Genomic DNA, 123160 nt, shown 5'->3' with positions numbered 1-123160 from the left:
CAAAACTAGAACGCACAAACATATTTACACACACAAACAAACATACACACACACAAAAAACTACACAAAACAAAAAAATCATACACACACACAATCACAAACAATACATCCCACACAATCAACCACACACTCTCATAAACACACAATATAACTTCAACACACAAAAACTTCCACACACATACAAAAACTTACACACACACACAAAACTTACACACACAAAAAAAACTTACACATACACACAAACTTACACACACACACACACACACACACAAAAAATCAAACACAAAAAAAAACTTACACACACAAAAAAACTTACACACACACAAAAACTAAAAAGCGAAAAAAAACTTACAAACACACAAAAAATTACACACAAAAACACAAACACACACACACACACACACACAAACATACACACACACAATATCTTTCACAAGCCCAAACTAATACACACACACACACAAAAACTTACACACACACACACAAACTTACGCGCACGAAAATGACAACATACACACACACAAAAACTTACACACACACACACACACAAAAACATACACACACAGACACACAACTTACATCCACATTCACTTACATTCAAATCTTACACACAATACAATCAGACATTTACACAACATAAAAAATTAAGTTCATGTTCCAAATTTTTACATAGAAGACAGATTAAGTTAGGATAGGTTAAGTTAGGTTAGGCTAGGTTAGTCTACGTGCGTGCGCGTACGTAAACTAGCCTAACCTAACTTAACCTAATCTAGTCTAACCTAACCTAACCATACACCTAACTTTTTGCCTGTCTCTCACCTAACCTAACCTAAGTGTAGTGTAAGCGGGATAGCCTAACCTCATTTAACCTAACCTAATCTAACCTAATTTAATCTAGTCTATCCTAACCTTGTCATACTCTCCAGAAAAGACTAGGTTAACTTATAAAGAGCGCTCAGGATAATTTAAAATAAACTAACTTAAACATGGAGAAAAGTTTCTATTTATTTATTAACATTTATTTATACCTAACCTAGGCTTTTGTGTTGGAGGTTAGATGAACGAGTTTGAATTAATGTTTTTAATACTAGAACGAGTCACCCATTTTATAATTTAAAAGTTTGAAGGGTAAGTCCATAAGACAAAGAAGCTAAAATTTAATTTAAAATTTGAACAGAACTTTAAATTTTTAATCTCTTTGAGAAAAAAACCAGAACTGAAGTGGAACCTTTTTATTTTCCTGGAAAAACTAGAAGAGAACATGAACATTTTGCTCTTTATTGAGTAAATTTAGAATTAAAGCGGAACTTTTTATCTTCATGGTGAATATTCACGACAATGTATAACTTTTTCTGTCTTCCATGTAAAAATTTGGAACAGAACTTTAAATTTGTTCATCTCTTTGAGAAAATTCGGAACTGAATTTAAGAAAATTTTGAATGAAAGTGAATTGGATGTCAAGTTGTGTGTGTGTGTGTAAGTTTTTGTGTGTGTGTCTGTTTTTTTGTGTTTTTGTTTTTGTGTGTGTGTTTTTGTGTGTGTGTGTATGTTTGTGTGTGTGTCGGTCACGATCAATAGGGTCATCTCTACTTATATATATATATATATATATATATATATATATATATATATATATATATATATATATATATATATATATATATATATATATATATATATATATATATATATATATATATATATATATATATATATATATATATATATATATATATATATATATATATATATATATATATATATATATATATATATATATATATATATATATATATATATATATATATATATATATATATATATATATATATATATATATATATATATATATATATATATATATATATATATATATATATATATATATATATATATATATATATATATATATATATATATATATATATATATGATATCTTTCTCCTTATTCATCTTTTCAAGAAAATAGTGGACTATGATGCCTTTCAACAACCTTTCTATCCTTTCTATTCTTCTGCTTTTCTATCCTTTCATATATATATATATATATATATATATATATATATATATATATATATATATATATATATATATATATATATATATATATATATATATATATATATATATATATATATATATATATATATATATATATATATATATATATATATATATATATATATATATATATATATATATATATATATATATATATATATATATATATATATATATATATATATATATATATATATATATATATATATATATATATATATATATATATATATATATATATATATATATATATATATATATATATATATATATATATATGATGTCTTTCTATCCTTATTCATGTTTTCCAGGAAATAGTGGACTATGATGTCTTTCAACAGCCTAGCTTTGGTATTATTCCTGGAGGTAAACTCTCAATTTTTCCTTATGAAGTCCACAGCACATACTGCGTAGAAGCCCTCGTCAGCAAAAATCAAACATATATGGTAAGATACTATTATTATATGAGCCATGCTCAGGTTTATAATAGAAAGTAGAATAAAGATACTCACACAAAGTAACAAGGACATCAAAACATTTTTTTGCTCTCTGAACACATCTTATGTATACCACTCATACGTGAAATTGGATATTTTCTAAGATTTTCTTTGGGTTGTTAAAAATTGTGATTTTTTTAGTGTTAGTACTGCATTTCACCGGTGTTGCCAAGTTAAACCATGGAAATAAATAAGCATAACCAATTAGTTAAATTTGAATACTCCTTTCGACCGTAAATATTTGAATATTATTAGAATAACTAACAATATAATCTTTTATTAGAATAACTAATAAAATTAAACTAAACATTTCATATGTAATGATATTGATTGCTGAAAGCTCGTCAGTTCAAAATTTAATTTTACTGTAATTTTTATGTTTATTTTAAGTGTTATAATAAGTATAAATGAAGATAGTTGTAATATAATTCGTTTACAGTAAAGCGTCAATGACGCAGCAGGTTTTAGACCTGACTACAAAAGAAAACTATACTTTCCAATGAAAGTCATATTTTTTGAAGTCTTTGGTAACAGTAAATATTTTTAACTTTTTTTGCTGGTTTATACCCATGTTTCTATTTCTTAAGTTTGCTTCTTCCTGACACCAAAGACTAAATACTTCACACAAAAAGAATCATTTGAAGCTTGCAACCCTGGAGTATTACAGTCACTAGCTCACTATACAGCCCGAATAAGAAGTGCGTTTATAGAAAGCAATAGAAAGCCTCCGGTAGTGCGAATCTTGTTTCCTGTTGGTTTACCACCAAACTCTTTTATTTACCTTAGCCAAAGGGTGAGTTATATCATGCGGAGTGGTATTTTAAATGTTGGTGTTGCCAATCCTTCGATGTGGGGTAGGGGTCTGTGCTTTGACTCTGCAAGCTTAGCCATCGTGAGTCTGGGGAGCTTACGGGTAAGCATTGCTCTAAATATTAACTGCGCTTTTCCGAGCTTGTCTCCAATTCTGCGTCTTTTTAAGTTATTTGTCCATCTCTATGCACATTTTAGTCTAGTATATCGTGATTTGCTCCATTAATGCGTCTTTAATCCAAAAGAAATATATGTTTCATATTTGTACTTTTTAAAGTCAAAGTAGAAGAAAAATAAAAGTAAATGTAAAATAAAGAGAAAAGGAAAAGGAAAAGAAAAAGAAAAGTAAAAGTAAAATAAAAATAAAAGTAAAAAAAAGAAAAGTAAAAGTAAAAGAAGTGAAAGGAAAATACCTGACGTCGAGGTTGAAACCACGACCTTGAGATTAAGAGTCTGATGATCCACTGACTGAGCTTTGTCATTTGCTAGCCATTTTGTCCGCTTTAGCCAGCCATTTTGTCGGCTTCACATTTTATTACATTTATTTGGTAAAATAAAAGGGTTTCCAATAGAAATGTTTTCTCTGAAATATTTATAGACATAGTAAACTATAATATGAGAGGTTTAGGAAAAAGAAACGGACTGTTCCTGAAAAATTAAACAAGGATTTAGTGTTCTTAGACCCCCCTTTAAATAGATCTTGGCCTTAAGCCTCTTCCTTCCCAATTCGGCTCGAGAATGCCACTCATTTGGTTCCTTCAAAAGACTAGTAAAAAAAAAAAAAAAAAAAAAAAAAAAATTTTTTAATGTGATTAATTTTCCTTACTTTTGCCTGAATAAATTTTAAATTTTTCCTCACTAACTTTACTTTAAAATTTGTATTTATTTAAATTTTGTTTTCCTTTTTCTCTTCTTTCTGTGACTGTGAGTATAAGTGTTATTTTTTCCTCGTGGCTTACTTTTGTGTTTTGAATGGTTGACAATAGTTTTTCATTTAATTGTTTTTCGTTTATGTTTTTCTTTTCTTTTTTTTTTCTGTATAATCTGATTGTGACAAGTAGATTGTAGAAGGGTATAAAGATCACTTGATTTGAGAAGAATATATAGAGAAATGAATTATGTTATGCTTTATTGATGTTTGATTTTTTTTTGTTTGATTTTTTTTTGTTCTTTTTCTTCTTTCTTATCTCAGTAAGTAATTGCTATTGTTCTCTGAGTTTCTATTCCGTATACACTTTCCTAATTACGGGCCAAGGAGCCTTTGGGGGGACTAGAACAGTGTATTATTGTATGTGTATTGATAATGAATAAATTCTTATCTTATCTTAAAGTACAATAGGGCCGTTCTTTTACTCATCTTTGTGCTAAGATCTTACATCTTATAGCGTTCTTTTCCAAACGCCTTTCATCATTTTGGTCTGATTAGCGGTCTAAGAACAATGATGAGTATATTATCAAAGTTCTCTCATCATTGTTCTATATGGCAGAAAGATGGCGCCTTTCACTCTTTTTGCTATCATCAGTGAGCTGTAAGATCTTAGAACAAAGATGAGTTAAAAGAACGGAAATTTTTGCTGAAAGATGTGAGATCTTAGATGTAAGATCTTAGTGCAGAAGAACAGGCCTAATATTTCTTTTTCTCTCTTCGTCTCTTCCTCACACTCTCTATTATTATTTATATCCTTCTCGCTTGCTCTGAAAATTTTCAGGTTAGTTAGGGGGAAGGGGGCTGGGGTTAGTTATCCAGTCTTTGCAACCTCTGATTAAAGCTAACCAAGAGAAATAGACGTTAAAATTAACTTTCTGCTTTTCTCACAAGGTTGGATTTATGTGTGGAGCTGATGTCCACGATGAAATAGAAGTAACACTTTTCCCCTGGTTTTACATGATAGCTCTTCCTTTCGTATTGGCAACTCTGGTTGTTCATCTTCTTTTGCCTGAACTTCAAAATCTACAAGGACAGATTGTTATGAGTCACGTAACTTCACTCTTCTTACTGTTCCTTTTGTTGACGTTAAATAGATTTTTCAGTCCATGGACTCCAGACTTTTGCGTGACTATAGGTATATATTCTATTACTGTAGGTAATATAGGTGACTATAGGTATATATTCGTGACTATAGGTATATAGTCACACTATAGGTGACTATAGGTATATAGTCACACTATAGGTGACTATAGGTATATAGTCACACTATAGGTGACTATAGGTATATAGTCACACTATAGGTGACTATAGGTATATAGTCACACTATAGGTGACTATAGGTATATAGTCACACTATAGGTGATTATAGGTATATAGTCACACTATAGGTGACTATAGGTATATAGTCACACTATAGGTGACTATAGGTATATATTGTTGCTCCTATTTTTCCTTTTATTTGATCCTCCATCCTCCCCCCATCCTCCAAAACATTACCTTATACATTATTAAATCCTCATAAAATAAAAACTCAATCATTTTTATACATAACTCAACTAAGCAGTGACATCTATTGCACCCATGATCTTGTTTATGCCTTTTTATTAACGATATGCTCATCAATATAATAAAACTTAGTACTTTTAACCTTAAAAATCGTCGTTGCATTTAATAGCTTGAAACTCCCTCCCCCTGCCCAAATACTATTGATTTTCTTATTTGCAACACTGGTTGTTACATCTCCTTCTACCTGAATTCCAAAATCCTCCGTGGAAAATTGTAATGAGTCTTGTAACTTCGCTCTTCTTTTCATTCCTTTTGTTTATTAAATAAAAAAAAACAAGTTTTTTCAACTGAATGTAGGGAGCAACATCAAAACTTAAAGCGAACAGAAATTATTACGTATAAGAGTTGGTTCGTCCCCCTCGTCAATACCTCGCTCTTTACGCTAAAGTTCGAATTTTGTTCCAATTCTTTGAGAATGACCTCGGAATCCCAAAGGCCGTTTAATTAGAATAGATAGCTATATTGAAAGTACTAAAAAGATTTTAGCGTAAAGAGCGAGGTATTGACGAGGGGGAGAACCCCCTCATAACTGTAATAATTTCTGTTCATTTTAAGTTTTAATGTTGCTCCTTACTTTCAGTTGAAAAAACTAATTTTTTTATTTAATTAATTAAAAAAAAGCTTTTTCCACAAAGTAAGTTTTTCAAAAAAAAGAAAATAGCTCCATTAAACCAAAAATGAACAAAAATAGAATCAAATAATCTACCAAACATGCAACTACCACAAATCAGTATAAATAAATAAATGAAACCCAAAAAACAAACAGAAATTAAAATAAAAAGCAGTGTCAAACTCAAAACAAGCAGAAATTAATACGAGTAGGTTTCTAAACCCCATGCTTTCTAAAAGGCAGAATATAATTTTTACTTTATTGAAAAAAAATCAAATGAATTTACTGAAAAAAAAGTGCATTGTCAGTTTAATATACATATGCTGATATTTATTCCATAAAATATTAATTAATTTCTATTTTTTAAAGTTATAAAGTGAAAACTTTTAAAAGAAGTTTTTTTAGTACATTACAAATTATATTCTGGCTTTTAGAAAGCATGAGGTTTAGAACCCTACTCATATTAATCTCTGCTCGTTTTGAGTTTGACTCTATTATTTATTTTAATTTCTGTTTGTTTTGGGTTTCATTTATGAAACCCACCACTGAAACACAGCATACAACTACTACTGATTTGTGGTAGTTGTATGCTTGGTAGATTATTTGATTCTATTTTTGTTCATTTTTGGTTTAATGGAGTTCTTTCCTCTTATTTGAAAAACTTATTTTGTCGAAAAAGTTTTTTTAATTAATTTCTGTTCGTTTTATATTGACAAAGTCTTTTTCAGGGAGAAAGACTGAGCCTCTTCTAAAGTTAAACAACCATCCCTTCCATAAAAACCTTAAATACCCCTTGGGCATGACTTACAACCCTTGCCCATAATCTGTGGGAACCCCATAAGCCTTGTTATATGATATTTAGACTATTTTGAATGGAACGGCTATCTCACAATTTCTATTAGTTGCTTTTCTGGACAATACGACGTGTGTTGGAGGGGAGGGGGATAGCTGCCCTCCGATCACTTTAACTCTTAAAAAGAGCACTAGAGCACCTGATTACCAATCCAATGATCCCCCTCCGAAGTTTATATGAGCACGCTTTCTGTAAAAAAACTTTATGTGTCCCCAAGGCATAACTTACAACCTTTACCCAGAGGACTGGGGGGATTTTTTATCCTCAAAAACATAATTTCCAGAACTTTCATATACGCTGAACAAAATGGCTATCTCACAATTTTGACTCTAAGTATTTGGGGGAATGATGGGCATGGGGGGGGGAGGCATTTTCCCTCTGATCACTTTCGAGTAATAAAAAAGGCACTAGTCCTCTCAATTTCCAATCGAATGAGCCCTTTTTTGTAGCTTCTACGACAAAATTTTCTATAAAAATCTTATATGCCCTAAGGGCATAACTTTGGACCCTTGTCCTGAGGGCTATGGGGGGAGGATTGACATCCTCAAAGAAATAATTTTCAGACCTTCCAACTACGTTGAACAAAAAGGCCATATCAAAATGTTGATTGGAATTGTTTGGGGGAATAATGGGCATGAGGCAAGGGTGATTCTCCCTCTGATTACTTTCGACTATTAAAAAGGACAATATCCCTCTCAATTTCCAATCCAATGACCCCATTTTGAAGCTTTTACGACAACGCCTCCTATAAATACATTATATGCCCCCAGGGCATAACTTACAATCTTAGCCCTGAGAGCTATGGGGGTTTTCATTCTCAAAAACATAATTTCCGGACCATTCACCTACGTTCAACAAAATGGCTATATTAAATTGTTAATCGAAAGTATTTTGGGAAATGATGGGCGGGGGGGGGGGGGGCATTCGACCTCCGATCGCTTTTGACTATTAATAAGGGAACTAGCCATCTCAATTCCCAATTGAATGAGCCCTTTTTGAAGGTTCTATGACAACACATTCTATAAGAACCTCATATGCCCCTAGGGTATAACAGACAACCTTAGCCCGGAGGGCGGTGGGGGGGGGGGTGTCATACTCAAGAACAAAATTTCCGGACCTTTCAGCTACGTTCAACAAAATGGCTATATCAAAATATTGATCAGAAGTGTTTTTGCCCTCCAATCGCTTTTGACTATTAATAAGGGCACTAGCCCTTTCAATTTGTAATTGAATGAGCCCATTTTGAAGTTTCTACGACACAGTTTTCTATAAGAATCTTTTATACCCCAAGGGCATAATTTACAACCTTTGCCCTGAGGGGTGTGGGGGGTTTATCATCCTCAAAGACATAATTTCTGGACCTTTAAACTACGTTTTACAAAATGGCTATCTCAAAATTTTTATTGAATGTGTTCGAGAAAATGGTGGGTGTGAGAGGGATTTAGTTGCCCTTCAATTACTTCTAACTTTTAAAAAGGGCCCCAGCCCTTTAAATTTCAAATCAATTAAGTCCTTTTTGAAGTTTCTACGACAACACTTTCTATAAAAACCTTATATGCCCCCAGGGAATAGATTACAACCCTTGCCCTAAGGTGTGTGGGGGGAGTGCTGTCATCCTTAAAGACCTAATTTCTTTAACTCTCAACTACTTTGAAAAAAATGGCTGTCTCAAAATTTTTATTGGTTGTGTTTGGGGAAATGATGGACGTGAGAGGGGGGTTAGTTGCCCTCCAATCGCTTTTTACTATTAAAAAGAGTAGGCTACTAGCCCTTTCAATTTCCAATTGAATTAGCCCTTTTTGAAGTTTCTACAACGCTTTCTATAAAAACCCCAAGGGCATACCTTACAACCCTTACCGTGAGGGGTGTTCATGGGGGGGGGGGGTTATCATGCTCAAAGACCAAATTTCAAAAAATTTCAACTGCGTTGAACAAAATAGATATCTCAAAATTTTGATTGCATCTGTTTGGGGAAATGGTGGGCGCGAGAGGGGTGTTAGTTGCCTTCCAATCACTTTCAACTATGGCTCTAGCCATTTCAATTTCCAATTGAATGAGCCCTTTTTGAAGTTTTTAAGACAACACTTTCTATAAAAACCTTGTATGCTCACAGGGCATAACTTATATCCCTCGCCCTGAGGGCTGTAGGGGGTTTTTCATCCTCAATGACCTAATTTCCAGAACTTTCAACTACGTTGAACAACATGACTATCTCAAAATTTTGATTGGATGTGTTTTGGGAAATGGTGGGCGTGAGAGGGGGGTTAGTTGCCCTCCAATTACTTTCTACTATTATTAAGGGCACTAGCCCTTTGAATTTCCAATTGAATGAGCCCTTTTTGAAGTTTCTACGACAACACTTTCAATAAAAACCTTATATGGCCTCAGGGCATAAATTACAACCCTTGCCCTGAGGACTGTGGGGGGAGTGTCCTCCTTAAAGACATAATTTATAGATCCTTAAAGACATAAAAAAAAACGGCACAAGCCCTTCCAATTTCCAATCAAATGAGCCCTTTTCAAAGTTTCTACGACAACTCCTTCGATACGAAGGAGTTCTAAGACCAACCAAGAAAAAACATTAAAAAAATAATACATCGTGCCAAACATCGATCTTTACTTAGGCAGCGCTATTGCACTGCCTATGATTTCTGATCGTTCTTTAAATAATACTGGGAAATCCGGTACCCCTTCATGTAAAATTCCCTTCCCCCATGAAAATTCCTCAATGGAAAGATCCTCCCACGTAACCACCTCCACCCAACCCCCCATCAGAAGAAATCCCCTCCAAAAACGTCTGTATACTTCCCAATAACCAATACTTTATTTAAACAATGGGCAAAGCTCATAAATTTCAGCCCTTCCCCCAAGGACTGTAGGGGATTAAGTCGTCCTCAAAGACATAGTTATTACAATTTTCGACTATGCTGAACAAAATGGCTATCTCAAAATTTCGATCGGGTGACTTTGGGAAAAATGAGCGTTGGAGGGGGCCTAGTTGCCCTCTAATTTTTTGGTCACTTAAAAAGGAAACTAGAAATTTTAATGTCCGTTTGAATGAGCCCTCTCCCGATGATCTAGGACCACTGGGTCAATACGATCACCCCTGGAAGAAAAATAAGCAACCAAACAAATAAACACGTATCCGTGACCTTTCTTCTGGCAAAAATACAAAATTCCCCATTTTTGCTGATATGAGCTTGAAACTTTTACAGTAGGATTCGCTGATACGCTGAATCTGATTGTATTATTTTCACTAAGATTCTCTGACTTTTAGGGGGTGTTTTCCTCTTTTATCGAAAATAAGGCAAATGTTCTCAGGCTTTTGATGAGTAAAACTAAACTTGATGAAACTTATATACTTGAAATCAGCATAAAAATGTGATTCTTTTAATTCTTTTGATGTATCTATTGGTATCAAAATTCCGTGTTTTAGAGTTTCGATCACTATTGAGCCGGTTCGCTCCTTACTTACAGTTCGTTACCACGAACTGTTTGACGATAAATAGATTCTTTAGTTTGTGGGCCCTATATATATATATATATATATATATATATATATATATATATATATATATATATATATATATATATATATATATATATATATATATATATATATATCACTTTTTTGTCTTCAACCCCTCCCCTAACAAAATTACCTTGAAAAAACAAGTTTTTTTTTAATGTTAGTACTACATTTCATCGGTGTTGCCCCGTTAAACTGTGGAAAAAGATAAGCATAACTGATTAGTTAAATCCTTGACACCTGTTCTCATGCCAAATCTTATGTTTTTATTATGGATAAATTTGTGAAAAACATAAAAGTAGGGTTTCCAGTCTAAAACTGTTGGTTATATTAAAAAATTTGGAATTATCTTTCAAAATTTACTGATTTTCCCGTTAACGACACTGGCCGTTCACCTCCTTCCACTTGATTTGCAAAATCTATAAGGAAAGATTCCGATGGGTCACGTAGCTTCGTTCTTGTTACTATTTCCTTTGTTGCTGTTGAATAGATTTTTAAGCTGTTGACTCAAGATCTTTGAGTGACAAAAAGTATTTTTTTGGCAGTACGTCTTTTTCTTCTTTGTTTGGGTGTCATCACGTTTCTTTTGTTAAAAACAATGTATGGAAAATCTATGTTGAATATTACATAGCACAATGAGCTTAGGGTTTCACCATCATAACTTAAGAGTAACCTCCTATGGGCGATTTGTGTCTCTTATGGGTTTTTTTTTACCAGCTTAATTTCTATATATGTCTTATTTAATGTTTTTAAATTAAGCAGCTCTTAGAAAAATTAAGCATAAAAGATCATGATAAGAATTTTTTTTTCAATCTACATTACGTTTTGGCTTTAACAGTAAGAAATCAGTGACCTACAATAAGTCAAGTATAGTTTCCTTATTTATTGAACTTGTCAGATTTCCGGCTTTCTTCCGTCTTTTTACACATATGTGTTCTTTGGCTATAAATATATTTTATTAAAATATAGCATATATTTAGATATCTATCAATGATAGTGTGTAGTACATAACATTTGGGTATTGCATTAAAAATCCTAAAATTGCATTAAAAAAAAAAAAAACTTTCATGCCCTTTTAATTTTCAATATTGACTATTCTGAATAAGTTTTATCAGTAGATTGGTAAAACTGGGAAAGAAGGTAAAGATATTTGTCTGTTTTACCAATTCAAGGGAATATCACGAATAAAACCAGATAGCCTGTTTTTGACATGGTATAAGGTTTGATTTCTTTCTCTCCCCCACAGCCTCTTTTTCACTTTTTTTTATCCCCCTCTCTTTCTCTGTTTCTTTCCCTTTATCTTGCTTTCTTTTCTTCTTGTATCTAGTGTTCATTGAAAAATCTTGGTATTATTGTTTCTGTGATTTTTATTTTTCTAATTTTTGCTGAGACACAACAGACCAGTGGCCTTTGAAATTTTGTTTTATCATCATTTTACATTGTTTGTTTGTTTTCATATTAAATAAAAATGTTTTCATGCAGTTTGTGGTAACAAACTGTAAGTAAAGAGTGATTTGGGCTAATAGTAGCCGAAACTGTAAAAAGAGGGGTTTTGATAACAACATATACATAAAGAAAATCGTTTTTTTATGGCGGCTCTAAGCATTTAGTTTATTAAGTTTAAAACTACCTAACAAAAATTACGAGCCAGAGAATATTTAGCTGCTTTTCAAAAGGGGGGAAATATTACTAAAAAAGCGAGTGACGAAAGTGATGAAAGTGATCAAATTATGGATATTAGAGAGCCTTTTTGAAGAGGCTTCAAGCCTCTATGTATAAAAATACGAAATGTTATATTTTTTTGTGAGAAAGATGATCACCGATGTGTTTTTTTTTTCCTAGGGTGATTATATCGAACCAAGGGTCCTAGAGTATCGAAAGAATTTTCATTCGAATGGAAATTGAAAGTTGAGCTACCCTGTTTGTAACAGAAAAGATTCTGCCTAAGCAAAGTGTTGTTTTCTGTCACTATGTGGCGTAAAACAATAATTTTGGCTCAAAGAGAACCAAAAAGTCATCGAACTATAAGTCTAATATAGCCAAACGATGTAGAATTATCGAAAAATATGTATTGAACACATCAGTTTTGGAGCAAGGCGTATTGGTTCCTAAAGATGCCTTACTCCACACCCAATTATGGTTTTGGTATCGGCTAAGAGTCGGTGCATGTTTTGAGTTGGTAGGGAGGGGGAGGTGAGTATTGAGTGTTCGCCTTTGCCTCAAAAAGTAAGTTTTTGATGCAAAGAATGTTCATCTATAAGAAGTCAGATTTATACTGAAGGTCAGTGGGAGGGATGGGGGCTAAATTAACTTCTCTTAATTCTTAAGAATTTTTTAGTAATTCTAAACACGAAAAATGTACTAAGAATTCAATACCTTAAAAATCATTTTGCGATTCCAGCATCGACTGACCGTCTCAAAGACAAAGGGTTCATTAGCAAATTTTCTCATTACCACAGGGAACTACCAAAGCGATTTCGATAAAAATGGATAGGGGATGTGAAATATGTTAATATTCCGAAAAGCTAACAAGAGGCTAAGTTGAAATCAAGAAACCGTATAATCTCTTACTAATTGTTTAGCAAAGCGCTGCCTTTTCAATGTGCATACATCACAAATAACATACATCCTGTGTCAGCAAGTTTTCCAATCAAGGTTGTTAGCACAATAGGGAATTAGCAAAGCTGTCAAATTGCTCATTAGATATCGAGAATGGGGTGCCCTCATCCCTCAATACCCCTCTCTTCACTTATAAACAATAAGTAGAAACAACAGGGAAATTTTTTTATACAAGACAATCGAACGCATCTTTTAAATGAATATTTTGAACCTATACCCAAGGGCCGTCCACAGCAAAACAAACGAAAAAAAAAAAAACAATATTAAAGAAACTTACATTAAAATCTGATCATTAAAACTGAAAAAAGTTTTTTTTAATTTTCAAAACAGCCCTAATATCATTACTTCAAGGAAGTTCAACCTGGAAATTTATTTTGAAAATCTTCACTCTAAAATTTTCACTCTAAAATTTTCAGTCTAGAATTTTCAATTCTAAAATGTTCACCCTCTTCACCGTCTTCATTCTAAAATTTTCACCCTCTCTCTATTCTAATTTTTTTTTTTTAAGAATTTTCAACAAAAGTTCTGAATCTAATAAATAATCTGTGAGACCAAACTGGCTAATCATGAAAAAACGAAAAATTCGCAATGAAGAGAGAAAGGAAGACAATAACAGCCTATAAAAAACAGAAAAAAATGGTTTTTATATTGTCCTTTGTATTATTATCTGTATTTGTTTTCATTATTTTGCACTGAGGACGGTTGAGCGGATGTCTCGACCGAAATATTTGCATGATTTTTCTTCTGTTTTTCACTGGCTGTTATTGTCCTCGTTTTTCTCTTCTTTGCGATTTTTTTTTCGTTTTATTCTGATTCTAATTGTGTTTCAGGAATCGTTCTTAAGGAACTGGGACAAAAGACCAGACTTTGACGTAAATAGTGGGGATTAAGGAGGGGACAGACCCCCTCATATACAGAATAATTTCTGTTTGTTTTAAGTTTTTATGTTGCTCCTTACTTTCAGTAGAAAAATCTTGTTTTTTTTTATATTTAATTTCTGATCGTTTTTCAAGTAATCCCAGGAAATCATCCTCTCCCCTCCGTGGAAAATACCCCCCCCCCATGAAAAATTCTCCCTTGGAAAGTTCCTACCGCGTAAAATTTTTCCGCAGGGAATTACCCAGTGACAATTCCATCCTCACTGCGAATTCTCCCCAGCAAATTTCTTGCTTATGATTCCGTCCAAAGAAATACTCCTTAGCATACTTTTATTTGAAGAAAGACCGTTCTTGTTTAATTTCAGATCCTTTTTAAGGTCATGGAGGAATTCCTCCTGTCTGGAAAATATTTCCCTGAAATCCCCCACCAAGGAAAGTTTCACCCGTATAAAATTTCCCCATGGAGAATTTCACCTGGTGATTTACCCCCCCCCCCCATTGAGAATTTCTCCTGTATGATTCCAACCATCAACATAAAAGTCTTCCAGAGAAGAGAAAATTTCCCCTGGACGGTTTCCCCAAACATCTCCATGAGTAAAATGGGTTGGCCGAGAAAGTAAGACAAACAAAACGAATCTCGGATACGAATTCTGGCAAATTTCTCTGGTGTAAAATTTCCCCTGGAAAGTTCACCCCTCGAAACTTTCATCTCAATGGGAAATTCTCCCGCAAAAACTCTCCCCTCTCCTGAAAAATGCGGTACACTTCCCAATAAAAAATTTTATGTGTAAACATTGGGCAAATTTCATAGCTAACGGCTCTTCCTTCAGTTGCTCTGGGAGGTCATATAATCTCCAAAGACGCAGTTATTGTACCTTTCAATTAACTGAAAAAATGCCTATCTAAAAACTTTTGACGACTTTTGGGAAAAAGGGGCTAGAGAGGGTGGCTAGCTGTCCTCGAATATTTTTGGTCACTTAAAAATATTTTTGGTCACAAAAATCACTACAAACAAGAGTTTGGGTATCGCCTCCTTCTCTCACTGTAAAAGTCTAAAACCTACTGCATCATTGGCGCTGTACTGAAAACTAAATGTGTCTAAAACTAAAAGTACAAATAAAATAAAATTGAATATTTGATATATAATGGTATTAATTGTTGAAAGATCATTATTACTTCAAGATTTTATTTTACTGTAATTTTGTTCTCATGTTCAATGCTGTAATAACTGGAAAAGAAAATATTTGTAATATAATTTGTTTTCATTGAAGCACCAATGACGCAGTAGGCTTTGAGTTTTTACAGTTAAGGAAGGGAGCAGTATCAAAACTCTTGTTTGTAGTGAACCTATATTTGTCTTGAAAATTCTTGGAAAGAACTAATAAAATTAAAGTCAATATTTGATGTTTATTGATATTATTGCTGAAAGCTCATCAGTTCAAAATTGTAGCTCAAAATTTCAAAATTTTCCAAATCAGTTCAAAATTTTTACGTTTAATTTCAATATCAAGTACAAAATAAAATATTTGTAATATAATTCGTTTTCAATAAAGTGCCAATGACACAGTAGTTTTTCGACTTTTACAGTGAGAGAAGGAGGCGATACCCAAACTCTGATAAATTTCAATCAGGAAGGATAATAGAATAAGAGACATTTTTAAGAAAGAAGCTGTTAAGAGTCTATAAGTAAAAAAAAAGTTAGAAAAAATATTTCTATCAGTATAGTTATTACCTTTCTCATCATTCATTGGAAACCTGTCGTACGAACAAAAGGACAGAGCAAACATAAAAATAGAACAAACGAAAGAAATCCAACAAATCAAAATAAAGAACACCATAAAAAAACACAGTAAAACAAAATCACAGTAAAATAAGTAACACAGAACACAGTAAAAAAAAAATCAAATAGAGCTATGTGGTCAGAACTGAACGACAAGGACGGCTTAGCTTCAGTAGCTAGGTATTGCAAACATATGCTTGTGTTTCTATAAAAAAATAAATAATAATAATAATAAAAAATGGCATCAGCAGTGTTATATTTTCTGAAAAGATAAGATATTCCATGTTACTTTATTCAAATTTTACTAGAAGTTGATTTATTTTAATTCATATTCTTTTCTAGGTATTTTGCTTCATTTCTTTTACCTGTCTTCTTACTCTTGGCTGACAGTGAAAGGCTTGCACCTCACAACTTTATGGTAAGCTCCTTAATTGCTGACAAGATTTCAAGCACTCTAAAGGAATCTATTTGGCGTGACTTTATTGTTCAGGAATCGCGTCTGTGGACCCGTCTCGTCCACGTCCTTTTTCGTAAGTTGGACCCGTCTCGTCCGTCCGTCCATTCATCGCCAGTACTTTTATGGAGACCTTAAAGTCTTCCTTCCATGAAACAAAGTCTTGTTTGCGTGCCTATTAAATTTAAATTTATTGATTCGAAAAAATGAGAAATTGGACATAAGCTACGGTTTAACGAAAAAGTATTCCAACTATAATGTGGTTGCTAAAAAAAAAACAAAAAAAACTTGGCTTCCATCAAATAGTTTTGGTTGAGACTAAGAGTCCAATGACGTAGATGCAAATCAAGATAGTAATCGACAAAAAATTACAAATGCTAGAAAATGAATAAATCTCAAAATTTTTAAAGCAATCTAGTTGCCATTGTAATTACTATTCCTTTTGTAATAGGAAGTGGAAACCTAATTTCCGCGATTTTTACCATGTGTTCTAAAACAACATAGACACCGGTCACTACATACCAGTTACCATTGGTTTCTTAATGCGTCGACATATATTTTTCGTTTTAGCTTGGCATTTTCTTAAAGTTAACATCAATTTTTCAAATGAAAGGGAAGAATGACGTAAAAAAAAAAATCGAAATGAACAGAAACTATTCTGTAAAAAAAAAAGAATTTGCTACCTCCCTGATTCCCCGACTATTAAGGCTAAAGTTTAAACTAGTGCTTACTTGAAAGCATTTTAAGTGATTAATATACACCCAGTTGCCAGTTGGTGCCTGCAAGTTATCGGTTGCCTCTGAAAACATTAGGACTAAACGTCTTATCGTTTAACTAATTGTGAATAAATCCGGCCTTCCATGAATAAGGCCTTGTGAAAAAAACTTCATTACATTGCTCTTGTTAAGCGTTCGTTCTTAAAGTACCTAGGTGAAAAGTCAAATCGTGGCGTAAGGAGTAGGGGGTTTAGCAAGGTGGCAATCCCCCTCATATACAGAATAATTTTAATGTTTTCTTAGTTTCAATTTTACTCTTAATTTTCATTTAAAAAAAAAGAAAAAATCCTGGCTCGTTTTCAATATAATATTAAAGGTATTTTAGGGAGTGGGCCTCCTAAAATGCAGTTTTTGTATATTTTATTCTTACTCATGAAAATATATTTTGACTTTCAGTTTTACCCATGTTCACCCCAAATGGGATCCCATTCCAAAATGGCAAGGATGGACCTTGTTGCCCCCATCACTTTCAACATGTATAAAGGGCGCTATATATGTAACTATACTCTAGTTCATTCATCATTATCACCTGAAGTTGAACCTTAATTCTAGGTCACTGAACTGGCGCGTCTCACCTTTCAACAACTATGCCACTGTTAGTATTCTAGGATGGGGGCTTCCTGGTATGATAGTGATATTTGCAATATCGGCACAATATTTATTCATGACAGATGGAATTCCTGCAAGGCCTGGGTATGGTGTTGCAACTTGCTTTTTAAACAGATGTAAGTAAAAATCCAACTGTTAAACACTCTAGGATCTTTTCTTAATTTTTTATGCGTAATATTTAAGCTTATTAAATAATTTGTTCTCAGCTAATTTTGCCCTACAACACCCTAAGAATGGGTACACTGGAGCATATTTTTAGTCGGATATAAATAATACTCAATATTTGTTATTTATTTTTGCAAGGTTTAACAATAAGTGCGAAATGTGATATTTTAGTTATAATGTGACGAATTGTGACCAATATGACCAATTTGACCAATTTGACCAATTCAGGGTGAAGACTTGGTACTTAAACGACTTGGCGGTTTTACAACTAAATCTGATTTTTTTTTGAAAAACGAAAATGCTTTTGCATTGTGTAAGTCAGGTTTTTCTAACCAAAAGCTCAGCAGAGCTTTGCTGTGAGCTGTGTCTAATCATTTTTACAAATAAGTTTCAATTTCCATCAGTAGTAGTGTTTCTGGGCTTGTTGATTACAAGGAAAACGCACTTAATAATTTGTGTAAAGTTGAGCAACTTTTGGCAGCATAGAATAGATATGAACTAATTATTTGGCAAGGAATCTAATCATGTACAGTCTTCAAGAATAAGTGGATCACTGCTTGTTTAAAATTCTCTAGTGTTTCCCCATGATATAGAAGTGGTCGAAGTTATAACGGAGAAAATCAAATAAATCCTAATGGATTTAAATTGGGGGTAACTGAAAAGAAAAATATTTGTAAGATAGCTACATCAATATATGCCAAAACTTGTGTCAGAAAGTCCCGAGAAAGTAAGTAGTAAAAACCAAAATACTTTTTCCATGGGGTTGCTCACTCTCCAGAACCTTATGTAGATCTTGGAGTGCTACCGTTCGTGATACACTTTCTCCGTGCCTCGCCTCTTTTTAGCACGCTTGGCACATTTCTGCCCCACGCGGAGAAGGTAAACGGGCGTTCACGATTTTTAAAAGTTGATATTTCCTTGAGACCTTGTTACAAAGAAATCAATATATCGCAATATATCATTATACTGAAACTTTTCCGCGAGTGAAAACAAAAATTAATGTCTCATTAAAGCTGCAGACGATATGCTGGTAATTCATCTCTAAATAGGTGTTTAAAATAATCCGCCTCATCCAAAGAGGGCAGAAAAAATGTTAAAACTGTCAAACCAATAGTAAAAATCCCTAGATCTAGGGGGATGGGACCGAAAGGCTTCTTTTGCGTATATGCATGAGTCATAGCTTCAAGGGGCGGATCTAGGATTTTTCAGGGGGGGGGGGGCGCAAAATAGGTTGATCCGATAAACTTGTGTTAGGAGCAAGTTTAATTAACGCAAACTTAGGTTAATTAAGTAAATTACACTACTTTAGACTACGCTAGGGGGGGATACCCCTTTGCCCCCCCCTGGATCCGCCACTGATAGCTCCTAGCATTGCTTTACCTCTGTGTCTAAATATTGCGAAAGACTACATCATGGTTGCATTATAATAATTGTAATAATTTTGTCGTGACTAAAATCTCTTACTCATTTGTATTATTTACACAAAGCAGTGAAAAATAAAATGTGATTCAAAAATTTTACAAGGGCGGACTTGTGGCTATTCAAAAATATCTAGTCATATAAAGCCCCAAATTTTGATTTCTTTATCTCTTTATCGCCAAAAGGGATTCGTTATTTCAAAAGATTATCCTATCTCGCGCATTATAAAATTTTTAATTTCTGTGAACGGACTATTTAGAATTGATTAGGCGATGTTTCCATAATTTGTAGAGCTTGGATAATAGATCTGAATAAACAACTGAAAACTAAAAGCTGACACAAACTTTCCCAGAAATCTTAGAAAAACCATTTAACTTCTGCCGTTTCGTGCCAGAAATCAAGATATTCAGTTTTAATAATATAAACTGTGAATTTTTTTTTTCGATTAAACGGAGGAATATTATCTTTCTAAAGTTCAAGAAAGGGCAGTCCCTAAAAATATTCTAGTATACCTGCCAGAAAAAGTCTAAATCATCTCAAAGGATAAATCATTCGAGCAATTTGGTGCCATTTGTTTTACAGGGTGGAGGCATGGACACATTATTGCACCTAATTTAACAGATTCCCATAAATTCTCGGTATTACTATATCAAAAATAGATTTGAAATCGAGCTAGGAAATAAATGTAAAATTCCTACTGGTGTTGGATTTTGACTGAGTTAATTGTGACTGAAAGAAATATGTCATTTATTGTAGAATTGCTGTTACATTATTGAATTATAATGCATGCTGGTTGCCTAATATTATTTTCACATTTTAAAGTACATATGTGCTGGCTTTTTGTGTTTTTCAAAATAAGAAGTAAAAACAATTGAAATCACTATTGTCCTATGCGAAGATTAATTATAGTAGGATACAACGCTAAAGCTTAAAACGAGCAAGAGAATGTTATCCCCAACAACCCACGAATTGTATAGTTCACCAAAAAATATTTTTTTTATTGAGAACATGGAGACAATTCTATTTTTGAAAGTTGATCAAACATTTTTAAGAAATTTTACCAGTTTGGAATCTGTTGTATTAAAGTAGGTTGTCAGTAAAGTTTAAGCAGTTACTTGAATGTTGTATCTGAAAAGTTTGAGGGGATTTTGTACCCCCAACGCTGGATAATTTCATCCAAAAACTGTTTTTAATTTTCTGCTATGACAGGTCGAGGATGGTGCTTAGAGATTATAGCTACGACAATAACCATAATAATTTTTCAGTTTGTTTTCCATTTTTCACATATGAAACAAATAATTCCATATCAGCACAAATTGAACTATAGTCCTATAGTCCTATTGAAATATTGTATAGTAATTGAAATATATTGAACTATATATTATTGGAAATAATATTGAAATGTACTTATGTAGCATTTAACCACTGAGAGTATATTGTAGGGTCCAAGCAGTATAAGTACTTTTTTAATGTATTTGTCCCAGCTTTTAAGTTACACGAAAGGGTTCCGTCGGTGGAACTAACCAACCATCACAAAGTAAACTTCCTAACATCCTTTTGTCTCCTCTTTTTTCCAGTAGGCCTATACTTGTTAACAAAATTTGAAATATTTTAACGTCAATATTTTCAGATGGGCCTGGTCGGCCACTACTCTGGTACCTCTATTTCCCAATTGGAATCATGCTCACGATAATCACTGTTACTTTTTTGGCAATAATGACGTTAACATGGGTGTCAGGATTGACTGCAAAAAGACTTGCCCCGACCAATGGGGACCTTTTAAAAACGAGGTACGTTTTTAAATCTGTGAGCCCAAAGACCCTACTTAGGGTTCTCGAATCTTGTTGATATAAAATTTTTTCATAAGTCCACTCTCATTAAGGTGTGACATACCCAAAATTTGTAAAACGCATACTTGCGTGTTTACTAGTCTCTTCTCTACGTTAATGAGGCTAGGTATTTACACAAAAAAACATACACTGTATTTGCAAATCTTACTACCAGTCTGGCCTCCTCTTGACGAGAAGCTGTGCTCAATAAATTTTACTCGAAAGTAGACATAAAAATGGTGGAACGATAAGAAATATATGATTAGATTGAGGTAAAGAAGGGAAGTCGTATGGCTGATCGAGGGCACAGTATAGATTTATAACAGTAGCAGCTGATAAGCAATAGGGTTCATCAATAGATATATTTGCAATCTCGAGACGAGAAGTTATGCTCCACAAATTTTACTGGTAAGTGGACATCCAAATGGTGGAACGATAAAAAATATATCATTGGATTAGGCAAAGAAAAGAAGTCGTAAAATCCTGGGAATGTGTGCTTAAGCTTTGTAAGATGCAAAGGTTCCTGGCAATTTTAACTTTTAATGCATTAATTTGGAACTTGTAAGACTAAGGATTCCAAGGAATCACACATAACCACTTTTGAATCTAAGTAGAGTACCACGTGACATTTGCATCATACAAATGCTCGGAAAAGCTGTAGGAATTCGAGAAAAAAAGAGAGAAACTTACAATTAAAAACATTAAGAGCCAAATAATTCACAATAAACTATAAAAGAGCTATAAAGAAACTATAAAGTCTCAGCTATTGCATAAAAAATATCACTCACATAAATCAAGAAAAGTATTAGGCCCAGGAAATTTAACAAATATTTAATAAATAAATGTTTATTAAATATTTATTGAACTATTCAGGCAGCGCAGCAGGAGGCTGGCAGCGTTGTCAACCCCTGAAGCATAGTTATTTGACCTTTGAACTATTTTGAACAAAATGGCTATCTCAAATTTTGATCAGATACATTTGGGGAAAAAATGGGCACGGGGGGCTGACAGCCCTCCAATTACTTTTGACTCTTAAAAAGGGTACTACAACTTCACATTTCCAATCGAATTAGCCCCCTCCCAAGTTTATAGGACCACCTCTTCCATGTGAAATAACTTTGATACAAAATAATAATAACACATGGAAGTCTTATGGTTCTTTTCTACAGGCAACTCTAAAGCGTTGCTCCTGATATCAGGGGCATATTCACATTGAACTATAAAAGAACTGTCTCAAATAGAGCAAGAATATTTTCACCCCGTGAATCTTTATCAAATGCAACCATCAAATTCACCGTAGTTTCATCAGCGAAAGCAACTAGGCTGTCATTGGAGCCTTACTGGAACCAGGCTTCACCAGCTCGGGTTGGGTGACACAAACGGCAACAAAAACTTGGAATACACATTTTTATTGCATAAAAAAGATCATTAATATAAATTAAGAAAAGTATTGGGCCCAGGATATTTAATAAATACTTAATAAATGTATATTTATAGTTTAATAATTAGTTGCTTTCGCTGAAGTGAAAGCAACTAGGCTGTCATTGGAGTCTTACTGGAACCAGGCTTCACCAACACGGGTGGGGTGACACAAACGGTAACAGAAATTTGGAAAACACATTTTGTTGCATAAAAAAAAAATCATTAATGTAAATAACGAAAAGTATTGGACACAAGATAGACCCTAGAGGGAGTCCATTTTCAACCTTAAAGTCATTTAGAGTATTCTTGCCAATTCAAGTCTTCTTATTCGAAAGATACGAATGGAACCAAGAGTGAGCAATCCCTCGTACTCCAATGTAACCAAGTTTTCCTAGAAGAATTTCATGTGTTATGGAGTTCAAAAGCTTCTTTACGGCCAGAAGAAAGAGTACCTGAGATTAAACCTGAATCTAGGGCCGAGTTAATCAAACAGTTCGTGGTAACGAACTGTAAGTAAGGAGCGACCCGGCTCAATAGTTACCGAAACTCTAAAAGACGGAATTTTGGTACCAATAGATGCATCAAAAGAATCAGATTCGTATGCTGATTTCATATATATAGGTTTCATCAAGTTTAGTCATACCCGTCAAAAGTTAAAAGTTAGAAAATTTGCCTGATTTTTGAAAAAAAGGAAGAAAGTCCCCCTAAAAGTCATAAAACCTTAATGAAAATCACACCATCAGATTTAGCGTATCACAGAACCCTATTGTAGAGGTTTCAAGCTCCTATCTGCAAAATTGTGGAATTTTGTATTTTTTGCCAGAAGAAAGATCACTGATGCGTGTTTATTTGTTTTCTTTTTTTTTTTTTTTACCCCAGGGGTGATCGTATCGACCCAGGGGTCCTAGAATATCGTGGGAGGGGTCATTCGAACGGAAATTAAAAGTTCTAATGTCCTTTTAAAGTGACCAAAAAAAATGGAGGGCAACTAGGCCCCCTCCCACGCTCATTTTTTCCCAAAGTCATTCGATCAAAATTTTTAGATAGCCATGTTGTTTAGCATGGTCAAAAAATATGATACTTATGTCTTTGAGGATGACTTAATCCCCCGCAGTTCCCGGGGGAGGGGCTGCAATTTATAAAGTTTGCCCAATGCTTACATATAGCATTGGTTATTGGGAAGTATACGAACGTTTTCAGGTGAGATTTTTTCTGGTAGGGGGGGGGGGGGGTTGATCGAAAGATACGTGGGAGAATCTTTCCAAGGATGAATTTTTCATGGGGGAAGGGACATTGATATGAAGGGGGCACTGGATTTCCCAGCATTGTTTAAAAAACAATCAGAAATTAAATAAAAAACAAGTTTTTCAACTGAAAGTAAAGAGCAACATCAAAACCTAAAACGAACAGAAATTATTACGTATATAATTGGGTTCGCCCCCTAGTCAATACCTCGCTCTTTACGCTAAAGTTTCTTTAGTACTTTCATAAGAGCTATTTATTCTAATTAACGGCCTTTGTGATTAAGGTGTCATTTTTAAAGAATCAGAACAAAACTCGAACTTTAGCGTAAAGAGCGAGGTATTGACTAGGGGGCGAACCCCCTAATATACATATTAAAATATACGATTATAGAAATTTGTCACGTAGGTTACGTATATTTATTACTATTAAAAACGTTCGTAAATAAAATTAAACAACTTTCGAGAAAGACGTTTAACCAAAAAAAAAGTAAAATTAATATGCACATTTCGTTTTAATTGTTCATATACGGATAGCCAAAATCAAAACCTGCATTAATTCAAAAACGTTCAGAAATTAAATAAAATAAAACAGTTTTTTTTAAATGAAAGTAAGGAGCGACATTAAAACTTAAAACGAACAGAAATGATTCCGTATATGAAAGGGGCTGTCCCATCCTCAACGCCTCGCTCTTTACGCTAAAGTTTGACTCTTTCTCACAACTCAATTCTTAAAACAATAAAGAACTTTAGCGTAAAGAGCGAGGCGTTGAGGAGGGGACAGCCCCTTTCATATACGGAATAATTTCTGTTCGTTTTGTTTTAATGTCGCTCCGTACTTTCAGTTAAAAAAACTATTTTTTTTTTATTTAATGAAACTAAGGAGCGAAGAACATGCATAGTTGAATGATCGGAAGGAAACCCAAAATGGAATTCATGAAGGAACTGTTTTGTATCAAGGAAGCTTTTGTTTCTAGAAAGCATAGCCTTTTCAAAAACCTTGCTGAACATGGAGAGGTGAGAGACTGATCTGTAATTTGAAGGATCACACCTTGAGCCAGCTTTAAATAGAACCATTACCCTTGCACTTATAGATAATTCTATGAAAATACCAAGATAAAAAGCAAGTTCAGTTAAGGGTGAGACAATTTCTGGTAAAATGAACTTTATAGCCATAGTAGAAATATCTTCTGAGCCTGGCGAGTGCCTTGTACCTTGTAGGTACCTCGTACCCTAAAAGTACCTTGTAGGGCACAGAAAATTCTACATATTTTGGACTTAAGAATTGTAATTCGAACTAAAAATTGCTGGAGAAATCGCCACTGCAGTTGTTTTCCCTACAGAAGAGAAATAAGACACTAGCTGACTTTCAGCAATATCTCTACCAGTGGATACCCACTGATTGTTGATTAATAGCCTTCAAGTAAAACTGTTGTAGGAGATTTAGGTTTAAGAACTGAATTAGTAAGCTTACAGGTCTTTCCAACATATTTTCTACATTCAGAAACATTCCTATAAAATAAAGTTAGGCTTGACTCGACGAATAATTTATTTAAACAAAAAAAAGGTAAAGAATACGACACTAGACCCTTTAAGGCCAAACCGGCAGTGCTGATCTCCGTTTCGAGGCCCTTTAGCCAGGAAGTGAAATGGGTGGATGGGGACCAGCCATTCTTTCAGGTTTCTCCAGGTAGCCATTTAGAGCTGGATCGACTCTGACTCAACTTACAGAGTCACGCCACTTACCCCCGTCCCAAACCAAATAACCGGCCGCATGAAGAATCAAACCCCGCTCTTCGGACAAAGGATTTTATTAGCCAGTGTGCAAACTTCTCGGCTAGGACGACCATTGCTTTAAATAAGTTCCTATAACTCTTATATTCATCCAGGTGACAGATTAGAGATGAACCTTTAGACTTTTCCCAAAGATAATTCCTTCTTTTCCGGCTCTTGTGTGAACCAGGAGTTATCCAAAAGTTTTAAGCCTCCAATTTCTTAAGCCAATCACACAAAGATGAGGGGTCGCAGATTATTGCAGACTATACTTAGTCATGAAACAAATCAAACGTCCCAACGTCCACTCAAACGTCCACCCAAATCAAACGTCCAATCCCAACGTCCACTAAATTTTGACATCCCGCCCTTGTTCAATTAAACATAGATTTGAAAGTTGCAGGATCTTTGTTGAGAAATGGTAGTAATGGAAATAATAGAAATAGAATAATAAGTTATAGAAATAGTAGTAATAGTAATAGAAATAGTAAGTAATAGTCGTTTTCAATGCAGTTCTACTAGACACAGGCCTAGGATGGTCTGATAAAAAAAAACAACAAAAAACGAGCAGGGTTGCCAACGTTTTGGTCCACGAACGTGCTCTCTGAGAATCCAAAGGTGTGTAATTTTCTTAGCTAAAATTTGTACTCCTTAAAATATCAAAATTAGCGGTAACCACAATATCCAAGATTCGTCTAGCTCAACAGATGCTAGGATCATAGTGACTCCCTGTGGCTCAAGAACCAAATCACTCTGAACCACCATCAGTTTATAGTGTTTTTGAAACGCTAACCCATTGGAAAGCATTCCTCGTGCAATCCTAGCGCATTCGAAACCACTATGCTTGCACTAACAATCGCCAAAAGGCCTCTCGCTGGTAGCAGTTGGATGGTCCAACTAACATTCGCCCATTTCAAAAAGGACTCTTCCTTTACACACTTCCACAAGACAAAAATTTCCTTTATTGGGCGAGTGATTCAAGCCACCTTTTGGTAAAGGGGGGAGTGGGTGGTAAAGTATTTGGACAGTTTAAAGTCAGAAAACAATTCCTTCTAGATATGGCCACTAAAAAAATTACAGAAGAATAGCGAGGTATCTGGAAAAATTATAAAGTTAATGTAATGTTTCATTTAAGTATTTTTTCCAAGTGTTCCATGTTTTTTTTTCAATGAACTATTTTCCAAATATTAAGTACTACTATTAGGTTAATGTAGTGTTTCATTTAAGTGTTTTATGATGATCGCTGATCAAAGTTTATGTTATTTGTGCTTTTTATTTATGTTCATGGCCGTATATTTGGCTTTAAAATACACTTCTCTATCTATCTATCTCAATAAAATTCTCAAAAAACTCAAATAAAATTCTCAAACTTGGAAAACCTTAATTTCCTCTGGGGAGTATTTACTGGAGGGGGGGGTATTTACCGGGGAGTATTTTCTGCGGGGTAATTTTCTACGGGGGTATTTTCCGGGGGTATTTTTCGCGAGGTAATTTCTGGGGGGTATTTTCCGAGGGGGGGGATAGTCGCCGGGGGGGGGGGACCTAGAACCTACTTGTATGGACGGGTTCTACTCTACTAGTCTACTGGACGGGATAGTCTTCTAGTCTACTTTGAAATTAATTATTTTCCTTTTGTGGCTCTCTCAAATCGATTAACGAGTACTCTTTTAAGTAGCATGGTATCAATTTAATTGCATTGCAACTCCTTGTTTCGGTGCTTATATTTTCAGTATATGCGTTTCATACATTTAGAAACCATATTTAAGATGGATTTTGGCGTATTCTTATTTAAAAAACATTTTATAAAATATAATAAAGTTAATACAAAAAATTCTGAACTTTTGCACTTGAACCAAAATTTAAAAAATATATATTTTATTGAAAATAATTAACCATAATAATTATTCTAAATACCACTATAGATCTATCTTCAAGTATAGATCTATCTTCAAGTACGAGGCATGTTTTTTAAGTAAGTACCGTTTTGCGATTCCGCCGCCACAGCGCTAAGGTCGTCGTTCTGCGCATGCGCGCTGGTTACCTACATCTCTTGTCTACGCACTGACGCCATTACAGTCTGATTCTTAATTGTATACGTTGTTTACTGAGTGTTTAAGATGCCTCCGACAATCGTGAGTCCCGCCAATTGTGAAGTACGGGCGGTTATACGATTTATTAGTGCTAAAGGCGTAAAATCGATCGATATTCATCGTAAGATCTGTGAAGTTTACGGACAAAACATTATAAGTGATGGAATAGTAAGGAAATGGGTAAGAGCATTTTAAGATGACCGCAAAAGTGGGCATGATGAAGAACGGAGTGGGCGTTCTTCGGTCTTTAATGAAGATTTGGTGCAAAAAGTGGAAGAAAAAGTGAGAGAAAAAGACGCTTTACAATTTCATCAATGTGCGATTCAATGTGGTTTCTTCAATATTCTCGTAGTGTTTTGTATCGCTTTGTGACTGAGAACTTGAATTACTGGAAATTGTATTCACGTTGGGTTCCAAAAATGTTGACGGATTTGCACAAAACCCAACGTTTAGGCAGTGCATTGACTTTCCTTGAACGGTACCACAATGAAGGTGAAGATTTTTTAGATCAAATTGTTACTGGTAACGAAACATGGGGGGCCTACGTCACACCAGAATCAAAACAACAATCCATGGAATGGCGACATTCATCATCACCCAAAAAAGTGAAATTTAAGCAAACAATTTCTGCCCGGACAATCATGTGCACAGTTCTTTAGGATAATAAAGGAGTATTACTAGTGGAGTTTCTGCCTCGTAATGAGACAATCAATGCAGAGTCTTATTTTGAGACACTGAACAATCTGCGTCGTGCAATCCAGAAGAAAAGATGTGGCAAGTTGAGTAAGGGCGACATTTTACTGCATGACAATGCCCGTCCACATGTGGCTAATCGGGCCAAAGATCTCATCAAATCTTTTAAATGGGAAGCTCTAGATCATCCTCCATACAGCCCTGATCTGGCGCCCAGCGACTACCATTTGTTCCTGCACTTGAAGAAACACCTGGGTGGTCAGCGTCTTCAAGACGATAACGAAGTCAAAACAGTTGTTATACAGTGGTTAACAAGTCAGGCGGGAGAATTCTATGAGGAGGGTATTCGAAACTGGTGCCACATTATGACAAGTGCCTCAATATTCACGGAGATTATGTAGAAAAGTAGATTAAGGTACAGGCTTTCATGTAAAAATAAAATTATTGTGATATCTTTGCACGTCTTTTTTTAATTCCAAAACGGTACTTACTTAAAAAACAACCCTCGTATGTCTAACCTAAAATGAAAATTTAACAATTTTTGAATAGCTGGCTAACCTGGAAGAAGGTATCTCTGACTCCAGGATTCAGCTTACAAATGCTACAGTGCATCAAATTTAAAACGTTTCTATTCATAATTAATTGTTTTCAGGGCTGCCAACTGGACATATTTTATGTTCAAAGGACATATTCCTATTTGCCGGGACACATAGACATAATAGGGCAAAAAAGCGACATATTTTAGAAATTTGGGACATAAAAGGGACATATTTTGCAAATTTTTGACATAAAATACAATATTTCCCTGCTGGATACATATTTTGGTAAAAAATTTCATTTTTCACCAAAGAATTGTTAAAACTACTTATCTAGCACTAGTTTTACTTAACTACTTACTTTTTACTAATATTTTACATTTTATACTGTATTTTTCGGATTTGCTTTCTCTTCACCGCAGACAACTATCTGCAAATAATCTTGAAATTCTTTACAAGTTTGTATTCTTTCATCGATAAACCATTTTATTTCTCCTTGCTTTTATGCTACAGTCAAGATAATAGGGAAACAGACACCTTTTTCGTTAACAATCGATTCCGGCTTCCAACAGGCAGGCAAATACATCTATCTATCCATCAAGTATTACGAACTGAAAATGAAAAGTTAACAAAAGAAAATATTTGGATTCTAATTTAGTGTTACCCATAAAAGCCAAGGAATCTTAATGGAAATAACACCATCAGATTCAGCGTATCAGAGAACCCTACTGTAGAGGCAAGGCCGTATCCAGGGGGGGGGGGGGGTAGGGGGGTTGTACCCCCTAACCCCTATTTTTGAGTTTTTTTTGTGTAACCCCCCTCGAAAAATTTCTTACGTAAACCCTCCTCCCCCCCAAAAAAAAAATTATGGATATGTCCCTTTATAGAGGTTCCAAGCTCCTATCTATAAAAATGTGAAATTTTGTAGTTTTTGCCAGAAGAAGGATTGCAGATTCGTGTTGATTTATTGTTGTTGCTTTTTTCAAGGGTGATCGTATTAAACCAATAGTACTAGAATATCGTGAGAGGGCCCGTTCAAACAAAAATTAAAATATCTAGTATCCTTTTTAAGTAACCAAAAAATTAGAGCACAACTAGCCCCCATCCCACGCCCTTTTTTCCTGAAAGTCGCCTGATCAAAATTTTGAGATAGCCATTTGGTTCAGTATAGTTGAAAGGTACAATTGATATGTCTGTATGTCTATGGAGATGACATAACCCCTCAGGACCACCAGAGGAAGGACCGCAAGTTATGAAATTTGTCCATTGTTTACATATAGTATTTGTTATAGGGAAGTATACCTACATTTCTAAGGGGGGGGGGGGAATATTCTGGGGATGGATTTTCTACGGGGAGAATTACCCATTGGGATGGAAGTCTCTGGGGGGTGAACTTTTTAGGGGAAGTTTTACATCGGAAGAATTTGTCAGATCTCGTATACAAAATTATTTTTATTTGCCTTACTTTCTCGTTGTTGATCCCATTGTACATATGGAGACACTTTGAGGGAAATGTCAGGGAGAAGTTTTCAGCGGAGTTGGAGTTCTCTGAGGATCTTTATGGGCGGAATTGTCCACGGGAAAAATTTTCCATTGGAGAATTATCATTAGGAAAAATTCTCCATGGGAAATTTCTGAGGGGTAAACTTTTCAATGGGGGGATATTTTCCACGCAGGGATATTCCCCAAGACCTTAAAAAGGATCAGAAATTAAATGAAAATAAGTTTTTCTTCAAATAAAAGTTAGCTAAGGAATATTTTTCAGACAGAATCGTAAGCCAAAAATTTTCTGGGAAGAATTCGCAGTAGGGATGGAATTGTCCGGGGACAATTTCACGGCAGAAGAATTTTACATGGGAGAAGCTTTATATAGAGGAATTTTCCACAGAGAGGATGGATTTCCTGGTTTTATTAAAAAAATGATCAGAAATAAATAGAAAAACAAATTTTGTTTACTGAAAGTAAGGAGCAACATTAAAACTTACACAAATGATTCTGAAATGATTGAGTGACAAAACGAACAGAAATTGTTCCGTAGCCTATATGACGGGGCTACCTCCTCCTCAATTCCCCCCTCTGTGCTAATGTTAGACCTTTTTTCTATTTTTTTCTTAAGAATGATTCTTGAAACTCAAAGGCCGTGTAATTGAAACGAAACCTTTTTTAAAAGTTCTTAAAAAAATTTAGAGTAAAGAGAGGGGTAGCTTCCCTCATATACGGAATAATTTCTGTTCGTTTTAAGTTTTAATGCTGCTCCTTACTTTAAGTAGAAAAAGACTTTTTTTTTTATTTAATGAAAGAAAGAGTGATAAGATTACAATTTTTTTTTTACTTCTGACCAAGGCACATCGCGTAGAAAGGGTTGTCGTTGAAACTAAAGCGGCTTGATCGGAAATTGAAAGTTCTACTGCCCTTCATAAGTGATTGGAGGGCGAATTGCCTACGCCCCCCACGCCCATCATTTCCCCTAAAATGTCCAATCAAAATTTTGAGATTGTCATTTTGTTCAGCATATTCAAAAGGTCCAGTAATTATGTGTTTGTGGATGACCCTCCTCTCCGAAAAGCTTTCAGGGCAAGGGCTACGAGTTTTACTAGTTACCCATAATTAACTTATAAGATTTTTATAGAAGGATTGGTCGTATAAGCTTTGGAGGGGGCTCACTCAGAAGTTCTAGTGCCATTTTTAAGAGTCAGAAGTCTTCAGAGGCAAACTAGCCCCCCCCCCCTCTCCACCCACGGTCTTTTTTCCCTATATGCATCCAACAAGAATTTTCATATAGTTATTTTGTTAAAAATGGTCCAAAAAACATATAACAATGCCTTCAGCGTTGACACAACCCTGGGACAAGGGTTGTAAGCTATGCCCGGGAGGTATATAAGGTTTTTATGAAACTGGTAGTCGTATAAACTTCAGATGGGGCTAATTTGATTGGAAATTGGAAGTTATAGTGCCATTTATAAGATTCAAAAGTGATTTGAGGGTAACCTCCCCCCCGCCCCCGCCGATCAGTTTTGAAAACCAGCATTCAATCAAAGTTTGTAGACATCTATTCTGTTCAGCATTATTGAAAGGTCCAGTAATTATGCCTTTTGGGACGTCCTCCCGCCCCTTAGCCCTCAGGGTAGGGACTGTAAGCTAAATTTTTTTTTTCATTGTTTACAAATAGTATACCCTGGGATAGAAGTTCTAGTGCCCTTTTTAAAAGTCAGAAGTGGTCGGAGGGCAACCAGCCACCCTCGTCCTCCCGATTTTCTCTTTTCCCTAGATGCATCCGACAGAAATTTTGAGATAGCCATTTTGTTAAAAAATTGTCCAAAAAACATTTAGGCCTAACAACGCCTCCAGGGTTGAAACAACCCATCAGAGTCTATGGAAAAGGGTTTTAAGTTATGCCCCGTGAGCATATAAAGTGTTTTTGCAATGGGTGGTCTATACATTTCATATGGGCTCACTTGATTTGAAATTGTAAGTTCTATTTCCTTTTTAAGATCCAACAGTGATAAGAGGACTACTAGCCCCTTTTCTTCTCCCCCCCCCCCCGACAGCCTCTTATGAGACAGCCATTTTGTTCAAAATAGTCCAAAGAACATATAATAATCCAGAGATAAATTCAGTGGATATAGGTTCCTATAATGATTAAAACCTCAAAACAACCAGAAATAATAGGCAGTGCAATAGTACTGCTGAAGTGAAGAGCAATGTGGGCACAATATATTATTATAATTATTATTTTTTACCTAGACACTTCACATAGATGGAGCTTTTGTAGAAACTTCAAAATGACTGAAAATGCAAAGTTCTAGTGCTTTTTTCGAAATTCAAAAGTGATTGAAGGGCAACCCAGCTTATCTAGCGCTCTGCACCGTCGCTTGACTCCTGGATTGTACCATATGACATGCGTAAGTATTACTCTGATTGGCAAAAAGCTACCAAAAGAAGTGAAAATGCCCTCATGCCGACCATACCTGTCAAGAGGATCTCTCGTAGGAAGATGAGCCATAATCTCCCAAAAGTAGTTTTTTACTGTTTACATGTTTTTATGACTTGTGCTTTCGCTTTAGTTCATTCTGTACGGATGTACTAAACAAACTTTTTTTGTTTTCATTATAATTTATGTTACTTGACCAAAAGAGGTTTACAAGTCGTAAAAAAAACTAGTTTCAGAGATTTCAAGATGGACACATTATGGAAATATTATAGACAAAACATGGACATAATTTGGCTGAAGATGACACATTTTTGGATACTCAAGGGACATATTCACTGACCAAAAAGTTGGCAACCCTGCTTGTATGACGTGACTCTTCCAAAACGATTGCGTAACAGTGCAGAATTACTTCCTCTGCAACTGAGAAGCTCAATTCATTCTAATTATATAACCTTTGAATATCAGTGTTCCCAACGCTTCAAAACAAAATGTATCACAAATTGCAAGAAAAATGTACCAAAGACAAATAAAATTGTACCATATCCCAATTTTTTTTCCGCGTGTTACGCTTTGCGTAACACGCGGATTGTCGGTAACATGCTGTATTATCTATTAACAATTTTGTATAAGACATTTTCATTCGCTTTCTTTCTCCATTCCTTCGGTTTTCTTTTTCATCTAACACAGCACATTACTCCTGAAAGTACTTGAAGAAATTATTCGGAGTAGCATATATTACTACAGTAACATTGGTACTGTTGTATTAGCTGGAACCCACGCAAGAAGGGAAGTTTGGTTAATGCTAATGAAATAATATGAAATATAAAAGTTTAGAAACAAATTTCGGCTATATATTTGCAAATTAGGGGGGGGGGGGGGGTAAAGCATAGCATATATTACATACGTGACCTAACCTAACCTAGACACCTTCCCCCCAAAACCCCAAAACGCAATGACAAGCCACGGTTTGCAATCTAATTTTCTATTTAAAAAAAACCCATTTGACTAGTTTCTAACGCATCTTCCCTATATAATATATCGCCTGGGTTCCAGCTAATACAACAGTACCGTAATATTTTAATACAGGCCAAAAAAAGTTGTTGTTTTTGGCCATTTACGACCGTTTATAGCACCAGGCTGATATTGGTCCTAAATGACAATTTCAATACAAATCAGGAGCTAAAATCAAATTTTAACCTTGTATTCTTACAGAATATTGCCCAAAAGCAGTTGCTGGGAACTGTTTTTCCATTTAATAGTTTGCATACAAATCCCCCTTTTCCCTTTTATGAAGATCTCGATTGAGGGGAGGATTGCTCATGTAGCCCTCCACTAATATACGCTACCACCTACAAACAATACAGGAAAAATTCTTTTTAAATTGCGACTGATTAAAGAAGGGACTTTGGGGGGCTATGATCTGGTCTAACACGTACTGGAGATTTTACAGAAACAATATTTTTCTCCAAAATGCCTTGAAAAGATCCTTCACTCACCTTATAAGGTTGAGTTGGCTATATCCCAACAAATTTTTACAATAGAGACAATATCTTTCACTATTTCTTAAATCACCTTAAACATCTAGATAACGGCATCTTTTATATTTAAAACTGGAACTGGGTTTATAAGCTTTGAGTTATCTGAGGTTCCAACTACTCTGTACTACAAAAAATATGCATCAAAAATGACCAAAAATATGACATTAAGCATCACTATCTGGATCAGAAGCCATGGCGGCACTCGTAGTTGCAGATTTTCTGTTCCCTTTTCCAGTATTTCGCCAGTTGGGATGTAACACCATGCTCATGGCGGGTTTCCAGTCCTTGGTAATGGCTCGTTTAGCACCCAGAATAGCATTAAGAGCAGTGAAGCCAAGTTTATTTCTCAATTTTGTTTTGTTTAAATTGACAGTTGAAAAGGCTCTCCCGGCACAAGCAGAAGAATGTGGAAGGATAAGCAGTTTCATAATGAATTCACGCAAGAATTGGAAACTTTTGACTTGAGGACCGTCACATCGTTCTAGTATTTTAAAACAGAAATAAACTGGGTCAGAATCTACACATTTCTTGAGGTCAGCTTAAAATGGCAGCCTTTTCCTTTCTTTGGTAATGTTTTCCACATCAGTCTCCTTTGCCAAATCTAGAAACTAGACAAGTTGTGGGACAAAGCTTAAGTTTGAGTGGTCAGGACACATAGCTGCCTTTGGGTCCAGTCTGTCTAAGTTTTTAGCCGACGAAAATATTGAACTGAAAAACATTTTCCTTATTTCGTTGCTCAGTTTTATCATGTATTCCGTCCACACTGTTTTGAAGGCAGTTGCAGCTGATAACGAAATTTTGTTGTTGACAAATATAACCTCTACACGACTGACACAGTCTACTTCTTTCATGTCTCAAAAGTACTGTGGGTTCCTGAACTGTATTGAAGGTGCTTCTGTCGTCTCCACGTTTCTTGGCTCCATAAAATGGTTAATAATCGCTTTATACAGCTCACTAACTCGACTGAACAATATGTGAATTTGGGTATCCTCCGACTGAAACAACCGATTAAGGTCAGTAAGAAATGGTAGGTTATATGTGAAGAAAGCAAAATAAGCTTTGAATGTAGGGGGTAGTAATTTTTTAGTATAGCTGTGGCTTGTTTCCTTCTTTAAAACTTTCCCTCCGAAAGAAAAGCAGTTTGAGATAACGCATAATAACGGGAAGTCGGAAAAGCCACCTAGTTGTGACATGGCACAGGATCCTGTGTTCGTCAAGCTCCATGAATTTCTGCATTTCGACAAACTCACCAGCCCTTTTAGGGGTTCAGCCAATGTAATTTTAGAGGTCTTGACATAATTCTTTGATGTCTATAGGTAGCTTATGACTTGCTGCACTGAAACACAAATGGATGGAGTGGCATGTACACCCAAGAACAAACAGGCTTGGTAAATCCAGTGAAAGGTTTGCTTGCACACCACCTTGTCCACCTATCATCAAGAATGCATTATCTGATGCAAAACCAACCAGATTCTGCTTTGGCACTCCAATCTCTTTAAACGGAATTTTTATTAACACTGTGTATAGATCTTTAGCTGTGCACTGCTGTACTTCAACCAATTGCAAAAATGAGTCTTTCGCACCTTTTTTCCAGCCACCATTCTTAGCTTCATTCACTTCATCGACCTGATGAATAACAACAAGTAGGGTTTTCGAATTACTCACATCAGTACTTTCGTCGATGATTACCGAAAAACAGTTCTTTCTCATCAGGTTGCAGATGTCCATATAAGCTACTTCTCCAATTATTTTTATTAATTATATATGTAGTTTTTGTACGACCAAACTGAACACCCTTTGCTATTTCCGAGTCAGGAAATTGCTCTCTTTAAGGTTTCTGGAAGCTCTTTCATAACATTGATTGCCGAGTTATGCCTGGCCAGAAATCCGCTTAAAATCCGTTCGGCCTGCCTGATTTTTTGACTTTTTAGAAGCCTATCATTCGTTTCTATACTATCTATTGAGAACTGTACCATGGGAGCAGTACTAAGGGTTGCACATACCTTTTTTAAATGAGTAGGATTAAATGAGTAGGAAAAGTCGGTATTACGCAGAATAAAGCGAGGCTGCCGTGTGTGCCCTTTGTCCACGTAATGTTTACCCTCAATGTCAACATTCCAATTTGGTGTAAGTTTTTTTTGTCATTCTGCTTCCTTGTGGCAGCTTTCTTAGCTCCAGAAGCTGTTCCAACGTGTGATTCTGATTCATCAGTAACTTAAGGTGTCGTCATCTTCTAAATTGTTGCTACATCTAGCAACAATATTTGAGCTATCTGACTGAATTTCTTCTTCCCTTGCTACAGCAGTGCTCGCACACCAGCTCAACTCTGAATATGCAATAACACTCCCAACAGACAGATTGCTTCTTATATTTTTGTCTTGATCTAAACTTCCACGCCAGAATACTGTTGTCTAATATTGGTCAAAATAGCTCAGGATATATAAGATTCTTCTCCACTGGTTTTAGCACTGCTTATGGCCAAGCTTTTCTTTTTCTCACTGTTTCTGGAGTCCTGCTAATTAGATAACCATTAACATTCTGGGAGCTCGTCGTTGGTCGTTGGCTACAAGAAATCTCAATAATGGGGCCGGTAGGACTGGGAGACTGATTCTCTTCGATGCATAAACTTTTATTCTGAGGTGTCTGTCTTCCAATAGGCTTGAAAAAACTGTCCCTTCTGGTGAATATTGAAAGATTCCCGACCATCACGAATACAAAGTGTCATTATAGCTCCATTGTTAACTTTTCATTTTAAGTCGGTAAGACTTGATACACAGAGAGATGTTTTTGTATGACTTTTGGAAGCCGAAAGTGTCTGTTTATGAAAAAAGGAAAATAGGTGATCGGTGACTGCTTGTCTGTCTCTTATCTTGACTATGGTGAACAAGATCAGGGCGAATAAAATTATTTATAAATGAAAAAATACAAACCTCAGTACAAAAATACTGAAATATACCATATTGTACCATAATTTTTTAAAATGCACCATATTTTGTGGGATTGTACTAAATTGTAGCAGTAGAGGTGAAATGTACCAAAATCATACAATTGTACCACGTTTGGCATCATTGCCTTTGATACGTTTGAATTGATTAGCTATCTCAGAAACTTTAATCGATGGTTACTTGGTCCTCCACGGGACCAAATCGCAGTTTTGGTCCCACAAAATGCCAGAAAACTCCAATTCCCGTGGTATATTCTTTTTAGTTGCTTTAAAATTCTTTAGAAATTTTAATTTGAATTTGAATGGGAACCCTCTGGATGATGTAAAATTGACTAGCCATAGAGAAAATAAGACAAATAAAAATAAATCTGTATTTGAATTCCGGAAAATCCCCTTCCCTGTGTAAAACTTCTTCAGAAAGATTTTCCCCCCGAAAATTTTCCTCCAATGGAAAAGTCTCCCCTTGAAAAATCTTTTCCCCCCAGTGGAAAATTCCGCTGAAAAATATCCGTATATTTCCAAATAACAAATGCTATATGTAAGCAGGAAGCCAGCGTTTACCTCCCTCTCCCGCAAAATACCCTCCGTTGAAAATATTCTCTCGAAAAATACCACCACCACCCCGCGGCTGGCTGGTCCCCAATCACTTTCTAATTATAAAAAAGGACTAGAGCTCTTAATTTCTGATGTAGTGAGCACCCTCCAAAGTTTCTACGACCATAAGGTGGAGATGGGGACCAGGAAGGGACAGTTCCCTTCCTATACGGAATAAATTCTGCTCATTTTGGTGTTTAATGAACTCTTTCCTTTCATAATAACAGCGTAGACTAGAAATATGATTTGCTTATGACGTATCGAAAACCTTCAAAAATGGGCATTGTGTTCGTCTATGCGTAAAATCATTTTATGCCCGTATACGTTGAAGTACAACTTATAGTTTGATATTAAATGAATGCGTCCGTTTTAACGCAAAAACATCGGATATAGATTATGGGTCCTCCTAAATTCAGTTATCTTTGCAACTTGATAATAATTTTTTAATAATATACATTTTAAATATTTGACAGAAATATATTTTCTATGGAATCAGATTGTGCATTCATGCCTCTTTGTCCATGTTCTCTGCCTAAAAGTAAAGTTTATCTAGGTTCATAATTGTACAATTATTCTTTGGCCTTTATTTTCAATATCTTTATTAAATAATAATTTCATTGAAAGTCCTCTTAATAATTTGATTAATTTCCCATTTAAGTAATGATTGGATGTCATATTGACATTATTGGGTTTAATAGTATTGCATCTCCCTATAGCTTGGTTTATGGTGGGCAATAAATGATGGTCGTCAGTTAGCTACTCGTTTTTGTTTTGGGTGTTTTTTTCATTCTTGTGTTTTTTGTTTTTTTTACCTTTCCCTCTCCCGGTATCCTGGGTCATAGAGCCTCGTTGAATTGACCTTTTTTGTTCACATTTGCCCTGAACTCTAAGCCTAATTGACACGAGTTGAAACTTTCAAAATGTTTGAAATTTCCACTGTTCCAATCCAAAAGAAAAATTACTTTTCATAAAGAGGGTGAAAGCAACGATTCTAAAGCGTATTGAATATTTTTAGTTCATCCTCTGAATTGTTTTTCTACGCAACATGAAAAAAAAATGAAATAAAAAAGATGATAAACATTTATTTGACAATTGAAAGTTAGTACAAACGCCTAGACCTAAACAATGAAAAACTTTTGTAGAAGAAGTAGCATAACTTGCTTGGTATTAATATAACACAATATTAATCAACAGCAACAGCAATCTTATAAGAAAATCAAAATATATTTTCTTGTGATTATTACTGCTTCTAATCAGAAATTGTACCAAACCAATCCTGCTCAACTCATCCTCAGGGCTATACTTTGGTGTTTCTCCTCCCAATAATATGGTGCACACGATTTAATATCATTCTATTCTCTCTTCTTGTGTAAGTTTTGTTTTGTTGTTTAAAGCTTTTTCCAATAGGCAATATTTAGAAGTCCTCCAAAAAAAAGTCCCCCCAGATCCCAAATCAAATTCCAGTGAAAGTGTCATAGTGAAAGATACCCATCCTGGCAGGTCAAGGACACTATCTCAAAGTTCTAATGATAGCTCCAATTTGGAGAATAGGACAATGATAAGTGTAGGGGCTAATGTAACCATAAATGATGATAATGTGTTTCAAGAGGTCCTCTCCAGAAGCTCTAAAAAAAGGAAAAAAATCTCCCCAATTAAAAGCATTTTCCCTCTCCCTGCCCAAGATCCTCCCTCCAAAAACTTAGGAATTTACCTTAAAATTACTCCCACTACCCCCTTTGAAATAAAAATGATCACTGCAATAAGAGTTGCAATTTTTAAATTGCTAAAATCAATGTTCTCTCTTAACATTAACCGTGATGGATCTCTGCTAATAGCTGTAGAAGATCAGAAATCAGCAGATACAATAATTAACCTAAAATCCCTTCTAAATACCCAATTATTGCATCTAATTGGAACCCAAAACAAACACCAACAAAAATAGTAGTTTATAATGTTCCCCCAGAGATATCTACTCAGGAGTTAAAAGAAGGCCTCTCAGATAGGGCAGGAAACACAATCCCAATTGAGGATGTTAACCAACATGGAAAACCTATCTCCGATGGCCGAAAAACCCGTAGATCCTTCTTATTGACAATTATGGATGAAATTGATGTCCCAGAAAAATTATTCCTATTTGTGCAAGTCAAACCACATATGGACTACAAGCCTAAGCCTATCTAGTGCCAGAAATGTTTCAAACTGGGACACACGACAAACAAATGCAATGAAATTCTCCAAGAGTGTAGTAATTGTAAATCTTTCCATCCTAAAGAGCTGACAACTTGCAACAACACTCAGCCTACATGCATCAATTGCAAAGGTCCACATGAATCTACAAATAAATCATTATGCCCTGCATACAAGAAAAGAGCTCTAACACTCCAAATATCAACAGAGAAGGCCATCCATACCCCTTTGCAGCAATGGAAGCAAATGCTGCCCAACAATACCAAATAAAGCCTGTAATGAAACCAACCAAAACCCCCAAGTCAAATGCCCCCAATACATCAAGCACCCCATATAAAACACCGTCTTCTAAGCCTATCAGAAGGAATCACCAAGCCAACAAGCCTCCTTTATCGGTGAGATGTGGTCAGCCTGGCCCCCCCTCCCAAGAAGAAACAAACCAGAAACACCACCAGGAATCAATCCCTTAAGTAACAAACAGGATGCACAACCAAAAATGCAATCCCCAAATGTATGCTTATTCATTCTAAACTGTAATGCAGTTCAGGCCATGAACATGCATCAACTACAGAAAACAAAAATTATTGCAGAATTGGCAAAAATATAAATCCCAGATGATATGCTCATTCAAGCAAAAAAAGATCTTGCTTTACTTTTAACATAGCTGGACATTGACACACAGCCATATGAAGAATAAATCAACAACACAACATATATAAATACTTAAATGGAATGTAAGATCAGTTAAAGAAAATAAACTAAATGAACTAATATCATTTATGGATAATATTTACATTAATATTGCTTGCCTCCAGGAAACTTATTTAACCCAAAATCAACAAATTAAGTCTCCAGGATATACTATCCTGAGAAAGGATAGATCTTCAGAGCGAAAAGGAGGTGGGGTAGCTTTATTAGTTAATAATAATATAAAATTTTGTGGCATCAATTTTCCAGATTTTGCAAATGATGTTGATGTAATTGGTATCAGTGTTTGGCTGAATAATTTAAAAACCTACATAATAAGCTTTTATAACCCTAATGGCCAAACTACACATGCCAAGGATTTCTTTAATTATATAAATAATTCTAATATGTTAAAAAATATCATTATTTGGGGTGATTTCAATGCCCACAGCCTTTTGTCGGGGAATAAACCAGCAAATAAAGCTGGTAAATTCATTGAGCATATGACTTCAAATATTAATGAATTAGCTGTTGGTACTCCTCCAAACCTGAACACCTATTCCAACCCCAACAATGGCAGATTTTCCACAATTGACCTACATATTGTTTCATTATTTTTTTTTAATAAAACTTACCATAAATACAAACGATAATCTAAGTACTGACCACTTTTTTATAGCTTGCTTTCTACATGAACCTGCTGAAAATCTCTCTCATGCTTACAAATATATCAACACTAAAGCAAATTGGTCTATGTTCCAAAATAAGCTAAATGATGAAATTACAAATTTCACCCAAAGTTCATACATTTCTAACACAACAGTTGACTAACATGCTGAAGCCTTGACATCTTTACTAATAAATACAGCTAATCATGCTATCCCCAAGACAACACCTAAGAAAATATTCCCTAAATAAATTCCTAAAGCATGGTGGACAAATGAGTGCCTAAATAAATAGAGTATAAAAAAGGCAGCTAGGACATACTTCAAAAGAAAACAATCACCTACTACATATATAAAAAAAATTACACGAAGAATTTAATCTAAAAAGAATTATAATAGATGCTAAATATTAGTACTGGAATAATTCTGCAAATAATCTCTCCAGAGTAATACATGAGACACTGATACATAAAATAATAAGCCATATCTGTGGGAAAAAGACTTCCTCCAACCCACTACTGTATGAGCTTATACATAATAATACCCATTATGACAATGATAATGGAAAAGCTAACCTATTTGCAACACTTTTTGTTAATAAGCTAACATCAAATAATCAAAGAGAACTGTCCAAAAATCCTATGAATCCAAGTTACGAACCACGCCCAGGATCCGAGTACATAACCAATCCATTTTCAATCCAGGAATTGAATAATGCAATACATCATATTAGGACCAAAACTAACAGCAGCTATGAAAATATACAACCTACATTGATAAAGAATCTCGCACCTTCATACAAACAAGAACTGCTAAATTGTTATAATCACGCTTGGGCATCTTCTAGGTTCCCCAATATATGGAAATGTTCGTCCCTCCTACCAATCCTAAAGAAAAATAAACCAAAAGATAACCCTGAATATAGGCCCATAATGATATAGGCTCTTATAGGCCCATAATGATTACACCTGTGATGGGGAAAATAATGGAGAAAATGATCTATCACAGACTCCTCTGGTTTGTTGAAAAAAATAATATGATCCCACACACTCAAACTGGATTCAGGAAACACCACTCCTCAACAGATACTTTCATTTTGCTAACAAATGCAATAAATGAATCTTTCTCAAAAAATAATGTCCTAGTGACAGCATTCCTATATTTTGAAGGGGCATATGACAATTTGAACCAACAAATCCTTTTTAAATAAGCTTGCAAACCTTGGAGTACCCCCTAAGCTAGTATCTTTTATTAAATCGTTCATAGAAGTGGGAAGTTTCGTCGTTTGTGTTGGTTCAGCCTCTTCACTCCAAAAGACAATAACCAAAGGCCTGCTTCAGGGAGCAGTCCTCAGTTGCCTCCTATTTGCCCTATATCTCTGGAACATGAACCTACCCCACACGAATCTACAATATGCTGATGATCTGGTGCTATGGTCATCTAGCAACACCTTTCAGATAGCACAGTCAAATCTGCAAAAGTCACTTTTCCAGTTTGAAAAATTCTCTCAACATTCCGATTTACCCATTGCACCCACCAAGTCAAAAATAATCCAATTTCAGCGGAAGCGAAACCATGTTAATGCAAAACTAACTCTAAATAAAACAACTATTCCAGAAGATAATCATATTAATTACCTAGGTCTCATGCTTGACCAAAAACTTAATTTCCACCTCCACATTTCAAACACAATAAAAAAAAATGCTATAGAAAAGCAAATATACTAAAAAGACTTTTTTCCACACCCCAGGATTGTAAAGGGAAAACCTTACTCCAGTTTTATAAATCACATATAAGACCCCATATTGACTATGGGCTCATTATCTATGGTGCATGTGCAAAGACCCAGATGCAAAAAATTGAAACAACACAAAATGATACAATACGTCTGATATTTGGTATTAGGAAACCCACAAGCTCCAAGTTTCTGCTTATAGAGAGTGGCTTAACAACAATAAGGGAGAGACTTAGCTTTCTTTTGACAAAACATCTTTCAAAAATTTAATAAAGTAGATCACACACACTACATAATTGGTTAAGAAGTCCAGCCATGTATAGAGGTATTGCAGATGAGTATGCCAATATTCAAAAGAAATTCCCTGTACCAGCAAAGTCTATTGCACCTTCTTTCCCCCAATCCCCTCCATGGAATTGGTCATTTCCAATAACAAATACTGAATTTTCAAAATCGAATAAAGATTTAACCCCCATTGCTTTTGTTCAGAAAAAATTTGCAGAACTTAAAACAGTTACCTATAAAAATCCCTTCCAAATATTTGTTGATGGGTCAAAAATGAATGAGAAGGTTGCAAGTGTTGTTTACCTTCCTAACCTGAAAATTGTAATGGGCAAGAGATTATTTAATAATTTATCTATGATGTCTGCTGAGTTAAATGCCATAATCATGGCATTAGAACATCTTAAGCAAAACCAACCTTTGATTGCAAATTCGAATAATATTATCATCTATTCCGACTCTTTATCAAGCCTTGAGTTGCTGGCCTCAGCTCCTCAATATAAGTTGGACATTGACACTTATCATTGTCTCAGTATTATTGATAATCTTGCTTCAAGTGGCATAAAAACTTATTTTTAGTACATTCCTAGCCACTCTGGCATAAGTGGTAATCATCAGGTTGATGAAATAGCAAAAAATGCTATAAATATTGACCAGCCAAGTGGGAGACCAATCCCAATTAGAAATATTTACCGATGGAGGCTATCAGATATTAATTTTAATAAGATTAATCCTATCCTTTCCCCCTTTCCCAATAAGTATCCTTCTAAAATTTATCATAGAATTCGTTCTGGAACAAATGGACTAAATTTCCTTGCATTCTCGTATAAGCTCTCTAATTCAAGTGGTTCAATTCCCCTGTCCCCTCTTTGCAGGCATTGTAATATGAATAATGAAACAATTGACTATTGCCTATTTGAATGTAATATGCTGACGTCTGCACAACATACCTTGCTTTGTAAACTGTTAAAATACTTCAAAAAACACAAAATCTCACTATCTGCCAAGAGCCTAGCCAACTATACCTGCAGACAGAGCACAGAAATAGATATATATCGTCTTATATTCGAACTCCTTGAGTCAAAAGATCTACTGAAAGATATCTGAGAATATCTAAAAAATAAGAGACAGCCAAGACAGTAGCTCAGTAGCCCACAGCGTGAAGCAAAAAGAAGAGGGTTAAATAGTACCAACTGAATAGCCCGCCTGCAGTGAATTAGAAAAAGAAGACATACTATATAGTTAATTTGCCGTTTGTTGGTTCCACGAGCTGTTTCATTCTATTTTTTTTAGCACTTCTAGGTGTAGATGTTTGTTTATTATGTATGTTTTCTCTTATCAATCAGTTTTATCTTTCTTCGTTCCTTTTTTGATTCGTTGCTAAAGAATTGTGGAAATAAACTTGAAATATTAGATGAGTAATTATATCGTAAATTTTATCTTACTTATTAAAAGCCATTTCCCTTTGTTTTTGGTTCTTTTTATATATTTTTAACTGCTATAGGTAGAAAGGCATCAGCTAGGAAAGCAAAACGTCTAGATGGATCATTTCCATTTTTAATTCCAAATAAAAAGTGAGAAAGGTTAATTAAAACTGATCGGCTTAGAATATCTATTCAGTTTCTATACCAGATAATTTTTAATTTCTCTCTAGGCCTTTATCCCCCCAGAGAGAGCCCTAGTAAGATTGTCGCCCTTGACGTAGCTTAGCCGCGTTTTCAGGCCCAGTGGGTTCGAACACGGGCTGTTCTCGTCTAGTGCATCAAGAGTTGTGCATCAGTGCATCTAGTGCATCAAACACAGGGGTGAAACTTCAAACCTGTTGAAACTAGATGAAACAAGACAAAAAACTAGAAACTTAAAACTAGACGAGAACAACCCATTTTCGAACCTGCTGAGCCTGAAAACGCGGCTCTTACTTCTTTTTTCATGATATTTCCTTTTTTAGATTAATGAATGTGGTTCGGATCTCCATTGTTATGGGCCTTACATGGATTGCTGATTTCATTTCATTCCTGGATGGTAGTCCTTCGCTAATGTGGGTCGTCGTCGATATTCTCAACATTCTTATTTCAATCTATTTCTTTTATTTCTATGTCTGTAAAAAGAGAGTAAGTATAAAGTGATTATAACAAAATAAAATGTAAATGATATTTAAAGCTTAAGCTCTTTTATAAGAGGCCTATAAAAATTATATTAGTGAGATTAATTCAGTGAAAATACCTTAGCCTTAAAGTATCTAGAAAGCTTATCAAATACCGTATATATTTGAAAATGCATTTAATGTATCAAAAATATTATATAAATATGTATTAGCCGAAGGAAAAATGTTGGGTTGTTGCTAATATAAAACATTGAATGTGCGACAAGAAAAAAAATATTTATCACCTTTAGCTGTATATAGAGTACTTTTCCATCTACATTAGACTTCTTACTGAATTTGTCTTGGTCCTCCCAAGAGCTGAAAAAAATTCAAAACTAAAAACCTTTTTATGACGAATAACCACAAAAAGGTGGATGAGTATTCAGAGAATCTGGATCTTAATCATTTGTATTGAAGAAGGCTTAACAGAAGAAAATTTGATTGAGAAATAGTTTTTACTAGGGATTTATCTATCCCAAGTTTACACATGATATTACATTGAGACTTCTCCCTATGTATGTATAGTATTTGTGTTGATAGAACCGGAATTGTAGACACATTCAATATAGGATATTGATGTGCTCTTATGTAATCAACAATGAAGCCTCCTACTTACAATCCAAGATGAAGCCCCACCGCATTTCTTTTCTCAAGGAAAGCCCTGATGAAAATCAGAGCCCTAAATTTTTTAGACATTCTTTACAACTCGTAAGAAGAATTTATTCTTGCTCGCGTTGGATCCTCAAAATACCAGTATCCTCAAAATCAATAGCCCTAATTTTCTAATTCTGCTGTTCCAGTGTGCTAATTGAACATTTTTTTTTTTAATCAAATATTAGTAGAATATTCTTGTTGTATTAAAAAAAAACCTATGTCTTGAGATAGCGCAATGTGATTGATCTTTGTTTAGTAATGCGTTACCCAGAGTTGGATCTCAGCTACTGCAAACCGCAGTAGCTTTTTGGTTTTTACCAAAATGGAAAAACCAAAAAGTCAAATGTTCTATGGTAACAAAATAGACTTTGTCTCTCTGTGGCAATGCATTATCCAAAGTTTAATCTAAGCTGCAGAAATTAGCAGCAGGGCCCAAAATGTGATTCCTGTGATGAGATTATGCAACACTGTCCTTATAATAATCCAAACAGAATCAGAAGAAAATAATCAAATAATTCTATGGTGATAAAGGGGAGTGATCATTTCTTGGTATTACGGTTCCCAGTGTTCAACCGCAGCTATCCCAGGGGCTGGAATTGCTCGAAGACTTCGGATTAGCGTTCCCATATAATCAAGGATGAAAAACAAGATGACAATAATAAAGTGAATTACTATGGCATAGGGGTTATGAGTCCCCCCTTCAAAAAAGGGATAAAAAGTCAACCTTATTCAAAAGTGAACTAAATTTACTGTATAAAGTGCTCAAGGGCTCATGTTGTCAGCTCAATTTGGCTGTCACCAAAAGTTCAGTAAGTGGATCATGGTTCCAGCGGTAGCTGCAACCTTCTAAAGAGTGAACAACAGCCCATAGTAACCAAAAGCTAAAAAACGCATTTTGAAAAAAACTGCCTAGTAAAACAAATGCCACCTGACACTGACTCAGGAATGGTAATTATTATTTCGGTTCATCTTAAAAGTAAAAGTTTATTGCGAAAAGAAATTTATGGTGATTTTGAAAAAAAACCTGAAGCCCCTCGAAAATAACGTCAGGTCAAAATGAAAAGTATACCATTGAAATCAGCATGGTTGAAAACCTTGCTCAGGGAAATTACAGTCCCCCTCCTTGAACAACAAGGAAAATCACGTTTTTGCATTGGTAGTACTAATCTGTCTCCCTTTTTTTCAATAGACCTAGCGGGTTACCAGAACATCATAGAGAGATACTTTAGAGCTCATTCAAAACCTATTTCTTATATCTACTTTCTTTTTATAAATTCCGCCATCTACAAGAGCCATATGGCACTAAAATGGCACTTTATAATCCATTTCTCAAGGGGTGGCACTAGCAGGCTACCAGACTATCGTAGACATATTTTTATAGCTTATATAGAAGATATTACTCATATTTACGTCCTTCCTATAAATTTCACCATCTGCAAGTTCCAAATGACATTAAAAACGGCACTGTTGGTACCATGTCTTAAGTGGAAATGCTGGGGCTATTGGGCTAGCAGAACTTTTGAGCGTTATGTTTATTGACTCATTTGAAAACTATTGCTCATTTCTACGTGCTTTTTGTTAATTTTACCCTTCGTAAGTGCGATATAGCACTGAAAACAACACTTTTGGTGCCACTTCTTAAGTGGAAACGCTCAGAAGTACAAAACAAGTGCTGCTGTAATAATTATGTTCCAGAACCCTTAAATGGAGGTTTACAAGAAACCCACCTGTACACTCCCCCTCCCAGACCCCTTAGTAAGCTTCATAAATTGTCTTCTCACCAGTAAGCTACTGCAACGTTAGCAGGCTACCACACCATAGTAGATACATGTTTAATGGCTCAATTAACAGCTATTGCTTATATTTACTTGGTTTTTACAAATTCTACCATCTATTAGATTTAACAGATGTCAATGTTAGCTAGTTTCTTTGGACGATTAGCAATGAACTCTTTGTCATGGTTGAAGTATTAGCTGCAACCTAGTAAAGAGCGAACCACAGTCCATAGTAACTAAAAGTAAAAAAATGTTAAAACGGTCTTTTTTCATATTCTTTTTTTCCAGGCTTAGCGGGCTACTAGAACATCACAAAGAGATTCTTAAGAACTAATTCAAAAGCTGTTTCTCATATATATGTGGTTTATATAAATTTCGCCATCTGCAAGTGCCATTTGGCACGAAAAAGGCACTTTTTATACCATTTCTCAAGTGATGGAGCTAGCGGGCTACCAGAACATTGTAGAAATATTTTTGATAGCTCATATTAAAAAGTTTGGCTCATGTCTATGTTCTTCCTATAAACCCCCTATCTGCAAGTTTCAAATTACATTAAAAACGACACTTTTGGTGCCATGTCTCAAGTGGAAAACCTGGGGCTAGTGGGCTACCAAAACTTTTTAGGGTCATGTTTAATAGCTCATTTGAAAACTTTTACTTACATCTAAGTGCTTTTTATCAATTCTACCATTCGTAAGGAAGATATTGCACTGGAAACAACACTTTTGGTGCCAGTTCTTAAGTTGAAAATCTTGGAAGTATAAAAGGGTATCATTGTAATATTTATGGTCGAACACCATTAACTGGATGTTTGCAAGAACATCTCCCGCATGTTCTTCTTCCTGGCCCTCTTAATAAGCTACGCAATTAAAGTCCTAAAAAACCAATATATTAAATTAGATTATTAGAAGCCTGGTTCTGTTAGTACAGCGCTGGACTTCAAATTAGATTACCATGCGTTCGATTCCTGCTTGGATTTTTTTTTGATCATGCTTTTTACCTTCTTATAATTATTTTTCAGATAATTCACTTTTTTTGCCAATGTGATGCACTCTTTTTTTTAAAGTATATCCCGGGAAGGCCCATTTTAAACCTGTTACTTATATTTACATGCTTTTTATCAACTTTCATATCCATAAGTACCATATAACAGGCAGTGCAATCGCGCTGCCTAAGTAAAGAACGAACTTGGCAGAATGTATTATTTTTTTCATACCAGGGCACTTCGTATCAAAGGAATTGTCGTAGAAAGTTCGAAAAGGGCTCATTCGATTGGAAATTGGAATGGCTAGTGCCCTTTTTAATAGTCGAAAGTGATTGAAAGGCAACTAACACCCCTTCCACGCCCACCGTTTCCCCAAACATATCCAATCAAAATTCTGAGATAGCCATTTTGTTCAGCGTAGTTGTTTTTGAGACATAAATTATGTTTTTGAGGAGGACACTCGCCCACAGTCCTCAGGGCAAGGGTTGTAAGTTATGCCCTGGGGGTATATAAGATTATTATAGAAAGTATTATTAAAGAAACTTAAAAAAAAGGCTCATTCGATTGAAAATTCAAAGGGCAAGTGCCTTTTTTTATAGTCGAAAGTGATTGGAGGACAACTAACCCCCCTCTCACGCCCACCTTTTTCCCAAATCCATCCAATCAAAATTTTGAGACAGCCATTATGTTCACGCAGTTGAAAGTTCTGGAAACTAGGTCTTTGAGGATGACAACTCCCCCACAGCCCTCGGGGCAAGGGTTGTAAGTTATGCCCTGGGGGCATATAAGGTTTTTATAGAAAACGTTGTCGTAAAAACTTCAAAAAGGGCTCATTCGATTGGAAATTGAAATGGCTAGTGTCCTTTTTAATAGTCGAAAGTGATTGGAGGGCAACTAACACCCTTTCCGCGCCCGCCATTTCCCCAAACATATCCAGTCAAAATTTTGAGATAGCCATGTTGTTCAACGCAATTGAAAGGTCCAGCAATTGTATCTTTGAGCTGGACACTCCTCCCCATAGTCTTCAGGGCAAGGGTTGTAAGTTATGCCCTGGGGGCATATAAGGTTTTTATTGAAAGTGTTGTCGTAAAAACTTTAAAAAGGGCTTACTCAATTGGAAATTCAAAGGGCTAGTGCCCTTTTTAATAATAGAAAGTAATTGGAAGGCAACTAGCCGCCCTCTCACGCCCACGATTCCCCCAAACATTTTTTGGGGACTTCGTATCGAATTATTTTTTTTCCCATGCTAGGGCACTTCGTATCGAACGAGTTGTCATAGAAACTTCAAAAACGGCTCGTTCGATTGGAAATTGGAATGGCTTGTGCCCTTTTTAATAGTCGAAAGTTATTGGAAGGCAACTAACACCCCTTCCACGCCAACCATTTCCCCAAACACATCCAATCAAAATTTTGAGATAACTATTTTGTTCAGAGTAGTTGATTTTCACATAGAAGTTATGTTTTTGAGAAGGAAACTTCCCCCACAGCCCTCAGGGCAAGGGTCGTAAGTTATGCCCTGGGGGCATATAAGGTTTTTAAAGAAAGCTTTGTCTTAGAAACTGCAGAAAGGGTTCATTCAATTGGACTATTAAAAAGGGCTAGTGCCCTTTTTAATAGTCGAAAGCGAATGGAGGGCAACTATACCCCCTCTGACGCCCACCTTTTCTCCAAACACATCCAAAAAACATTTTGAGATATCCATTTTGTTCAACGTAGTTGAAAGTTCTGGAAATTACGTCTTTAAGGATGACAAACCCCCTCACAGCCCTCAGGGCAAGGATTTGTAAGTTATGTCCTGGGGGCATATAAGGTTTTTATTGAAAGCTTGAAACTTGTAGAAACTTGAAAAATGGCTCATTCGATTGAAAATTCTAAGGGCTAGTGCCCTTTTTAATAGTGCCCTTTTTCTCACACCGACCTTTTACCTAAATACATGAAATCAAAATTTTTAGATAGTCATTTTGTTCAACGTAGTTAAAAGTCTTAGAAATTAGGTCTTTGAGGATGATAACCTCCTCAGAGCCCTCAGGGTAAGGTTTGTAAGTTATGACCTGTGGGCATATAAGGTTTTTATAGATAGCGATGTTGTAGAAACTTCAAAAAGGGCTCATTCGATTGAAAATTAGAAGGGCTTGTGCCCTTTTTAATAATCGAAAGTGATTGGGGGATAACATACACCCCTCTCACACCCACCCTTTCCCCAAACATATCCAATCAAAATTTTTAGATAGCCATTTTGTTTGAAGTAGTTAAAAAGTCAGGAAATTATTTTTTTGAGGATGACACTCCCCCCACAGCCCTCAGGTCAAGGGTTGGAAGTTATACCTTGGGGGCATATAAGGTTTTTTCTAATAGAAAGCGTTGTCGTAGAAACTTCAAAAAGGGCTCATTCGATTGTAAATTCAAAGGGCTAGTGCCCTTTTCATAGTCGAAAGTGATTGGAGGGTAAGTATTCCCCCTCTCACTCCCACCATTTCCAAACACACATCCAATCAAAATTTCGAGATAGCCATTTTGTTCAACGTAGTTGAATGATACTTCCCCAATAGCCCTCAGGGCAAGGGTTGTAAATTTTGCCCTGGGTGTATATAAGGTTTTTCTAGACAGCGCTGAAGTAGAATCTTCAAAAAGGGCTCTTTCAGTTGGAAATTGAAAGGGATAGTGCCCTTTTTAATAGTCGAAAGTGATTGGAGGGCAACTAGCCCCCCTCTCGCGCAAACTATTTCCCAAAACATTTTAATCAAAATATTGAGATAGTTATTTTGTTCAACGTAGATGAAATTTGGTCTTTGAGGATGAAAACCCCCTCAAAGCCCTCAGGGCAAGGGTTGTCAGTTTTGCCCTGGGGGCATAATAGGTTTTTATAGAACGTGTTGTCGTAGAAACTTCGAAAAGGACTTATTCGATTGAAAATTGACAGGGCTAGTGCCCTTTTTAATAGTCGGAAGTGATTGGAGGACAACTAATCCCCCTCTCACGCCCACCATTTCCCCAAACACATCTAATCAAATCTTTGAGATAGCAATTTTGTTCAACGTAGATGAAAGTTCTATAAATTAGGTCTTTGAGGATGACAACCCCCCCCCCCCCAGACCCTCAGGGCAAGTGTTGTAAGCTATACCCTGGGAGCTTATAGGTTTTTTATAGAAAGCGTTGACATAGATACTTCAAAAGGGCTCATTCGATTGGAAACTGAAAGGGATAGTGCCTTTTTTAATAGTTGAAAGTGATTGGAGAGCAGCTAACGCCCCTCTCTCTTCCACCATTTCCTCAAACACATCCAATCAAAATTTTGATATAACCATTTTGTTCAACGTAGTTGAAAGTTCAGGAAATTAGGTCTTTGAGGATTACAACCTCCTCACAGCCGTCAGGGTAAGGGTTGTAATTTATGCCCTGAGGGCATATAAGGTGCTTATAGAAAGCGTTGACTTAGAAACTCAAAAAGGGCTCATTCGATTGGAAACTGAAAGGGCTAGTGCCCTTTTTAATAGTCGAAAATGATTGGAAGGCTTGAGATTTCATAGGCAGCGCGATAGCGTTTCCTAAGTAAAGAACGGTGTGGGCACAAAGTATTATTTATTTTTCTTTTTTCTTTTCTTTCTTTTCCATACCAGGGCACTTCGTATCAAAGGAGCTGTCGTAGAAACTTCGAAAAGGGCTCGTTCAATTGGAAATTGGAGTGGCTAGTGCCCTTTATAATAGTCGAAAGTGATTGGAGGGCAACTAGCCCCCCCCCCCACGCCCATCATTACCCCAAACAACTCCAATCAAAATTTTGAGATAGCCGTTTTGTTCAGCGTAGTTGATTTCCCGATAGAAAATATTTATTTGAGGAGGACACTCTCCCACAACCCTCGGGGCAAGAATTTTAAGTTATGCCCTGAGGGCATATAACAACGATGTTGGCACAATACATCATTTATTATTTTTTTCTTTAGAGCAGGGTACTTCATATGGAAGGGGTCGTCGTAGAAACTTTAAAATGGGTTCATTCGATTGGAAATCGAGAGTTCTAGGGCCCTTTATAATAGTCAAAAGTGATTGGAGGGCAACTAGCCCAAACGCCCATGATTCCTCCAAACACATTCAGAGATAGCCATTTTTTTCAGCGTACTCGATAGAAAATATATTTTTGAGGAGGACACACCCCAACAGCCGTCAGGGCAAGTGTTTTAAGTTATGCCCTGGGGGCATATAAGGTTTTTATAGAAGACGTTGTCATAGAAACTTCAAAACAGGCTCATTCGGTTGGAAATTCAAAGGGCTAGTAGCATTTTTAATAGTCTAAAGTTATTGGAGGGCAACTAGCCCCCCCCCCAAGCCCCTCATCCCCCCCATAAATCGAAACGAAATTTTGAGAAAGGCATTTTGTTCAGTGTAGTTGATTTCAAGACAGAAAATATGTTTTTGAGGATGACACTCCACCGCAACCCTCAGGGCAAAGGTTTTAAGTTATACCCTGGGGGCAAATAAGGTTTTTATAAAAGGTGTTGTCGTAGAAACTTCAAAACAGGCTCATTCGATTGGAATTTCAAAGGGCTAGTGCTTTTTTTAATAGTCGAAAGTGATTGGAGGGCAACTAGCCCCCCACCCCTATCATTCCCACAAACACATCCAATCAAAATTTTGAGATAGCCATTTTGTTCAGCGTAGTTGATTTCCAGATAGAAAATATGTTTTTGAGGGGGACACTTTACCAAAACCCTCAGGGCAAGGGTTTTAAGTTATGCCCTGGGGGCATACAAGGTTTTTATAGAAGGCGTTGTCGTAGAAACTTCAAAACAGGCTCATTCCATTCAAAATTCAAAGGGCTAGTGCCCTTTTAATAGTCAAAAGTGATTGGAGGACAACTATCCCCCCCACCCCCCACACCCATAATTCCCCCAAACACATCCAATCAAAATTTTGTGATAGTCATTTTGTTCAGCGTAAGCTAGCTGATTTCCAGATAGAAAATATGTTTTTGAGGAGGACACTTCCCCACAATTCTCAGGGCAAGGGTTTTAAGTTATGCCCTTGGGGCATCCAAGGTTTTTATAGAAGGCGCTGTCGTAGAAACTTCAAAAGGCGCTCATTTGATTGGAAATTGAAAGGGATAGTACCCTTTTTAATAGTCGAAAGTGACTGGAGGGTAACTAGCCCACCCCCACGCCCATCATTCCCCCAAACACATCCAGTAAAAATTTTGAGATAGCCATTTTTTTCAGCGCAGGCTATTTGATTTCCAGATAGAAAATATGTTTTTGAGGAGGATACTCCCCCGCAACCCTCAGGGCAAAGGTTTTAATTTATGCCCTGGGGCATAAATAAGGTTTTTATAGAAGGCGTTGTCGTAAAAAATTCGAAACAGGCTCCTTCGATTGGAAATTGAAAGGACTATTGCCCTTTTTAATAGTAATAAGTTATTTGAGGGCAACAAGCCCCCACCCCCACGCCCATCATTAACCAGAACACATCCAATCAAAATTTTGAGATAGCCATTTTGTTCAAAGTAGTTGATTTCCAGATAGAAAATGTGTTTTTGAGGAGGACACTCCCCCGCAACCCTCAGGGCAAGGGTTTTAAGTTATGCCCTGGGGGCATATAAGGTTTTTTATAGAAGGCGTTGTTGTAGAAACTTCAAAAAAGGCTCATTTGATTGTAAATTCACAGGGCTCGTGCCCTTTTAATATTCGAAAGTGATTGGAGGGCAACTAGCCCCTCCCCCACGCCCATCATTCCCCCAAACACATCCAATAAAAATTTTGAGATAGCCATTTTGTTCAGCGTAGGCTAGTTCATTTCCAGGAAGAAAATATATTTTTGAGGAGGACACTCCCCCACAACCCTCAGGGCACGAGTTTTAAGTTATACCCTGGGGGCATATAAGGTTTTTATAGAAGGCGTTGTCGTAGAAACTTAAAAACAGGCTCATTCGGTTGGAAATTCAAAGGGCTAGTGTCCTTTTTAATAGTTAAAAGTGATTGGAGGGCAACTAGGCCCCCCCACGCCAATGATTGCCCTAAAGACATCAAATCAAAATTTTGAGATAGACATTTTGTTAAGGGTAGTGGATTTTCAGATAGAAAATATGTTTTTGAGGAGGAAACTCCCCCATAACCCTCAGGGCAAGGGTTTTAAGTTATGCCCTGGGGGCATATATAGTTTTTATAAAAGGCATTGTCTTAAAAACTTCAAAAGGGACTCATTTGATTGGAAATTCAAAGGGCTAGTGCCCTTTTTAATAGTCAAAAGTGATTGGAGGGCACCTAGCCCCCCCCCCCCACACAAGCCCATCAGTCCCCCAAAGACATCCAATCAAAATTTTGAGATAGCCATTTTGTTCAGCGTAGGCTAGTTGATTTCCAGATAGAAAATATGATTTTGAGGAGAACACTCCCCCAAAACCCTCAGGGCAACTGTTTTAAGTTATGCCCTCGGGGTATATAAGATTTTTGTAGAAGGTGTTGTCGTAGAAACTTCAAAACATGCTCATTCGATTGGAATTTCAAAGGTCTAGTGCCCTTTCTAATAGTCAAAAGTGATTGGAGGGCAACTAGCCCCCCTTCCACCCCCATCATTCCCACAAACACATCCAATCAAAATTTTGAGATAGCCATTTTGTTCAACGTAGTTGATTTCCGGATATAAAATATCTTTTAGAGGAGGACACTCCCCCAAAACCCTCAGGGCAAGGGTTTTAAGTTATGCCCTGGGGGCATATAAGGTTTTTATAGAAGGCGTTGTCGTAACAACTTCAAAACAGTTTCATTCGATTGGAAATTCAAAGGGATAGTGCCCTTTTAATAGTCAAAAGTGATTGGAGGACAACTACCCCCCCCACCCCTCATTCCCCCAAACACATCTAATCAAAATTTTGCGATAGCCATTTATTTCAGCATTGGCTAGTTGATTTCCAGATAGAAAATATGTTTTTGAGGAGGACACTCCCCCACAACCCGCAGGGCAAGGGTTTTAAGTCATGCCCTGGGGACATATAAGGTTTTTATAGAAGGCATTGTCGTAGTAACTTCAAAACAGGCTCATTCGATTGGAAATTCAATGGGCTAGTGCCCTTTTTAATAGTTAAAAGGGATTGGAGGGCAACTAGCCCCCCCCCCACGCCCATCAATCCCCCCAACACATCCCATCCAAAGTGTTGCATATCCATTTTGTTCCGCGGAGGTGATTACCCGATAGACAATGTGATTTTTAGGATGATCATCCCCCGCAACCCACAGGGCAAGGGTTTTAAGTTATGCCCTGGGGGCATATAAGGTTTTTATAGAAGATGTTGTCGTAAAACTTCAAAACAGGCTGATTCGATTGGAAATTAAAGGAGCTAGTGCCCTTTTTAATAGTCGAAAGTGATTGGAGGGCAACTAGCCCTCGAAAGTGATTGGAGTAGGCTAGTTGATTTCCAGATAGAAAATATGTTTTTGAGGAGCAAACTCCCCCACAACCCTCGGGGCAAGGGTTTTAAGTTGTGCTCTGGGGGCATATAACAACGATGTTGGCACAATGTATCATTTATTATTTTTTCCTTTTAGAGCTGGGCACTTCGTATGGAAGGGGTCATCGTAGAACTTTTAAAAGGACTCATTCGATTGGAAATCGAGAGTTCTAGGGCCCTTTTTAATAGTTGAAAGTGATTGGAGGGTAACTAGCCCCCCCATCATTCCTCCAAACACATCCAATCAAAATTTTGAGATAGCCATTTTGTTCAGCATAGTTGATTTCGACATAGAAAATAAGTTTTTGAGGAGGACATTCCCCCACAGCCCTCAGGGCAAGTATTTTAAGTTATGCCCTGGGTGTATATTAGATTTTTATAGAAGGAGTTGTCGTAGAAACTTCAAAAAAGGCTCATTCGATTGTAAATTCAAAGGACTAGTGCCCTTTTTAATAGTCGAAAGTGATTGGAGGGAAGCTAGCCCCCCCCCCACAGGCCCATCATTCCCCCAAACACATCCAATCACAATTTTGGGATAGCTATTTTGTTCAGCGTAGGCTAGTTGATTTCAAGATAGAAAATATGTTTTTGAGGAGGACACTCCCCCACAACCCTCAGGGAAAAGGTTTTAAGTTATGCCTTGGGGGCATATAAGGTTTTTATAGAAGGTGTTGTCGTAAAAACTTCAAAACAGGCTCGTTCGATTGGAAATTAAAGGAGCTAGTGCCCTTTTTAATAGTCGAAAGTGATTGGAGGGCAACTAGCCCCCCCCCACCCCCTCCACCCCCATCATTCGCCCAAACATATCCAATCAAAATTTTGAGATAGCAATTTTGTTCAGCGTAGGCTAGTTGATTTCCAGAAAGAAAAAATGTTTTTGAGGAGGAAACTCCCCCACAACCCTCAGGGCAAGGGTTTTAAGTTATGCCCTGGGGGCATATAAGGTTTTTATAGAAGGCGTTGTCGTAAAAACTTCAAAACGAGCTCATTCGATTGGTGAATAGTCGAAAGTGATTGGAGGGCAACTAGTCCCCCCCCCACGCCCATCATTCCCCTAAAGACATCCAGTCAAAATTTTGAGATAGCTATTTTGTACAGCGTAGTTGATTTCCAGAAAGAAAATATGTTTTGAGGAGGACACTCCCCCACAACCCTGAGGGCAAGGGTTTTAATTTTTGCCCTGGGGGCATATAATGTTTTTATACAAGGCGTTGCCATAGAAACTTCAAAACAGGCTCATTCGATTGGAAATTCAAAGGGCTAGTGCCCTTTTTAATAGTTGAAAGTGATTGGAGGGCAACTAGCCTCCCCCGTGCCCATCATTCCCACATGCACATCCAATCAAAATTTTGAGATAGCCATTTTGTTCAGCGTAGTTGATTTCCAGATAGAAAATATATTTTTGAGGAGGACACTCCCCCACAACCCTCAGAGCAAGGGTTTTAAGTTATGCTCTGGGGGCATATAAGGTTTTTATAGAAGGTGTTGTTGTAGAAACTCCAAAAAAGGCTCATTCGATTGGAAAATCAAAGGGCTAGTGACCTTTTTAATAGTCGAAAGTGATTGGAGGGCACCTATCCCCCCCCCCCACACGCCCATCATTCCCCCAAACATATCCAATCAAAATTTTGAGATAGCTATTTTGTTCAGCGTAGGCTAGTATATTTCCAGATAGAAAATATGTTTTTGAGGAGGACACTCCCCAACAACCCTCAGGCCAGAGTTTTAAGTTGTGCCCTGGGGGCTTATAATGTTTATATGGAAGGCGTTGTCGTACAAACTTCAAAAGAGGCCCATTCGATTGGAAATTCAAAGGGCTAATGCCCCTTATAATAGTCAAAAGTTATTGGAGGGCAACTAGCCCCCCATAATTCCCCAAAACACATCCAATCAAAATTTTAAGATAACCATTTTGTTTAGCGTACTTGAATTTCTGATAGAAAATATGCTTTTGAGGATGACACTCCCCCACAACCCTCAGGGCAAGGGTTTTAAGTTATGTTCTGGGGGCATATAAGGTTTTTATAGAAGGTGTTGTCGTAGAAACTTCAAAAAAGGCTCATTTGATTGGAAATTCAAAGAGCTCGTGCACTTTTTAATAGATCGAAGTGATTGGAGGGAACCTAGCCCCCCCCCCGCCACACGCCCATCATTCCCCCAAACACAACCAATCAAAATTTTGAGATAGCCATTTTGTTCAGCGTAGGCTAGTTTATTTCCAGATAGAAAATTCATTTTTGAGGAAGACACTCCCCCACAACCCTCAGGGCAAGGGTTTTAAGTTATGCCCTGGGGGCATATAATGTTTTTATAGAAGTCGCTGTCGTAGAAACTTCAAACAGGCTCATTCGCTTGGAAATTCAAAGGGCTAGTGCCCTTTTTAATAGTCGAAAGTGATTGGAGGGCACCTAGCCCCCCCCCCCCTACGCCCATCATTCCCCCAAACACATTTAATCAAAATTTTGAGATAGCCGTTTTGTTCAGCGTAGGCTAGTTGATTTCCAGATAGAAAATATGTTTTTGAGGAGGACACTCCCCCACAACCCTCTGGCCAGGGTTTTAAGTTGTGCCCTGGGGGCATATAAGGTTTATATGGAAGGTGTTGTCGTAGAAACTTCAAAAGAGGCTCATTTGATTGGAAATTCAAAGGGCTAGTGCCCTTTTTAATAGTCAATAGTGATTGGAGGGCAACTAGCCCCCCATCATTCCCCCAAACACATCCAATCTAAATTTTGAGATAGCCATTTTGTTCAGCGTAGGCTAGTTTATTTCCAGATAGAAAATATATTTTTGAGGAAGACACTCCCCCACAACCCTCAGGGCAAGGGTTATAAGTTATGCCCTGCGGGCATATAAGGTTTTTATAGAAGTCGGTGTCGTAGAAACTTCAAAAAAGGCTCATTCGATTGGAAATTCAAAGGGCTAGTGCTCTTTTTAATAGTAGAAAGTGATTGGAGGGCAACTAGCCCCCCTCCCACGCCCATTATTCCCCCAAGCACATCCAATCAAAATTTTGAGATATTCATTTTGTTCAGCGTAGTTGATTTCCAGATAGAAAATATGTTTTTGAGGAGGACCCTCCCCCAAAACCCTCAGGGCAAGGGTTTTAAGTTATGCCCTGGGGGCATATAAGGTTTTTTTATAGAAGGCGTTGTCGTGGAAACTTCAAACAGGCTCATTCGCTTGGAAATTCAAAGGGCTAGTGCCCTTTTTAATAGTCGAAAGTAATTGGAGGGCACCTAGCCCCCCTCTACGCCCATCATTCCCCCAAACACATCTAATCTAAATTTTGAGATAGCCATTTTGTTCAGCGTAGGCTAGTTGATTTCCAGATAGAAAATATGTTTTTGAGGAGGACACTCCCCAACAACCCTCAGGCCAGGGTTTTAAGTTGTGCCCTGGGGGCATATAAGGTTTATATGGAAGGCGTTGTCATAGAAACTTCAAAAGAGGCTCATTCGATTGGAAATTCAAAGGGATAGTGCCGTTTTTAATAGTCAAAGTGATTGGAGGGCAACTAGCCCCCCATCATTCCCCCAAACACATCCAATCAAAATTTTGAGATAGCCATTTTGTTCAGCGTAGTTGATTTTCAGATAGAAAATATGTTTTCGAGGAGGACACTCCCCCATAACCCTCAGGGCAAGGGTTTTAAGTTATGTTCTGGGGGCATATAAGGTTTCAATAGAAGGCGTTGTCGTAGAAACTTCAAAACAGGCTCATTCGCTTGGAAATTCAAAGGGCTAGTGCCCTTATTAATAGTCGAAAGTGATTGGAGGGCATGTATTCCCCCCACACGCCCATCATTCCCCCAAACAAGTCCAATCAAAATTTTGAGATAGCCATTTTGTTCAGCGTAGGCTAGTTGATTTCCAGATAGAAAATTTATTTTTGAGGAGGACACTCCCCCAGAACCCTCAGGGCAAGGGTTTTAAGTTATGCCCTGGGGGCATATAAGGTTTTTATAGAAGGCGTTGTCATAGAAACTTCAAAAAAGGCTCATTTATTGGGAAATTCAAAGGGCTAGTGCCATTTTTAATAGTCGGAAGTGATCGGAGGGCAACTAGCCCCTCCCCACGCCCATCATTCCCCAAAACACATCCAATCAAAATTTTGAGACAGCCATTTTGTTTTGTGTAGTTGATTTGCAGATGGAAAATATGATTTTGAGGAGGATACTCCCCCACAGCTCAGGGTAAGGGTTTTAAGTTATGCCCTGGGGGCATATAAGTTTTTTATATAAGGTGTTGTCGTAGAAACTTCAAAAAAAGCTCATTTGATTAAAAATTCAAAGGGCTAGTGCCCTTTTTAATAGTGGAAAGTGATTGGAGGGCAACTAGCCCCCCCCCCCCATGCACATCATTCACCCAAACACATCCAATAAACATTTTGGGATAGCTATTTTGTTAAGCGTAGTTGATTTCCAGATAGAAAATATGTTTTTGAGGAGGACACTCCCCCACAACCCTCAGGGCAAGGATTATAAGTTTTGCCCTTTGGGCATATAAGGTTTTTATTGAAATCTTTGTCGTAGAAACTTGAAAAAGGGCTCATTCGATTTGAAATTCAAAGGGCTAGTACACTTTTTAATAGTCGAAAGTGATTAGTGAAATTTGTTGTTGTTGTTGTTGTTTAGACCAGTGCACTTTGTATCGAAGGAGTTGTCGTGGGAATTTCGAAAGAGGCTCATTCGATTGAAAATAGAAAGGGCTGATGCCCTTTTTAATAGTCGAAAGTGATTGGAGGGCAACTAATCCCCCTTCCACTCCCACCCTCTCACGCCCACCCTCGCATTAGCCCTTTATGTTTGAAAACTAAATGTTGCCTTAAGATTAAATCAAAATTCACTGTGATAATGCTAATTTCTAATAAGGCATCTGAGTAGTATCCCAAGAACGACTGAGGTTATTATGTTCAAACTTTCGGGGCCACTTTTGCTCTTAAAACTTAACCAAATCAAAATAGCGTTAGTGTATCCAAGCTATCATAGAAAGTAAACAGATTTTTTTTGCGAATGGTATCAAGTTTTCCATTCCAGGTCAACTAGAGGAGGTATGAAACTAAATTAAACAGTACTATTTGTATCCAGATTTTTATAATGGTTTATGGTGTTAAAAATTGCTTAAAAGTTTTCTACAGCATCCAAACAAAAGGCCAAACTATAGTCTTAAAAAACGAAAAGATTTAAAGTGTTATTTCCTTTTTCCCTGAAAAGACTATGTCAATATAAAACGAACAGAAATTAATTAAAAAAAATTTGCCACAAAATAAGTTTTTCAAAGAAAAGTAAATAACTCCATTAAAACAAAAATGAGTAAAAATAAAATCAAATAATCTACCAAGCGTGAAACTACCACAAATCAGCATCGATAAATAAATGAAACCCAAAACGAACAGAAATTACAATAAATAACCGAGTCAAACTCAAAACGAGCAGAAATTAACATAAGCAGGGCGCAAAACCCATATGCCTTCCCAAGGCCAGAATAAAATTTGCACTTTACTGAAAAAATACTAATGAATGTGCATTGTCAGTTTAATATACATATACTGATATTTAGTAATTAAAATGCTAAAATTGTTTGATTTATTATGTTGTAAATTATATTTTATGGTAGCTGAGTGGTGTAGTCGTAGATGCCTTTATTCTCCCTTTATAGGGGAGATAAACTCTGGCCATAAGGTAATTAAACTTTGGTAGCGTGCCTTAGGCTATGAACGAACTAATGAGGCGTACCGACTGGGTATGTTCGAGGGGCTAACGGCAGATTGTAGAGAGGTTGTCTAAAATACAATACTTTTATTTAATTAACATATAATCATTCCAGATATAGATACTCTATTGGGGTTGGCTGTCCCAAGTAGGCTAGACCACAAGTCTCAGAAACTACAATAATATATAATAAGAAACTTAGACAATTACAATGATATGACAAGATTCCAAGGTATTTCTAAAAACAACGGACCAGAGGTCAGTCCGGTATAAAGTTAGTATATGTCTCCCCCTTCCGATAAAATGTATCTTTTATACATTTTTATCAACCACACCTTCCTTTACCCAACCCACGTAATAGCAAGGAAGTGGTGATTTCTCAATTTCCCGTTAAACAGAAACTTGGCAGGATATGTTCCTTATCTTAATAAAAAGTGGTATTTCTAAACTTCGTATTTGCGTCTTATATATTTTTACTAAATTAATAATTAACTAAATCAGAAAGCTTTACCACAATACTACCCATTTAGAGAAGAATTGTCCCAATTCTCAATATTTTACTTTTAAAACAATTTAATTTTGTTTACAGCTATTATGCTGCCATCTTTGGATCATTATGTGCATCTACCCTCAATGGGTTTCCTTAGGGTCATGTTTTTGGTCCAATATAGGCCATGTTCTTTTTTCGTCGAAGGATTTCAATTTGAAATTCATCCTTGTTTCTGTTTTTCTCTGTCTCTAGGACTGAAAAATACTCTTTTTACCCTTTTTCATATGCATATTTTGTTTTAACTTGACCCCAAGCGGCTTTAGCATTATATTAGTGGTTCTACTTAAATTAGATTTCAAGTTATATTAGAAACTCTTATGAATTATTTGAGTTTAAATTTAATTCCCATTAATAATTTAATTTATCTGTGTGATGTGGTTGGTATACTGTTTATTTTTCGGTTTAGAAATGCCTTGGATAAATTACACATAACTTTTTTGATTTTTAAATTTTCATATATTTTTCCAGCACAAAGAGTTTTCACATATTTCAATGACATAAGCCATTTGGGCTATGTAGTACATTCTCTAGGCCTAAATTAAGTTCTGATTTTATCTCACTTTCTGATGAACTTGTACTAAAGTCTGTAATACTGGTATAGTTTCCAAAATATCAGTTGATCAAGTATGGTATGGTTTCTAATGGTATGAGATGATAGTATCAGGATACATTCGAAGTGGCTTCAAAATTTGTTACTTTCCAAAAATGTGTCAAATAATGATTGAAAAAGAATGGATCCGAAATGATGCTACGAAAAATTTGATTTCCAAAAAAATAGCTACGATTGTATCCAAAGTGAATATTCATATTAGAATACAGATTAAGCAAAATTTGTTACATATATACAGTAAAAAGAAACATTCGCAATTTGTATATATCGCTGTATTCTTTTTTTTAACGAAAGTTAATTACTATTAATTACTGTCTCATGTTTTTAATTACTCCAAAAATAATATCCTGCTTAAATCGAAACATTATGTTTCTTGCTGGATTATTCTTTCAAACTTAATACTTAACGGATTATTTCACAATAAAAAGTATTTATATGTTGACTCGAAGTCAAACCTTTACATATTCATTAAATCACTAGTTAAACAGAGCATATATATACAAGCAATGTGTAAAAACTTACACAAGTATTGTTTTTATTCGCAAAACTAGATGGAACATTTAACTACTGGCTAAAACTTAAAGCATTTTTGAAAATAAAACACGGTATAGACTAGCATTAGAATTAATTCCAATCATTGTTTTGTTAATTGCTTATGAAATATTAATCTAGAATACTTCTTGAATGATATAAAAATAAAAACACAAATACTCAACATTTAATTCAATATATTTACATAGACAGTTTAGGTTATATATACATATATATATATATATATATATATATATATATATATATATATATATATATATATATATATATATATATATATTAACAGAAGTTATGTTGATACATAACTTGATTGTTAAAAACAAATAATAATTATGTACTCTAATAATTTATTTAATCACTGCAATATTTATTTTTTGTACAACTTTTAAATAAGTTTGTCAAGACTTTTATACGATAAGTCCTAACTGAAATTAAAACATTTACAAAACAAAAGCAACTCCAACAAATAGATTTATGCACTATAATTGATAACTGTGATTAGCCTCTATATAAGCGCTTGGCAATAGTTCACATAACATGACTTTGCTCAAACTTTTCAGACTTTTGAGCTTTCTAATTCTTTTCGAATTTTTGGTACTTGAGACATTTTTATAACGTTTTTGTCTGTAATCTCTCTTTTTTTCAGCTTTAATGTCCTTTTGGTATAAGGCTCCATTTACAGCTTAGATCTGATAAGTTAAAAAAAATTTTGCTGTTCACCTTATACCTGTTAGCCATTATCAATTAACTTGGCCTGTACTCTGAAGGTTTGCTTACCAGGACTGCCTTCTGGTAGCTCCTTATAACGTTTCTAGGTCCTCCTGTCATGGGCTAAATCTAAAAGGACTATTATGAACCCGCATACACAATAATTAATTATTTATAGTATTGCCATATTTTTTGATTTGTTGCCACAATTTTCTCTTGGGATATTCTTTTTTCAGAAAAGTGGCTCTTCTGCAGAAAATACCTGGCCTTCATGGCACACAGTAATTTAGTTTTAGACATACAAGTGACAATGACTATTTTCACTTTAACTTCCCCACATTTTGTGGTGTTGTATTAGGTTTCAAATTCAAATTAAGTCATTACGGTTATTTGGTGCCTTCTTTTATTTTTTCAGGCCATTTTAGTAATTTTTCTTAACACGACTCCCACATAAGAGAGCAAAATTTTTTCCTGTCTACTTGGAGCATTTCTCCAATATTTCTATTAATCTAGGAAATATTTCTCCAATATTTCAATTTTCATACTAGTCTTGTTTGGTCAGTTCAATATGTGCGTATAACAGAGTTTAACTGTCTCCATTAAGTTTCTTCTCCTTTAATTTTATCTGACTATATTTTCAACTTGAACCCTTCTCTTTTTTTTGATTATTTACTTCAATGAAGCCTAAGGGTTTTTTTCAAGTCTTTTTCCGCTTTTTCAGTAAAATAGGTCTTTTTTTAAAGCCTATATTTATATGTTTCATGTATTTTCAAAACCCTTAAAAAAGTTTTTATGCTGATTGCCCTTCTATGGTCAAATTCATTATCTCCATATTTTTAAGAGTTTGGGGGGGGGGGGGGGGTCTATTTTTTTTTTATTTTTTTTTGCAACCTGTATTTTTTGAAATTATTTAAATTTTTTCTTCCGAAAGTTTTTGTGTTAGAAAAGTACTGTAGTTTTTCAGCTGATTTTTAGAACACTTTTAATTAAGTTTTGCCCCGCATTTGCTAGTTCTCATTTCTTCCTTGAAATGCAATTTTTACGATATACTGGTTGCCAATTTTATCCCAGCTTTAATCACTATTTTATTTGCCAAAGAAAGAGAGACAATAATTCCCCTGGCAAGGCTACACAGCTTAGAATGCGATTTCCACTATCTGTGGTTTATTGATAAGCTTAAATATGGGAACGTTGTATGAATGAATTTCTGTTGATTACTGCAAGTTCTTTTGTTGTGTAATGTTATATTTTAATTTCAAAGAAAAAGTGAATACGTTTAGTTTCTTTTAGGGTTCGACGGCTTGGGATTTGGGTGTTTGGGTTGGCACAGGTGAAAACCAATTGTTTAAACTAGGATTATTCTGTGCCAGTTCGTTTTCTCAGATCCAAAACATCGCTAGAGTTAAAATTATTATCTTGAACAATGAACTGTGGTTTGCTTGTGACGATGGGGTTAATTTTTATTTTGGCTTATTTTTAATGGATTTTATCGTTGGCTTACTCCTCCTGGTAAGTTTTTAGGTTATAACATATTTTTATATTGCTTTCGGTTCTTTTTACTTAGCACCTATTCCTTTCCTTCTAAGCTTATTCTAAGTTTCGCTTCAATCTTTATAGTGCTTAATTATTGTCTTAAAATTTTTTTTCTTTTTCACCTAGTGTAACTAATAAAAAAAATTACTATATTATACTATAACTAATTTTAATAAGATTACAGCTAGCTTGTACATGTATTGCGCAATTAATGTAAACTCTTGCTGTTTTTCCTATTATAATTGTTTTAAAATTCTTCAAAAACATTTGTTTCTAATTCGACTGGAAGTGTCACCTCAGGCAGAGATCAGTAGATGCATTGCATGTACTTAACAACGAGAAAACCAGCAGTGATTGAGCTCCTCCAAATTTGCTAGTTTCCAATGACCCTATTTCCGTAGTCAAGCCTCCTTCGTTTTTTTGTTTAACAACCCCCATTTTTTTTAATATACATATCAAAAGAATTGTCTTTTAATGCTGATTCTAAATATATAGTGAATATTAAGTTTACCTTAACCCGTATAAAGTTAGGAATTTGAACGTTAACTATTGTAATGTAAACTGTAACGTCCTGTGTAATTGTTTCTGTAATATTATTTCTATTTAGTTCCTGGATACAATCTACTTGTAGGCTAATTTGAATATAAGGGACAATTGGTTTCACTCTATTTGATTTCTACTATCAGACCGTGTTTTATCTTATATACACTCTACCTAATATTTAACTAAACTCTACTGATGTTTAATCAGACTACACTTGAGGATGATTTGGCATTGAATAACCGTAAGAGTAGACCAGAGTTTTCAATATTAGCTATCCCAAAAAGATACATTGCCTTCTCTTTTTGTCCTAATGTGGGTTTACATTCTTTGTTAACAAGCATGAACAGTGGCTTGTTTTACATCTACATGGCTCAAAAGCAGCCATGGTTTAAAATTCAAATTTAAACTTTCTTCGGACAAATTTTGTGCTGCTAATTCAGAATTTGAACTTTTTCTAACACCATTATTCAGATGAAGGTCCTCTGTGTAGGTAAAGGAGACCCTTTTAAGACCCATCCCCATGCCTCCATTTTCTGCGATTGTAGAAAATTGTGATTTCTGTTATGCAGAGCTCCCATCACAGCTGGGTAACAACTCTTTTTTTTTGCTTCCTTCGGCGACTTTTGCTAAGCTTCCACATTTGTTTTCTTACTTATAAGGTTACTTTTCTCGTTTTTCTTTTCATTCCTTTCCTCAAGTACTTTAATTATATATTTATATATCTTTTCCTTCCCTTTGCTTGTGAAACTACACAACTAACCTAGTATTTGTTAGCTTTAACAAAGTTAATTCTATTGCTTATTACGTCGGAAAATGCCATATTTCCGAAGCACCTCTACTCCTAAAACACTCTAAAAGGGCAGATTCTAAAATATAATTGCTCGGACCTCACTTTGTGTGCTTCCTTTGCTAAATTGTAGCACTGTTATCCTTGAACAAGAAGTCCCAAGCCTGTACCCGTAGAAAGGCTGAATTAGGACCCTATTTTCTACTATTATGCCTTAAATTATTCTGTTACTACCAACGTTTCATCGGTCCAGCTAGATTTTGTTTTTCTTTACGTATTATCTTTTATTTTATTATTTCAATTCACGGTACAAATACTTTATTATTTAGTAATATACGGCACTACTACATTGCATTTATTACTAACACTAAAAAAATACTTGCTTCTACTTGCCAAAAACTAGATACTGTATTTTTTTTTCTATTTTACAATTCTTGATCGAGCCTTTTTTCCATTTTTTCTATTGTACCCAAATCCTTGAGGGGATACAAATCTATTTCTAATAGCCAAAGTTCGAGCAAAGCTGCTGAAAGTTTTGCGAATTCGAGCGCCACTAAAAGTGAAGTACATTTACTTTCCCCTTCTAATACGGTCATTTCGATTTTTTTTTGTATTTTGCAACCTTATTTAGTCTCCTCGACCCAGTTTTCCAACGGCCACCAGTTGTTGTGAAGTGTATTTTATTATGGTATTTGAGTGTTGTAGTCGTAGATGCCTTTATTATCCCTTTATAGGGGAGATAAACTCTGGCCCTAAGGTACTTTAACTTTGGTAGCGTGCCTTAGGCTATGACCGAACTAAAGAGGCGTACCGACTGGGTATGTTCGAGGGACTAACGGTAGATCGTAGAGAGGTTGTCTAAAATACAATACTTCTATTAAATTAACATGTAATCATTCCAGATATAGATACTATATTGGGGTTGGCTGTCCCAAGTAGGCTAGACCACAAGTCTCAGAAACTGCAATAATAAATCATGAGAAACTAAGACTCTTACAATGATAAGACAAGATTCCAAGGTATTTCTAAAAACAACGGACCAGAGGTCAGTCCGGTATAAAGTTAGTATATGTCTCCCCCTTCCGATAAAATATCTCTTTTATACATTTTTATCAACCACACTTTCCTTTACCCAACCCACGTAATAGCAAGGAAGTGGTGATTTCTCAATTTCCCGTTAAACAGATACTTGGCAGGATGTGTTCCATATCTTAATAAAAAGTGGTATTTCTAAACTTCGTATTTGCGTCTTATATGTTTTTACTAAATTAATAATTAACTAAGTTAGAAAGCTTTACCACAATTAAAGTTATAAAAGTAAAAACATTTATATTTTTTCAGTAAAGTGCAAATTTTGTTCTGACAAAATTTTATACAGTCCCCTTCCCTGGGGACTGTAGGGGAAAGTCATCCTTAAAGACATAATTATTACATTTTTCAACTATGCTGAAAAAATGGCTTTCTCAATATTTTGATCGGGCATTTTTGAGGAAAAATGATTGTGGGAGGGGAGCTAGCTGCCCTCCAATGTTTTGGTCACTTAAAAAGGACACTAGAACTTTGGATTACCGATCAAAGAGCTATGTCTCGATCTTCTATGATTACTGGTTCGATACGATCAACCCTGAAAATAAAACAACAAAAAACAAATAAACACGCATTCGTGATCTGTGTTCCGGCAAAAAATGCAAAATGTCACATTTTTGTACATATGAGCTTGAAGCCTCTATAGTTGGGTATATGCTGAATCTGATGGTGGTCATTTTCATTAAGATCACTTGATGTTTTGGGAGTTTTTCTCCCCTTTTTCAAAAATTGGACCAATTTTCTCTGGCTCGTAATTTTCGATGGGTAACATTAAATTTGATGGATTTTACTTATTTTAACAGAGCATCAAAATTCGATTCTTTTGATTAATCTTTTTTTTTATCAAGATCCTGTTTCTTAGAGTTTTGGTTACTATTGAGCCGCATCACCCCTTACTTATAGTTCGTTACCAAGAACTGTTTGATCTTGATAGACTATAGCATTTTGACGAGCAGGATTCACTTAAACTCTTTTGGTTCCGTTAGAAATTTCTAGCTGTAGCATTAGAAGTAGCATTAGCATTTACAGTCGCAAGTACTAGCAGTTGCTTATGCAAGTTTTCGCATTCGCAAGGAGTCGTAGTTACGGTTGCAAGAAGATGCAGTCATAAGTAGTTGGAGTTATAAGTAGTCACTCACTTGTCCTTACCTCAGATCAGCCCTTGTCCCAGGCCTTTGGGGGGGGGGCATGTCATGCCCAGAAACATTAGATATTTGACGTATTTACATTTTGGACAAAAGATCCTAAAAATTTGATCGGCTGTATTTGGCGAGGACATCTGAAAACGACGTGTGAGGGTGAAAGGACTGGTTACACTCTGATCACTTTTTAATCTTCAACAGGGCACTAGAACTTTCATTTTCTAATCGAATGAATATTTTCCAGAGCTTCTACGAACACTCCTTCCATGTTAAGTGACCGTGGGGAAAATTCCAACAATTCGTGGGAACAAACTGTAAGTAAGGAGTGACGCGATTCAATAGTAACCAAAACTCTGAAAGCGGAATTTTGGTACCGACAGATATATTAAAAGAATTGGCTTATTATGCTGATTCCATATATATAAGTTTTAATAAGTTTAGTGTTACACAGGCTAGGAGCCGGGGAATATTTGCCTGATTTTCCAGAAAAGGGGGAAACATCCCCTAAAAGTCAAAAAATTTCAATGTAAAGCACACCATTTTGATATCAATAAATGCATAAAAAGAATTGGCTTATTATGCTGATTCCAAATATATAAGAATCATCAAATTAAGTGTTGCCCATCATAAGCTAAGAGCCTTAGAAAATTTGCCTGATTTTTGAGAAAGGGGGTTGGAAACACCCTCAAAAACTCGTGGAACCTTAATGAAAATTTTTCCGTCATATTCAGCATAGTGAAGAACCGTACTGTAGATGTTTCAAGCTTTTCTTATATACAAAAATGTGGTATTTTGCATTTTTTTTTTTACAGAAGAAAGATCACGGATCCGTGTTTATTTTTATTTTTATTTTTTTTACCTAGGGCTGATCTTGTCGAACCAATGGTCCTAGAAGTTAAGGAGAGGACTCATTTGATGTGAAATCAAAATTCTAGCGCCTTTTTTAAGTGACCAAAAAGATTGGTGGGCAGCTAGTCCCCTTCCCATACCCCTTTTCTCTCCAAAGTCGTCTGATCAAAACTTTGAAATAGCCCTTTTTTCAGTATAGTTGAAAAACTCGATAAGTACGCCTTTGGGGATAATATGACCCCTCAGAGCCCCCTGGGGAAAGGGCCGCAAGTTACAAAATCCTCCCATTGCTTATATAATAATATTTTTCAGTGATGATGGAATTGTCTGAAGGAAATTTTACGGGGATGAAATTTCCTCGAAGGAGTTTCCCGTGACTGGAGGAAATTTTCCTGATTTACCGGCATTATTTGAAAAACGAACAAAAATCTAGAAAATAAGGAACAACATTAAAACTCAAAGCGAACAGAAAATATTTTGTATATAAAGGGGTTACCCCCCTCCTCAATACCTTGCTCTCTATGCTAAAGTTTGACTGTTTGTCCCAATTTCTTATGTGAAGACTCCTGAAACACAAGGGTAATTTAATTAGACAAAAAAAGTTGAAAAACTGAAAAAACTTGCCTTTTTTTATTTAGTAAATACATACAACAGTGAAGCTTTATTAGCAGTGGCTCTTTGCTATAGGCAACACTACAGTGTTACCTCTGAAATCCATATCCATCATTTTCATATGTTTCTGTTTTCTTGCCGTGTTCTATGGAAAATTTGAAACTGGATAATAAAAAAAGTGCCATACCAAAGAATATGTTACAGAGGAGTGGCCATTTTTTAACCATTTTTTAAAATTATTTAACTTTTAACCGTTATTAAACCGTCAAATAAAAAAGGCTTATTTTCGATTATTTTTACACTATTCTTAAAGAAAATAGTCATTCTAGAATTTTATCAAAGAATTCTTTAATAAATAATTATTTATTTTACATTTCATCGCTTCCGTAAAATCTAAGCATAATGGAATGAATTTTTGATAGGTTTTAATGATAATTATTTTGTTTTAGGTTGCACAGTTTCTATACAAGCGATATCCAAACCTCTTTCCCTATCTCAGTGGATTTGGCGTAAGAGCGAACCACTTGCAGTGCAACACTGACCATAGAAAACTATCAAGCCATTCGAATACAAGCAACCTTGAACGATCTTCACCTACGAATGAAAAAAGAGATTTTGAGGATAAATAATTTTTCAATTATAAAATGGAGCACCAAAATGGAGGCTCCAATTGTAAATGGAGCCACAATAAAAAAGGGGCTATTAAGGCCCGTAACCAGGGTTTGGGCTGCTTCTCTCCTTTAAATTCCATGACTTTTGGAAAGCGTATCGTGATATTCATAATATGGTACTGTATAGTATGTTCAACAAAATAAACTGCGGGGCCGTGACCAAAAAAAGGGAAGAAGAAATATTCATAGAAAAGAAATAAAAAGAATCAATTCAACGGTTGAACAAAAAGATTTAAACAAGAAAAAACATGCAAAAAACACTAAATTAAGCATCAAAGAGTATCCTCTCGGTGGGTCTTTCCCATTCCAATAAAACAGGCGCCAGATTGCTAGTGCTGATAGAACATCCATTCTCCAACAATTCTTCAGCCCGCAACTCTTTCTTCTCTTCCACTCAAAAAATTGTATTTCTAATATCCTTTAATTATTCACACTTCCCTAGAAAATGAACCAACTTTTCTTCCCACTCTTTACCTTTGGGATAACTGTAAGGACCACTCTTCACTCTAACCCTTCCAAGCTATCTTCTACCTTCTCCAAGTTGTGTAAAATTACCTCTTCAAGAAAGTAACCATTTAATATCATTTCTAGAGAAGCCAGCTCTAAAAGTAGAAGGCTATCTTATAGCCCCAGACGACACCCCTGCTGCCACCTACAACTTTTTTTAACACCAAATATGGGCATAGAGTCATTAGGGAGAACACGTGGTTAATGGTGTCAATGACCTATTTTTTCAAGGTCAATTTGTTGATGTTGTTATTTGAGAACACGTGGTTATAGGGTTCAATGACCTAAATTTCCAAAGGTGTTGATGTTGTTGTTGCTTTGGGCACGTGCATGTTCGAGGTGACTGTTATGCCGTCATTGGGAATTTGGAACACCTGTGCTGTCGACCTCAATTCCCCTTTCGTGAATCAATAATTCCCCTTAGAAACAACAAATTAGTTCCCCTTTCGTGAATCAATAATTCCCCTTAGAAACAACAAATTAATTCCCCTTTCTTGAAAGATCAATCAACCAATGACATCATCCGTCTGACCTTAAAAATTTTCGCCTAGAAACGATTCTCCAGGAATAGATCCAAGTCATTAATGTCTTTGCCTCGGAAACAGTTCTACTGGTCGAACTCTAAAAGATATTAATAACCAAACGCCATGGAAACAATTCTCCAAGAAACATCTTAGCAATGAATTGTTTTGGCGCGGGAATCAGGTTTCTTAGTAATTTCAAATGCTTCAGCGCAGAGATGCCAAAAACAAAAGGAATCCACTGAAATTACGTTTAGGGATTACTTGGGCGAAACTGTTTTAGACATTTTATGGAATTATTTCGGTGAAACAGTTAGAAACATTTTAAAAGATGATTTAAAAGATGATTTTAGAAGAGGATTTGAGGGTGAAACTCTGTGGTCGTTATAATACACAAGCTCCATTTGAACAGTGTTGTGAGGGCCCCTACCACAATTCCAAAGGTTTCTGAACCCCGTACCTCCTCCCCATAGAGAGACACACGGCCTAAAAGGTTCTCCGGGCGCTCCAATGACCCTCGATACTCCTAAAGCGCCTGAGCCCCCATTTTAATACTTTTTTAAGGCGTTATTATATCTTTTCAGATCAAATTATTATTTTAGGGAATTAATTCGGCGAAACAGTTAGAGACATTTTAAAAGATGATTTTAGAATATGTTTTCAAAAAGGATTTGAGGGTGAAACTCTGTGGTCGTTATAATATACAAGTTCCATTTGAACAGTGTCTTGAGGTCCTCTACCCCAACCCCAAAGGGTTCCGATCCCCCTACCCCAACCCCGAAGGAAGCCCCTCGGTCCTCAAAGGTCCCCCAAGCTCCCAAAGGACCACCCCGCCCGCAAGGCCCCCCCCCAGACCGTCCAAGGCCCGCCCCCGACCCCGTCGTTCGGTGATGTTTGTTGTCTGAAACCGCTGATTTGGGGTGTATGGGTTGCGATTTTTGACTTTTCTGAGTTGGATTTCTTCGTCTTTCATAGGTATGTGTTGTCTGAAACCTATGATTTGGGATGGGTGGTTTGCTATTTTTGACTTTTTTGAACTGGATTTCTTACCCTTTCAAAGGTGGGTGTTGTCAGAAAATTATGATTTGGGATGTGTAGTTTGCTATTTGGACTTTTCAGAGCTAGGATTCTTAGTCTCTCATAGGTGTTTGTTGTCTGAAACCTATAGTTTGGGATGAGTAGTTTGCTATTTTTGACTTTTATGAGCTAGGGTTTCCTAGTATTTCGTAGGTGAATGTTGTCAGAAAATTATGATTTGGGATATGTAAATTACTATTTCGGGCTTTTCTGAGCTAGATTTCTTAGTCCCTCATAGGTGTTTGTTGTCTGAAACCTATAGTTTGGGATGAGTAGTTTGCTATTTTTGACTTTTCTGAGCTAGGTTTCTTAGCTTTTCATATGTGTGTGTTGTCAGAAACTTATGATTTGGGATATGTAAATTACTATTTTTGACTTTTCTGAGCTATATTTCTTAGCCTTTCATAGGTGTTTGTTGTCTGAAACCTATAGTTTGTGATGAGTAGTTTGCTTTTGGACTTTTAAGAGCTGGATTTCTTAGCCTTTCGTAGGTGTGTGTTGACTGAAACTTATGATTTGGGATATGTAAATTACTATTTGGGACTTTTCTAAGCTAGATTTCTTAGTCTTTCGTTGGTGTGTGTTGTCTGAAACCTATGATTTGGGATTTGTAGTTTGCTTTTTAGACTTTTCAGAGCTAGGATTCTTAGTCCCTCATAGGTGTTTGTTGTCTGAAACCTATAGTTTGGGATGAGTAGTTTGCTATTTCAGGCTTTTCTGAGCTAAGGTTTCCTAGTATTTCGTAGGTGTTTGTTGTCTGAAACTTATTATTTGATGTGTTTTATTTGCTATTTCAGTCTTTTCTTAGCTAAGGTTTAATAGTTTTTAGTAGGTGAATGTTGTCTGAAACTTATGATTTGGGATATGTAAATTACTATTTCGGGCTTTTCTAAGCTAGATTTCTTAGTCTTTCGTTGGTGTGTGTTGACTGAAACCTATGATTTGGGATATAAGGTTCTAAGTCTTTCGTTGGTGTGTGTTGTCTGAAACCTATGATTTGGGATTTGTAGTTTGCTTTGTGGACTTTTCAATGCTAGGATTCATAGTCCCTCATAGGTGTTTGTTGTCTGAAACCTATAGTTTGAGATGAGTAGTTTGCTATTTCAGGCTTTTCTGAGCTAAGGTTTCATAGTATTTCGTAGGTGAATGTTGTCTGAAACTTATAATTTGTGATATGTAAATTACTATTTCGGGCTTTTTTAAGCTAGATTTCTTAGTCTTTCGTTGGTGTGTGTTGTCTGAAACCTATGATTTGGGATGAGTGGGTTGCTATTTTTGACTTTTCTGAGCTGGATTTCTTAGCCTTTAATAGGTGTGTGTTGTCTGAAACCTATGATTTGGGATGGTTAATTTGCTATTTTTGACTTTTCTGAGCTAGGTTTCTTAGCCTTTCATAGGTGTGTGCTGTCAGAAAATTATGATTTGTGATTTGTAGTTTGCTTTTTAGACTTTTCAGAGCTAGGATTCTTAGTCCCTCATAGGTGTTTGTTGTCTGAAACCAATAGTTTTGGATGAATAGTTTGCTATTTCAGGCTTTTCTGAGCTAAGGTTTCTTAGTATTTCATAGGTGTATGTTGTCTGAAACTTATGATTTGAGGTATGCAATTTGCTATTTCCGACTTTTCATAACCAGATTTCATAGTCTTTCGTAGGTGTGTGGTGTCTGAAACCTATGATTTGGGATGTGTGGGTTGCTATTTTTTTGCTTTTCTGAGCTGGATTTCATAGCTTTTCGTAGGTTTGTGTTGAGTGAAAACTATGATTTGTGTATTAATTTTTTGCTATTTTTTGACTTTTCTGAGATAGATTTATTAGCATTTCATAGGTGTGTGCTTTCAGAAAATTATGATTTGGGAGGTGTAGTTTGCTTTTGGACTTTTCAGAGCTAGGATTCTTAGTCCCTCATAGGTGTTTGTTGTCTGAAACTTCTAGTTTGGGATGAGTAGTTGGATATTTCAGGCTTTTCTGAGCTAAGGTTTCTTAGTATTTCGTAGGTGAATGTTGTCTGAAACTTATGATTTGGGATATGTAAATTACTATTTCGGACTTTTCTGAGTTGGATTTCTTAGTCTTTCATAGGTATGTGTTGTCTGAAACCTATGATTTGGGATGGGTGGTTTGCTATTTTTGACTTTTCTGAGTTGGATTTCATACCCTTTCATAGGTGTGTGTTGTCAGAAAATTATGATTTGGGATGTATAGTTTGATAGTTGGACTTTTCAGAGCTAGGATTCTTAGCCTCTCATAGACGTTTGTTGTCTGAAACCTATAGTTTGGGATGAGTATTTTGCTATTTCAGGCTTTTATGAGCTAGGTTTCCTAGTATTTCGTAGGTGTGTGTTGACTGAAACTTTTGATTTGGGATATGTAAATTACTATTTCGGGCTTTTCTAAGCTAGATTTCTTAGTCTTTCGTTGGTGTGTGTTGTCTGAAACCTATGATTTGGGATGGGTGGATTGATATTTTTGACTTTTCTGAGCTGGATTTCTTAGCCGTTCATAGTTGTGTGTTGTCTGAAACTTATGATTTGGGATTGTTAATTTGCTATTTCCGTCTTTTATTAGCTAGGTTTCTTAGCCTTTCATAGGTGTGTGTTGTCAGAAAATTATGATTTGGGATGTGTAGTTTGCTTTTTGGACTTTTCAGAGCTAGGATTGTTAGTCCCTCATAGGTGTTTGTTGTCTGAAACCTATAGTTTGGGATGAGTAGTTTGCTATTTCAGGCTTTTCTGAGCTAAGGTTTCCTAGTATTTCGTAGGTGTGTGTTGACTGAAACTTATGATTTGGGATATGTAAATTGCTATTTCGGGCTTTTCTAAGCTAGATTTCTTAGTCTTTTGTTGGTGTGTGTTGTCTGAAACCTATGATTTGGGATGTGTGGGATTGCTATTTTTTGACTTTTCTGAGCTGGATTTCTTAGCCTTTCATAGGTGTGTGTGTTGTCTGAAACCTATGATTTGGGATGGTTAATTTGCTATTTTTGACTTTTCTGAGCTAGGTTTCTTAGCCATTCATAGGTGTGTGCTGTCAGAAAATTATGATTTGGGATGCGTAGTTTGCTTTTTGGACTTTTCAGAGCTATGATTCTTAGTCTCTCATAGGCGTTTGTTGTCTGAAACCTCTAGTTTGGGATGAATATTTTGCTATTTCAGGCTTTTCTGAGCTAAGGTTTCATAGTATTTTGTAGGTGAATGTTGTCTGAAACTTATGATTTGGGATATTTAAATTACTATTTCGGGCTTTTCTAAGCTAGATTTCTTAGTCTTTCGTTGGTGTGTGTTGTCTGAAACCTATGATTTGGGATGGGAGGATTGCTATTTTTGACTTTTCTGAGCTGGATTTCTTAGCCTTTCATAGGTATGTGTGTTGTCTGAAACCTATGATTTGGGATGGTTAATTTGCTATTTTTGACTTTTCTGAGCTAGGTTTCTTAGCCATTCATAGGTGTGTGCTGTCAGAAAACTATGATTTGGGATTTGTAGTTTGCTTTTTGGACTTTTCAGAGCTAGGATTCTTAGTCTCTTATAGACGATTGTTGTCTGAAACCTATAGTTTGGGAAGAGTAGTTTGCTATTTCAGGCTTTTCTGAGATAAGGTTTCTTAGTATTTCGTTGGTGAATGTTGTCTGAAACTTATGATTTGGGATATGTAAATTACTATTTCAGGCTTTTCTAAGCTAGATTTCTTGTCTTTCGTTGGTGTGTGTTGTCTGAAACCTATGATTTGGGATGTGTGGGTTGCTATTTTTTGACTTTTCTGAGCTGGATTTCTTAGCCTTTCATAGTTGTGTGTTGACTGAAACCTATGATTTGGGATGAGTGGTTTGCTATTTTTGACTTTTCTGAGCTAGATTTCTTAGCCTTTCATAGGTGTTTGTGGTCAGAAAATTATGATTTGGGATTTGTAGTTTGCTTTTTGGACTTTTCAGAGCTAGGATTCTTAGTCACTAATAGGTGTTTGTTGTCTGAAACCTATAGTTTGGGATGAGTAGATGGCTATTTCAGGCTTTTCTGAGCTAAGGTTTCTTAGTATTTCGTTGGTGAATGTTGTCTGAAACTTATGATTTGGGATATGTAAATTACTATTTCAGGCTTTTCTAAGCTAGATTTCTTAGTCTTTTGTTGGTGTGTGTTGTCTGAAACCTATGATTTGGGATGTGCGGGTTGCTATTTTTTGACTTTTCTGAGCTGGATTTCTTAGCCTTTCATAGGTGTGTATTGACTGAAACCTATGATTTGGGATGAGTGGTTTGCTATTTTTGACTTTTCTGAGCTAGATATCTTAGCCTTTCATAGGTGTGTGCTGTCAGAAAATTATGATTTGGGATTTGTAGTTTGCTTTTTGGACTTTTCAGAGCTAGGATTCTTAGTCCCTCATAGGTGTTTGTTGTCTGAAACCAACAGTTTGGGATGAGTAGTTGGCTATTTCAGGCTTTTCTGAGCTAAGGTTTCTTAGTATTTCGTAGGTGTGTGTTGTCTGAAACTTATGATTTGAGGTGTGTAATTTGCTATTTCCGACATGATCAATTCTATTTCCCAAATAATATAAAAAGTTTCCACTTCAGTTCAGATTTTTCTCAAAGAGATGAAAAAATTTAAAATACTTTTCCAAATTTTTCAAAGAAGATAGAAAAGTTCAAGTTCTCTTCTGAATTTTATCAAAGAACACAATTCAGTTCTAATTTCTCCAGAGAAAATAAAAAGCTTCCACTTCAGTTTTAAGTTCACCAAGACATAAAAATTTAAAGTTTAGTTCAATTTTTTCCGTAGAAAATAGGAAGAGTTATACTATGATTTGTGATTATTTTCCATGAAGATAAAAAGTTTCACTTTAATTCTAAATTTTCTTAAATTCAGTTCCGACTTTTCTCAAAGAGATGAAAAAATTTAAAGTACTATTCCAAATTTTTCAGAGAAGATAAAAAAGTTCAAGTTCTCTTTTGAATTTTACCAAAGAACACAATTCAATTCTAATTTCTCTAGAGAAAATAAGAATCTTCCACTTCATTTTCAAGTTCACCAAGACATAAAAAATATAAAATTCACTTCTAAATTTTTCCATAGCAGATAGGAAAAGTTATACTATGATTGTGATTATTTTCCATGAAGATAAAAAGTTTCACTTTAATTCTAAATTTTCTTAAATTCAATTCCGACCTTTCTCAAAGAGATGAAAAAATTTAAAGTTCTGTCCAAATATTTTCCCGGAAGAAGAAAAGTTCAAGTTCTCTTCTGAATTTTAACAAAGAACAAAATTCAATTCTAATTTCTCCAAAGAAAATAAAAAGCTTCCACTTCAGTTTCAAGTTCACCAAGACATAAAAAATATAAAATTCACTTCTAAATTTTTCCGTAGAAGATAGGAAAAGCTATACTATGATTGTGATTATTTTCAATGAAGATAAAAAGTTTCACTTTAATTCTAAATTTTCTTAAATTCAATTCCGACCTTTCTCAAAGAGATGAAAAAAATTAAAGTTCTGTTCCAAATATTTTTCCCGGAAGAAGAAAAGTTCAATTTCGATTCTGAATTTTCTCAATGAAAATGAAATAAGTTATTGATCAATTCTATTTTCCCAAAATAATATAAAAATTTCCACTTCAGTTCAGATTTTTTTCTCAAAGAGATGAAGAAATTTAAAGTTCTGTTCGAAATTTTTCATAGAAGATAGGAAAAGTTATACTTTGATCGTGAATATTCAAGTTCTATTCTGAATTTTACCAAAGAATACAATTCAATTCTAATTTCCCCAATAAAAAATTTAAAGTTCAGTTCTAAATTTTTCCGTAGAAGATAGGAAAAGTTATATTATGATTTTGATTATTTTCCATGAAGATAAAAAGTTTCACTTTAATTACAAATTTTCTTAAATTCAGTTCCGAATTTTCACAAAGAGATGAAAATATTTAAAGTTCTGTTCCAAATTTTTCATAGAAGATAGGAAAAGTTATACTTTGATTGTAAATAGTCATCATGAGGATATGAAGCTCCACTTTAATTCTGGCTCCATTTTAATTCTGAGTTTTCTCGAAGAACTGCAAAATGTACTAGTTCTCTTCTGAATTTTCTTAGAGAGGAGAAAAAAAAAGTTAGCTCAATTCTGAAGTTTACCAATGAAAATGAAAAAGCTTCTATTTCAGTTCATAATTTCTCAAAGACATAAAAATTTAAAGTTCAATTCTAAATTTTTCCATAGAAGATAGGAATGGCTATACTATGATTGTGATTATTTACAATGAAGATAAAAAGTTTCACTCTATTTCTGATTTTTCTTAAATTCAGTTCATTCATCTAACCACCAAAAACAATTAGTTAGGTTAGGTTAGGTATAAATAAATATTAATAAATAATTAGAAACATTTCTCCATGTTTAAGTTAGGCTAGTTTAGGTTAACTTATCATGAGCGCTCATGATAAGCTAACCTAACCTAACTTAAACATGGTAAAAAGATTAAATTAGGTTAGGTTAGGCTAGATTAAGTTAGGTCAGGTTAAGTTAGGTTAGGTTAGCTTATCATGAGCGCTCATGATAAGTTAACCTAACCTAGCCTAACTTAAACATGGAGAAATGTTTATAATTATTTATTAATATTTATTTATACCTAACCTAACCTATTGTTTTTGGTGGTTAGATGAATGAACTGAATTTAAGAAAAATTAGAAATAGAGTGAAACTTCTTATCTTCATTGTAAATAATCACAATCATAGTATTGCCATTCCTATCTTCTATGGAAAAATTTAGAATTGAACATTTTATTGAACATTTTAAAAATTGAATTGTACATTTTGCAGTTCTTCGAGAAAACTCAGAATTAAAGTGGAGCCAGAATTAAAGTGGAGCTCCATATCTTCATGAAGAATATTCACAATCAAAGTATAACTTTTCCTATCTTCTATGAAAAATTTGGAACAGAACTTAAAATATTTTCATCCCTTTGAGAAAAGTCGGAACTGAATTTTAGAAAATTTGTAATTAAAGTGAAATTTTTTATCTTCATGGAAAATAATCATAATCATAATATAACTTTTCCTATCTTCAACGAAAAAATTTAGAACTGAACTTTAAATTTTTTATTGGGGAAATAAGAGTTGAATTGTATTCTTTGGTAAAATTCAGAATAGAACTTGAATATTCACGATCAAAGTATAACTTTTCCTATCTTCTATGAAAAATTTCGAACAGAACTTTAAATTTCTACATCTCTTTGAGAAAAAAATCTGAACTGAAGTGGAAATTTTTACATTATTTTTTGAAAATAGATTTGATCAATAACTTATTTCATTTTCATTGAGAAAATTCAGAATCGAAGTTGAACTTTTCTTCTTCCGGGAAAATATTTGGAACAGAACTTTAAATTTTTTCATCTCTTTGAGAAAGGTCGGAATTGAATTTAAGAAAATTTAGAATTAAAGTGAAACTTTTTATCTTCATGGAAAATAATCACAATCATAGTATAACTTTTCCTATCTTCTATGGAAAAATTTAGAAGTGAATTTCATATTTTTTATGTCTTGGTGAACTTGAAACTGAAGTGGAAGATTCTTATTTTCTCTAGAGAAATTAGAATTGAATTGTGTTCTTTGGTAAAATTCAAAAGAGAAGTTGAACTTTTCTTCTTCCGGGAAAATATTTGGAACAGAACTTTAAATTTTTTCATCTCTTTGAGAAAGGTCGGAATTGAATTTAAGAAAATTTAGAATTAAAGTGAAACTTTTTATCTTCATGGAAAATAATCAAAATCATAGTATAACTTTTCCTATCTTCTATGGAAAAATTTAGAAGTGAATTTCATGTTTTTTATGTCTCGTTGAACTTGAAACTGAAATGGAAGATTCTTATTTTCTCTAGAGAAATTAGAATTGAATTATGTTCTTTGGTAAAATTCAAAAGAGAAGTTGAACGTTTCTATCTTCTATGAATAATTAGGAACAGTATTTTAAATTTTTTTATCTCTTTGAGAAAAGTCGGAACTGAATTTAAGAAAATTTAGAATTAAAGTGAAACTTTTTATCTTCATGGAAAATAATCACAAATCATAGTATAACTCTTCCTATTTTCTACGGAAAAAATTGAACTAAACTTTAAATTTTTATGTCTTGGTGAACTTAAAACTGAAGTGGAAGCTTTTTATTTTCTCTGGAGAAATTAGAATTGAATTGTGTTCTTTCGTAAAATTCAGAAGAGAACTTGAACGTTTCTATCTTCTTTGAAAAATTTGGAACAGTATTTTAAATTTTTTCATCTCTTTGAGAAAAATCTGAACTGAAGTGGAAACGTTTTATGTTATTTGGGGGAATAGAATTGATCATGTCGGAAATAGCAAATTACACACCTCAAATCATAAGTTTCAGACAACACACACCTACGAAATACTAAGAAACCTTAGCTCAGAAAAGACTGAAATAGCCATCTACTCATCTCAAACTGTAGGTTTCAGACAACAAACACCTATGAGGGACACAGAATCCTAGCTCTGAAAAGTCCAAAAATCAAACTACAAATCCTAAATCATAATTTTCTGACAGCACACACCTATGAAAGGCTAAGAAATCTAGCTCATAAAATTCAAAAATAGCAAACCACTCATCCCAAATCATAGGTTTCAGTCAAGACACACCAATGAAAGGCTAAGAAATCCTGGTCAGAAAAGTAAAAATATAGCAACCCACACATCCCAAATCATAGGTTTCAGACAACACACACCAACGAAAGACAAGAAATCTAGCTTAGAAAAGCCTGAAATAGTAATTTACATATCCCAAATCATAAGTTTCAGACAACATTCACCTACGAAATACTAAGAAACCTTAGCTCAGAAAAGCTTGAAATAGCCAACTACTCATCCTAAACTATAGGTTTCAGGCAACAAACACCTATGATGGACTAAGAATCCTAGCTCTGAAAAGTCCAAATAGCAAACTACACCTCCCAAATCATAATTTTCTGAAAGCACACACTTATGAAAGGCTAAGAAATCCAGCTCAGAAAAGTCAAAAATAGCAAACCACTCATCCCAAATCATAGGTTTCAGTCAACACACCCCTACGAAAGGCTAAGAAATCCAGCTCAGAAAAGTCAAAAATAGCAACCCACACATTCCAAATCATAGGTTTCAGACAACACACACCTACGAAAGACTAAGAAATCTGGCTATGAAAAGTCGGAAATAGCAAATTACACACCTCAAATCATAAGTTTCAGACAACACACACCTACCAAATACTAAGAAACCTTAGCTCCGAAAAGCCTGAAATAGCAAACTACTCATCCCAAACTATAGGTTTCAGACAACAAACACCTATAAGAGACTAAGAATCCTAGCTCTGAAAAGTCCAAAAAGCAAACTACAAATCCCAAATCGTAATTTTCAGACAACACACACCTATGAATGGCTAAGAATCCTAGCTCAGAAAAGTCAAAAATAGCAAATTAACCATCCCAAATCATAGGTTTCAGACAACACACACATATGAAAGGCTAAGAAATCCAGCTCAGAAAAGTCGAAAATAGCAATCCACCCATCCCAAATCATACGTTTCAGACAATGCACACCAACGAAAGACTAAGAAATCTAGCTTAGAAAAGCCGAAATAGTAATTTACATATCCCAAATCATAAGTTTCAGACAACATTCACCTACGAAATACTAGGAAACCTTAGCTCAGAAAAGCCTGAAATAGCAAACTACTCATCCCAAACTATATGTTTCAGTCAAGAAACGCCTATGAGAGACTAAGAATCATAGCTCTGAAAAGTCCAAAAAGCAAACTACACATCCCAAATCATAATTTTCTGACAGCACACACCTATGAATGGCTAAGAAACCTAGCTCAGAAAAGTCAAACTAGCAAATTAACCATCCTAAATCACAGGTTTCAGACAACACACACACCTATGAAAGGCTAAGAAATCCAGCTCAGAAAAGTAAAAAAATAGCAACCCACACATCCCAAATCATAGGTTTCAGACAACACACACCAACGAAAGACTAAGAAATCTAGCTTAGAAAAGCCCGAAATAGTAATTTACATATCCCAAATCATAAGTTTCAGTCAACACAAACCTACGAAATACTAGGAAACCTTAGCTCAGAAAAGCCTGAAATAGCAAACTACTCATCACAAACTTTTGGTTTCCGATAACAAACACCCATTAGGAACTATGAATCCTAGCCCTGAAAACTTCAAAAAGCAAACTGCACATTCCAAATCCTAATTTTCTGAGAAGACACACCTATGATAGGCTAAGAAATCTAGCTAATAAAGGCAGGAAATAGCAAATTAACAATCCAAAATCATAATTTTCAGACAACACACACCAACGAAAGACTAAGAAATCCAGCTCAGAAAAGTCAAAAAATAGCAATCCACCCATCCCAAATCATAGGTTTCAGACAACACACACCAACGAAAGACTAAGAAATCTAGCTTAGAAAAGCATGAAATAGTAATTTACATATCCCAAATCATAAGTTTCAGACAACAAACACCTACGAAATACTAGGAAACCTAGCTCATAAAAGCCTGAAATAGCAAAATATTAATCCCAAACTATAGGTTTCAGACAACAAACATCTATGAGGGGCTAAGGATCTTATCTCTGAAAAGTCTAACAATCAAACTATACATCCCAAATCATAATTTTCTGACAACACACACCTATGAAAGGGCATGAAATCCAGCTCATAAAAGTCAAAAATACCAAACCATCCATCTCAAATCATGTGTTTCATAAAACACAGACCTATGAAAGACTAAAAAATAAAACTCAGAAAAGCCCGAAATAGTTATTTCAATATCCCAAATCAGAAGTTTCATACCACCTTAACCTACAAAACACTAAGAAACCTTAGCTCAGAAAAGCCTGAAATATCCAACTACTCATCCCAATTTAGAAGTTTCAGACAACAAACACCTATGAGGGACTAAGAATCCTAGCTCTGAAAAGTCCAAAAAGCAAACTACACCTCCCAAATCATAATTTTCTGAAAGCACACACCTATGAAATGCTAAGAAATATAACTCAGAAAAGTAAAAAATACCAAACCACTCATTCCCAAATCATAGGTTTCAGTCAACACACACCTACGAAATGCTGAGAAATCTAGCTCAGAAAAGTCAAAAATAGCAACCCACTCATTCCCAAATCATAGGTTTCAGACAACATACACCTATGAAATACTAAGAAACCTTAGCTCAGAAAAGCCTAAAATAGCAAACTACTCATCCCAAACTATAGGTTTCAGACAACAAACACCTATGAGGGACTAAGAATCCTAGCTCTGAAAAGTCTAAAAAGCAAACTACAAATCCCAAATCATAATTTTCTGACAGCACACACCTATGAAAGGCTAAGAAACCTAGCACCGAAAAGTCAAAAATAGCAAATTAACCATCTCAAATCATAGGTTTTAGACAACACACACCTATGAAAGGCTAAGAAATCCAGCTCAGAAAAGTCAAAACTAGCAACCCACCCATCCCAAATCATTGGTTTCAGACAACACACACCAGCGAAAGACTAAGAAATCTAGCTTAGAAAAGCCCGAAATAGTAATTTACATATCCCAAATCATAAGTTTCAGACCACATTCACCTACGAAATACTATGAAACCTTAGCTCAGAAAAGCCTGAAATATCGAATTACACACCTCAAATCATAAGTTTCAGACAACATACACCTACGAAATACTAAGAAACTTTAGCTCAGAAAAGCCTGAAATAGCAAACTACTCATCTCAAACTATAGGTTTCAGACAACACACACCTATGAGGGACTATGAATCCTATCACTGAAAAGTCCAAAAAGCAAACTACAAATCCCAAATCATAGGTTTCAGACAACACACACCAACGAAAGACTTAGAACCTTATATCCCAAATCATAGGTTTCAGTCAGCACACACCAACGAAAGACTAAGAAATTATAGCTTAGAAAAGCCCGAAATAGTAATTTACATATCCCAAATCATAAGTTTCAGACAACATTCACCTACGAAATACTATGAAACCTTAGCTCAGAAAAGCCTGAAATAGCAAATTACACACCTCAAATCTTAAGTTTCAGACAACACACACCTACGAAATACTATGAAACCTTAGCTCAGAAAAGCCTGAAATAGCAAACTACTCATCCCAAACTATAGGTTTCAGACAACAAACACCTATGAGGGACTAAGAATCCTAGCTCTGAAAAGTCCAAAAAGCAAACTACAAATCCCAAATCATAGGTTTCAGACAACACACACCAACGAAAGACTAAGAAATCTAGCTTAGAAAAGCCCGAAATAGTAATTTACATATCCCAAATCATAAGTTTCTGACAACACACACCTATGAAAGTCTAAGAAAAATAGCTCATAAAATTCAAAAAGAGCAAACTACTCTTCTCAAACTATAGGTTTCAGACAACAAACACCTATGAGGGACTAAGAAATCTAGCTCAGAAAAGCCCGAAATAGTAATTTACATATCCCAAATCATAATTTTCTGACAACATTCACCTACGAAATACTAGGAAACCCTAGCCCATAAAAGTCAAAAATAGCAAACTACTCATCCCAAACAATAGGTTTCAGACAACAATCGCCTCTGAGAGACTAAGAATCATAGCTCTGAAACGTCCAAATAGCAAACTAAACATCCCAAATCATAATTCTCTGACAACAACTACCTATGAAAGGGTAAGAAATCTAGCTCAGAAAAGTCAAAAATGTCAAACCACCCATCCCAAATCATAGGTTTCAGACAACACATACCTATGAAAGACTAAGAAATCCAACTCAGAAAAGTAAAAAATAGAAACCCATACACCCCAAATCATAGGTTTCAGACAACACACATTAACGAAAGACGGGGCCCGGGGAGGGCCTTTGAGGGTCTGGGGGTGGGGGGGGCCTTGAGGGCCGGGTGGTCCTTTGGGAGCTTGGGGGACCTTTGAGGACCGGGGGCTTCCTTCGGGGTTGGGTTAGGGGGATCGGAACCCTTTGGGTTTGGGGTAGAGGACCTCACGACACTGTTCAAATGGAACTTGTATATTAAAACGACCACAGAGTTTCACCCTCAAATCCTTTTCGAAAACATATCCTAAAATCATCTTGTAAAATGTCTCTAACTGTTTCGCCGAAATAATTCCCTAAAATAATAATTTGTTCTGAAAAGATATAATAAAGCCTTAAAAAAGTATTAAAATGGGGGCTCTGGAGCCTTTGGGGCGCGGGGGGCCCTTTGGGCGCCCGGAGAACCTTGGCGGCCGGGGGGCTGCCTTAGGGGTTGGGGTGGGGGGATCGGAACCCTTTGGGGTTGTGTTAGGGGACCTCACAACACTGTTCAAATGGAACTTGTGTATTATAACGACCACAGAGTTTCACCCTCAAATCCTCTTCTAAAATCATCTTTTAAATCATCTTTTAAAATGTTTCTAACTGTTTCGCCGAAATAATTCCATAAAATGTCTAAAACAGTTTCGCCCAAGTAATCCCTAAACGTAATTTCAGCGTGTTCCTTTTGTTTTTGGCATCTCTGCGCTGACGCATTTCAAATTACTAAGAAACCTGATTCCCGCGCTAAAACAATTCATTGCTAAGATGTTTATTTGAGAATTGTTTCCCTGGCGTTTGGTTATTACTATCTATTGGAGTTCGACCAGTAGAATTGTTTCCGAGGCAAAGACATTAATGACTTGGATCTATTCCTGGAGAATCGTTTCTAGGCGAAAATTTTTAAGGTCGGACAGATGATGTCATTGGTTGATTGAACTGTCAAGAAAGGGGAATTAATTTGTTGTTTCTAAGGGGAATTATTGATTCACGAAAGGGGAACTAATTTGTTGTTTCTAAGGGGAATTATTGTTTCACGAAAGGGGAATTGAGGTCGACAGCACAGGTGTTCCGAATTCCCAATGACGGCATAACATTCACCTCGAACGTGCACTTGCCCAAAGCAACAGCAACATCAACACCTTTGAAAATATAGGTCATTGACCCCTATAACCACGTGTTCTCAAATAACAACATCAACAAATCGACCTTGAAAAAAGAGGTCATTGACCCCATTAACCACGTGTTCTCCCTAATGACTCTAAGCCCATATTTGGTGTTAAAAAAAGTTGTAGGTGGCAGCAGGGGTGTCGTCTGAGGCTATAAAATAGCCTTCTACTTCTAAAATATATACCTCCCCATCCCATGTCTGTTTTATCCTAGATTAATTTAAAAAGCTTTTGCCCAAAAATAAGTTTTTCAAAGAAAAGTAAAGAATTAAATTAAACTCGAAGTGAACATAAATAAAGTCAAACAATTTTCCAAGGGTAAAATTACCGCAATTTACCATCAATAACTAAATAAAACCCAAAAGCAACAAAAATTACAATAAATAACCAAGTCAAACTAAAAGCGGGCAGAAACTAAGATGAGTAGGGCTGACGCCCCTCATGCATTCTGAAGACCAGAACATGATTTTCGCTTTAATGAAAACAATCTTTATTTTGAGCTGAATGTTTCTATTTTTTTTATATTACAACAAATATATATTTTAATACATTTTGAAATATTTCACAGCTCAGAAAAATATCTAAGTACTTTTAATAAAGCGCGGTAAATTAAATTATAACCAACTATATCCAGCGAACGAAATCGAAATTCTAACAGACTAGGAGTTTTTTTGAAGACAGTGAAAGAACAATTCTAAATTGAAAATGAAGCGTTTTTAATATGAAAAAATAAAATAACATAACATGAAAAAAAATATATATGTATTTATGATATTCCTTCTTTTTATTTAAAAAACGTTACCACAGCCAAGATTGCTGAAAAAAAATAAATAAATGTGGATTGACATTTTCAAACAGTTCGTGATAACGAACTGTAAGTAAGGACCGACCCTGCTCAATAGTAACCGAAACTCTAAAAAACGAAATTTTGATACCAATAGATACATCAAAAGAATCAGATTTTAATGCTGATTTCATTAAGTTTAGTTTCACCTATCAAAAGTTACGTGCCTGAGAAAATTGTCTGATTTTTGAAAAAAGAGGAAAACACCCCCTAAAAAGTATAGAGCCTAAATGAAAATAACACCATAAGATTCAGCGTATCAGAGAACCCTACTGTAGAGGTTTCAAGCTCCTATCTGCAAAAAAGTGGAATTTTGTTTTTTTTGCCAGAAGAAAGATCATGGCTGCGTTTTCATTTTTTTTTTTTTTGTGTTCCCAGGGGTGATCGTATGGACCCAGTTGTCCTAGAATATCGTGGTAGGACTCATTCGAACGGAAATTAAAAGTTCTAATGCCCTTTTTAAGTGAACAAAAAATGGATGGCACCTAGGCCCCATCCCACGCTCATTTTTTCCCAAAGTCACCCGATGAAAATTTGAGATATTCATTTTGTTCAGCAGGGTCGAAAATATAATAAATATGTCTTTTAGGATGATTTAATCCCCCAATGTCCCCGGGGGGAGGGCTGAAAGTTATGAACTTAACCCAATGTTTACAAACAGTATTGGTTATTGGGAAGTATACAGGTGTTTTCAAGGGTAAGGTTCTGGTAAGTGGGGGGGGGGGTCAGGGGTTATGTGGGAGGATTTTTCGATGGAGAAAGTTTTCATGGGGGAAGGGATATTGCTACGAAGGGGGTGCCGGATTTCCCAGTATTATTTAAAAAAAACGATCAGCAATTAAATAAAAAAACAAAACAAACAGTTTTTCAACTGAAAGCAAGGAGCAACATCAAAACTTAAAACGAACAGAAATTATTACGTATATGATTGGATTCGCCCCCTAGTTATGGGCGCGGACCCCCTAGTTATGGGCGCTGTTAGGGGGCGGACCCCCTAATATACGTATTAAAAATATATGAATATAGAAGTTCGTTACGTAAGTTAATTCGTAAGTTACTTATATTTATTACCAATAAAAACTTTTGTAAATAAAATTAAACAACTTTCGAGAAAGCCATTTAACCAAATAAAAGTGCAATTAATATGCAAATTTTATCTTTTAAAACAATAAAAAACTTTTACGTGAAGAGCGAGGCATTGAGGAGGGGTCAGTCCCTATCATATACGGAATAATTTCTGTTCGTTTTATGTTTTAATGTTGCTTCTTACTTTCAGTTAAAAAAACTTGTTTTTTATTATTTAATAATACACATATACTGATATTTATTGTCAAAAGTCTTAATAATTTTGGTTAAAAAATCAAATATTTAAAATGTAGTTTGTTTCCTACAAAATCCAAATTATGTATTGGTCTTCAGAACACTTGGGGGTGTGTGTGTCAACTCTACTCATCTTAGTTCCTGCTCATTTTGAGATTGACTTGGTTAATTATTGTAATTTCTACTCGTTCTAGGTATTAAATGCCCCTCGTTTTTTTTGTAAAATAAAACGGGGCATTTTGTAAAAACAAAACAGGGGCATTTGTCAAAAGACAAATGCCCCTGTTTTTTGGATACTAAAGGTCAAATACGCTACCTTTTCTCAATAGCAAATACTGCTTTTAAACATTAGGCGAATCGCATTTCTTACAGCCCTTGATTTCTTACATATCCGTAAAGACATAGTTACTAGACCTTTCAAATATGTTGAACAAAACAGCTATCTGTAAAATCTTGTGTGGTTGTGTTTGGTGGATTGATGGGCGTGGGAAGAGGGCTGTTTGCCCTACAATCAATTTTGACTCTTGAAAAGGGAACAAGAACTTTCAATTTCCAATCTAATGAGCCAAACAAAGAGTGTCAATTTGTACCGAAAAAAGTTTGGCTCAGTTTCTAGCTGTACTGTGAAAAAATATATTTACTTTTTTCGCAAATATAACGATTTTTAAAGAATATAGTCCATCAGAAAGCATTAATAAACTAAAGATGTGATAGCAAAAGTACATAATACATAATGCACACACTTTCTTAATCTGCAGTTTTATTTTAATGTTTCATTTTGCTAAAGTCCCAATGTTTCATTGTGCATTCAAAATATCAATTCTAACATATACGTACACTAGTAAATACTAGACTGCCTCGCTTTGGCCTTGTGTTAATACTTTTTTGGATTTTATTTTAATGTGAGTTTTCTTTCCTCTTTTTTTGTATAGCTGTGTTTGTTTTTATTTGTTTTCGATTTTTTGTTGAAGCTATTTTTTTTGTACATGTTTTGTTTCCGTTGACAAAAGCCTCTGGATCCAAAGCCAAAATGTTCAAACTTTTAATATTATTTGCTACTGAAAAGTTTATTATTTGTAATTATTCACTGTCGTTAAAAATGTACTAGTTATTAATAGATTTTTGTTTCAATTAAAAAAAATAAACCATTGTAAAGATGAACACCGAATAGTTTCAGCTAGGGTCGTATAAACAGAAACTAAAGCAAAGAAGGTTAAGTCTATGAAAGCAGTGACAGATCATAAAATTATGCAGTTTTAGGTCAAGGTTTTGCGTCTGGTCAAGATACCCTATGGGCATAAGTTTGGGCATCAATATACCTGTTTATGCACAATTATGAAAAAGGACGGAAAAGGGGCTGGGTTCATCCTTAACAAGACCACATCCAGGGGGGGGGTCAGCAGTTTGAACCCCCTCCTTCCCAAAATATTTGTTTGACACGTATAAACGTAACAAAAATAGATATAAACATATTTTTTATGCGTTTTTAAGTTTTTTTTTGTGTACCCCCTCCTCTCGAAATAAATCCCTGTGTAAAGCACCCCCCCCAAAGAAAAATTTGGATACGGCCCTGATTCCAAAATAGGCAATTTTAAGCCACAGCAACGACCATGAACCCACTACTTCGGTAACATGATAATCCGTATCCTTTGGTGTATAACGTGGCGCTATGGCACAGAAAGGAAATTTGAGCTGCTTGACAGGTCCAGAGATGAGATTGGACATTATGAGAAAGACGTATGAAGGGGATGCTACCACGTACTTACTTAGACTTAGTTCCTCCCACGCCGTCTGGCTCATAAGGCAACGACGGTGCATCTCCACGACGACCTCTGAAGAGCTTGAGACCACAGATCTTCCAAAGATGTTCCGCCAAAGCAGCCAATTTCTCTAGGGATCAGCCAAGCGTCTTTCTCTGTCCTCCACGTCTTCTAATGCCAGAGATCTAACACCAAACATCATGGGGGAGCCTGCCATCCCATACGGACCATATTAGCCCAATATCGCCATCTACTACTTAGGATTTTTTCAACTATTAGCGGTTGTTCCGTCCTTTCATGTATGGCGGTGTTTGTTATTCTTTCGGACCTGTGGATCCCCAGGATGCGCTGAAGACAGTTAATTTCGAGACATTGTATTCGTTTTCAAGTTTTTTTGTCAGTGCCCATGTCTCGCATCCATGGACATTGCTATTTAGGAGTCGGAGTTTGAGCTTCAGAGATTACGCAGCATTTTTCCAAACTATTCTTAATTTGGTAAAAAACACTGTCTGCACAAGTAATGTGTGTAGTAATTTCACGATCGAGACTTCCATCAGATTTGATTAGGCTTCCCATATGCTTAAATTCTGTAACTTCATCTAGCTCATCTGAACCAAGATTCAGTGGCTGGGCCAGGGTTGTATTTATGTTGCTACGCATAATCCTCGTCTTTTGAGCACTAAATGACAATCCAACTCGCCCAGCTTTGTTAGAGAACTCGTTGATGTTCAATTGTAAGTCTCCTCTTAGATGAGAGAGGAGCGTAATGTCATCAGCAAAATCACCGTCAAAGACAATACGCCTCTCATTCAACTGTATCCCTCCAACAAAATGACCGGAGCCAAGTACATACTCAATGAGAATCGTGAAGAGCACAAGAGAGATTTTTTGAGGAGGACACTCCCCACAGCCCTCAAGACAAGGGTTGTAAGTTTTGCCCTAGGGACATATAAGTTTTGCCCTGGTTGAATATAAGGTTTTTATTGAAAGTGATGTCGCACAAACTTCAAAAAGGGTTAATTTGATTAGAAATTGAAAAGGCTAGTGCCCTTTTTAATAGTCAAACGTGATTGGGGGGCAGCCAACCCCCCTCTCACACCCAAGATTTCCCCAAACACATCCAATCAATATTTAGAAATAGCCATTTTTTTCAACGTAGTTGAAAGTTCTGGAAATTAGGTCTTTCAGGAAGACAACGCTCCGACAGTCTTTCAATTCAATTCAATTTATTCGAATAAAAACATAACACAAACATCAATAACAATAAAGATCCTAGAAGAGAACTTGTTAAGGAACAAAAAAAGAAAAAATTAACGCACTCTGGAAAAATTCAAGCACTTTGGATATAACATGAAGAATTGGGATTGGACGATAATTACCTATCTCAGTTGGATCGCCCTTTTTGAGAACTGGAATAACAATGGCTGACTTTAGTAAATCAGGAAAAACTCCGTGGGTTAAAGATAGGTTGACAATATGCTTGATCGGCTCGTAAACAAAAGGGGAAATGGTCTTCGGGAGCTTATTACTTAATCCAAGAAAGTCAGGTGTAAAACTAATAGGAAGAGAACTGATGATTTGAAGTGCCTCATTGTTATCAGTTGGGCAGATAAAAATGGATCTAAAATTGAAGCAAGGGAACACAGCCTGTAAGGAGGAGTGGGAATCACTATGAGGAATATTAGCAAAATAACTATTAAATGCGTCAGGTGCATGTAAAGGGTCAATTAATCTGTCATTTGTTTCTTTAAGGCGAATAGGTATAGACTTTGATTTTCTAGTTTTTTAGAGTATATCATTAATGGTGGACCAAATCTTTTTCAGGTTTCCTTTGCAATTGAGAATTTTTGTCCAATAATAATTTTTCTTCGCTTCACGGATGAGTTTAGTGCATAAGTTTTTATAATTACAGGCTAACCTATATAATTTGTTTTTACGATAAGAGGAGACAATGAGGCTATGTGACATCCAGGGGCATATAGGGAGAGTTTTTCGGTTATGTTTACGAATAGGAAAAGTTGAATGGATAATCTCACTAAGCCTTTGCGCAAAACCATTTGTGGCAGAATTTACCTCTTGACAATTTAAAACATCAGACCAGTCAGTGATTTTTTGGCAATCGATAAAATGGGTTATATTTGCAGAGCTGTTGTTTCTAGTAGGTGTTGGGATATTAATTCTAGAGTGAAGAGGTAGTGGTTGCGAAGGTATTGACAAGTAAATAGGACAATGGTCTGAAAGATCCGAAAATATTGTATTTGAGGTTCAGGTCACTCCCCAGGGAAGTGGATACAAAAATGTTACCAATTAATGTTAAAGTTGATCTCACAGGATCGACTCTACTGGGGAAAAAAACTGTGGGTAGATGACCACTCGTGGTTACGGATTCAAATAAAGTGTCAGATACAATATTCCTACCAATATTGAGTAGGTTACAATTAAAGTTCCCAAGAACTATTGCCTTTTTATGGGGTAGATTAATAAAATTAGAGAAATCATCAAACAGATTACAAAAACATGAGGTCGGAAATGGAGGAGGCTTATAAAATAAGGAGATTATATAGGAAGTTTATATAAGGAGAGTATATAGGAATTTTGGCCGATAACTATGTTAACAATTATTGAATAAATACATCTGAGATTTATTTGTGTAGAGAAAATAGATTTGCACTCTGATAGCCAGGTAAAATTTATGAGATACCCTCAGAACACTTTGTCAATCTTCTGGGCATTATTTGGTAACCAGGGAGTAAAAAATCACTAGTGTCATCATTATCGGAAAGCAATGTCTCTGTTAATCCTATTGCGTCAAAACGGCAGACACCATTGAATGAAATTAAATCTTTAAACTTGAGCCACTTATTCCGGATGCTTCTGATGTTGAAACAAAGAACATTAAAGGTATTATTATTTACTAGTTCTGGCTTCACATTCGTATCAAAATTGAGAATACCATGGCATTTACAACCAGCATGAGTTAAGGTACCTTTGGGTTTGCTTCTAGGGTTGGCGCAATGATTACTTGCTATATCGGAATAACTAAAAGTAATGTTATAAAAAAGATATAAATTAGTTAGAAATGAAAAGTCACCCATTGATTAGTCGTCAGGCATTTTGTTGGGTATCTTCTCGGGGTGTTCCCATTTGAGCGCTTTCCCATTTGAGCGCCACGGAATTTTGTTCCATTTGAGCGCCATGGAATTTTGTTCCCATTTGAGCGCCACGGAGTACCATTTGAGCGCCAAACCCAAAATTGTGATTTTGCGGTGGATGAAGCGTGGTTTGCTGCCACATTGACCTGTAGAAATATTTATTGCCACGAAGACAACGAACAAAACTGAGGATTTTATTGGGTCAATGGTTGTGAAAATAACTTCCATTTATAGTATTATAAACTAAGTAAATATATATAGTATTTATGTATACCATATATATTTACTACTAAAGGTATATACAGGTACTTATGCATTATGCGGTATCCACCGCTATATACTGTATGAGGAAAACAGACATGAAGACCCGTCGGTAAATTTTTCGCAGTTGATATTATTGACATAAGAATAAAGTAAACATACCACTCGATACCTTTTTTATGCTCTTTCCAAATAGAATAATCATTTTTTCTGATATGAATTTTACCCCCACCCCTATATATACCAATTCATGGTATTTATTTGCACATTAGGGGGTGGGCAAATTTTATTTCTGATGTTAATGGGAGTTAAGTTTAAAATTTACCCCCACCCCCTAATGTGCAAATATATACCCTGGATTGGTATACATAGGGGTGGGGGTAAAATTCATTTCCGACAAAAATGATTATTATATTTGGAAAGAGCCCAAAAAAGGCATCGAGTGGTGTGTTTACTTTATTCGTAAGTCAATAATATGATTTGCGAAAAATTTACCTGATCACCTAGCTATATCACCTAACATACGCAAAATAGTATCTGGCGCTCAACTGGGACACAACTGAACTAATTAAAATACGGCGCGCAACTGGGAAATCCCCATTTGCGCGCCATGGCGCTCAAATGGGAAAGCGCTCAAATGGGATACACCCATCTTCTCACTTGCGTTTTGCTTTGAACTTCATCCTCGCTCGAGGAGACTTCGTGAGGGGTCTCAATTTCTGTGTTATTATGTTGGTCGATTTTTTCTTTTTTTTTTTTTTTTTTGCTATGGCTTGTTGCTTCTACCATCGTTTCAGGTGCTGGTGATTCTTTCAAATTTCTGGGGGACTTGGTAACAGTTGGAATCGTAGAAAATGTTGATTTAGAATGGCATTCCATGCCTTATTTGAAGGATAAAAGTTGGACCTTAGCTGTTTGCCAGATTTCCTCTCCTAGGACCGTAGCTTCCTCTCCTAGGACTGTAGTAATGGCCTTTTTTAAGGATATTTTTCAGTTGAACTGGTTCACCTCCAACCTCGATAAGATGGGACACTGCGAGGTATGGGGCTAGCCTTTGCCATTCTTGATTATGATGATGAATAACTTGTGGATGTGATAAAACTGGAAGTTGGGAAGAGGAAGGCTGCGATTTGGCCTCTAGTTGTGGAAATTGACTGGACCATTGGGTAAAAGAGAAGCCTTTATCTATTGGGGGTGGGACTTTTCTCCTCTGGTTTTTTGAAACTTCAGTTTGGCTATTTAAGAGTCGACTTGGAGTTGGTTGTCTAGGGATTGTAGCGGCTACGACGGAGTAGGGCAAGTTCAATCTCACAGAGGTCTGGAGGATCTCGGCTCTTATGATAGGCTGGAGAAAGTTGCTTCTCAAGTGCCATGTGCCCCTTATTATTTACAAGTTTTACAGTAGGCGTCTTTCTCGGTGCAATTTTCTGTAACTTGGCTAGGTTTACCACATTTTCGACAAGATTGGAGTGACTGTTTACAATTATTTTTGCTATGACCATGAGCTAGGCAAATTGTACATTGTAGGGGCTTTGGTTTATAGGACTTATGGTGAAGGTTCATACCATACAGAAAAACTTCTCTTTACTACTCGTTTATGCATACAATGAGCACTGAGCGACTGGTTATAAGATTACCATCATTTTTCAAGCTGAGTCTTTTGGCTGTTGTTGGCTGGACCGGATGACCCGAAGAATCAATTAGTTCAGCTATAAATTCCTCTATTGGTATATTGGTGTCAAAACCATAAACCACATATTTATAGGACTTTTCTAGTTCTTTTGAAGTGGCAGACTTTGGAACCCTCAACGATTAATTCCTTGGACCTTGAAAGGACTGAATCTGCGGCCTTATGAGAGGCAAAATAAAGATCTATCAGATCGTCTTTTAGGAAAACTACTTCAAAAGTTGAGTTAGCTAATAAAAATATAGGCTTTCTAATATCCATTAGCCTATCTCTAGTAAAGGGTTGACCATTGGTTTTCTCGATGGTCACAATGTAATAGTATGGCTGATCTAAAGAGCTAGGAAGCGATTCAAGTGGTTGGGAATCCTCAGGGAGTGATATATTCTCGAGTTGGGGTTCTTCAGGGGTGATCTAACTACCTCACTTTTTCTTTTTTTGCCAGGGGTTTCACCGGTACTTTTAGCTGGAAGGATGTTTAGGGCTTGTATCCCTTTAAGATGTGTGGTTGATTTAGACATAGGAGTCGGTTGGGGGGGGGGGGTTCTAGTTAAGTTTCTTTTTGAAGGCAGGAAAGGTGAGACATCTATGTCTTTTTCAGGAGGTTCCTTTGTGTCAGACATGAGCTATTTGGAACTTAAAATATCACCTCTTATTTCTTTCACTATTCAGGACAATAATCCAAATCCTCTAATCCAATTAACAAGAACCAAGGTCACTAATATCACTTAGAAAAGTCCAGGGACATGCACGGTCTGTAAATATTCAAGTTACACACGGGGAATTTCGACTGGGAAATACCAAGAGTGAAAACACCAATTAGATGTTAACACAGCGGAAGCGAGTTCATAACTGAACTTTAGGGCAAGGGTTTTAAGTTATGCCCTGGGAGCATATAAGATATATAAAGAAAGCGTCGCCGTAGAAACTTCAAAAAGGGATTATTCAATTTGAAATTGAAAGGGCTATTGTCCCTTTTAATAGTCAAAAGTGACTGAAGGACAATTAACCCCCTCTCCCGCCCACTATTTCCACAAACACGTCCAACACAAATTTTGAGATAGCCATTTTGTTCATCGTAGTTGAAAGTTCTAGGAATTAGGTCTTTGAGGATGACAACCTCCCAAAGCCCTTGTAGCAAGAGTTGTAAGTTATGCTCTGGGGGCATTTAAGGATTTTATAGAAAGCGTTGTCGTAGAAACTTTAAAAAGGGTTCATTCAATTGGAAATTGAAAGGGCTAGTGCCATTTTTAATTGTCGAAAGTGATTAGAGTGCAACTAACCCCCTCTCATGCATCCAATCAAAATTTTAAGATATCATTTTGTTCAACGTAGTTGAAAGATCCGAAAATTATGTCTCTGAGGATGACAAACCCCTCAAAGCCCAAGGAAAAGGTTTTAAGTTATACCCTGGGGGCATATAAGGTTTTTATAGAAAGTGTTGTCGTAGAAACTTCAAAAAAGGCTCATTCAATTGCCGTCCTGGCTAAGTGGACTTGCGCTGGGTTGAGAATTCTTTGTCCAGCGGGCACGGGTTTGATCCCTGGCGTGGCCCGTTATTTAGGTTTGGGACGCGGATCAGTGGTGTGACTCTGGAAGCATAGCCAAAGTCGACCCAGCTCTAAATGGGTACCTGGAGAAACTTGGGGAACGTAAGTAGGAAGGCTGTGCGAAAGCACATGACGGCTGGCCAGCAGCCCCCATTGCACTTCCTGGATGATGGGCCACGAAACGGAGATCAGCACCGCCGGTTTGGACATTAAGGTTCTAGTGCCGTCATACTTAGTTATTTATATTAAGTTGGGAATTGAGGAGGCTAATGCCCTTATTAATTGTCAAACGCAATCGGGGGCGAATTGCCCCCCCCCAGCGCCCCTCATTTCCCAAAAAGTTTCCGAATAACATTTTGGTGTTGCCTTTTTTTTGAATGTAGTTGAAGGGTCTGGAAATTACGTCTTTTTATGACAACCCCCCACAGCCCTCAGTGTTACCGTTGAAAGTTATGCCTTCGGGGCCTATAAGGTTCTTATAGAAAGTATTCTCGTAAAAACTTCAAAAAGGGCTCGTTCGATTGGAAATTGAGAGGGCTATTGCCCTTTTTAATAGTCGAAAGTATTGGGAAGGAGAATCATCCCTCCTCTCCCATCCTTCCCCAAATATTTTCGGTTTACATTTTAATATGACCATTTTTGTCAATGTAGTTGAAAGGCTCGGAAACTATGTCTTTGAGGATGACAACCATAGCCCTCAGGACAAGGGTTGTAAGTTATGGCCTTGGGGAGATGTAAGTTTTTTATAGAAAAGTTTTGTCGTAGAAGCTTGAAAAGGAGCTCATTCGATTAAAAATTGAGAGGGATAGTCCTATTGTTATAGTCAAAAGTGATCAAAGGGCAAATCCCCCCCCCCCTACGTGTACCATCTCCCCAAACGCTTCCAATAAAAATTTTGAGATAGTCATTTTGTTTATCGTATCTGAAAGGTCTGGAAATTATGTCTTTGAGGATAAGAAATCCCTCCAGCCCTTATGGCAAGGGTTATAAGTCATGCCCTGGGGGCATATAAGGTCCTTATAGAAAGCGTGATCATATAGACTTCGGAAGGGGCTCATTGGATTGGTAATCAGAAGCTCTAGTGCTCTTTTTAAGATTTAAAGTGATCGGAGAGTAGCCATCCCCCCCCAAACACCCACATGTCGTATTGTCCTGAAATAAATCTAACAGAAATTTTGAGATAGCCATTCAATTCAAAATAGTCTTAATATCATATAGCAAGGCTTTTGGGGGTAATTCAAACCCAAGGGTTTCAAGTTACGCCCAGGGGGTATGTAAGGTTCTTAAGGAAAAAATTCAAATGAATTTAAAGAAGAAAATCTCCATTGCCAGTTTAATATACATAGGCTGATATTTATTCCTTAAAATCTTAATTGATATTTGATTTCTTAAAGTAGAAAAAGTTAAAACAACTAAACGAATTTTTTCAGTAAAGTACAAATTTTATTCTGGCTTTTGGAAAGCTTGGGGTTTAGAACCCAACTCATATTAGTTTCTGCTCGTTTTGAGTTAAATTCTTAATTATTTTAATTGCTGTTTGTTTTGGGTTTCATTTATTTATTGATACTGTTTTGTGGTAGTTGTATTTTGTATTCTTGGTAGATTATTTGATTTTATTTTTGTTCACTTTGGTTTAATGGAGCTCTTTACTTTTTTTAAACTTAATTTGTTTAAAAATTTTTTTTTTAATTAATCTCAGGAAAACAAAACGTGTTTCTGGCTTTGAGTAGCAGGGGGTAGCTGCGTTCTGATCACTTTGACTCTTAATAAGGGCACCAGAACTTATTATTACCAATCAAATGAGTTCTCTCCAAAGCATGTACGACCACCCTTTTTTTTAAGAGCCTTATATGCCCCAAAGGCACAACTTACAACCCTTTACCCGACATCTGAGGGGGGAGGTGCTGTCTTCATCACAGACATAATTTACACTTTTGTTTAAAACTTCTTTTGCTGAAAAAGGATTTTTAATTAATTTCTGTTCGTTTTATATTGACATAGTCTTTTTCAGGGAGAAAGATTGAGCCTCTTCTAAACTTAAACAACCATTCCTTCCATAATAGCCTCAAATAACCCCTTGGCACAGCTTACAACCCTTTCCCCTAATTTTTGGGAATTGTTTCAACCCCAAATGCCTTGTTATATAATATTTAGACCATTTTGAATAGAATAGCTATCTCAAAATTTCTATTAAATGCATTTCAGACAATACGACGTGTGTGTTTGGGGGGGGGGGAGGGGGTTGCTGCCCTCCGATCATTTTTACTCTTAAAATAAAACAGTAGAGCGTCTGATTACCAATCCAGTGAACCCCCTCCGAAGTTTATATAGCCGGGCTTTCTAGAAAAACCTTATATTCCCCAGGGCACGACTTACAACCCTTACCCTAAAGACTGAGGTTTTTGTTATCCTCAAAGACATAATTTCCAGACTCTTTTGATACGCTGGACAAAATAGCTATCTCAAGTTTTGATTGGAAGTATTTAGGGTAATTATGGGCGTGGGGGAGGGGGGTATTTGCACTTTGATTACTTTCTAGTAATTAAAAATACACTAATCTTCTCAATCTCCAATCAAATGAGCCCTTTTTGAAGCTTCTACTACAAAAATTTCTATAAGAACCTTTTATGTCCCAAAGGCATAACTAACGACCCATGTCCTAAGGGCTAGGGAGGGAGGATTGTCAACCTCAAAGACATAATTTTCAGACCTTTCAACTACATTGAACAAAATGGCCCTATCAAAATATTAGGTTAGGATTGGATGTATTTGGGGAAATCGTGGGCTAAGAAGGGGTGTTAATTGCCTTTCAATCACTTTTGACTATTAAAAAGGTCGCTAACCATTTCAATTTTCAATTGAGTGGGCCCTTTTTGAATTTTCTACGACAACACTTTCTATAAAAACTTTATGTTCCCCCCAGGGCATAACTTATAACCCTTGTCCTGAATGCTGTGGGAGGTTGTCATCCTCAAGGACCTAATTTCGAGAACTTTCACCTACGTTGAACAAAACTCCTATCTCAAAATTTTGATTGGATGTGTTAGGGAGAGGGGGGTAGGTTGCCTTCTGATCGTTTTTGACTATTAAAAAGGGCACCAGTCCTTTGAATTTCAATTCGAAAGAACCCTTTTTCAAGTTTCTAAAACAAAGCTTTCAATAAAAACCTTATATGTCCCCAGGGCATAACTTACAACCTTAGCTCTGAGGGCTCTTCTGGGGGAATGTCATCCTCTAAGACCTAATTTCCAGAGCTTTCAACTACCTTGAACAAAATGGTTATCTGAAAATTTTGACAGCACGTGATTGGAGACATGCTGGGCCTGAGAGGGGGGTTAATTACCCTCCAATCGCTTTTGACTATTAAAAAGGGCACAAGCCCTCTCAATTTTCAATTGAATGAGCCCCTTTGGAAGTTTCTAAGACAATACTTTCTGTAAAAACCTTATATGTCCCCAGGGCATAACTTACAACCCTTGTTCTGATGGCTGGGGGGGGATGTTATCCTCAAGGACCTAATTTTTAGAACTTTCAACTACGTTGAACAAAATGGCTATCTCAAAATTTTGATTGGGTGGGTTAGGAGAGGGGGTTAGTTGCCTTCTAATCACTTTTGACTATTAAAAAGGGCTCTAGCCCTTTGAATTTTAATTCGAATGAGCATTTTTTCAAGTTTCTAAAACAAAGCTTTCAATAAAAACCTTATATGTCCCCAAGGTATAACTTACCACATTAGCTCATAGGGCTCTGGGGGGAGCGTCATCCTCAAAGACCTAATTTGCAGAACTTTGAACTACGTTGAACAGAGTGGTTATCTGAAAATTTTGATTGGATGTGTTTAGGGAATGGTGGGTGTAAGAGGGGGCTTAGTTACCCTCCAATCACTTTTGACTATGAAAAAGGGCACTAGCCCTCTCAATTTTCAATCGAATGAGCCGCTTTTGAAGTTTCTAAGACAACACTATCTGTAAAAACCTTAAATGCCCCCAGTGCACAACTTATAACCTTTGCCCTTGGGGCTCTGGGGGGTTTGTTATCCTCAAATACATATTATATATTTTCAACTTCCAGAACTTTCAACTACGTTGAACCAAATGGTTCTCTCCAAACTTGATTGAATGTGTTTGGGGAACTGGTGGGCGTAAAAAGGGGCTAGTTGCTCTCCATTCAATTTTTACTATTAAAAAGGGCACTAGCCCTCTCAATTTAAAGTTGAATGAGCCCCTTTTGAAGTTTCTAAGACAAAGCTATCTGTAAAAACCTTATATGCCCCCAGGTCAAAACTTACAAACTTTGCCCTGGGGGCTCTGGGGGTTTGTTATCCTCAAATACATATTATGTATTTTTAATTCCAGAACTTTCAATTACGTTGAAGAAAATGGCTATCTCTAAACTTGATTGAATGTGTTTAGGGTAAGAGTGGGCATGAGACGGGGGTTAGTTTCTCTCCATTCACATTCGAATTTTAAAAGGACACTAGCCCTTTGAATTTCCGATCGAATGAGCCTTTTTTGAAGTTTCTACAACATCATCACTTTCGACTATTAAAAAGGCCACTAGCCCTTTCAATTTCCAATCGAATGAGCCCTTTATAAGTTTCTACAAAATTGCTTTTATTACAGCCTTTTATGCCCCCAGGGTATAACAGACAACCCTTGCCCTGAGGGCTGGGGTTGTCTTCCTCAAAGAAATAATTTCCAGGACTTTCAACTACGTTGAAAGAAATGACTATCTCAAAATTTTGATTGTATATGTTAGGGAAACTGGTGGGCTTGAGATGGGGTTAGTTCCCCTCCAATCATTTTCAACTATTGAAAAGGGAACTAGCCATTTTAATTTCCAATTGAATGAGCCCTTTTAGAAAATTTCTACGACAACGCTTTCTATAAGAGCCTTATATGCCCCCAGGGCATATAAGCTTGTGTCTGGGGAAATGGTGGGCGTGGAAGGGGTGTTAGTTGCCTTCTAATCACTTTTATCTATTAAAAGGGCACTATCCATTTCAATTTCCAATCGAATGAGCCCTTTTTGAAGTTTCTACGACAACACTTTCTACAAAAACCCTATATACCCCTATGGCATAACTTACCACCCTTGCCCTGATGAATGTGGGGGGTTGTCATCCTCAAAGACAAAAATTTCAGAACTTTCAACGAAGTTGAACAAAATGGCTATCTCAAAATTTTGATTGGATGTGTTTGGGGAAAAGGTAGGCGTGAGAGAGGGGTTAGTTGCCCACCAATATTTGTTTACTATTAAACAGGTCACTAGCCCTTTGAATTTCAATTCAAATGACCCATTTTTGAAGTTTCTGTGACAAAGCTTTCTATAAAAACCTTATATTGCACCAGGGCATAACTTACAACCCTTGCCGTAATGGTTGTGAGGAGAGTGTCCTCCTCAACAACATAATTTCCATCTGGAAATCAACTACGTTGAAGAAAATGGCTATCTTAAAACTTTGATTGGATGTATTTGGGGAAATGGTGGGCGTGGAAGGGTTGTTAGCTGCCTTCCCATGACTTTCGAATATTAAAAAGGGCACTAGCCATTCCAATTTCCATCCGAATGAGCCCTTTTTGAAGTTTCTACGACAAATCTTTCGATACGAAGTGCCCTGGTCTAAAGGAAAAAAATATATATATGTAATACATTGTGCCGACATCGTTATTTACTTAGGCAGCGCTATTGCAATGCCTGTGATGTATCCAACAGATATTTTGAGACAGTCCTTCTATTTAAAATATTCCAAATATCATATAAAAAGGCTTTTAAGGTTGATACAAACCACCGGAGCCTGAGGACGAGGGTTGTAAACTATGCCTCTGGGGCATTTACGGTTCTTATGGAAGGGATGGTTATATAAGCCTTAGAGGTGGCTCATTTGGTCGAAGTTGGAAGTTCTAATTACCTTTTAAGGGTCAATAGTGATGGAGGTCAAGTAGCATACCACCACCCAACCGCCTCTCTTTTCACCAAATACATCTGATTGAAACTGTGCGATGGCAATTTTGTTTAAAATAGTCCAAAGAACACATAACAATGCTCCCAGGGTTGGCTCAGCCCCTCGCAACCCGGGGGTAAGGGCTTTAAGTTATGCCCTGGGGGCATATAAGGTTTTTATGGAATGGGTGGTCGCTATATTTTCAGATGGGTCTCATTTGATTTTAAATTGGAAGTTATAGTACCTTTTTTAAGAGTCAAAGTAATTTCAGAGACCCCCCCCCCACGCCCATCATTCCTTATAACAAATATGTAAATAAAATTTTGAGAAATCAATATTTTCAGCATTGTTGAAAGGTTCAGTAATTATGCGTAGCAATAATTGTAGTAGCAGTAGTAGCATTAGTAGCAGTATACAAATAGCATCTTTTTTCAACATACCCTTCAACACACGATGAAATTTTTAACTTTATGCTATCAATCGGTCCTGAAGTATTGCCGATACGTCCTCTTGACAACCTATATGGGCATAGTGTGTTTCGATTTATTTCAATGCACTTACAATGTTGCCCCAAATTTTTACCTTAATATCCTCGGGTTTATTAGTTGTAGCAGTAGCACCAGTAGATAATTATAATAGTAGCAGTAGGAGTACAGTAAACAGTAGTGGTCTTAGTTTTAGTTGTAGTAGTAGCAGCAGCAATAATAGTAATAGCAGCAGTGGTTGTAGGAGCATTAGTATTATGATGCCAATATTGTCTTTTGGTTAGTTCAACATCCCCCACAACAACCGTTGTCAGTTTTAATTTAACCCACGAAACTGTTCCTAAGAAATTGCTGATATGGCCTTTTGACAACCTGCATATCAATAGTAGGTTATCATCCGTACAACAGAAATATTCTCTGAAAATATCACCTTCATACCTTCATAGGTTGTTGATTTTGAGCTAGATACTGTTTAGATACTGTGATTTAGATACTGTAATTTAGATTCATTTAATGTTGCTTCTACTGTTACTGTAAGTAACTAAACTAATGGCGTTAAGTTGAAACTTTTAGGAAGCGTTTAGGAGTTTCAATTAAGCGAAAAACCTATATGCATATAGTTGTTAAAAGGGCATATAAGCACTATAGGACATATAAGGACATAGGAAGCGATGCTCTATCATAGCTAGTAATATCATTGATATTTTAAAGGAGCTAATTTAATTTAAAATCAAAGGTTCTAGTGCCCTCTTAAGAGTAAAAAATAATTGGAGGGCAATCAGCAGTCCTATTTAACTCATAATTTTCCCAACACTTCCAATCAAAATTTTAAGTCAGCCATTTTGATCAGCATAGGTGAATGGTCTAGGAACTATATCTCTAGGGTTATTGGGTAGGTCAACCCCCCACAGTTATGTATTGTGACCATTATGCTTAAAAACCAAATTTTACTTTAAAATTAAATAAAACACACTGTTTTTATGCTGGTTGCCAATAAGAAATCCCAACAATATACCAAGAACGACTGAGGGTATTAAGTCCAAATTTTCGGGGCTACTTCTATTACTACTTCTGCTCTTAAAATTTTACTAAATCAAAAGATTGTAATTGTATCCAGGCTATGAAAGAGCATAGATATAATTTTTGGAAATTTTTACTATTATTTATCAAGTCAACTAGAGGATTTTTATGACTAAATTAAACACTACTATTTGTGTCATGATTTTCAAAAGAATTTATGTTGTTAAAAATTGCCGAAAAAGTTTATCCAGCATATAAATAGCGGACCCAACTATAAATTCTTAAAGGAACACCGGAAAGATTCAGACTATTATTTTCTTTTTCCCTGAAAAAAACTATGTCAATATAAAAGGAACCGAAATTAATTAAAAAACACTTTTTCTGCAAAATAAGTTAAAAAAAAAAATAAATAAACAACTGTATTAAACCAAAAATGAACAAAAATAGAATCAAATAATATACCAAGCATAGTTTTACCACAAATAAGTATCAATAAGTAAATGAAAGTCTAAACAAACAGAAATTAAAATGAATAACATAGTCAAACTCAAAACGAGCAGAAATTAGTATGAGTAGGGTTCAAAACTCCTCTGCTTTCTAAAACACAGAATATAATTTGTACTTTACTGAAAAGATTCTTTGAAATGTTTTTACTTTTATAACTTTAAAAAATCAAAAATTAATTAAGATTTTAAGGAATAAATGTCCGCTTATGTATATTAAACTGACAATGCACATTCATTTGTATTTTTTACAGTAAAGTGAAAATTATGTTCTAGCATTTAGAAAGCATAAGGGTTTTGAACCCTACTCATGTTAATTTCTGCTCGTTTTGAGTTTAGCTCTGTTATTTATTAAGTTAAAAAAACAAACAAGTTTTTCAACTGAAAGGAATGAGCAACGTTAAAACTTAAAACGGACAGAAATTATTGAGACGGAAAAAAGAAAGCAAGACATATAAAAAGAGTTTTGTATAAGAACTCTGGCAAATTCTCCCAATGTATAATTTCTCTTGACAATTTTACTCTCTGGAGACTTCCCTCCCCATGGAAAAATTCTCCCGTGTAAAAAAACAGCATAAAATTTTATCTTCCCCCCCTCCCGAAAATGTATGCCTACATCCCAATAACAAATACTATGCGTAAACAATGGGAAATTTTATAACTTATAGACCTTTCCCCTGGGGCTTTGGGGGGGGAGGTCATGTTATAACTAAAGGCTTAGTTACTGGGTGTTTCAGCTATGATGAGCAAAATGGCTATCTCGAAATTTTGATCGGACGATTTTGTGAAAAAAGGGGCGGGGAGGGGGCGGGGAGGGGGCGTAGTTGCCCGTCAGTTTTTTAGTCCCTTAAAAAGGGCATTAGAAATTTAAATTTCCGTTCGAAGGAGCCCTCTCCCGAAATTCTAGGACCACTTTGTCGATACGATCACCCCTGAAAAAAAAACAATTAAACACGCATTCGTGATCTTTCTTCTGGCAAAAAATACAAAACTCCACATTTTTACAGATAAGAGCTTGAAACCTATACAGTAGGGTTCTCTAACATGCTGAAACTCATGGTGTGATTTTCATTGAGATCACTTGGCTTTTAGGAGTTGTTTCTCCCTTTTTTTCGAAAATTAGGAAAAAATTTTCAGGCTCGTAATCTTTGATGGGTAGAATTAAACTTAATGAAATTTATATATTTGAAATCAGCATAAAAAGCCAATTCTTTTGATATATCTATTGATATCAAAGTTCTGTTTTTTAGAGTTTCGGTTACTATTGAGCTGGGTTGCCCCCTAATTACAGTTCGCTACCACAAACTGTTTCATTTTAATTTCTGTTCGTTTTGAGTTTAGTTTATTTATTGATACTGATTTGTGGTAGTTGTATGATTGGTATATTCTTTGAGTCGATTTTTGTTCATTTTTGGTTTAATGTGGTTTAATGGAGTTCTTTAATTTTTTTTTAAAAACAAATTTTGTGGAAAAAGTTTATTTAATTAATTACACACAAAATGTTCAATTGAATTACAGCTCTCTGTAACTGTCAAAGACAAATCTGTATGTTTATAGTCATAATACAGATTATCTTTACAACGATCATGTAGGAACCAGAGAATGACACAGAGAGCAAAAAAAGGGACATAGAATAAGAAAGAGGAACAGAGAGCGAGAGAAAGGGGCAGAGAGCGATAGAGGGGCAGTGAGTTATAGAGAGTGACAGAGAGCAAGAGAGGGACATCGAGTAAAAGAGAGAGACAGAGGGCAATAGAGAGGAATAGAGACTGAAAGAGAGATAGAGTAAGAGAGATAGAGCCGGAGGAAGAGGGAAAAAGAGAGACAGAGAGCGAGAGAGAGAGAGGGGAAGGAAGACCAAGAGAGAGGAACAGAGAGTGAGAGAGAGATAGAGGGACGAAGAGAGATAGATGGAGAGAGAGAGAGCTAAATAGAGAGAGAAGGGGGAGAAAAAGAGATAGAGGGGGACAGGGAGCGAAAGAAAGGGACTGAGATGGATAGAGAGTGATTAATAGGGATAGAAAGGGAGAGAAAGATGAAAGAGAGCGAGAGAGAGGAAAAGACAGCGATTAATAGGGACAGAGAATGTGAGAAAGAAGGAGAGCGAAATAGAGAAACAGAGGGAAATAGAGCATGATAGACAGAAAGAGAGAGAGAGAGAGAAAGAGAGATAGAGCCGGAGGAAGAGTGAAAAAGAGAGACAGAGAGCGAGAGAGAGAGGGGAAGGAAGACCAAGAGAGAGAGAGAAAGAGAGAGAGAGAGAGAGAGAGAGAGAGAGAGAGAGAGAGAGAGAGAGAGAGAGAGAGAGAGAGAGAGAGAGAGAGAGAGAGAGAGAGAGAGAGAGAGAGAGAGAGAGAGAGAGAGAGAGAGAGAGAGAGAGAGAGAGAGAGAGAGAGAGAGAGAGAGAGAGAGAGAGAGAGAGAGAGAGAGAGAGAGAGAGAGAGAGAGAGAGAGAGAGAGAGAGAGAGAGAGAGAGAGAGAGAGAGAGAGAGAGAGAGAGAGAGAGAGAGAGAGAGAGAGAGAGAGAGAGAGAGAGAGAGAGAGAGAGAGAGAGAGAGAGAGAGAGAGAGAGAGAAAGAGAGAGAGAGAGAGAGAAAGAGAGAGAGAGAAAGAGAGAGAGAGAGACAAAGAGAGAGAGAGAGAGAGAGAAAGAGAGAGATATATATTTTTTAGTGGTCCACTTGTTAGTTGGATGCAGCTATCACGGTAACTGTGATGAGCTTCTTAGTAACAAATATGAGGGCTTCAGAAAGCGCCTTTATGTCTTTTATCTCTTCATAGATCTTTCAAAATCACTTGACATGGTGAAGGCTTACTTTGAGACTTAGTTTTTGGTGAAGGTACTTTTTATTTTTGTCACTGTTTTTTATTATTATTAGACCTGTTTATAACTAAACACAAAGAACAACAAAAAAGGTTAAACAATAAAAGAAAGAACAAGATACATAAAATTCCGGTTACGCAAAATTCCATAATAAACTGTTTCGAGTGATTTTTGCGATAATCTTGACGCAACATGCTATCATTGATAGTACGGAATTTGTTCATGAGCTTTCAGCCTTTACTAATAGTAAAAAAAGGTAAGTATAGTGCTCTGCCCTCAGCCCTCTGCTTTTCTAGAAGTGTCTCAAAGAGTAAAGAGGATTTGAAATGCCCGCTATATTTATTTGTTATAGTTGGAGACATTGTATTTGCATGTTTTCTGATCGCTGATTATTGAGTCTATGATTTGACATTGTGCTTTTATCTTTAATGCTAACGTTTGTGATGTAAGTTCATAAAAGTATGGTAAATTCAATTTAAAGTGGATTCAAATCTGACGGGATAGGGATTGAATGGGGATTTTACCAAAAGGACAGTTGTAATACCTTTAATTAAGGATTTTAAACCGTGGAGACTATAATGGAACATTTTTCCCAGCTTTTTTGCTCTAAAATTAGACCATGAAATTCCAATTTTGGTGCCATAAGGCACTTTGTGATAAGGCACTTCAAGATGGATTCATGAAAAAAAAAGGTAAACATCATAATGAGCTTTCAAGTGAGCCTTTCTCTAAGACGTTCCAGTGCCCCAATAGCGGCAAAGTAAAAAAGACCCTATATGTGCCCTGTTGTTCAAGGTTGGGGACTGAAATTATTCTGTAAAAGATTTTCAACTACGATGAATTCAATGATATTCCCGACTCTATTAAATGTGGGATTTTAGGCTCTTTCCCATATTCCTATGAATTCGTTTTCACCACAAACTTTTACAATTAAAACTATCCAAATTAATTCTAAATCAGCTTTAAATTGTAATTGTTTCCTAGTTGACAGTTTATTTTTCAACAGCGGTTTTTAAACGTCCAATTACTATGACCAATGGTTCCCTCTTTACTTTCCGGCTATTTCTACACCCATGGCCTATCATTGCTGTGGCCTTTAGTATCGTAATTTGGGCTCTTAGACTTATCTTCCAATCTTTCGAATTCTTTAATTGTGAAAAAAAAGGAAAAAACGCAGCACCACTATTCTAATTGTGGCCTATTTGCGTGGGTATTCTTTCCATCTCCTCCTAATTTTCTGTTTTGTACCAATTTTTCGTTTTCAGATTTTTGATTTTTTTTTTAAGTAATTAAAACTTTGAATTTTCGCCTACTTTGCCCCATACACACTTTTGTTTGATCTAATATTGCTTTATGTTTGATAATATTTATAAAAAAATTCATCTTTTATCTGTTTTTGTTTTGTTTAGTTTATTGTAATGTTTGTTTCTCTCGGTCAGGTAAATACACAAGTGAATCCTGGCCCTTGCGGTTCCTCCATTTCAATTACAAAAAAAGCTTTGAAGATTTTTTTTATAGTCTTTTGTCATTGAATACATAAGTCACCTATTGTTTGATTTTAATTGAAATTCCCCCCTCCCCTCCTCCGCACAAAATTGTTCTGCAAGAGCGTTTCATCGCTGAGTCTGGCCAAGTCTTTGCAAGAGCAATCCTTTTTCGTTTGATATGCATAATGTGCTATTAGAAGCAATATCATGGACCCCCTATCACGTATTGCACTTAAATAAGAACGCCATATGGAAAAAAAAAATTCATAATACAAGTAGATATTTCATAGTTCATAAAATAAAGTATCTCTCCTGAAGCTCAGCAAAATATACTTGGGCCCTTACCCCCGAGGCCCCCTCTCCTTCTTGCAAACAAATAATACTTTAATGGCTAGACAAAAATAGATGTTTCCCAGTTTAATAAATATACCAATGTAAATATATGCATTTGAAAGTGTAAAGGGATTATAAAAGTTTAAGACAAATTTTTCATCATAAACAAGATGGCTGGGGAGATTAAAACATGAAATAAAAGTATACATCTTTGAAAATCCAGGTTAAATGAGTTTGAATGAAACCAATGTTCTTTTGTTTCTCCTTTTAGCTCGTTTTTATAATGTACAATAGTCTGATTCGAGTTCTTGTGAAGTGAACATTAGGTGAAGGGTACCCCGATTGTTTAGTAAGTCCTACTTTTGCTGATTTTTGGGTCGAGGATTATACCAAAGAGAAATTAGGCAAAAGAAATAGATACCATTAGCGATGCCTTTCTTATGCTCTTTATGAATATAACAATCACTTCTCTTGCAAAATTTAAATTTAAACCTTATTTTGAACCCTTGAAAATGACCAAAAATTTTCTAGTTTTTGGGTATAAAAAAGGCTTAAAGCATTGGTTTCAAACTTACTATTTGATTATAAATCCATTTTTTTTAAAATTATATAATCTACGAACATTGATTTATCATGGTTGAGTTGGATAATAAATGCTAAACAATTTCTTCATTTTTCTATAAGGCATGTTTCTTCTGTGGGGGTTTGGATATTTTTTGACATACAGGTGAAATGGCCTTTAAGCGGCCTAACAGAATAAGAAGAGAATATTGCGGATTTACTTTGATTTTTTTTTATTATTCAACTTAATCTAAACAATTCAATATTTGTTATTTATACAACTTGTACAAAATAGATTTATAATAAAATAGTAAGTTGAAACAAATTTTGTAACCCATTTTTATATTCAAAAAATATAGAACGAAATTATTATTGTCAAGGGTCCTAAAAGCAGTGGCGTAATTTTGTCAAGATCCAGGGAGGGCAAAGTTGGAGCCAATTTTACAAAATCAAGTGAAAATGACTGTAAAAATTGAAAAATGAGCCATTTGGTAAAGGCGAACATAAACTAAAGAAAACTGATCCGTTTCTGTTGATACTTTAATTATGCAGGAATATCTTCGTTTTGACAAGATTTTTGAAAAAAAACATATTTCAGCTGGGGGAGGGGGGCAAACGGAGGTCTAGGAGGGGCAGTTACCCCAATCCTGCCCCATAGCAAATTGTGCCCCAGCCCAGAATGGCTTAAAATTGAATTTTCAAGAAAAGTGATTACTATATTCAGAAGGCCCATAAAAGATGGTATTTAGTGGTATGCTCATTTTATTTGTAGGTAAAAAATATGAACAGCGAAATATTTGCCCACTTTTCTCTCCAAATATAATTGTTAATGTTGTTAACAGTCTTACAGTTATCAGGGGTCATGTTTTTTTTTTTGCAAAATTTGTTAACCCTTTATTTCAGTAAATTACTATCAAAGCTTTAGCGCCAAGAGCATAGGGTTGGTGGATGCCGATTACCCCTCTCATATACAGATGCCACTTTCTTTTGTCTTAAGTTTTAATGCTGCAATTTTATTTTATGAAAACGGTGTATTTTAGTTTAATCCGTTACATAAGATTGGCGAAAAGAGACAATTTTTGTTTCAATTTCTTGTACCCTAAAGTTGTAAGGGATCTAAAAACAGTGATGTTGATTGTTACTTTTGCTCTTGGTAAATTTGGTACTTGAAAAAATCAGTCAAGCAATATAGACCATCATTCTGTTATAGGGGAACAGAAGCAAATATATCACATTCACTCCCCTTTTCCAGGAACAAAAAAAAAGTCATAAGAATTAAACATTTTCAGCAGTTTTATTTTTCAGTAGTCCAACGCTTCTAAATTTACAACCATTTAGCACAGCTTTCATCTTAGCTGAGTGGATTCTTTAACCAGAACTGAGCTTGGGTCAAAGTCTTTTGGAGCAAAGCATACACGAGAACCGCTTTAATAACAATTTACCAAATTAGTATAGAATTTTAATTTGTTATTTTAAATGCTATAAAAATATTATTCCAGAATGGTGCCAAGTATTAATTATTGGATGAATTTTAAGAATTGCAAACAGCACAGCCATCCTTGTCTAAACTTCCTTATCTAAATAATTCAAGTTTTATTTGCTCTACTGATAGCGCGTACATGGGGAGAGATCAAAGGACCTAACCACCTCCCACAATCCTATATTTATATTATTTATCCATTTTTAACGTAATATACATATTTGTTAATTTTATTTTGCAAATCAATGAATTTGTTCCCCCCCCCCTCACATAAATAAAATCCTTCGTAATTATTGTCCTTTTGTATAGTTCGTGGAATTCCTGTTAGTATCTAGTTGTCTCTTTTCAATTTGTCGGTTCGAAACCAAATTCATAATATAGTTACTTACATAAAAAGTAGTTCGAGCTGTGGCGGCTAAAAATTATTTCTTGAGAGTTGATACGTTTTTACATCGGAAGACTAAGTTCAAAAACAGAATTGTAGGAGTTGTTTCTGGAAACTGTAGGTTATTATTGATATATATTTAATATCAATTTTTTTTTCATTTTTGGGGAAATACTACAGTTAAAGATTCAGATGACATTGTGAATTTTTTTTGGGTGAATGGACCTGCAACAATTGCGAACGAAAGTATTCTTGGAAAAACATAGATAGTATCAATGGCTGCGCAGTCTTATATGAACAAAGTGTGATTCTTTTTTTTTATTTATTTGATTTTTTTGGTTTTGTAAGGTACCAGAACTAATAAGCTACTGCCCTGACTTTAGATGCCTTTGGGTTTTGTAACTAGCAGGCTGCTACTGTGGGCCTAAATTCGAAGGAACACCAACCAGGATACCAAAGACCCACTTTCTCAAAAAACTATATGGTTGTTCTCAGAAAAATTTTAGACAATAAATCATTTGCTCAATTCACTAGCATAAGAGAAAAAATAAATGCTTGAAAGGTTTCAAGAGAAAAATAAAATATCAATAATAAGGATACAGGGGTTCAAACCAGGTAGCCTCCCCTTTGGACATGACCTTTACCAAGGATGCTCCCAGGAATATTCTTGACAGTAAATCACTCACTCAATTCAATAGCATAGAAGAAAAAGAAAAGAAGAAAAAAAAATATTGCTTCAAGGGGAAACAATAAAATAACGAGGACAGGGGTTTTAATGCGAGTGCAGCAAACCAAAATCCCTCCTGTATACTCAATAAGGTGTCTTCAGCTTAAATAAGAAGATGCAACTGAAATTTCAATTACTAAATTCATAAACGTTGTCGTAATTCGTATAGTTTACTTAAAGTTTTACTTAAATCGTAAAAAATAGCAAAAGCCTATTTCTTGATACTCCGCTCTCGACCGAATCTAACAAATTTGTTATCCTAATTTGATTTATTTAATAAGATCATCTCTACATGACCATTACGCAAAAAATGTAGGTTGTAAACGAAATATGATTGCATATTCAGATGCAGTAAATAAGAATGTAGCCTACATTGTGGGAGATAATATTGTCCTTTTTTAGTAATATTGTATTCCTTTTTAGGGACCAAAGCTTCCTGTCAACTCCGAGCAAATAAAAGTGGAATTAGCCAAACAGGTCCAGCTACTATTGGAGAATCTCCTCCTGTTGATGTTCCGTCAAGCTTGGAGTCCAGCGTGGACCAGGTAGCCTTCTTTTCCTTCACCTCTGAATCTCCTCCTGTTGATGTTCCGTCAAGCGTGGAGTCCAGTACGGACCAGGTAACCTTCTCTTCCTTCACGTCCGTGTAACGTTTGTAGAAAATAATAACTTTGGGTGTGCATCTACCTTGATGATAGTTATGTTGAAAAATTGACCCATGGACCTATGACAATTGCATCATCCCAAGGAAAAGCCTTGAGACAAAGAGAGCAAGACAAAACAAAGCAAGACAAAGAGAACAAAAATAATTGCTAGCTTAATAGGAGCTATGTTATCTAATAACAGAAAACAATTACATTATTAAACAATTCGATTAGTTTTACGCAGAGATGTAAACATGAATATGATTGCATGTTCAGATGCAGTATAAAAATAGACACTAGATGACAAAGTCTTTCTTGAGGTTTTGTCAAATTTCTGATGCACCTTGTTAACTTTAATTCATATTTTTTAATTTTTAAAAAAATTGAAATTATTTTGTAGGCAACAATAATTTTGCTTCTAGCGAAATGATTTCTAATTTCAGATAGAATGCACGGGTGTTTCTTTGTCCTATGTGAGCCAGTCAATTACTTTCCATGTCAAAAGTTAACTAAACAACAGCATAATCATGGATATAAATTTTTAAAGGCTTGTAAATATAAAATAAGTAATTGATCAGAAAATTGAAAAGGTAAGACTGATAAAGTATCTTGTCCTAATGTTGTATATACAAAAAACAATTATTAAACAATTCGATATAGAACAATGATGAGAGAACTTTGATGATCAACTCATCAATGTTCTCAGACCGCTGATCAGAGCAGAATGATGAAAGACGTTTGCACAAAAACGACCAAAGATGTAACGACCAAAGATTTAAGCGTTTTCTGACAAAAGATGTAAGATCTTAGCACATTGATGAGTGAAAAAACAGGCCTAATGTAACTAGCAATTTTTATTGTTACTAAGGGCTTTGGTTTGTCCTTTATTAGGTTGCAGCTACTCCTTCAACCATGATGGTTGTAACCTTTGATTATGACGTTACCTATCAGTTTGTTTGCAAAATCATGATGTCTTTGATAATATCTTATTGGCTAACAGTTGCCGTAGCGTAATGGCAAGGTGACAATCCCTAAAACATAAAGGATTTGAATTGAAGCCTGTCTACGGTAACGGTTCTTGTCTACGTTCTTGTCTGCGGTAACTGTCTACGGTAATAAGGTTTTAATAATGTGCATGGCAGAAAGTGTACGGCTTCATTATTATCGATATAGATGGCCCAGAGGTTGCAAATCTCGTTAAGTCGCTTAAATTCCAGGAGGTATCCTCGTTGTAGAAAAACATCCTCCTCTTTGATTTTGACGCAGTCTATCCTGGTGGAATCAATGGTCATTTCCGATCTTCATCGGTTTTCAGGCAACAAAAGTATTTTAGGACATATTGATTCCGTAACAGCTATGCAACGAAGACCAGTGGAATATATTACATATTCTTAATATTTTTTCTTCTTTATCAAGCTGCTCAGTGTCGAAAACAACGAGTAAATTTTCTGAACTAATTCCTAATCTTCTTTGGAGCTGATCTTTTACTTTTTCAACAGTATTTGAAATAGTATGAGACGACGTGGCTAAAACCTACGATTATGACATCATTGATCAATCTTTAACAAGATTCTTTATGAAATCATTGCTTCCACAGTCAAATATCTTTGAAAAGACTGCAGTATGAAAAGACATCAAAAATGCAGTTTTTTTTAAAAGGTGATTGTATTTTTATTTTTTTTGTTTTTGATTAAAAAAGACACTATAACTTTAATTTCCGTTCGAATAAGCCCTCTCGCGACATTCTAGAACAACTGGGTCGATACGATTCCCCCTGGGAAAAAAAATAAAGAAACACGCATCCGCAATCTTTCTTCTGGCCTAACATACCAAATTCCACATTTTTGCAAATAGGAGCTTGAAACCTCTACAGTTAGGTTCTCTGATACGCTGATTCTGATGGTGTGATTTTCATTAAGATCTTATGATTTTTAGGGGGTGTTTCCCCTTTTTTCGAAAATAAAGCAAGTTTTCTAAGGCTCGTAACTTTTAATGTATCTATTGATGTATCTAAGGCTCTTTTGATGTATCTGTTGGTTTCAAAATTCCATTTTTTTTAGAGTTTCAAGCTTGGAGTCCAGTGTGGACCAGGTAGCCTTCTTTTCCTTCACCTCTGAATCTCCTGTTGATGTTCCGTCAAGCGTGGAGTCCAGTACGGACCAGGTAACCTTCTCTTCCTTCACGTCCGTGTAACGTTTGTATAAAATAATAACTTTGGGTGTGCATCTACCTTGATGATAGTTATGTTGAAAAATTGACCCATGGACCTATGACAATTGCATCATCCCAAGGCAAAGCCTTGAGACAAAGAGAGCAAGACAAAACAAAGCAAGACAAAGAGAACAAAAATAATTGTTAGCTTAATAGGAGCTATGTTATCTAATAACAGAAAACAATTACATTATTAAACAATTCGATTAGTTTTACGCAGAGATGTAAACATGAATATGATTGCATGTTCAGATGCAGTATAAAAATAGACACTAGATGACAAAGTCTTTCTTGAGGTTTTGTCAAATTTCTGATGCACCTTGTTAACTTTAATTCATATTTTTTAATTTTTTTAAAAATTGAAATTATTTTGTAGGCAACAATAATTTTGCTTCTAGCGAAATGATTTCTAATTTCAGATAGAATGCACGGGTGTTTCTTTGTCCTATGTGAGCCAGTCAATTACTTTCCATGTCAAAAGTTAACTAAACAACAGCATAATCATGGATATAAATTTTTAAAGGCTTGTAAATATAAAATAAGTAATTGATCAGAAAATTGAAAAGGTAAGACTGATAAAGTATCTTGTCCTAATGTTGTATATACTAAAAAAAGAACAGTTAAAAATAATGAAATATTCATCCATTCTTAAAAAAAGCACAGAAAAAGCACGTACTTTTCTCTAAATCTGTGACTGTATGTACTACACAGATAATTTTGGTTAAAAATTCTTATTCTTTAATTTCAGTTGAAAAACTTAGGTTTTATTCTATTTCTGATCATTTTTTAAATCGTTTCAAAACACAATCCCCTGACAAAAATTACCCCCAGGAAATCTGCCCCCCCCCCCAAAGTTTCTGTTCATTTTTCAATAACCACTCTATGTGTCATTTCCAAAGACAAGATATTGGACCTAAATTTAAAGTTGAACAAAATGAATATCTCGAATTTGGATTGAATTTCCTTGGTGGAAAAGTTGCCTGAGAGGTAGATAAGTTACAATCCAACCTTTCTGGCCAATTACTAAGAGCACTAGAACTAGGAATTTCTGTTTGAGCTGGCCCTCTCCAAAACTTCTGGGAGTATTGTATCGAAACGATCACTGACGGTAAAAAAAAAACAACAAGTAAACAAGTATCAAATATCCTTTTTCCTGACAAAATGCAAATTGCAAATTTAGTACGAAGCTTGAAACATCTACAGTATAGCTGTATGATACGTTGAATCGGATGAAGGGATATTCATTCAGATCCTTGATTTTTGGGGATAATTTTTTCTGTTTTTGAAGATCAGATAAGTCTTTTTAGCCTCTTAGTTTGGTTGGGTAACATTAAACTGAATTAGTTTCACATATCTGGAATCCGCATTTAAAGTGATTTTCTTTATTTATTAAATTAAAAAAAAACAAACAAAAAAAAACAAGTTTTCTTCACGGGAAATTAACAAGCAATATTAAAAATTATTACGAGCGGCATTATTCAGTATATGAGGGAGGCTACCCTTTCCTCAGCCCTTATCTTTATGGTAAAGTCTTGTAGCTATTTGAAGATACTTGTTATTCAAATTAAACGGTCCTTGTATTTCAATTTTAAATCGGGGGAAAAACAAAGAACATGTTGCATGATTTGCCCTCAACCACGCATTGCAATCCCCGCCGAGGGCATCGAATCAGGAGATCGGTACCTAATCAGCGCAGATCATTGGTCAGCATGCACATTTGTTTGTCTGTGTGTGTGCGTCTTTGTTTCTGGAGTCGTTTCTTAAAGAATTGCGACAAAAGTGATGCTATAGCGTCAAGGACTAAGGTTCACAAAATCGCAGCCCACCTCATATTCAGAATAACTCTGCACGTTTTAAGCTTAATCCTCCTTACTTTCAGTGGGAAGAATGTTTTGGGTTTAATTTCCACCCCCTTGTTAAATCTTGTCAGAAAACTCTCTTCCCCCTTTTGAATTTCACCTTGAAAATTCCCCTCGGAAACTTTCCTCTTCGTGGAAGTTTCTCCCCGTGGAAAATTTTCCCACTACAAAATCGCTCAAAAATATTTACCCATGTTTCCCAATGAATACTTTATGTGAACAACGTACAAATTGTTTATAGTGCGGGCAAAAAGCACCAAAATACTATCCTGTTTGAGAAAAGCATCAAAAGTGGATGAGATGTACTTTCGAGCATGCTCTTTAAAATGGCTCGATTATGCGAGCGAATTTTTTCCTCGGAACGCTACTAGGTGGCTTGAAATTCAAGATGTGGAAGGAAATACAAGTTTGTCAAAATGAGAAGACATGGCCGTTCAAATAGGCTAATATAGGGTAATCGACGGCATAGGTTCCGAAAATGAGCTTCAAAATAACCTACGTTGTACCGTAGTGCCATTAGGTGCCTAAAATTGAAAATTGCGGTCGAAAATTTCAGTTTATCAAAATAAAAAGATATGATTGATCAATTGGGACAGTATGGGGTAATCGATGGCAGAAGTTCTGAATATGAACGTAACACTAACCTAAGTTGTACCTTAGTGTTGCTATGCTCTTCAGATTTAAGATGGCGGTCGAAAAATATAAGTTTTTTTAAAACAAGAAATTCAAATGGGCGGATTAGGAGCAATCGATACTTCAGATTCTGAAAACACACGTATATGCACATAAATATACCTTAGTTGTACCGTTGTTCCACTTGGGGTATTAAATTAGTTGACCCGTTGATCCGCTTGGGGTCTAAATGGCGGAAGAAAATGTCAATTTTCCGAATCGCGCGAGGTTCATGATACCGATACAACAGGATGGAGTGGAGTAAATAATGCAGCAGTTTTAGATATCGCTTTGTCACTCCGACATTAGCCTAATAGTAGTACATTCTGTAAAGTAAGAATTGCGTAAGTGTAAGGCCAAGACGCGTCCAATTTAGGGCCTTTGTTTACATTTTATAAACCAAAATCGGTAAAATACGTGTTAACTCTTCATCTCTTTATGTATTCTAAATGAATCAACATAAGCTAAACGGCCGGCTTAAAGCATTTAAGAATTATATTTTTGATCATGAACACAAAGAGATTAATCAAATCGTCTGGTAAAAAAATAATCATATGTTCAATAATCAAAGCACTTTGATTTGCATCAGCATAGTGGGCTAGAGTTAAGGTCAAACTTCCTGCAGCGGCACCTTCTTTCACACCCCTTTTCGCAATCACAACGCACTGTCTTGCGATAGACTTTTGATGCTGGCAGAAGGGAACCTAATCAACTGGGAAGCCACTTTTCATTGGTGTCTTTGACCCAGCCAAAGTCAGGAAAACTGGGAAGGGTGGGTGTTGATTTCAGACTGTGACTCCTCACGTAGCATGGATTGTAGGGACATGTCAGTGCAGCTCTAACGATATGTTGTCAAAGCGAAACATTAGCTGAAGGAAGTCTCTGCATGTTCTTGGTCTTTTGTCGTAGACATGTTTTTTTTCTAAATTTATTCACGTCGTAGCAGTCTTTTTTTACGTCGGTCTTCAGGACAAAACTTTCAAGGTCGTGTACTTGCAGTTCTGTCACTTGGGAAGGCTGGTTTGTCAGTTGAAGGAAAGTCTCCGTCAGTCCTGGTATATTTTGCCAAGTTGCAAATAATTGCCTCTTTGAGTGGTGGATAAAAGGAGAAACCGTATTACATCCTTTAAACGCGTGGAAGAACAAAAGTGCTTTTGATTTCGTCGACCTGAGCGATCGAACTATTTTATGAATGGGAACGTACTTTAGGTTGGTTGGTACCGCAACCAAACGCATTAAATAGTTCGGATACTCAAATGTCATCAAAGATTGAGGTCACAATAACGTCTGTGTCCACCGTTTGTATGAGGTCTTTCAATTCAGTTTATGTCCACCAGTTATGTCTTCTCATTTTAACAAACTCGTATTTTCGCCCACATTTTGAAGTTGAGGCACCTAGCAGCACTATAATACAACTTGAGTTGTTTTAAAGCTCATATTTAGAACCTATGCGATCAATTAACTCATACTAGCCTATTTGAACGGCCATGTCTTCTCATTTTGACAAACTTGTTTTTTCGTCCGCAGTCTTGGATTTCAGGCCACATAGCGGCGTTCCGAGGAAAAATTTCACTTGCGCAATCGAGCCATTTTAAAGAACATGCTCGAAAGTACATCTTAGCCAATTTTGGTGCTTTCTTCAAACATGGAAGTATTCTGGTGTTTTTTGACGCTTTTCACCCGCACTATTAGCATTTAGCTCTTTCCCAACAGACCATGGGGGTCTTGCCATCCCCAAACGTATAGATATTGGACCTTTCAGGTATGTTTAATCAATGGATATCTCAAAGTTTTGATCGGGTTCTTTTGGAGTAAAAGGGGAATGGGAGGGGGATGGTTGCCCATCAGTGTTTTTGATCACTCTAAAAGGGTACTATAGTTTCTGATTTCTGTTCTGTTTAAATGAGCCCTCTCCCGATCTTCTTGGATCATACATTATATACGATTGCCCCTGGGGAAAAAATTAATAAAAAAATATTCATGATTGAATGTTTCATCAAAGCCCTTGTCAATCCGTATAATTCCTAGATGTTCCTTCTTTACGACCTTAACACTGATGCGTGAACCGGGTGGTAGTGCACTTACCACCGATGAGGCAGAATCATCATCTTTCATAGACACCAGTAGCCTATCTCTCCGTTGCTCAACCTGGTAGACTTTGTCTAAGCATCCTAAATTTGAAATAAACTCGCGCTGCTTAGCGGGATTGGAAGACTGTATACTAGCAGGTAAATTACTAAGAATAACAGGAACGAAAGATCTTAAGCCGAACTGGCCAGCCATTACAAAAAAAAAAAAAAAGAGAAAAATATCAATTAAAAAAAAAAAAAAAACACGACACTGCGGCCAGTGGAGAGAAAAGAAAAGAGAAATGCAAAACAACGCGAATATTTCGCCTGTATCACAAACAAGGCGTCTTCAGTACGAAAGACAGAAGAATAACAAGATAAAAAAACCAAACAAGTTAAAACTAAAAAACCAATAAAACCACCACAAGAAAAAAAGAAATTATACAATTGGCGCAAACTGATCCACGTAAGGAAAAGATGCTATTATGGAGTTACTTTAGTGAGAACACCAGAGCAACTGAGGAAATATAAAAAAAAATGGAAATTACTTTAACTATTCTGTTGCGAAATAATCCTTTTATTGGCTATTATTGAAGCAATTCGTTTGGGTCTAGCAGGTAAAATAGTTCCCAGGTGATTATTTATATTCTTAATTCCCTTATTGACTGTTGATTCACTCTTTAGAAGATTATCATAAATTGGATCAATATTTAAACTACCTGTGTCCCTATTTATTGAAAGGTTAGCAAACATATGTTATTTAATTTCAATGGCTTCTCTCGCCCATTGTGTATACCCCTTTTCTTTTGAAATAGCTAAGGCCTCATCAAATTTTACAGAGTGATCTGGTTGAAACCAAATATATTCTGCTAAAGCTGAAACAAAAGTTTCTGGAGGCTTGCATAATTGTAGGGTTGTTTCTATTGAATTTTGGTGTTCAATAAACCTTTCAACAAGTTGTTGGTGAGTCCTACCAATATAGAACTTCCCACAAGAACACGGAATTTTATACACCCCACTTACTAAATTTCCCCGGGTTAAATCCTTACCAGAACTAAAAAAACTACCCATTGGCCTCACCGATTGGAAACATGTATCAATACCAAAATTACGCAAAATCCGTGAAAGTTTTTCACCCAAACCAGGTACATATGGCAAGGAAATGAAACTTTTTGATACATTTAAATCTAAAGACTGAGAAACCCCAATAGCCCTACACTATCATGTTTAACACGTCTATTT

At 35.8% G+C, this 123160-nt stretch overlaps 1 protein-coding gene across 1 annotated transcript; it reads left to right on the top strand.

The window, feature by feature from the left end:
• Positions 1 to 2378: 2378 nt before the first annotated feature.
• On the top strand, positions 2379 to 72654 carry LOC148949080 (G protein-coupled receptor Mth2-like). Its single transcript, XM_089092816.1, has 7 exons — positions 2379 to 2507; positions 5188 to 5431; positions 16474 to 16549; positions 17914 to 18086; positions 21185 to 21344; positions 45650 to 45812; positions 71828 to 72654. The coding sequence occupies exons 1-7, from the start codon at positions 2505 to 2507 to the stop codon at positions 72005 to 72007; spliced, it is 999 nt and encodes a 332-aa protein (XP_088948942.1). The 5' UTR covers positions 2379 to 2504; the 3' UTR covers positions 72008 to 72654.
• The last annotated feature ends 50506 nt before the right edge of the window (positions 72655 to 123160 follow it).

This window comes from Artemia sp. Qi Xiang Cuo, chromosome 8 (genome assembly GCF_049724085.1).
Source record: "Artemia sp. Qi Xiang Cuo chromosome 8, ASM4972408v1, whole genome shotgun sequence".
Taxonomy (NCBI): Eukaryota; Metazoa; Arthropoda; class Branchiopoda; order Anostraca; family Artemiidae; genus Artemia; species Artemia sp. Qi Xiang Cuo.
Note: the sequence above shows the minus strand (reverse complement) of the source record. Positions and strands in the feature narration are given on the sequence as shown.

Coding starts and splice junctions, on each gene's coding strand:
- LOC148949080 (XM_089092816.1), top strand. Junction 5,432..16,473: donor AGACTTTTGCGTGACTATAG/GTATATATTCTA, acceptor ATTCTTTTCTAG/GTATTTTGCTTCATTTCTTT. Junction 18,087..21,184: donor AACTTGCTTTTTAAACAGAT/GTAAGTAAAAAT, acceptor CAATATTTTCAG/ATGGGCCTGGTCGGCCACTA.